General features: G+C 48.9%; 35 protein-coding genes and 1 non-coding gene across 36 annotated transcripts in view; 20 read left to right on the forward strand and 16 right to left on the reverse strand.

Annotated features, from left to right (window-relative positions):
- The first annotated feature begins 5,690 nt into the window (after window positions 1–5,690).
- ura7 (small subunit rRNA maturation protein UTP4) lies at window positions 5,691–9,271 on the forward strand. The gene is made up of 3 exons (XM_744432.2): window positions 5,691–6,995; window positions 7,057–7,289; window positions 7,358–9,271. Exons 1-3 carry the CDS (start codon window positions 5,939–5,941, stop codon window positions 8,996–8,998), a joined length of 2,931 nt encoding a protein of 976 aa, XP_749525.1. The 5' UTR covers window positions 5,691–5,938; the 3' UTR covers window positions 8,999–9,271.
- Window positions 9,272–10,067: 796 nt separating this feature from the next.
- On the reverse strand, window positions 10,068–10,183 carry AFUA_2G03935. Its single transcript, XR_013344482.1, has one exon. It is a non-coding gene; the product is annotated as a ribosomal RNA (ribosomal RNA).
- A 103-nt stretch (window positions 10,184–10,286) lies between these two features.
- AFUA_2G03940 (uncharacterized protein) lies at window positions 10,287–10,980 on the forward strand (the record flags this gene model as incomplete). Its single annotated transcript, XM_744433.1, has 2 exons — window positions 10,287–10,611; window positions 10,724–10,980. The coding sequence occupies 2 exons, from the start codon at window positions 10,287–10,289 to the stop codon at window positions 10,978–10,980; spliced, it is 582 nt and encodes a 193-aa protein (XP_749526.1).
- A 471-nt stretch (window positions 10,981–11,451) lies between these two features.
- Window positions 11,452–17,060, reverse strand: phzA (putative serine/threonine protein phosphatase). Its single transcript, XM_744434.2, has 5 exons — window positions 16,702–17,060; window positions 15,257–16,587; window positions 14,715–15,205; window positions 12,670–14,623; window positions 11,452–12,593 (listed from the first exon to the last, which is right to left on the reverse strand). The coding sequence occupies exons 4-5, from the start codon at window positions 14,005–14,007 to the stop codon at window positions 12,309–12,311; spliced, it is 1,623 nt and encodes a 540-aa protein (XP_749527.1). The 5' UTR covers window positions 14,008–14,623; window positions 14,715–15,205; window positions 15,257–16,587; window positions 16,702–17,060; the 3' UTR covers window positions 11,452–12,308.
- Window positions 17,061–18,987: 1,927 nt separating this feature from the next.
- Window positions 18,988–20,414, reverse strand: AFUA_2G03955 (uncharacterized protein). Its single transcript, XM_077804069.1, has 2 exons — window positions 19,929–20,414; window positions 18,988–19,869 (listed from the first exon to the last, which is right to left on the reverse strand). Exons 1-2 carry the CDS (start codon window positions 20,134–20,136, stop codon window positions 19,454–19,456), a joined length of 624 nt encoding a protein of 207 aa, XP_077660233.1. The 5' UTR covers window positions 20,137–20,414; the 3' UTR covers window positions 18,988–19,453.
- A 1,729-nt stretch (window positions 20,415–22,143) lies between these two features.
- Window positions 22,144–23,947, forward strand: AFUA_2G03960 (purple acid phosphatase family protein; the record flags this gene model as incomplete). Its single annotated transcript, XM_744435.2, has 3 exons — window positions 22,144–22,446; window positions 22,874–22,999; window positions 23,334–23,947. The coding sequence occupies 3 exons, from the start codon at window positions 22,144–22,146 to the stop codon at window positions 23,517–23,519; spliced, it is 615 nt and encodes a 204-aa protein (XP_749528.1). The 3' UTR covers window positions 23,520–23,947.
- A 91-nt stretch (window positions 23,948–24,038) lies between these two features.
- On the forward strand, window positions 24,039–25,562 carry AFUA_2G03970 (protein MEMO1). Its single transcript, XM_744436.2, has 3 exons — window positions 24,039–24,321; window positions 24,383–24,451; window positions 24,511–25,562. The coding sequence occupies exons 1-3, from the start codon at window positions 24,059–24,061 to the stop codon at window positions 25,385–25,387; spliced, it is 1,209 nt and encodes a 402-aa protein (XP_749529.1). The 5' UTR covers window positions 24,039–24,058; the 3' UTR covers window positions 25,388–25,562.
- Window positions 25,563–27,142: 1,580 nt separating this feature from the next.
- AFUA_2G03980 (glycoside hydrolase family 71 protein) lies at window positions 27,143–29,225 on the forward strand (the record flags this gene model as incomplete). The annotated part of the gene is made up of 4 exons (XM_744437.2): window positions 27,143–27,283; window positions 27,347–27,875; window positions 27,926–28,151; window positions 28,204–29,225. 4 exons carry the CDS (start codon window positions 27,143–27,145, stop codon window positions 28,796–28,798), a joined length of 1,491 nt encoding a protein of 496 aa, XP_749530.1. The 3' UTR covers window positions 28,799–29,225.
- A 22-nt stretch (window positions 29,226–29,247) lies between these two features.
- On the forward strand, window positions 29,248–31,187 carry AFUA_2G03990 (uncharacterized protein). The gene is made up of 3 exons (XM_744438.2): window positions 29,248–29,944; window positions 30,064–30,406; window positions 30,490–31,187. The coding sequence occupies exons 1-3, from the start codon at window positions 29,884–29,886 to the stop codon at window positions 30,941–30,943; spliced, it is 858 nt and encodes a 285-aa protein (XP_749531.1). The 5' UTR covers window positions 29,248–29,883; the 3' UTR covers window positions 30,944–31,187.
- Window positions 31,188–31,430: 243 nt separating this feature from the next.
- On the reverse strand, window positions 31,431–36,669 carry png1 (peptide-N4-(N-acetyl-beta-glucosaminyl)asparagine amidase). The gene is made up of 4 exons (XM_744439.2): window positions 34,794–36,669; window positions 33,942–34,596; window positions 33,477–33,877; window positions 31,431–33,416 (listed from the first exon to the last, which is right to left on the reverse strand). The coding sequence occupies exons 2-4, from the start codon at window positions 34,490–34,492 to the stop codon at window positions 33,001–33,003; spliced, it is 1,368 nt and encodes a 455-aa protein (XP_749532.1). The 5' UTR covers window positions 34,493–34,596; window positions 34,794–36,669; the 3' UTR covers window positions 31,431–33,000.
- A 1,107-nt stretch (window positions 36,670–37,776) lies between these two features.
- tpsB (glycosyltransferase family 20 protein) lies at window positions 37,777–41,036 on the reverse strand. The gene is made up of 5 exons (XM_744440.2): window positions 39,669–41,036; window positions 39,201–39,576; window positions 38,772–39,142; window positions 38,369–38,708; window positions 37,777–38,314 (listed from the first exon to the last, which is right to left on the reverse strand). The coding sequence occupies exons 1-5, from the start codon at window positions 39,967–39,969 to the stop codon at window positions 38,263–38,265; spliced, it is 1,440 nt and encodes a 479-aa protein (XP_749533.1). The 5' UTR covers window positions 39,970–41,036; the 3' UTR covers window positions 37,777–38,262.
- Window positions 41,037–41,043: 7 nt separating this feature from the next.
- Window positions 41,044–44,459, forward strand: AFUA_2G04020 (trehalose-6-phosphate synthase; the record flags this gene model as incomplete). Its single annotated transcript, XM_077804070.1, has 4 exons — window positions 41,044–41,419; window positions 41,540–41,624; window positions 41,704–43,036; window positions 43,089–44,459. Exons 2-4 carry the CDS (start codon window positions 41,602–41,604, stop codon window positions 44,457–44,459), a joined length of 2,727 nt encoding a protein of 908 aa, XP_077660234.1. The 5' UTR covers window positions 41,044–41,419; window positions 41,540–41,601.
- Window positions 44,460–44,662: 203 nt separating this feature from the next.
- AFUA_2G04030 (uncharacterized protein) lies at window positions 44,663–48,337 on the reverse strand. The gene is made up of 6 exons (XM_077804071.1): window positions 47,714–48,337; window positions 47,632–47,647; window positions 47,446–47,548; window positions 47,153–47,389; window positions 45,986–47,081; window positions 44,663–45,930 (listed from the first exon to the last, which is right to left on the reverse strand). The coding sequence occupies exons 1-6, from the start codon at window positions 47,815–47,817 to the stop codon at window positions 45,276–45,278; spliced, it is 2,211 nt and encodes a 736-aa protein (XP_077660235.1). The 5' UTR covers window positions 47,818–48,337; the 3' UTR covers window positions 44,663–45,275.
- A 7-nt stretch (window positions 48,338–48,344) lies between these two features.
- Window positions 48,345–49,825, reverse strand: AFUA_2G04040 (uncharacterized protein). Its single transcript, XM_744443.2, has 2 exons — window positions 49,222–49,825; window positions 48,345–49,157 (listed from the first exon to the last, which is right to left on the reverse strand). The coding sequence occupies exons 1-2, from the start codon at window positions 49,723–49,725 to the stop codon at window positions 48,696–48,698; spliced, it is 966 nt and encodes a 321-aa protein (XP_749536.1). The 5' UTR covers window positions 49,726–49,825; the 3' UTR covers window positions 48,345–48,695.
- Window positions 49,826–49,851: 26 nt separating this feature from the next.
- Window positions 49,852–53,035, forward strand: AFUA_2G04050 (uncharacterized protein). Its single transcript, XM_077804072.1, has 5 exons — window positions 49,852–50,020; window positions 50,074–50,113; window positions 50,186–50,511; window positions 50,571–52,285; window positions 52,360–53,035. Exons 1-5 carry the CDS (start codon window positions 50,011–50,013, stop codon window positions 52,609–52,611), a joined length of 2,343 nt encoding a protein of 780 aa, XP_077660236.1. The 5' UTR covers window positions 49,852–50,010; the 3' UTR covers window positions 52,612–53,035.
- A 299-nt stretch (window positions 53,036–53,334) lies between these two features.
- Window positions 53,335–54,456, forward strand: AFUA_2G04060 (alkene reductase; the record flags this gene model as incomplete). The annotated part of the gene is made up of 1 exon (XM_744445.1): window positions 53,335–54,456. One exon carries the CDS (start codon window positions 53,335–53,337, stop codon window positions 54,454–54,456), a length of 1,122 nt encoding a protein of 373 aa, XP_749538.1.
- A 151-nt stretch (window positions 54,457–54,607) lies between these two features.
- Window positions 54,608–59,441, reverse strand: AFUA_2G04070 (putative MFS transporter; the record flags this gene model as incomplete). The annotated part of the gene is made up of 2 exons (XM_744446.2): window positions 56,131–59,441; window positions 54,608–55,640 (listed from the first exon to the last, which is right to left on the reverse strand). Exons 1-2 carry the CDS (start codon window positions 56,439–56,441, stop codon window positions 54,608–54,610), a joined length of 1,344 nt encoding a protein of 447 aa, XP_749539.1. The 5' UTR covers window positions 56,442–59,441.
- A 3,296-nt stretch (window positions 59,442–62,737) lies between these two features.
- AFUA_2G04080 (acetate uptake transporter family protein) lies at window positions 62,738–64,758 on the forward strand. The gene is made up of 3 exons (XM_744447.2): window positions 62,738–63,591; window positions 63,668–63,842; window positions 63,902–64,758. Exons 1-3 carry the CDS (start codon window positions 63,185–63,187, stop codon window positions 64,223–64,225), a joined length of 906 nt encoding a protein of 301 aa, XP_749540.1. The 5' UTR covers window positions 62,738–63,184; the 3' UTR covers window positions 64,226–64,758.
- Window positions 64,759–65,759: 1,001 nt separating this feature from the next.
- On the reverse strand, window positions 65,760–68,563 carry AFUA_2G04095 (uncharacterized protein). Its single transcript, XM_744448.2, has 4 exons — window positions 67,250–68,563; window positions 66,874–67,193; window positions 66,704–66,819; window positions 65,760–66,646 (listed from the first exon to the last, which is right to left on the reverse strand). The coding sequence occupies exons 1-4, from the start codon at window positions 68,220–68,222 to the stop codon at window positions 65,893–65,895; spliced, it is 2,163 nt and encodes a 720-aa protein (XP_749541.2). The 5' UTR covers window positions 68,223–68,563; the 3' UTR covers window positions 65,760–65,892.
- Window positions 68,564–70,874: 2,311 nt separating this feature from the next.
- AFUA_2G04110 (ENTH domain protein) lies at window positions 70,875–73,748 on the reverse strand. The gene is made up of 5 exons (XM_744450.2): window positions 73,283–73,748; window positions 72,974–73,211; window positions 72,703–72,893; window positions 72,533–72,644; window positions 70,875–72,479 (listed from the first exon to the last, which is right to left on the reverse strand). Exons 1-5 carry the CDS (start codon window positions 73,328–73,330, stop codon window positions 71,239–71,241), a joined length of 1,830 nt encoding a protein of 609 aa, XP_749543.1. The 5' UTR covers window positions 73,331–73,748; the 3' UTR covers window positions 70,875–71,238.
- A 1,399-nt stretch (window positions 73,749–75,147) lies between these two features.
- AFUA_2G04120 (uncharacterized protein) lies at window positions 75,148–76,586 on the forward strand (the record flags this gene model as incomplete). Its single annotated transcript, XM_744451.2, has 3 exons — window positions 75,148–75,240; window positions 75,290–76,015; window positions 76,076–76,586. The coding sequence occupies exons 2-3, from the start codon at window positions 75,456–75,458 to the stop codon at window positions 76,584–76,586; spliced, it is 1,071 nt and encodes a 356-aa protein (XP_749544.1). The 5' UTR covers window positions 75,148–75,240; window positions 75,290–75,455.
- A 405-nt stretch (window positions 76,587–76,991) lies between these two features.
- Window positions 76,992–78,030, reverse strand: AFUA_2G04130 (40S ribosomal protein uS17; the record flags this gene model as incomplete). The annotated part of the gene is made up of 3 exons (XM_744452.2): window positions 77,740–78,030; window positions 77,193–77,431; window positions 76,992–77,060 (listed from the first exon to the last, which is right to left on the reverse strand). Exons 1-3 carry the CDS (start codon window positions 77,912–77,914, stop codon window positions 76,992–76,994), a joined length of 483 nt encoding a protein of 160 aa, XP_749545.2. The 5' UTR covers window positions 77,915–78,030.
- A 77-nt stretch (window positions 78,031–78,107) lies between these two features.
- Window positions 78,108–83,187, forward strand: AFUA_2G04140 (kinetochore-microtubule binding complex subunit SPC105; the record flags this gene model as incomplete). The annotated part of the gene is made up of 5 exons (XM_077804073.1): window positions 78,108–78,573; window positions 78,639–78,987; window positions 79,045–81,638; window positions 81,690–82,311; window positions 82,373–83,187. Exons 1-5 carry the CDS (start codon window positions 78,331–78,333, stop codon window positions 83,185–83,187), a joined length of 4,623 nt encoding a protein of 1,540 aa, XP_077660237.1. The 5' UTR covers window positions 78,108–78,330.
- A 330-nt stretch (window positions 83,188–83,517) lies between these two features.
- AFUA_2G04150 (transcription factor domain-containing protein) lies at window positions 83,518–86,997 on the reverse strand (the record flags this gene model as incomplete). Its single annotated transcript, XM_077804074.1, has 7 exons — window positions 86,740–86,997; window positions 86,421–86,680; window positions 86,224–86,357; window positions 85,819–86,147; window positions 85,090–85,762; window positions 84,470–85,021; window positions 83,518–84,406 (listed from the first exon to the last, which is right to left on the reverse strand). The coding sequence occupies exons 2-7, from the start codon at window positions 86,544–86,546 to the stop codon at window positions 83,518–83,520; spliced, it is 2,703 nt and encodes a 900-aa protein (XP_077660238.1). The 5' UTR covers window positions 86,547–86,680; window positions 86,740–86,997.
- A 257-nt stretch (window positions 86,998–87,254) lies between these two features.
- Window positions 87,255–87,898, forward strand: AFUA_2G04160 (uncharacterized protein; the record flags this gene model as incomplete). The annotated part of the gene is made up of 2 exons (XM_744455.1): window positions 87,255–87,434; window positions 87,716–87,898. The coding sequence occupies 2 exons, from the start codon at window positions 87,255–87,257 to the stop codon at window positions 87,896–87,898; spliced, it is 363 nt and encodes a 120-aa protein (XP_749548.1).
- Window positions 87,899–97,097: 9,199 nt separating this feature from the next.
- On the forward strand, window positions 97,098–101,069 carry AFUA_2G04170 (uncharacterized protein). Its single transcript, XM_744456.2, has 2 exons — window positions 97,098–98,584; window positions 98,651–101,069. Exons 1-2 carry the CDS (start codon window positions 98,485–98,487, stop codon window positions 100,312–100,314), a joined length of 1,764 nt encoding a protein of 587 aa, XP_749549.1. The 5' UTR covers window positions 97,098–98,484; the 3' UTR covers window positions 100,315–101,069.
- Window positions 101,070–105,888: 4,819 nt separating this feature from the next.
- AFUA_2G04180 (uncharacterized protein) lies at window positions 105,889–106,038 on the reverse strand (the record flags this gene model as incomplete). Its single annotated transcript, XM_744457.1, has 1 exon — window positions 105,889–106,038. One exon carries the CDS (start codon window positions 106,036–106,038, stop codon window positions 105,889–105,891), a length of 150 nt encoding a protein of 49 aa, XP_749550.1.
- Window positions 106,039–107,127: 1,089 nt separating this feature from the next.
- AFUA_2G04190 (CHY zinc finger protein) lies at window positions 107,128–111,653 on the forward strand. Its single transcript, XM_077804075.1, has 12 exons — window positions 107,128–107,398; window positions 107,714–107,851; window positions 108,094–109,722; window positions 109,807–109,894; window positions 109,952–110,064; window positions 110,117–110,164; window positions 110,220–110,254; window positions 110,312–110,400; window positions 110,461–110,496; window positions 110,585–110,638; window positions 110,688–110,824; window positions 110,874–111,653. The coding sequence occupies exons 1-12, from the start codon at window positions 107,266–107,268 to the stop codon at window positions 110,936–110,938; spliced, it is 2,565 nt and encodes an 854-aa protein (XP_077660239.1). The 5' UTR covers window positions 107,128–107,265; the 3' UTR covers window positions 110,939–111,653.
- A 1,389-nt stretch (window positions 111,654–113,042) lies between these two features.
- Window positions 113,043–116,629, reverse strand: hppD (4-hydroxyphenylpyruvate dioxygenase family protein). The gene is made up of 4 exons (XM_744459.2): window positions 115,634–116,629; window positions 115,522–115,581; window positions 115,109–115,466; window positions 113,043–115,050 (listed from the first exon to the last, which is right to left on the reverse strand). The coding sequence occupies exons 1-4, from the start codon at window positions 116,290–116,292 to the stop codon at window positions 114,916–114,918; spliced, it is 1,212 nt and encodes a 403-aa protein (XP_749552.1). The 5' UTR covers window positions 116,293–116,629; the 3' UTR covers window positions 113,043–114,915.
- Window positions 116,630–116,660: 31 nt separating this feature from the next.
- On the forward strand, window positions 116,661–117,750 carry hmgX. Its single transcript, XM_744460.2, has one exon. The coding sequence runs from the start codon at window positions 116,892–116,894 to the stop codon at window positions 117,660–117,662; it is 771 nt and encodes a 256-aa protein (XP_749553.1). The 5' UTR covers window positions 116,661–116,891; the 3' UTR covers window positions 117,663–117,750.
- A 64-nt stretch (window positions 117,751–117,814) lies between these two features.
- Window positions 117,815–119,678, reverse strand: hmgA (putative homogentisate 1,2-dioxygenase (HmgA)). The gene is made up of 4 exons (XM_744461.2): window positions 119,395–119,678; window positions 118,833–119,342; window positions 118,120–118,770; window positions 117,815–118,067 (listed from the first exon to the last, which is right to left on the reverse strand). Exons 1-4 carry the CDS (start codon window positions 119,460–119,462, stop codon window positions 117,947–117,949), a joined length of 1,350 nt encoding a protein of 449 aa, XP_749554.1. The 5' UTR covers window positions 119,463–119,678; the 3' UTR covers window positions 117,815–117,946.
- Window positions 119,679–119,964: 286 nt separating this feature from the next.
- fahA (fumarylacetoacetate hydrolase FahA) lies at window positions 119,965–121,260 on the forward strand (the record flags this gene model as incomplete). Its single annotated transcript, XM_744462.1, has 1 exon — window positions 119,965–121,260. One exon carries the CDS (start codon window positions 119,965–119,967, stop codon window positions 121,258–121,260), a length of 1,296 nt encoding a protein of 431 aa, XP_749555.1.
- Window positions 121,261–121,470: 210 nt separating this feature from the next.
- Window positions 121,471–122,166, reverse strand: maiA (maleylacetoacetate isomerase MaiA; the record flags this gene model as incomplete). Its single annotated transcript, XM_744463.1, has 1 exon — window positions 121,471–122,166. The coding sequence occupies one exon, from the start codon at window positions 122,164–122,166 to the stop codon at window positions 121,471–121,473; it is 696 nt and encodes a 231-aa protein (XP_749556.1).
- A 912-nt stretch (window positions 122,167–123,078) lies between these two features.
- Window positions 123,079–126,168, forward strand: AFUA_2G04262 (fungal specific transcription factor domain-containing protein). The gene is made up of 4 exons (XM_077804076.1): window positions 123,079–123,456; window positions 123,541–124,085; window positions 124,142–125,058; window positions 125,133–126,168. The coding sequence occupies exons 2-4, from the start codon at window positions 123,664–123,666 to the stop codon at window positions 125,888–125,890; spliced, it is 2,097 nt and encodes a 698-aa protein (XP_077660240.1). The 5' UTR covers window positions 123,079–123,456; window positions 123,541–123,663; the 3' UTR covers window positions 125,891–126,168.
- A 398-nt stretch (window positions 126,169–126,566) lies between these two features.
- Window positions 126,567–127,187, forward strand: AFUA_2G04270 (protein transporter TIM17; the record flags this gene model as incomplete). The annotated part of the gene is made up of 3 exons (XM_744466.1): window positions 126,567–126,635; window positions 126,709–126,907; window positions 126,991–127,187. The coding sequence occupies 3 exons, from the start codon at window positions 126,567–126,569 to the stop codon at window positions 127,185–127,187; spliced, it is 465 nt and encodes a 154-aa protein (XP_749559.1).
- A 756-nt stretch (window positions 127,188–127,943) lies between these two features.
- The window catches only part of AFUA_2G04280 (isoaspartyl peptidase/L-asparaginase), a gene marked incomplete at both ends in the record, with an annotated part of 1,386 nt that continues 904 nt past the window's right edge, over window positions 127,944–128,425 (forward strand). The window contains one exon of the mRNA XM_744467.1: window positions 127,944–128,425. This exon is cut by the window's right edge and continues 904 nt beyond it. Coding sequence (XP_749560.1) covers window positions 127,944–128,425 — 482 coding nt within the window.

The raw sequence follows: 128,425 nt of genomic DNA on the forward strand, positions 1-128,425 counted from the left end.
TTAAGATTGGAGAACAGTCTATTCATCAATAAGCAATGCTCAGCTGCAATAGCAGTCGATCAGGATCAGTTTATGCAAGGACTTGTTCAACATACTCCTAGTCATATGAATACTGAAGACGTGTGAATTTTAAAATTGAGGGATCAGTCTGATAGAATTATCCAACACATCTTGATTTACCATCATAGTGGAACTCCAGACTTCTACTCCGGACTTCTACGATTACTGTAGCTGTTCCACGAAAAGCTCATTCAGGTTATCGGTAGGAAGATCTTGAGATCTATGTATTGTGTAAAAGTGTAGATTATTCTACAAGTACGCGTGATGATCTGTCAACTGGAGAAAGCGACCAGCAAATCTCCAGCTTCCCCATAATTAAAACCGATCTTGGCACCGGCTTCCCTTCCATGTCTTTCTAGACGCCTTCCCAGTTTGTGCAAGCGTTAAAGACCACTAGCATCCGTCCATGTCAGCTCAGAAGCTAAAAATACCTCTTTTTTCGTACTTTGGTACGCAATCCGTACCACTAGTCCTAATGGAAGTAACTTGACTCGCAACTCGAGTCTTGAGAGAAATAGAATGCCGAACTAAATCCACTGCGGATCTTGAAGAAAAAAGAAAAATCTACTCTGAGTACATCACTTAGATAGACTTATCCAGCGAAAAAGCTTACGCCCACTTGGACATTTCGGCTCTCAAGCAACCAGCGAATACAATTAGATAATATTTCGATTTCGGCACTCTGAGCCGTTCCGAGAGGTCGGAACGGGCGAATCTAAAGAATATGCCAACAGTACAAACGGCCATCATGATTCGCCTAATGGTTTATACTACCTCACTTGCTCGTTTTTGCAGCCCCGCAATTAGGCGTCTGATCCACTGGGAACTTGTAGCTATACCAGTTCGTATGCGTCAAGCTATGTATAATGTGTACACTTCGTACGAAATGACGAGCTACGAAGTAGTTAGCGGTACCCGGATGGTGCGGGTATCGTCTGAAGCAGTGATGCGGTGAAGAAAAAACTTCTGAAGAGGGGCAAAAGAGGAGTAAGAGAACCCTTTAGAATAACAGAAACTATCGAGAGAAATGTGTGATTTATGGGAGAATGTAAGTGAAACTCCCAATACATACATACTAGATATGGATGTTGTGCCAACTAAAGTTGACTGGCGAGTTGCGACCAATGTTCATGGTTAAATTCTTGAACTATAGAGTTTGGGGTAATGCAGAATATCAATGTGCAAAGGACTCTACTCTGTAGAGCAAAGACAAGTCAGCTGTGTTCAATGTTGCACAAAGACACCTAATAGTCGATGCCTCTCTGGGGCTCTCTCTAACTACAGATCAGATATCTTACCTTCCACTGTAGCTGAGAATCTCGATCTCAACCCTATCAATTATGAAGTTTTGCTGAAAGAGGTATGTATTTTAAGCATGTATTGATATTCTTCAATCTTAACACAGATACATGACCCACTTGTGGCCATCTTCGAAGGGATCCTTAAGAAGGCACAGTTTTTTCGGTGGTGTACGAGATACATACAACTCCACCTGGGTGAAATCCCATCAAAAAGGGTTGTTATTCTCGGTTTTATCAATCTTGTGGTCCAGTCTCGGTCAGGCAGTAATACCCATTAGTTCTCTGGTTCAATATCTATCGAGGTAGCAGTAAACCATCACAGGATCAGTAGTTTCGAGTGTAAGAAACTCCCAACTGCATGGTTGCAATCCATCGATTATTGCGAATGAGTTCTTTGTTTTCTCCAGTCAGGGTGTCAAGTTCTTCTAACAAAATTTATCATCATAGCCCTCAAGGCTCCAAACGAAAACGCGGGAAACATGAATCCATCATCACTCAAGCAGCTCAGGCACTATTGTTGTATTCTGGAAAGGCTGTGCCTCTCACAGCTGGGGCAGTGGAGAGCCTCAACCATGGAAAACCTCTTCTCCGCCTCCTTAGTTTTTTTACAACAGTCAGCAAAGAAGTTATTGCATCGTACGATGTTTGGTGTACTTTACGTATGTATGAAGTAATATCGTCAATGTACAATAAAGGCAGATGAGGGGACTGTCACAGAATTACCATATCTGATACCGAGCCGTTTTTGAATACATGGAGCTAGGAAATATAGAGTCTAGTAGATGGCAGAGAGTGGGGCCCGATTGTAGTGTAAATAAACGACTCCACATTTGACCCCGAGGCCGTAAATGGAAATAGTTGCTTTTCACTGCTTCTTGAATTTTCATGTTATTATTCCTCTGTCATTGAGAATGTTTTATATCCTACTTAATGATATATCAATGATTATAACTGATACATGTACTTACCACAGAGTCACAAGAGACAAAGCTTGGTGAATGAATCTAATGCGACTGTGAAGATAGACAACTGAACTCCCTATGCGACACTGTGTTTTCTTTACACAAATCATTGCGTCATTGTTGGACTCGCGTCCCATGTCCCGGCGTTCGGCCTGCCCGTTCTGGAACCTTGAATCGCGACCTTCAAAGGGGGATGATTCTCCAGGACCACTCTCTGCTATTTTTCCCATTGAGTTGGTTTGTAAAGTCTGCAGATGATTTGTCCCTGGCTGCATGAGATAGCACTCTCAATGTACATTGACAAGGCCCTATTTCTCGATAACCTTCTGTGCACGCTGGGAGTCGAGACGAAACCAGGTTTCTTGCTCCTGAAAGTTGTTAGTTAGGGGAGGCCTTATCCTTGGTGCTTGGCAACACATTTCGACGTGCCTTTGACGCGCCCTGATTTGACAATCGCGACAAGATTATCATCGCGCTTGTTGCTAATCTGGAGCGTGGTTCTCCAGATAATCCGGATCCAGAAATTAAAAAGCAGTGCCCATCCCGCTTTTCATGCTTCACCATTGACTGATTCCAGATAGTAGTTAACTTAATCAAAAGGATTTCAGTGATTAACACGGAGTTGGTCGCTTCTTGCTACCCGTCTGGTTTGCTGCAGGTTCGCCTATGCCTTGGAAACCCTGCAAGCCGTGAGACTTTTCCAGGATTCCCCATGTTGCTAATGGGTGTAGCGTGTCTTACAGTGCCTGGGTTTGGGGTCATGAGGCTGGAAAAAGGAGAGGCCGATTTCCAAGCCCCTAGACTACCAAGTCAGCCACCTCCTGAAGCTAAAAGTAGTGCTGCCTTGCACACCACTATAATTATCACTTTCGAATTTTGAAAATTTGGAAGTTTCATTTGGAAGTAACCTTGAAAGTACAGTCACATGTCTTTGGATATCGCTCTATGAGTTGTCCTACAGGTTTCACCGCAATCCATGTTTTCTCAGTTTTAATCCTGGAGGTCATCACCGAGAGAAAGTTATCCCTCCTAAGAAGACTTGGGGAAATCTCCTTCGAATCCTTGCGTGCAACATTAATTATCTTTGCCGTTAAGGAGTCCTATCCCAAAGGCCAACTGCATGAGCTCCTGAGCTTACGCTGAGTTAATCAGGTCACCGATGCAAATGGTCGGCGTATTGATTTTTTAGCAATGTTCGGTGGAAACTACTCAGCATTCATTCTGGAACATTATGGTAGTCTAAGTAGCAGCCGAAAAAACAGTTTACCGAACACGATGGGTAGATTTGTAGAACGCTAGAAGTAACCTTTCCAGTTCTACCAGCTGACTTTTAGGAACCTCGAGGCTGTTAGAGATGAAACAGCCAAGACAAACCAGATATCATATAAACTACACACACATTTGTACTCTTTGCAGATTGCCTGTTGACTGACGGAACGGCAACTGATGGAACAGCGCGGGAGTTACTTGGTATCGTGTCTACATTAGGCAAGCTTCGGCTACTATCCTACAAGTAGTTTTCCCATCTGTAAATAGTTTGAAACACGTATGTAGCCGAGGAAAGCATATCATCCGCTCGTAACGATGTAGTATCGCTCTTGCATGCGCCTGAAGTACGGAGTATGCTTGTGCGGTACTGATAATGACCGTCCTCTCCAACTTCAAAGAAATTATTGAATAGGGAAAAGGTAACGAGTGCATGCCATTGCAAGGACACTAGGCCAGTAAGAGCTCGAAATTGTCTGACGCCTCCAGTCCGTCAGATCTGCCTTGCGCCAGACCCAGAATCAAGTATTCCAAATCAAGAACTAGCTCTAGTACTTAGGTATCTTCTGTTTACTTAATTCCAGGAAGTGCAGACGTGCAACTTACGAGGACACAATCCCGTGTGCGGCTCACGTTTCTAAAAGGAGAAGCATTGTCATGATTATCAGGGATAATGCCATTGCCAATCAGGCCAATCGACACCCCCGCACCATGGGCAATCTCGATCGAATCAGAGCTGATGCAGGCACCCCTTCAGCTGGACATGGGTGAAAAATTTACTGGGCAAGGAATTCAGAACTCCAGCTTAATTGCTCATTTGTCTGCTTCATTGTCAATGATGTCGACGAGCTCCACCTCGATCCTGATCTCACTTCTAAATTCCCAATATTGAACAGTGGCTGACTGGATTCAGACATGGCTACTCCGTACCAGTATGCCTGATATCCATACATCAGCTCTTGAGTGCCATGTATACCAGCCCATCTAATCAGGTGGATTGAATTTCCTCTCCAATTGATCCGCATCTCCGACACCATCGCATCGTGTCAAATCGTTCGAGCTCATAGGCAAGCATTATAGAAGACGTGCATAAGTTCTCCCCCTTAGCCCCGCCGCATGGGACCAGGGTTGGACTGACGTGGCAGTCGACCCGGCTTATCAACAACCAACAGCTTTAAAGTCTTCTTGTGTCATTGATACGGCATATGTCATGAAAGTTCAGCAAGCCTTAGGTGATGAGGGCTTTGACTGCGTCTTCTAGCACTACGGGTTACATCTGGGCCTGTCTGGTGATACCATCTAGATTATATGTTTTGAATAATACACTTGCATCTATGCTGTGTTGCAATGGTACTAGCAATCCTCCTATGGAGGTGTAGGCTAAGCGTTTCGTATCCTGGCGCAAACACTGAATCATCTCCAATTCGATGTCGATGTCAGACCTCCCAGCTGCATGCTTGTGCGGCATGACTCTGCTAGTACAACACCCTATTCTTAAGTGGTAACCATTGCGTGTCTGATATTCGGTCTCCGTAGACTCGAGTGCTTGGATATTGGTTGCTCAAGAGCTTCAGTCTTTTCTATTGACAACACGAACTATCCCGGTCAGTATGTGTCGCCTGCTTCATAGGCGTTTCTTGCTCTCTTTTGAAAGGGGGGCCGGGTTGACCCTAGCAGGTCATTTGTAGTATATATAAATATGAAAGTCCTTGCTCCACATATAACAGACGGCATAGCAGATACAGATCGTCTACATTTTCTGCGTTCATATCTGGATGATCGGTCGTACATGAGAACAAACACGAGTAAGATATACGCAAACAGAAACCATGCCACTATATTATATACTATATTTCAAACCTGTTTGCCAAAACTTGGATGGCAATCGGCGTTAAGATGGTCGGCTTTCTACTGGGTCATGGTCGGTATGACACGAGCATTATTATTGTATCCCCATATCGCTTTCAGAAAAGTAGTTCATAAAATCAAAAGTCCTCATCGCATCACTTGATGGATGATCTTGGGGGAGACAGGAGGAATGAGGGCCATAAGCTGTATAGATGGATACATTCACGTGACACATCTCCGCGGAATTTTTCTTGGCGCGCTAAAAATTGTATTCTACAGGCAAGAAAAAAAAGTTAAGAAGCAGAAAAAGAATGTCAGAAACGATTAACACCACGAACAACACTATTCCCCAACACCACCGGAATGATCGTTTAGCGGCTGGCTCTAATTCTTGAGCCAAGGTAGATATCTCCTTATTTGACGGGTCTACCCCCCTCGCTTCCCTTCCTTTCTACCTCGAAATTTTCAATATAAGACCTTGATCGCATCGAGGAGCCAACAATGGATATTCATCGCTGCCGTTTCGTGCCTTACAACCCCCAGGCGATCAATGCACTCTCATTCTCTCATCCTCCCTCTGCGGAACTTGCCGGTCGAGGTGTCCCTACCCTCCGGCTTGCCATCGGCCGCGCAAATGGCGATATCGAGATCTGGAACCCAATGCGCGGCGCCTGGTTCCAGGAGACGGTTATGCGCGGAGGAAAAGATAGGAGTATAGAAGGGCTTGCATGGACTCTCGACCCGCCAGAGGCTGGACCTGACGGGACCAAGATTCCGGGAAAACTGCGCTTGTTCAGTATTGGATACTCGACCGCGGTAACGGAGTGGAATCTGGAGCAGGGACGCCCCATGCGTCACTCGAGTGGAAACTACGGTGAGATTTGGTGTATAGCAGCACAACCAAGATGGCAGGCTACGAAGCGCGGCAAGGATGGAAAGCCTCTGCCGCCCGCGGAGGGAGAGTACACCGGGCAGCATCTCGCGGCTGGATGTGCAGATGGCTCAATCGTGATCTTGTCTACTGCCGACGGCGACTTGAAATTTCTACGGCTGATGCGTCCATCCACAAAGAGAGCCAGAGTCCTTAGCGTCACTTTCCAGAATCGCAACACCATCGTAGCTGGTTATGCGGACAGCTCGATTCGGCTATTCGATCTTCGGTCTGGGCAGCTTCTGCGTACAATCTCTCTCGGCAAGGGGCCGGCTGGTGGTCCCAAGGAATTACTGGTCTGGTCAGTTAAGTGCCTTCCAGACGGTACGATCGTTTCCGGCGACTCCGCAGGCGAGATCCGGTTCTGGGATGCGAAGAACTACTCCCTTATTCAACGTATACAAGGTCATCTAGCAGATACCCTCGATGTCGCTGTCAGCGCCAATGGAGATACAGTCGTCAGTGGAGGTGCGGACCAGAGGACAGTTGTGTACAGGAAAAGTCCGGGAGAGAAAGGCGAAAAGAAGGGCAGATGGGCTGAAGTGATGCACCGTCGGTACCACACCCATGACGTTAAGACTTTTGCTGTTTATGAGACAAGGGATATTAGTATTGTTGTTTCTGGAGGTAAGATTGAACTCCCTTTGCTTCCTTATGTGAAGATTTTCGGCGAGTTGACATTCCTTAGGTCCGGACGCCTCGCCTGTCGTGCTCCCATTGCGTGAATTTGGAAAAGAACATCACAGGAAGCTCTCCAGTCTGCCGCAAATACCTCAACTCGCATCTTCTCCTTCCTCTAGGCTTGTGATGAGCTTCTGGGACAGAGAGGTCAGCATCTGGCGCGTGTCTCGTGGTCCTATCTCTCCACACGATAACTTGGAAGGGCAGAAGCATCGGCTTGTCGGAAGGGTCTTAATTCAGGTGAGAATGCAAACATATCCTTGATGAAATGACAAGCTGCTAAGTCGTGTCCTATCGCTTTGTCACAGGGTGAAGAAAATATCACATCAGCGATGCTCTCCGCGGACGGAAAGATTCTTATTGTGGCTACGGTTTCCGCAGTCAAGGTTTTCTCCGTCCGACGACGAAAGAGTGATGAAAGGGGAACTTTACGGATAACAAAGTTGGATGTTCCTGCCGCGTTCTCTAAGGATGGCGCACGAGCTGTGTCCATATCGCCGGACAGCCGGTGGCTCTGTGTGGTTCGACCTGATAGCGCCATCTACCTGGCCAGGGTCATGCCTGCTTCGTCTCCTCAGGACAAACCACAGATCTTACCGCAGCTTGTTAAACTTGACAGGGCGACTCGGCACACTCGTCACGAGAAGGCTTCTCATGGTTCTCTAGGGGACTACGAGAGAACTGTGCGCTGCGTTGTCTTTTCCGAGAACAGCCGAATTCTAGCGACCGGTGACCTTTCCGGCTGTATCGATACCTGGCTCCTGAAAGATGTCAAGGACTCGTCTGCAGTAGCTTCTAACAAGCGCAACGGCGCTGCAGATTCTGACGATGAATCTTCGGACGACGAGGATGAACGACCGGTGATAGACGGAGAGCGCTGGCAGTACGCCAATGCTGACTCACCCATACCCAGACTCAAATCTGGCGTGCTTTTGCTCTCTTTCCGCCCCCAAAGCCCGGCAGAAGCAAAGCTTCTCACAAACGGTGCTGATCAGTCTTCCCAGATATCTCTGAGGGGCGAGAGTCGATTGATGGCTCTTACGAGCGAACACCAGCTTGTGGAATTCGACACTCTTGAAGGAAAGCTATCGGACTGGTCAAGGAGGAACCCCAAGGCTTATCTTCCGGAGCAATTCAAAGGGGTCAAGGACCGAGCAATGGGGTGCTTGTGGGACCTTTCCGAGTCGCGTGACCGCCTGTGGTTGTACGGGACATCTTGGTTGTGGATGTTTGACCTGAATCAGGATTTTCCCTCCTCGGAAGAGATGAAGGAAGCCGCAGATGGCCACGAAGGAGACTCTTCGACACAGCTCGTTAAGACATCTTCGGCTCACAAGAGAAAACGTGAACAAATGGAGGAAGAAGAGAAAAGAGGAAAAGCGAACAGTGGTGCTGGTGATCGGATGTCATTGGCTCAATCGGATGTTCACTTTGGCTCCAAATATCGCAAGATCGAAGGACACGATGACTCCAAGGGAGAGTGGGTCTCTCTAGACAAGGAACGCCCACAAGCAGCAGGAGATGAAGAGGCCTTCGAATATGACGAAAATTCTGCAGCAGTTCATGACACAGCCCTGGCGCGACTTAGAAGAGGAAAGCTTGAGGAAGACGGAATTAGCACTCCGCGAAAGCGAGTCTCTCTTGGACCTCGTGATAATCTTCTCTCGCTCAATGGATCCAATGATACACCATCTCGGAAGCCAAATGACCATGACATGCCTGACACGCCTCAGACACGATTGGTGCCGCCGAATGGAACTCAACCGGCACGTCGGTGGTGGTACACGTACAAGTACCGTGATCTGCTCGGCATTGTGCCTCTGAGCCCGCCATCGGCCGAGGATGGCGTCGAAGATGATACTGCGGGCAATACCCTGGAGGTTGCCATTGTCGAGAGACCTATGTGGGACGTTGAGTTACCAGGTCGCTACGTCAGAGATTACGCATAGGTCGCGAATCGACTTGTTTGCAGAAGTGTCTGACAAGAAATCTATGCGTCAATGCTTGATTGTTGCCTTTGCGAAACCATTGGCAGAATGTTCTACTCTATACTCTGAACCCGCCATTGAACATCATACTCTGCACATCCTTTCATCTGGCGCTTTGTATATTTTTTCTCATCTTCCTGCCCTTTCCAACTTTTGTACTCATTTGGCGAGCTGGATAGGTCTATTTATAAATGGATAAAAGTTTATTCTTGGAATGAACCTTTGCCCTCTGCCTATACCAGTGACTATGAGGCTGCAGGCAGTGACATTAGCTCTTTTAGCCTTAGACACTGAACACGACGGGCATGTGGTCTCGGCCGCATGCCGACAACCGCAGTTTTACCTCTTTGTGATGTACGCCTGGTGTCTATTTCCACGCAATGAGCCGTATAAGTCCAGACATCAGTCTAATAGCCGAAAGAAAATCATGAGTTGAATCTCATTCTCTCCAGCAAAGCGCGCTTCAGAAGGCTGCTCTTTAAAAGTCAGCCTTCAAAGGCGGTTTGCAGAATAACCCTCAGCCCTATGCTCCAAGTTTGTATAAACCACGTCAAGGACTTTGGCCACACCCAGCCCTCATTCTAGAATTTTACAGATCTCTACTCATCTTGGTTCTTTTTGATTAATTGAACGGCCATGGCCGATACAGTGGAATGGCCACAGTCGCTGTGTATCTTTAGTCGCGCCAAGAGCCTGTATTTTCGTCCGACGGTATGCTGGCAGAAGAGACTCCCGCGCAGGTGTGTATGTAGTGACTTTCTTCATACCTTTTGAATCCTGTGGGGCAGTAACGACTGCTCCAGGACATGTTGAGTTGACCGTGCGACAGTGAGATGTGATCAAAAGAGGTGGTACAGGGGTGGCCTAGTATCTGCTCAGGATAGCACCGAATGTTTCCCACTACATCGCCAGCGTAGTACATTCAGATTGGCCAGCACATCTGCCTAAATTTGAAGGATGGACATCAAGACTCTAGTTAGGTCCATAGAGAAAGCAGGAATAATCAGAATTAAAAAGAATAAAGGGCAAAAACATACAACAGCCAGGATTCGCTGGTGGTCACCCACCCAACTACTAACCGGCCGGCGTGTGGCTTAAGTACGGCTGAGCGGACGGGAAGCCCTGTTTTCCACACCCTATGGTCGTATGTGCTAGTCTAGCAGGAGAGTCTTACCATACGCAGGTCTGCACCTTTCCTTCCCTATTCAGCTCTCCTGTACCCAAACCACAAGCGTATATAGTAATGACAATGTTGCTGATGGATAGGGCCTTGAAGCCCAATTGGCTCGTACCTGTCCTGATTGTGGATATTGACGGTGTGATTGATAGGACTGTAGGGACCAAGGCCAAAGATCAGGAGACTGCCACCAGAAGTCCGAGAGCTCATCCAGATGCTTGTCCCCTCTCACAACGTCGCCAATGCCAGGCTGGCTTCGCTCAGACTCTCTGGCCCTCGAGATTCGACTTTCATCCGGAGCGCAGGATCTGCTTCGAAGCGACGGATCCGTCGTACAGCAGCATTGCCGAGCAGCGCACCGAGACTAGAGAATTCTTATGGAAAAAGCAGGACTACTGTTGGTCTTCGTTTGAGACGAAGAAAAGAAAATGGATTTAGGATCTCCTCAAAGACCTGGCAGATCTTCTGGAGGGACGCTTGAGTAACATAGCCTAGTCCGGACGCTGCAGGCCTTCCCAGTAAAGCCGTCGACGATTTAGAGACCCTTGGAGGAGACTTTTCTGCGCAGCCTGCAGACCGCTTCCCTACGGTTTACAATACAGAAAGATATATGATTAGACCGTCTCAGTCTCAGCACAGATCCGAAGCATCAAAGTCTCTTTCTGGCATCCCAGTGAACATCTCGGGTATACGGTTCATCCTCGAGGGTTATCAGGAAGTTTCGCCGGGTTACAATGTGGCGACGAGTAAGAAATGCTCGACATAGGTGCCGAAAGCTACACACTAGCCGCCTTCATGGTCGCCGTTGGTCCCAGATCGAAGACAGGTGTTTATTGTCGATGGAGCATATAAAACGCGTACGTGATAGAGGTGACCGCGAACTTCCAGCCAGTTCCCTTCACCTTTCAGCTAAGTGCTATCCTGCAGCTGAGAATTCCTGCTGGCCCATACATCTGCCAAAGATCTAGAAAGGTAGAGATTGCTCCTGGGTTGACGTTGAGAGGATATATTTCATGCATGCTGGAAATCAACTACTTGGTGGAGAATTTTTCAGCTAGCCTACTTATTTGGTAGATGTGGCTGATCAGGATACGGGATGCTAAGCATAGGGTGTATCTGAAGATCTCACTGCAATGGAGAGCGGCCTACAACAGACTTTAGAGGATGAGATAAGTTCTCGAATCATTGGATGAGTTTATCGACCTAATGCTATGACTCAATAGTGGTCTTGCTGACAGCAGCTGCTACAAGACACTTTTAGCTATTAGATCGTCATGATAAGTCAAACTTCGAGATTCTGATACATTGAGAGAGTATGCTGATCCCATAGGAGTCAATTTGTGATTCCTTAAAATGTCTAATAGAGTGTTTGTAGAGAACACCCGCACCTCGTGCTGCACCGTGAAACGGCAAAGGAAATAAAGAGAATAAGCAATAACTACCGCTCTCAAACATATGTCATGACGAAGTGGGATAGTGCGAGGCAAGAGAAGAAAGAGTCGAGAAATTGTAGAAGAAGCACCTGGAAGCGAGTACGACAAAGGCTGTTGCCAACTGTTTCATGTCTGTTTTGCCCTTTTGTGATTCATCGGACGAAACCCGATAACCGCCTAGAATGGATGGAGACAGTATATAATTCTCTGGAGTGGCCAGAAAATTTCGAAGCAAGTCTTGTCTCATCCGCGAGGACAAAAGTCCCACAGGAAACTAGTATTGAGCAATGTGTCTAAGCGGAAGATTGGACTCATCAAGACACAGGGTTCGGCCGGCCCTGATGCGGGGTAGCCTGTGATTTAAAGGCGCAAGCGTTGCTGGGCAGCAAGGAGAGCAGCCTTAAAAAGACCACCATGGCGCTCGAATATTGACGGCGAGAACTCGTTCTCGTGGAGCCTGTACCGTGCCATAAAATGCTTCTCGGTTCCGAGTATTACCGAAAGAGTATGCACTTTTGATAGAAGGCCACATTTGCCATCAATCGGTCGAAATGGGTTCGGAAATGCTTGGCGGTAGCATGTTGTAAAAGGCAATTTCTTGGCGGATGAATCGGTGGAACAGTTAATAGCTTTGGGCCGATACGTGGGCGGGCTGGAACTATTAGCGACTGATGCCCCATGATGTGACGAGAGACGGATAGGCAAGGAATAAACCACAAGCGTCTCGGCGATGTTGCACGAAGAGGTTGTGATCTTCCTTGGCGACAACGAAGCGAAGTAAGGGCGGACTCACAGGACTGCTTAACATGCTATTACGCTCTTTCCTGCCCTTCTTGATATGGTTCTTCAGAGCAGTGGAATCCAGCGGTTTGAGTAGCTCAAAGCTACATAGCAGCTCCCCTGACACTGACATAATGGCACCCCAATTATCGAACTCGCCACAGTACTACAGCTGCCAGTCAGCAAATACGAGTATTCTTCACGAAAAAAAAAATCATGCAAAAGGAATGTTCGGTACTCACGTTAGGAGCCGAGAAAACAGTGACTAAAATACGGTCCTGGTAAAACTCGTACCCGTCCTCGACCACCATATGTGCGCGGCAGACCAAGTCGAAGTCATGACGCTGCAAAAAGTTCATGATCACCTTTTTACCGAAGCAGTAACTGACACCGCGCTCGTTGGGCTCCCAGTCTTCTTCCATGTCTGCCGGGTCGCTCCATAGGAGATCATTGAGCAGGCCATAGTCAGGTACGTCAGTGGGCCTTGCAATTCCCCGAATATCATCCATGTGTGAGAGACTAGGAGACAGTCCGCCATGAACACAAAAGATCTTGCCAGCGACGGTAGCAGCGATAGGAAGGCAGTTGAATGTATCGATGAAAGTCTTCCAAATCTTGATGTTGCAGCGCCGCTTACACTCATCATAGAATCCATAAACACGAGTGACATTGGCACATTCATGATTACCGCGGAGAAGGAAAAAGTTCTCGGGATACTTGAGCTTGTAACACAAGAGGAGCAGGATTGTCTCCAAGCTTTGTTTGCCACGGTCCACATAGTCGCCTAGGAAGAGGTAATTGGAAGCGGGAGGAAATCCACACATCTCAAAAAGTCGAATTAGGTCTGTATATTGGCCATGGACATCGCCCACAATCTTCACAGGAGCCGACAGCTCTAGCAATGCAGGCTGGGAGAGGAAGAGCTCCCGTGCCGCCGAACAAATGGCCATGATCTCCGCATTCTTAAGACAAACGGTCTTTGTGACTTTGGTGGAGTAGCCGGCATCGAGCAGTCGTGAGATCATGTCATCAAGGTCAATAGACTTCAGGGCACCCATTCCCATACCCGGAGATCCAGACGTCTCTAATGGAGCATTCATGATGAAGTCCAGAATAGGATTCAGTTGGTTTTCTCTTTTGATGAGGATCGATTCGCCGACTTTTTGTGTCGACGGGCCTGTGGGTGCAGCGCCGGTGGGGGGTACATCGGATACATGGTCGACCTCACCACTCTGCTGCATTGCATTGACATCTTTATGACCTCGTTTCAAGCTGCTCGACAGGGAAGGAGATGGAGGAGGCTCGGGAGCATCGGGTTGAGAAGGGGTATCATCGGGAGACTGGACGCTTTGGTTGGTGGAACTGCGTCTACTGGTTGTCGACTTGACTGATGCGGCGTCGGATTTATCGTCCGACAATCCTGCAGTCGATCCTCTAGGACTGTCGCTACTCCGAATCTTGGACCGGATGGAGCCGCGAAGAGAGCGAAGAGACTCCTTAGTATCGGAGCGAGAGAAGGATGGATAGGACTGCAGTGAGTCGCCAGGGCCAGAATTGCCCTTGGAATGCGATTGACCCATTACTGCAAGGCGTGGATATCTGCCAAGCTCGAGCTTGTATGATCCACAAAATCGTGTCTATTCAAGGCGATACGAAGTTCTGGGCTCGCGCTGGAATGCTCGGGTCTGTCCTGGCCTGCACGATGGTGCTGGGGTTATAAAATAGGATGGAAACCCGCCTGTGAGAGTTGAACGGAGAGTATGCCTTCTCAAAGAGTGATCGGGATTGGTTCCAGATGCAGGAGATTGCAACACTCGTTCGTTTGTCGGCCGATATTTGTCGTTACAGGCAGCGGATTTCCACAGCAGTCGTACCGACCGTTCAAGTCGATGAAGGACGAGGGGAATTTGCAGAAGCCGACCGAGACAAGAATGGCATCACAGTACAGTGTCCAAGCCACAGAGAGCTAGCTAGTCGGAAGGGAAAGCTCCGATTCGCCGGTAAGAAGAAGCTTCTAAGATTATGAGAGTTAGTATGAGCGGAGCAGGGCAATGAGGGACAGGACACTGGGGAAGTGAGCAGGTGACTGACAATGAAATGCTCCTAGGGGAATAGTATGTGTGTGGAGGTGGCTGGAGAGGACTTGCGTGACGGGAATGAGGGTTTGAGTTGGAGGGGAGGGAAGAAAGGATTGCACTAGATGGGGAAATACTGCGTCATTATGGGGTGTGCAATGGACGGAGATACGGTACCTGGGACTGGAGCAGATCGAAGGGACGAGACGAACCTTTAGGAGTCTATGAGGCAGTACAGATCGACACAGTATGAGGGGAAAGAAAAGGGTGTGAAGCTGTAAGGAAGAAGAACGGACTGCAGAGAGGGAAAAGAGTTATTTTTTCTGTTTGTTGCAAGTGAGTTGATTGTGGCGTTTGAAGAAGAGGTCAACAGGGTGTACTAGTACGGAGTAGGTACCACTCCGGTTGCTGGGATTTGCTGGGCAGCAGATTGTCACTCTCGCCTTCTCAATCTCTAGGCCGTCATTTTTGGGTCTCGATCATGCAGCGGATGTGGCATTCCCCGGATCATCTGTCGGCCCGGATAAGCTCGGGCCTGGGTTTGGTGCGCCTCAGGCTTTATCGAAGAATTGCCCCAAGTCGATGATGGTGATACTGGTGCCTAGTTCTATAAATAATCGGAATACATCTATGGTTACTCCGTTTGTTCTCCATGTTTACTTTGTCAGAGCAACAATTCCTGATCATTTCCTATCCCAGTGTGCTATCAAAGTCATTAGCATCATCACATTGACAGGCCCGCTGCTTGTCTTACATCAAAGATGAGGAAATGAGGTAGTGGTGGCCAATCACCGGGGATGCCTCATTTTTCTGTGTCCACGTCTACCTTTAGACTTCCGGATGTTGCTGAGCCACTGATAATCAGCGCCTCTAAACTCCTCGTGACTGGCAAGTGTGGAATTGAATTTGACACATCTCAGCACGGACAGCGCGATCTCGTCTTCCCCCTCTTTTTTCTTGGCTTGGCGTGTTTTTCCAGCGTTCTGGGCTGAGTAGTTGTTGATCAGCACACATTCTACAAAGAGATCTGAGTTCAGTCTGGAGAGCATATGATTTGTCGTATGAGTCAGCTGTTCTCTAGCATATAGTTAACTATACGTCAGTTGTCTAACGCTCCTCCCGATTATACCCATTTTTGGATGCATTCTGATTGCTTGCGGCCCTTGATCGTAATTCCTGAGTTGGTGAATATGTAAAATGCTTTTGAGGGCGCTCCGAACTACTATTGGCCCACCAGATTGAGCTCTGTCAAGCTAAAGGGGCCATACAAAGCAGACGACCCTGGACCAAGCTATGCCGCCAGTCGCCTTGATCAATCAAGCTAGCTAGTCTGTAGCGAATTGCTTTGTGACTCGACAGGTTTTGAGTCCCCGACATTGAACGGGATAAATAGGTATCTTCCTCAGTTCACTGCAGGAACACCGCTATTTCAAACCCCACCCTAGGCCGGCTTCGAGCTGACTGTAGCTATCACTGCCAAGACATATGTCCTGCGCCAAGTGTTCTCTTGCTCTATCTCTTAGCCACGTTGTAGTCATATAGGTCATGCGAAAAGCTGCGTTTCTTATCTTGCCAGGTGTCTTGGCCGCGAGCGATGATTTTGATTTGTGTAAAGCAGGAATTTAAGCAACAGCTCTGGTAATCTCCTCGCTACTGAATACGCGAAGGATGCAGATTGTTGCACAGGGCAGTTCACCATAACTCTCATCATCCCCTTCATTCGTTGTAAAGCCTTGGCCACGAGACTTGGCCCGGCCAAAATCGGAGCAGCTGTGGCAGCCAAGGTCCGTGTATGGCGCGACATCACCAACACCAAATGTGCCTGAAGAAGGAGAAGTGTTATGACTTCCGCAAGGTGTCTCGTAGACGACTCTGTTGAGGCGTTTCCTCGAGTTCAATTTTCGTGATATGCTGCCCGGGAACAACGACAAGACCGATAAATCGACTGGTCATGTCCATTGTGACATTTTTCGGCTCAGGATTCGCTTCGACTTGTTCGTTATTGGTGTTTGCCGTAGCATCCCTGATGGCTGATGGGGAGGGAAAGCGATATTCGTACGTGCCCGCGAGGATAATGTTCCTTTCCTAAGAGACATGAGTCCCAGTCAGTGATTGCTCGTGATATTCTCTGTAATATTTGTCCGTGCCTCTACTTCAACATCTGGTAACTGGGTCATGACGAGGTCATGGCGCACTCACCGCATCTGTACATTTGAAAGTGCCTACAAACATGCGCGTGTCTGTTGTGTGCACCCGTAGTGTCTGTCCGATTAACGATTCCAGATAACGAATGGCTTGCATTTCATCCATGATTTATGTTTTGCCGCTATCAGTCAAGGCGAAGATAGCAGTTTCGCTTTCTACCAATGGAAGAAATATGTTGGGCTGTTTTGACTGCTGAAGAAGAATAACAAAAGACAGCCCGACGCGGCAATTGGTGAAGGTATGAGAGAATCGATCGGGACCTCTGGATCTTCTGGCCAGCAAAACTTGGTTTGGTTTTTGCAAATAACTGTCGACTGGCTGACAGTGCTGGATAGCTAGAGTGCGATGGCCTGACAGACAATTGGTGAGCGTTACCTGGGCTTTCAAGGTCTCCGCCTCAGTGTGGTCGCATGTGACACATCAACTCACCAGCTAACGTAACCCACGGCCGAGCCGCGAATACGACCGAACCGCGAATTTTTGCCGCAAATCATCCTATCTTTGAAGCTTTTCAACCACCAACGTCATTAATTAGACTATCTACTAGCTGAATATATGGCTATTTATTAGGGCAACTTCTTCTAGTATGTCCAATAGTCCAACATCCACTACAGGTTGGCGGAGCGCGCTGACGAGATATAGGTATAGGCTCATCAACCTGCTCATCAACCTGCTGAATACGGTCACGACCTTCCTGCACAGATATAAAGAGGTTATCCCCTAGATTAATACGCTTCCTTGCCTTCTTCTTCATTTTCCGCTTATTCTCAGCCCGTAGAACCTTGATTTCTTGTTGTAGAAGAAGGTTTGTATTCATTGCCATCTGCGCAGCCTTTTCAAGATGCTAAATATGTGATATCGGACTGCTAGAAAGTGTCCTTTTCTTCTGAAGACTTTTCTGTAGACTGCGGACCTTTTTATCAAGCTAGCGAGCATTTTGGGGTGTCTGAAAAGCAGAAGATATTGACCCTTCAATATCAATAAGAGGTGGTGTTGGCGTATGGAGTTGAAAGGTAATCTTAGCAAGGACCCGGTCTATATCAAGTGGATTAAGACCAGCTCCTGCGAAGCCATTGCATATATTCTGTTGAGTAAAGACTGCTTCACGTGCAGGAGGGTATAGATATAAGAAATCCTCTTTATCAATATGGTTGTTTCCAGCCATCATCATCTCCTCAACTAGTTTCCCATATGCGCGCTTAAGAGGCCCAAAAACCCCAACATCTAGGGGTTGGAGAAGATAAGATGTATGCGCAGGCATACAGAGACAGATAATTGCATTCCCTTTGCAGAAATCATCAAATTCAGCAGATAGATGGCTTGAATGGCCATCCAGAATAAGTAGCCTTTTTGCACCAGTTGAATATCGTCTTGAAAAGGGGTCGAATATGTGCTTCAGCTACTTAAGGCCAATCTCATCTGTTGTCCAGCCATTGGTGCTATTAGTAAGCCTCTAGTCTGGAGGAAGATTAAGTTCTTAATACCAAGCAGCTGGGTGTTCCTTCCCTTTTAGGATAACTGCTGGTGGGATAGAGATCCCTTTTAAGCCCATACATTTAATGATTGTAACCCATTCGCGGTTTCCCTGGATAACTCTGCGAGGTCTCTCACTGCGTTCCACTGATGTAATAACCTTTGAAGTAGTACTGAGCCTCATTACAAAGCTAGTCTTATCAAAGTTCCAGATATCATCTTTATGTATGCCATGCTCCTGGATAACTTCACGGACAGTCTCAAACCACTGTTTTATGACCTTAGGATCCTCCTGCTTTGCACGCTGGTATGTAATCCTCTGATTATATCTTGTACGTAGTTCAGGGCGTCTTCTAGTAAAGGAATAAGACCAGTTGATACTAAGGACTGCAGTAGGGTCCTGTGTGCGCTTGCGAAGTAGAATCTGCGCCATTCCACGCAGGAACTCTGGGCGAATTGAAAAGCCTCGTTTATCTGCATCTAGCAGTATCTTAACAAGGGATTCTTCTTCAATAGTAGTTAATTTATGGCCGTTAGCACGTGTTTCTGATCGTGGTTTGATGCCAGCAAGCCGTTCGCGAAGGGTAGTTTCAGGTACACCATATATCTGGGCAGCTTTCAATTTTGATTTAACTTTCTTCTCTTTCCAAGCAGTAATTGCCATTTGTAGACGGGCTACCTTAGATAAAGGCATTTTGTATGGAGATAATAAAAAAATGACGCGTTGAAGAATGTTGATTTGGGAGAGCAGCGGGGGCAATAAAAAATTCGCGGTTCGGTCGTATTCGCGGCTCGGCCGTGGGTTACGTTATTCATTAAGATATTGATATCAACTTCGATAGTAAACAACGAACGATTCTCTACTCCAAGAAGGTAATATGATAATATTGATTATTCGTCTCATTATATTTCGACTACATTTCTTTCAGATGTATATTTGATAAATAATGATGTGGGTATATTTGGGCTTGGAGGCGTCGTTGGTGATGCCTATCTTGGGCAGAAACCAACCTGTACAGAACCATGAACAGATCAATGAACTGTCAATGCCGAGAATGAGGGTTCTTAACCAATCAGCATAATGTATGAAAGCGGTCAATCAGATCTATATGAAGGGAACACTGACGCACATATGGCAACAGTGTCTCCAGTCGGAGGTTTTAGGTACCCAGATAACCAAGAGAATGTATATATTGTCGCGGCAATTGGGAGTCACCGATACGCCCCAGTTGCGACACATTCGCGGACAGCCGATTCGAAGGCGATAAGACCATCATGTCCACGCCAGAGCCCCAGCCCATCTCTTCGAATCTTGACCTGAATCGTCGGAACTTGATTCCATCCCCATATCCGCATGGACGCTTGCAAACTGTGATGCTGAGCTACTCGGGCTGCCTTCACTCGGGACGCCTGGCGAGGCTATAATATGACTGCAATTGTGCAGGGGAATGCTCTCCGACTTGGAGGTGTGATGCATTTGTGGGTCTGCGGTGTCGTTTGAATGGGGAAGAGAAGAGGAAGCGTGATACGTCTGAAAGAATTTATGTAAGGTTTGTTGGCGGGGGTCGGTAATTTCTGATGGCGGTAGTGGTTCTGGATCCATGTCTTCGTCTTCATCCTCATCCTGAACAACTGGGGGAGGTCCGTGTTGGTGCTTTTGAGCATTGAACAACCAGCGGAGAGTATTCTCTATAACCATCAGTCAATACGGCTGAAGTATACGAGGCTTAAGACCAGGCTCGTTTTACCATATATCACTTTCTCGTCTGGTCGATCATCTTTGAATCGTTTCCGTGTTCGGCTGTGAAGATGTCTTGGAGAATCTTCCACAATTCGCGACGGCCCTGCGACAACTGGCATCGTATTCAAGGGCGACATGGCGGAGAACGAAGCTTTTCGTTTGAGAGACATGGCCTCCTCGTGCGCTACAAACAATGATACAGAAGTCAACGTCATCAAAGTCTCCGCGCTACCAATCGGCCGGTTCCGCAAATGGCGAATTTGTAGAACAATGGAGAAGCAGTATGACGAACAAATTCACGGTAGCGCGAGTTCATTCGCAGAAGAACGCAGAAGATAAAGGCGAGAAGTAGAGCAACCACGAGGCTGAAATGCACGGGATTGCTTGAGAGCACATACGCAAGGAAATTGAGTGTGGTTGGCTGCGCATCGCGTCCTGAGGATACGAAAAGTCGCGTCTTAATTGGTGTGCCAGAAAAATGTGCGCTAGGCCATATTGAGATTGATTGGCATCATGAGGGTGAAGATCAAAATTATGACAGGGATAAGAAGGAATTGACTAATTGATACCCAACATTGAGTAGCGAATGATGGAAATCAGCCATTGTTTTCTGGTTTGAGTACATTCCGTCTGGCTGTCTGTATAAGGTCAGTTACACATTCTCATGGTAAGGCCTCCAAAATCACACGAGCTCTTGCACAATTTACTTTCTCATAACTCATACAAGCTCGTAGTCACCAAGAGACTCGAATGTAATTTCTAGGATCAGAACACAAACTGGTCATCAGATCCTACTTTATGATCTGACTGGAATTTTGCTTTGGTCGAAATGCGTTGCAGCCACTATGGGCTACTGATGACTGCGTTCGGCATGTCGCTTCTGGCTGGATCTCAAGAGCCCTTTCTCAACCCACGGAGACATCAGGAAGTTGGGATACGCCCACTGAGACGGTTGAGATTAAGAATGTAATTGCGGCCATCAAGGTTGCAGAGCAACAGAGAAATGATCCTGGAATCCCCTAGTTTCATCGAAGGTACTAATGAAAAGGGCTCATTTCACTGGGTGCAATCCAGAGCTCGTCATATATCTGCGTCAAAAAAACCTAATCATTGAGAGGGGGGAAAGCGCAGGTCCATACATATCTGAAAAGCCCAGAGCAAGCTCGCGTCAGAACCAACGCAAGAAGGGCTGATATATGTAATTCAGGAACGATGCAATGACATGCCGGTAAGCCGTGCCTATCTCCTTGAGGTTACCTTAGTCTTTTTGTAATTGTATTGAATTATAACTCGAGACAGGATCCTGGTATGGCCAGTTCATGTCCGCCAATGAGGGACATTGGGGCAGTGTGCGCTGTGCACAGAACTGCACAATACCAGGGTCCAGAACGAGCTATGCCCCCAGATGCGTCGAGATTTGCAGCCGTTGGTCTGCAGGACGGGGTCCAACCTGGAATCCAAAGAGCAAGCAGTCAAACCCCATGGCCCTATGGGGGACATCCATCGTCATTCTTGACTACATGCGAACATGGAGCAACTGAAATACCGTTGATTATATATTATTAAACAACTACTGACTGCTCGGGCCAGTTGCCATCTTTCGGCTTCCCGACTCCTACATGCCCGAGAAAGTCTCCACTCAGTGCCTTGATCTGATCTCCTCGTCTACGGAGTACTCCTCCAGGACTGGGTGCTTGCGGGAGTTATTTCGGCTATTGATTTCATGTAACAACTAGGCAAGGTGACTTATGCACCCGTCTAAGATTGTATAGATTGATCAGCCAGAAAGGCTGCCAGGATTTGCAATCAAAAGCCAACCTCTTCATACCTTGATTTGACTGGTTAAGCTTTGATTAGTTGATATTAGACTGATTCGAAAAGCACACAGTCCCTAGCCTTTTTCGCAATAGAATCTATCTAAACCAATTATGGAAGCATTTGATATGCACGTGCTAAATAATATGATTAAATGATAGGTATAGCACTCATCACTAGGACTATACCTAGGGTGATTTGAATTTACCTGGAAAGTGTTTCGACAGTAACCTATGTATAATCAGACATAAGACTTTCATCTTCCTTGTTCCTCGATCGAAAACATCCCACAATTTTCCTACAATGGATGGTATTGCATCTTCAGGTTTTAACTGCCGTCGCAGGGTCTAACCCTCTTCACTGGCTTCATCGTGACTCCTACCACCCAGAAGAATGGAACTTATCCTATGCAACTTCGTCTGGCATATGGCGGACCACACGGCATGACCGTCAGCTGGAACACCTATTCGCAGTTGCCTCATCCAACAGTTTGCTTTGGGCGCAGCCCCAAGCTTCTAAACCGATGTGTCTCTTCTAGCGCCTCCATAATCTATACCACTTCCATGATTAACAGCAATCATGTCTCAATAGCCGAGTTGGAAGCTGATACACTGTACTACTACCTGCCTCAGCATAGCAATGCAACTTCTCCCTACACCTTCAAGACTAGCCGTCAGGCAGGTGACCAGACTCCTCACACCGTCGCCACGGTGTAAGGATCTCATGGGTGCTATGGGTCTCACCACAAGTGTTGGAAAGGGGGCTCATAATCCTTTTGGTCCTAACGATAACAATACACTCCAGTCCTAAGTGACTCAAGGAGTCAGCGCTGACTTCCTTTGGCACCGTAAACCTTCTCACAATAACGTCTACGGGAGCAGAGATCTAACATCTCTCAGCTGGTGACATTGCGTACGCTGGCTATTAGCTCAAGGAGGAGATCCAGGGGTTCCTTCCTAACATCACCATAGCCGATGGTGCCAAAGTGTGTGAGAGCCTGCTGAACCAGAATTACGTCGAACTGGCAGTTATTACTGCTCAGGAGCCGTATATGTTTGGTCCTGGTAATCATGAATCTAACTGTATGTGCCTCCCTCTAGCATACATATTTTAATCATCTGTTAACCGCCACCATAGGCGTTAATGATGGCACCACTGGTAGGGTCCACAACATCACGTACAATGTTGGCATCTGCATGCCTGGCCAGACTAACTTTACCGGCTTCCGAAACCACTTCCGCATGCCCAGCGCTCAGTCTGGTGGTGTGGAGAATTTCTGGTACTGATTTGACAATGGGACGGTCCACTGCATCCAACTTGACACTGAAACAGATCTTGGGCATGGGATAGTTGGTCCTGATGAGCCTACTGGACCTTAAGGCGAAGATAGCGGTCCCTTCAGTCTTAACGACCAGTAAATTAACTGGTTTGAAAAGGATTTGGCCTCTGTTGATCGGGCTAAGATCTCATGGGTTGTTGTTAAAAAGCGCAGACCAAGTACTTGAGCACATGATTTAATACTAACGAGGAATATCTATTCAGCCTGCCACAGATCCTGGTATGTCGGCGGTAAGAACCAGAGTGACGCATTTGCGAGAACTGCCGCGAGGTCTGGGAACCGCTGTTTTGGAAGTACAATGTTGACTTGGTCCTCTCTGGCCATGCCAACTACTACGAGCGGAATGCCCCAATTGCCAACTTCAACGTTCACCCGAACGAGTTGAACAATCGAATGCCCCATGGTCCATTACCAACGGAGCTGCAGGTCATTATAATGGACTAGATTCACTAGTCCGCCCTCTCCAGAGATATTCCGCTATGCACAGGATACAGCATATGGATGAAGCAGACTGACGTTCCACAATTGCTCGCATCTGACACATGAGGTTGTGGCAATTCGGAATGGCACTGTGTTGAATACTGCTAAATTGTTCAAGGATCGGAAATGTAAGTACTAGGTGATATTGTAGCGTGTTTCGTGGAAGGTCTATACCGAGCCGAGTGGAATATCGATTACATACTTATATAATTCTCTGTAGACAGATGTGACAATACGGACAACTACGCAAATCCAGACAGTCCATCCAATGACAGGCAGTCAGAGGGAGCAATTATTTGATGGTATAAGCAACCATCACGACTAATAATATTAGCTGAAAAGATCTGGTGGAGGAAGTGCATTTTCCATCGAGGTAATTCGGGACTCGGTACGGAGTATTCTCTGTTTATTATTAGGCCGTAAGCGCTTAGCCTACAGATTTAGCCTCTAGTACCTTGTGTTGCCAGTCTCCACTATGACGATGTCCCACTTCCCCGCCCTCCATGGACGACGCCTCTCCAACCTGTTCAACCATAACTGAAGACGTTAGCACTACAGCCTCCAAGATATATGCTAAGATCGTGAATATAAAGAAGGGAAAAGCAGACATTATGCAGTCCAGAGAGCCCTCCCATGCAGGCTCATGGTACTCTGACAATCGAAGCACTTTGACCCGCCAACTGGACCAGTGGCTCGCCCATGTCCCCAACGAAATCGAGGGAATCGGCTCCCTGCCCGTACCTGGCTCCCGAGTTATCATTGCCCCGTATGTATCATAGAGAACTGGGAAAAAGCATCATACTCAGGAGTTAGTGCTGATGATCCAGTCACGCGGGCTATGCCTACTCAGGACCATGTGCAGCTTACGCATACAGAGCTCTGGACTTGTCCAAGGCGTGAGAAAATGGCCCTGCTTATGGCTTGCTGTTGTTATTTGCTGACTGATTGAGACTAGGAAACGGATCTTCATCCTAGGTCCATCGCATCACCACTATCTCTCGACACTCGCTCTCCCCCAGCTTACGTCCTACTACACCCCGCTTTCAGACGAGCCTCTACCGCTTGACACTGAGCTTATCGCTAAGCTTCTTTCGGCAAAAGCAGTCAAACCGAACGGGTCAACAGTCAGTTTTACAACGATGACCCGGTCGGTCGACGAGGACGAACACAGTATTGAGCTTCATCTGCCCTATATCCACCGACTCCTACAATTACAACATCCCACCAAACGAACATCTCAATATCCGCCTCTGGTACCAATCCTGGTCGGAAGCACTTCTGCATCTACAGAGCAAGCCTTTGGAGCTTTACTGGCTTCTTACTTGGAAGATCCTTCCAATGTGTTTGTGATTAGCTCCGATTTCTGCCACTGGGGCCTTCGCTTCAGCTACACATACTACGTCCCTCAAGCTCCCAAGCCTGGGCCGAAGCTTCCCCTTTCCGCCGATGCTCTGCCTCAGCCGAGCAATGATCTGGATGAGTTTGAAGAAAGAATTGAGCTAGTGTCAGCGGGTCACTCCCTCCAGCGGAGAGACCGTATTAACAGTCGTGAGCCAGCGATTCATGAGAGCATTTCTGCTTTCGATATCGCAACTATGGCTGCCATAGCTACAGGAGAGACCGAGAATTTTCTTGATGTCATACAGAGAACAGGTAATACGGTATGCGGCCGTCATCCCATTGGGGTGATCATGGCCGCCATTGAAGCAACCAGGACCCAGGAGGACGGGAAGAAGGGCGCCTTTCATTTTATTCGGTATGAGCGTAGCTCGGACGCAGTTAATGTGACTGACAGCTCCGTGAGCTACGTCTCTGCGTTTGCCGTCTTGTAGAAATCTGTCCTCGTTCTTGACTTCTACCCCCTGAGCGCTGACGGAGGGAGTTACTTAGGTTGCTTACAGAGTTAGACATTAGGGCTAAGTAGCCTATGATTCATTTATCTTATGGGTATGATGCAACCCGTCTTGAGCCAATATATTCGATTTGCCGACCCTCTTAGTACAACCCCGTATGCCTCCGTATACTCTCCAAGGATACATACTCGCAGACATGAAACAGTAACATCATGGATATCGCCAGAGCTGCGCGTTCAGTGACACAGGTGCTGGACGGATACGACAACTTCCCTTTCACCGGACCTATAGCTGCAAGCTGTTTGAACTGTTAAAACTTATCTACATCTTTTTCGCCGATCTCTGGCTTTAGATGCAACTGAAGGCAGGGATGGCGGCGCAAGAATCGTTACAACGACCCTAGGACTTACTACCGCGTGTTTCTCAGAGACTCCAATAAGAGACAGTTGAAATCATGCCGACATCACACGGGTTTGAATATCCAACTTCGCGTTACACAAACCGAAAACACAGTGCACCAGTGGTTCGAATAAGGTCGCAAGCCATCGCGCCACATCTAGAACCATCAAGTGCTTCGAGTGCTGCATTTACCGACAGCGACCCTTATGACTGCAATCTTCCAGATTAAGAGCATATTCCATATACTCGGAGCCCTCCCTTCCCCAATCATAGCCAAACAAGCCCACGGCCACATAGATTCCATACGTCCGGTGATGAGATCGCGCGGCTGACCGGCCAGGAATGCTACCCCGCAAACTTGACTTTGGATTCATGGCTTCTCAGGGTTACAGAAGCTCATTGTCGGCATAAGTTGCGACATGGTGTACGGCATATGCCGTTCTGCAGGCTGGCTATGCACTGTTTCGTCTTTGTTGTGCCCCGCCACCCCCACCATGAGGCTCGAAGATGTAGACGAATTATGCTCTTCACATCGTTAAAGGAATGACGACATCTGATAGTCTCAAAGAACATCGTCAATTATGTTCATGGAGACAGATGACCCAGTTTAAGGCGTTCTGCTCTGGGTCCCTCAACCCTCTTAGGGTCCAATTGGGACTATCCGAATCAATCTAAGAATGTTGATCTCTCAAGCTTCTAGTATCAATCAAGTCATGGACAGATCGTACATTAAACTTTAAGCTTCTCTTTTCCCAGATGATGCCGTCGTTTGACTCTAATGTTCCCGTGGCCTTTGCTGAAACCCGATCGATTTCAGTTCCTGACTGGAACGTTTCCATCTGTCTGGGCGCCAAAATAAACCTGGCTATTGGGACTGCCCTTAAGCATTTGAGACAGGACACTTCAGCCCAAAAAGAGCGTCTTGACAAGATTCGTGTGATACCGTTGCAACCATTGGCCTCATGATGAGACGCTGCTACAGTCCTGAGGCTTGTTTTCAGGCCAATGAACAACTTGGAACGAAATATCCGAGATCTTTGCTGGGCACACTGCAACCGTAATATGGACCTTCGCAATGGCCAGTGAGAGTTGACCTCGACATTCTTGTTTGAATACAAAAAGGCCATTCCTTCAGACGTCTCTGCTCTCAGAATGTGTTGACAAAATAGCACACTGCCAAATCTGGCTTCTTCGAAACGCTCCTTCCTTTTGGCTTGTTGAAATCATTTAGCTTATTAAATTCGTTCCTTCTACACTATCATGGTCGGTTCTATCCGTTGAAGCACTCGTTTGCTTTGCTGCATTTGTTCTCAAGTAAAGGCTGATTGTCTGCAGATGATACTTCTCAAATCACTCTCCTTTGCCCTCGCTGGACTGTCAGCATTGGCGACTGCCATTCCGATGCCAAAGCCTTTTTCAGCCGATGTTTCTACCGAGGTCAGTAGCACTGACAGACTTGTGTTCTGTCATTTTATGGTAAGTCAAGAGCCTGACTAGGTTGAGCCCGGAGCAAATGACTGACATTTGACTTCACTTTAGATCGGCATCACAAGCAACCGCCAGAGCGCCGCGGACTACGATGATGACATGCAACGTGCGAAAGCATTGGGAATAGATGCATTCGCTTTGAACATTGGCGTGGATCCGTACACTGATACGCAGCTCAATTTTGCCTACGAATCAGCCGCGAGAAATGACATGAAAGTCTTCATCTCATTTGATTTCAATTGGTACAACACTGGACAAGCCACTGCCGTGGGACAGAAGATCAGACAATACGCCAGTCTACCTGCACAGCTCAAGGTAGATGGTAAGGTCTTTGCATCCTCATTTGCCGGTGACGGCCTTGATATTCCTGCCTTGAACTCCGCTGCTGGCACCGAAGTGTTCTTCGCACCGAATTTTCATCCAGGGGTGGGAGACTTCAATGCTATCCAATGTGCACTTAATTGGATGGCTTGGCCTAACAATGACAACAACAAAGCGCCGACCCCAGATCATAACGTGAGCGTTGCAGAAGGCGACAGTAAATACATCGCGGCCCTAAATGGAAAACCGTATATTGCACGTGAGTCTTTCGAAGCTCCCAACCTTTGACTTTGGCTAACAGAAAATCAGCTGTCTCCGGTTGGTTCTCAACTCATTTCGGCGGCGAGGTTCCCTATAGCAAGAATTGGGTCTTTCCCTCAGATCTTCTCTGGTATGACAGATGGCAAGAGATTCTGAATCTCGGGCCACGGTTCATTGAGATAGTCACCTGGAATGACTACGGAGAGTCCCACTACATCGGACCATTGTCCTCGCCTCACACAGATGATGGTGCCTCCAAATGGGTGATGGATATGTAGGTGATTGTAACTCTTATTGCCTGGTATAGCGCTGACCGCTTCTTTAAGGCCGCACAATGGATGGCTGGAAATGTCCAAACCTTTCATTGCTGCTTATAAGGCCGGCGAAAAGTCCGCCAACAATTACATCACCGAAGACAAGTTGATCTACTGGTATAGACCAACTCCAAAGGACATCAATTGCGACTCAACGGACACTACCATGCAGGGAAATCCAAACAACTCAAGCGGAAACTTCTTCCGCGGACGACCAAACGGGTACGAGTCAATGACAGATGAGGTGTTTGTTGTCTCATTGCTCAAATCACCCGCTACTGTTCAGGTGACTTCAGGGAGCAGTAGCAAGACGTTCCAAGCACAGGCCGGTGCCAGCGCCTTTTCAGCACCTATGGGCGTCGGCAAACAGCAGTTTTCACTCCTGCGCAATGGGCAAACCGTCATGTCCGACACGAGTCTGAAAGACATTGTCGACAGCTGCATCTGCGGCATCTACAACTTTAACGCCTATGTGGGCACCGTGCCACCGGAAAAGACTATTGACAAGCTCCAACCAGCGGGACTGTCAATGCTGTATCAGGGACTGACAGTGCCATGTCCGACTAACACTCTAGGACTCAGTAGCCCTACCGCCACCGCTCAATAGGCATGCAAATCTCCCACATACTTTTGTTTCCTTTGTGCCAGATAAGTCGTCGGGTCGTTCACTACGGAGGAGGGTAGGGCTCAATCATTACTTTTTGTTGACTTTGCTGGCCAAATGCTTGCATGAAGTGTCGCTCATTTGCATAAACTAGGGATCTGCAGGGAGGAATTCGTCATTCGTTTATGAAGTGCAACTCATGACCATGATACCACGAACAGTTAGTGATTTGAAATCAAATGCTGGCATTGTGCAAAAGACCTGTTCCCTCCTCTTTCTCAGAATCCCTCAGTAGTTCGGGTACTGTTTAGCAACTACTTGGTAAGACTCATGGATTTTACTCCCAGCAGAGACATGAATCGCAAGGCTGTATTACACCGCTGAGTGGGCCTTAGAGGAGTATGGATATGGACTGTGGACAAAAGCGCCCCTCGAAATCCCGGCACTTCAGTATATTAGAACTGCTGGTTACGGACTCCATGTTCCGTACTACATCGGGATATCCACCACATCGGAAATCATCGGGTGTTGCTCCTACCGAAAAGCACCGATAAGAACTTTTGGTAGAAGTACTCGGAGACCATCAGAAGGGTCTTATCAGTGAATCATAGTGTTATCTCCCCCTTCCTTTATTTAGATCCAATGCCCCTTTTGTCCATTTCATACTTCTTCACCGACACTTCAACTATTTCTGATCTTCAATTTCTCTACTTGCACTATGAGGACTTCAGCTTTTGATCCTGATCGCATTGACTCAACCGCTGCTCCCGACGCGCTTACTTTCGGTTTCCCCTCACCCACCAGCCACATATGACCCGACATTCGGACATCGCGTGATTCATTCCTCCTTTTATCCATACATCTTCTGCGCTGGCTCTGGCTACTCACATCTGAAAAGCTCACAGCAAAAAAACCGAGTTTCTCAAAGTATACCTGCTATCGTTATCCTTTTTTTCAAAACCATGGAACCCATCGTGGTCTGCTGAGATGCAGTGTGGGTTGAGCTGAGCTAGATTGGCGGTGACGAGAGCGTTGGTCTATTTAACTTCGACAAGGTATATATTGGTGTTTTGAGTGTCGATTCAGCCATGGCGAGGATCAAGCAGGGCGTTTTCTCCTGGGAGGATGTACTGGCCCAGCGGTATCAAAGTAAGTCGAGAAGTATCTCCTGTAGCCTGAATCCATCGTTGCAAATCCCACCCCATACGAGATTTATCTCAAAATCCAAAGCAGCCTCGTGCAATGCATGACTGACTAAATTGATACAGGCAACAAGCCAGCAGCCCTACCCAGATCCAGAAGGCACAGTGCCATCTCCGGACGAAGCCAGTCCCAGAAGCAGACGGACACACGGATGGACTGGACATTCCAGCCCAACTGCTCGCTACTAATGAAACTCGCTCCTGAGTTGCGCCTTCTCATCTGGGAGATGGTCTTAGGTGGGATGCGTATACATATCATCCAGCGGCCGAACCGCCGAATGGGTCACATCGTATGTTCGCTTGCCGAGACCTGCGATATCTGTCGCGGTGAAATTCCACAGTTGGCCAAAGACGGAGCGGACCGGCGAAAGACTCAACTGCTGTCTCTCGCGTTGACCTGTAAACTGATGTAAGTATCCCCTTTCCTGGGAGACGATGGTGCTGTGTCGTTCCCTTCCTCGTCGCTTTCATTCATCTGATTTGAAACATTAGCTACTGCGAATCCATCCACCTGTTGTACACGCTCAATATCTTTGAGTTCAGCAATACTTGGTCCCTAACCTATCTCCTTCCAACCATCCCCGCCGAATTCTGGGACTGCATTCGTGCAGTTGAACTGCGCTGGGCGTTCCCAGGCCACTGGCTCCCCAGTAAAGACCCTGTCAAGACAGTCTATTTCTCCGCTGGACGCCAGCAGTGGGTCGAGACCTGCCGCGCCCTGACGCGGATGAAGGGCCTGCAGTCGTTCACACTACAGCTGATGGGGAACTGGTTCTGCGAACCGGTGGAGAAGATCCCTGTGTTTCTAGAGCCACTGAGGGAGTTGAATCTGAAGAACAGGTGGAAATTGCAGTTGCCCCGGCAGCCGTACTATATCAAGGAGATTCGGAATATCGACAGAGATCTGCGCCAGAGGGGCATTGACTGTTCCGTTCGAGCTGCGTGATGTACGGAGGCCTTCCCGTTAGTTACTGATCTGCGTTAACTAACGGCAATATTCGAGATATATTCTAAGCTTAGAAACGGAGTAATTCAGTAGGTCATGTATCTTGACATTGCATTGCTTGGAAGAGCCCAGCTCCATATCCTCAGAGAACATTTATACCTCCCGATTCCACGCTGCCCAACATCCTATCCATAGCGAGGAGGGACATATCTTTATAATACTGTGACTGAACACATTATCTACTGTAACTTTTTCGCACCCTCTCTTTCTCTTCCCATACTAACCTTAAAAGAGTCCTAGCCAAACAAACCAAATCAAGCTTAGCCGCCAGTCGGCCCTCGGATCCGAGACACCGCCGACCTTAGTCAGTTACCACCAACGGACCCAAATCGAACCCACCACTCACAAACGCCTAAAGCGCAGCCCCCACCTGACCTCAAAAGCCAAAGCACCCAGAAGCGGTAAGCCACCCGCCGATCACCCCTTTCTCGCCTACAGAAAAGTATATTTATAGATCTCTGGGCTGGACCCTCCGGGGCTGGGCCGGCCCCCCCAATTGTGGGGAGGGGCGTCATTGAACTCTGTTCTGGGAAACTGGCAATCGGCGGATAAAGGGTTCCATTGGAGAAGTGCAAAACTGCAAATCGCAATTAAACTGGGATGGGTCAGACAGGGCCTTCCTTGCTGACTGCTCAGGAACATGGAAAATACTCCGTAGATTCTTTTTGATTGCATGAATTCGCAGCATGTCTTAGACTTGGGGTCGGTTTGGGCTGTTTCATTGGATGGGTAGTGGCGCTTTTGTGCCCAGAGTTTGGCGTTGAGGATTTCTGCTCTTGAGACTTCCAAGCATGGTTAAGACCTGATCATGTATGCCAGGCTTGAATTTGTCCTTTAGAAACGCTCGTCCCGCTTGTCTATGAAGATCAAGTAAACGTCAATTAGACTGATAGGAAAAGTTTGAGGGTATCAACTGGCTGAATTGTCCAACTATTGATCTTTTTAAATATTTTGATGTCACATAGAAGAGTTTAGCTGACATTATGGGGCATAGATATCTGAGATCGCCAGGAGTCAGATCAATTCGCAAAAAGGCAATGACGCTTCATCTATAGATGACATGCTCATCGTTGAGCATAATCACCAAATACAAAGCATATCTCCAGAGCGGTGGTATCACTTCCATGTCTCATGGCATTGACTGGCAATTGCAAATCTTGCGTACACGCTTGACGCAAACAAGAAGGAGAGTCGAAAAGAAAATCAAGAGTGTCAAGAGAGAATGAAGGAAGAAAGGGAAGGGGAAAAAGAAAGTAGGCGAAAAGATGTGAACGATTATAGTAGAGATTAAATGTATAATATCATGCCAATCTTGCAAAAATGCAAGAACCGAGTTCAAAGGTATGCTGATCATCGAGAGTGTTAATGCTCAAAACACCTTAATCATATCCAAATAAGAAAGTGTCGCAAAGTGAATAGTGGGTAAGTGATAGCAGCCTTCTGGAGGGAAGGAGCTTTGCAGTAGACAGAAAAGAAAGTGGAGAGTCCTTGACTTGGTGTGATACACCATTGAGAATTGGCAATGACTGCCAGGAAAGTAAGCGCAAACGGTCATGTGATGATGGAATGTTCATTCACACATAAGTTCGCAGGCGTTGGATGGAGGTGCCGCCGGTGTTCGCGATATGTTGAGATACTGGATGATGGACAACAAAACGGAAAAGGATGACGATGTATCGATGAGATCGACACTTAGGACTCATAGAATATCGGCGTCCCCTGGATACGCTTTTGATGAGCGGCCTAACCTTCCTTCCTACTCGTAGGAAATCCTATGGTAGGCGGTGAACCTCGAGTGCATGTCGCATGTACCTCGACTGCTGCTCATCTAAACAGTTCCGTTCAGACGAAGCGTCGCATTAGTCGCGAGAGACACGGAATGAACTTTGAAGTTACGTCAGCATGGTGTGAGATGAGCGCCAGCTGCAGTGTCCCTGAAGACGGTCGTAACCGCATGAGGTGAAGTGGATGTGTACTAGCCAACCATTGCTTGAATGTTACCGGCCGTCCTGAGATCGATCAGGGCCAGACTGGCCGGGACCCATCTGTTGAGCAGCAACCCAGTCTACCGGAGTGTCCTGCATTGAAGCAGGTGTCTTTTGCTCGCCAGGCCGACCACTTGTCTGTTCCCGAGGGATAAGGTTGTTGATCTCCGCGGCCAGTGCGGAAGCCATGTAGGCACGGAGTTCTTTTTCTTCGCGCTCATCCTCTTTCATAAGTCGTCTTTGATCCGTCTTCGACATACTCTCCCGTCTTTTTTTCCGAATCTCATGAATGATCCAGACGAGGACCTCCTCTGGCACACGATTACGTGGAGCGCCATGCTTGACTGGGCTTCGCACATACCGTCTTGTAACATCTGTCGCACCGTCGATGGAGAAGGCAATGCAGTAGGATAGCTTTCGACCCCAGCCTGAGAGATATGGTCAGTCAGCATTCTACAACAGTGTAGCATGAGATCGAAGAGTCCTACCTTCAGTGTAAAGGCGTGGCTGATCCCAAGCCCCTTCGCACGCATCTACGTGAACCCAACGCCTTTGATGCTCTGAGTAGACCTCGGTCCAGACGTAATCCTCCGAGTTCCATACCCAACGTACCCGACCACCCAGCGCTCTGCAAAACATACTGAAACAGTTGGCCCATTCACCAACACGCCCTCTTCTGCTCTGTAACAATTGCCAGACGTCAGAATATCGCGGAAATCGTTCATATGAGCCACACGTCGATTCGGAGCAGCGGTATAGTTCGACCCGTGTTGCACCACGCGCTGTTTCATCCGGTGTTGGGGGAGTCATGCCCTGAGCGATTGTAGGCATCAAGCATCGAGAGCAAGGGGGATTGTTGACGAATTGGAAGAAAGAGTTTTTGAACCACCTATCCAAATGTCTACTGTTAGTCCAGAGTCATCAGGTAAAAAACGGTCCCAGCAGGAACAAACCTAAGTAGAGCCCTAATAACGCAGTCTTGATAACCCCACTCAGGTTTCCCCCCTACGCTAGCGGCCTGAGCCTGCATGATCTGGCTCTCTTCCTCCGCCTCGGAGTAGAGTCGATCGAGTGGGATAAGAGAAAGAGCTTCGTCGAGGAGGCCGGGGTTTTCATATTTTGTTGGAGTGACAGATAGAACGTGCAGGAGATTTCGGAACTTCAATGATTGTTGATCTCGAGGAGGCGAGGGAAAAACTGGAAGGTTTCTCAAAGACGAGGATGCTGGCAATTGATGCTGTTGATGTTGCTGCGATGGTGACTGGGACGATGGGTAATGGGCACCGGTCGGAGGAGGTGGTGGTGCCCGCGAGGGATGCGGTGGTGTGTGGTATGGCTGAGCGTGAGATGGCGATTGTGTGCGAGATCGGCTTCTCGATTGTTCCTGAAGTGAATTGAACCTCTTTGTCCGCATCAGTTGCTCGAACGCACGAGTCAATTCGGTCGCATCGTAAATGTCCGTTGTTGGCGCCCGCCGGGTGTGCTGTTGTCTGCCGTCCGTCATGCTGGTAGGGGGTCGACTACACCAGCGATCGATTGATTTGTGCCTCCAGGTTGTATTAAGAACCGATGAACCCTATTCTGAAATGCTGATGAGGCCTCTGTCTTCTAAGTCACTCAAGACAAAAGTCAGTAAGGCTGGCTGCGAGGTAGTTTGTTGATTTCAAGGTAGAGTGAGTTGGTATGTGACGATGGTCGCACAGCCCAGCCAAGCGTGGCGACCGCTTGGCAGTGGTTAAGCAGCAAACTGGGCAATCCTTAAGGAGAGTAAATGGGAGCTCAAAAGGATGATGATGATGAGTTACCTTTTTTTTGTTAATTAATGAGAACTGAAGAAGATAGCAATCAGTAGCAGGTAGGTAAGATTTGTATAGGGTGTCGAAGATGGTCAAGGCCTTTTGGTAGGGGAGATGAAAGGGTCAGTGAGGTCTCGGGTTAGGTTAGCAAGCAACAAGCAACACAATCATCAGAAGGAGTAGGTAGGCAGACTAGACTAGATAATAGTAGTGTGGTATTATTAAGGTAGTAAAGTATGATTTTCTCAGTCCTGAATCATTTACTGAGACTTTCCTTTTCCTTTTTTTTTTTTTTTTTCCAGCTTTTTTTTCCTCCATTTCCACGCCAGCAGCCTTGAGCAGTGAGGACGAAGCGTCGTCAGCCTTGGACTCCTCCCCCAATCACGGCCCCGCGAGCGCACCGCAAGCCGCGTGTGTCCCGCCCCGAAACAGTTAACCGTACCATGGCCAAGACACTTTGGGCTTGTCTGCAACGACTACTGATTCCCCTTCCACGCACGACGATTGGGGTTATGCAGACGGACATACGTGTACCCTCATGTTGGGTGTCAATTCCTCCTTCCGTCCAAGGGCCTGGGGAACCATTCTACATCGGCTCATTGGACGATACCATAGCGGTGATCCCAGGCCACGGTCAGCATGTCATTTCTCCTTGCCATCAAGTCAGAAATCATAAATCTGGTGTGTTAACCTTCAATTGCTGTTCCCTCGTTTCTGATGCTCCACCGATTCCAAGAGATGACCCATCATGCCCAACACTTCTTGAGTTGACATATTACGAGTTCATGATTGATGGTCTCCACTACCATCTTCATGACCAGCCGGTTACCACTAAATAACTGCTACAAAGGCCTTGTTCGCTGGTTCGGATCAGTTTGCTGATAAAAAGACTCCGGGTTTCTCTCCCCCTGCTGATGACTCTCCGTACGTCTTGGCTCCAATTGCTACGATCTACCTTTCTGCTTCGCAAGCCCGCATACTCAACCTCTAGCCTGGAGTTACCTCTACTCCGTATGGAAGGCAAGCATCTGGTACATTAGAGTCGTGATCTTCGACACCATATCAAAAGAATGCCAAGTTTCCTACGTCCCATCCACGCAATGGTACCCGTACGTGGGATATTCACTGCCAAATTCGACGTCAACTAGCCTGTCTCACGCGGCTCTCCGATCAACAAATTATGGAGTAAACTATCACCATTTCATACTTGGGATGCGCAACTTCCGTACCATGCACCAGCCAGCCATACGGAGTAGACCTTACGCGCAAAAATGCTTCAACAGCATCGGCCATGGTAGGCTGCGAATAAGAATTTTTTCTGAAGCGTCAGGGAAGCATACAGCCTTCGACAAGAAGAGCAATTAATACCCTTTCAGTAGATGTACGTAGCGGGTTGGACCGACCGCGGGCCCGACCCAGGCTTTGGCTCTTGCAGCTGACGAATCGAGGCGTATTGATCATGTGCTTGCACTCCCATGAACACCGTCCAAGCATCAGGCGCAAGAGTACGCGGCAACGCGACTATGCGCCATCAGTCTCGAGTCTCCTTGGATAGGAGGAGACCCTGGCAGTCACACAAGAGTAATCGTACCGCGGAATAGTCAATGGCTGATGTTGATCATGGAGATCTTGATTTGGACAGGTGTTTTAGGATTCCGGGGTCTCTGGCAGAAGGTCCAGGGTCAGGGCGACTGTTTTCTATGTCTAAATTTTATAATCGACAATAATACGGTCGCGTGTAAATGCACATTTCTGAATTCCCTTGCAAAGCAGCAGCCTATCAAAGAGAACAATAGTGTAGTCGACCTGTAGGATACAGTCTGCGTAAGTAAAACTTAATTATTGTCATACAGGTTAGAGACAATCCTGTAGCCCTGTACGGAGTAGAAACTTACGAATCCATACGCGGCCTACGTGCACAGGGCACAACTGATGAGTTTGCCATCCCCACTCTGACAGCAGTTCATGTATATGTGCAGAGTGAAAGGATATGCGCACTCACCAGGTCCACAAAACATGCCTTAACTGCCACATCATACCGAAGATCGAAAATATAGGCCGGTATGCGCCCAGGCCCAGGCGTCAAGCGCAAACAACATAGTTAGTATCGGACGAAGGTATGATTCATTTTCGACCTTTTTTAATATTGTCCCCGGGACCCTGAACAATCCACGGAGCAGGGCACCCTTTCTCAGCACCTTCCCCAGCACCTCGGGGAATAAAAACACAACGGAAGAGCCTAGACACAAGCACCGGGTGTTACAGGATGACCGTATCCTATCCCTAGGAGAGAGAAACATGGTGGCGGAGACGCGCAAGCGTCCGTCTTGGCATTAGACAAGATCCGACTAGTGTGGCGCGTAGAATCCACCCGGCTAAACCGGTTTCTGATATCGACCGCATGACAGTCAGAGATTCTAAACTTCTCGACTCGAGAGCCCTAGACCCTGAGCTAGGGGGCTTGGCAAATGCCTGTCCTTGGTCTGGGTCACTCTGGGACAGTCTCGCTTTTTTGCATGCAGACCTTGGGAAATTCCAGTTTCTGTTGATTTTGGGTGATCTTGGAACGTCTCGAGAGGAATGATCGAAGGCGCCTCCAAAGTTGAGTCTAGACTTCAATTTCGGAGGAGCTGGAGGTACAGCATCATGGTGTATGAGGGACAATAATAATAGCTGATCCTGCAGAGACCCGACTAACGCATACTGAAGCAAGCCCGAAACAACCAATAAAAATGCATTACCCTTGCTTGAACACATCCAACTGTGTAGGGACCTAGTACGAAGTCAGGCAGGTCGTACCGTCGTATGAGGCTCCGGACTTCTTCTACTGGCTTACTGCGCCAGGACTACTGAGCCACTAGCACTAGTCCCAAACAGCGAGCCAGACGGATAAGCCACGATAAGTGAGTAGCTCATGTCTGAAAGCTGAGGTCACAATTGGAGGAAGCTTTACATACCTGACGTCGATCACAGTAACTTGTAAGGATCAAAGCACGAAGATCAGTACACAATACGGATAGCTAGATACTATTGAATTACTATTGCAATGATCGGTCTGTCGATTCAAACTTATTGTCAAGTTGCGGGGTAGAGAGTTGGGTGTTTTGATATGCTAACTTCCTAAAAATGTCTGGCAAAGTCATTATGATCTCATGCTCGATCCCTAGTCCTAGTAATGCGTCTATCTTTGCCTAAGGCAGGATTCATGCTAGTGATATCGAGGGATCTTCAGCATGACTTCGCTCTGGCATTGGAACATTTATGTCTTGAGTTGATGGAGCCCTAAGTTTACACAAGCCAAGAGAAGACCTCACAACGAAAATTTGCTTCGTGTCTCGTTGCCTATTATCGCTATTATTCTATTTTACCTTTATTGTTTGGTCATCGCTATGCATTGTCCAAGGACAGTTCGCCACCCCTGAATCCATACCCCAGAGGAGAGTAGAAGGAGGAAAAGAAAGGAATAGCCTTCATCACATCATGACGAACATTGAAGCAGTTCTGCCACAAACGATTTGCCCCAAAAGGCACTGCACGCAATCAGTATGCATAATGGTAATGAACTCGCAGAGTTAAATACGAACCTCGTATACTTGGAAATGTACTTGTAAAGCTTCTCAAACTTCCGGGCGCGCTGTTCATCACTCATCGAAACAGCCTCATGATACGCTCTAGCGAGCTCTTCGGTGTTCCAAGGGTTGACAACGAGGCTGCCGTTGAGACTTTGAGCAGCTCCTGCAAATTCGGAAAGGATCAAAACACCCTTGCGCTTCTGCTGGGTTGCAATGTATTCGAATGATACCAGGTTCATCCCGTCTCGGGTAGAGGAGACAACGCAGGCATCGGAGGCAGCGTACAGGGCGATGAGCTCATCAAAACTAACCGACTTGTGCATAAAGTGAATAGGCATGTAGTCCACAGTACCTGTTTGGGTGAGGGTATCAGCGATGTGACATCAGCGCACTTGAGCAAGGGGGTCTCTCTTACCAAATTTGCCATTGATACGTCCCACGAGCTCGTTCACCACCGCTCTGAGGTTCTGGTACTCTTCTACATCCTGTCGACTGGGAACGGCAACTTGAACAAGGACGACCTTGCCCACCCACTCCGGGTGGTTCTGAAGAAACACCTCCAAAGCATGTAACTTCTGCGGGATACCCTTGATGTAGTCCAAGCGGTCAACGCTGACCATTAGTTTGGTGCCTTGGAACTTGTTCTCGAGACTTGCGATGCGATTTTGCACTTTGGGGCTCTTCAGACCGTCGGTGAACTTATCCGGATCAATTCCGATAGGGAAAGCGCCTACGGCAACGGATCTGCCTTCATATTTGACACTGCTCGGAGTCGTGACCAAGCCTCTATAGAGCGCCATTAGCAACTATCGTGGAGTACAATTAGGATATTGAGGAGACCTACAGTAGATGTGAGCAGCTGCTCAAGAAGTGACGTGCATAGTCATATGTGTGGAAGCCGATCAAGTCACAGTGCAACACACCACGCAGAAGCTGGCCTCGCACCGGTAGGATTCTGTATATTTCACTGCTGGGAAAAGGTGTATGCAGGAAGAAGCCGATTTTGTTAGCTTTTTTGCCCGCCGCCCGTAACTCCGCGCGGAGCAATTCTGGAAGAAGCATGAGATGATAGTCTTGTACCCAAATCAGGTCGCCGTCTTGCGCCTCCTTTACAATTGTTTTGGCGAATAGAAGGTTGGCCTCACGGTAGGCATCCCAAGCGCCTTCGTCGAAAACGATCTCGCCGGGGTGGTAATGAAGGAGGGGCCATAGGATCGAGTCTGAATACTCCAGTCAGCAATGGATTGTTGATGTTGTCGCTCGCACACCGCCAGGCGCGGACTGTGATAGGTTGTTGGTGGTGGCCACTTACTGGAAAACCCATTGTAATGACGGTCAGCCAACTTGTCGTCCATGAAAACCGGAGTCGCATTGAACTCATCCTTCAATCTCTTTTTCACCGATCCAAGTTCATCCTCTGGAACTTCCAGACCTGGCCAGCCGTACCACTGGAAAGTGGTTGTTTTCGACAGACCACTCAAACCAGTTACCAGACCACCCGATGACATGGAGAACTCATATTTTCCTCCTTCCGACCGTCGGATTGTGATGGGGAGGCGATTCGAGACAATCAGGAGGCGATGGTCGCCTTCCGACCCGTTCGTGCTCGACATGACAGAGAGAACTCGTAGCTATCTCGCAAAGAGGTGCCCGACCTGGAAACAGAAGCCCCGCTTCAAAGGTTAAAGCTGCATTCAGTCTGGGGGAAAAAGGAGGTGATAGGATTAGATGCGACTGGGATATCTAGGTAGTGCTGATATGATAGATTGAAATGATATTAGAGACTGAATCATTAATGTGACGAAGATAACCAAGAAAGGAAGAAGCAAGAAGAAAAACTTGGAAAAGCGCCTAGCAGTCAAGAAGCTGGTGATGCTACCCTTTAGCGGTGACGTTTTTCGTGTTCGTCGCCCAAACTAGAGAGGTATAGGAGGGGCACTCTCCAAGACAACCTTAAGTTCCATCAATACAATTCTTTTTGAGGATTAGTACTTCCTGATAAACCATGGGTAATTCTTCATTTCGAGGATAGCAGAGGGGAAAAAGTCTACTACATCATACCATACATAGTAGGACGATTCCATGTGCTTCCCAGCAAGCAGAAAACAGGGACATCGCAGTTTGATGCAGTGGGGTGTTCCAGACTCGCGACTCTTGTTATCGAACTGTCTCGAAAGATCCCTAACCATAGTGGGGGAACTGCCAACGAGATATGAGACTTCTTCCATACATTATTAGTCCCCCAATCCCCCTAGGCGCTCTAGATTGCCTAAGTACGGATCTGCCCGGCACTCAAGACAGGAAATACGCTGCCATTGGACCATTCCCTGCTCGAACCGGTTTTGTCAGAGAGTTACCTTACCTCAGGCCGTTGAATGTATGGCATATCACATCTGACAGGAAAGTATGCAGGTCATGCACATTCACACCCTGAGAGGTCTCAATCTTCATGTAGGTACCTCGATCAGGTATGGCAATAATATCTAGAGACAGACTCGATAGTCAATGAAGGCAGGCAGGAATAAATCAATCAAGGCCATAGCCCTTATCGTCCACTGGTAAGCCAAGGGGAAAACCCCTCATATCGATGGCCGTCCAGTTGGATGAAGATGAGATGATGATATTAATTATGATGCCCAAGGCACAGAAGCGTCCGGAGAACCACTCCCCCCCCCCCCCCTCCTTGTCTCGGGGTTTCTGTCAGGCGCTTTTGAGTTCTTTTCTATCTTACCAGTAAACTCGGTTCGACTCTCTTTCTCGCTTGGAAGATTTCACCACTCTCTCGTCCCTCTCCTACCCAAGAAAAGCCCAGAATGTTCTGTCCTGTCCCATCATATGCCTGTGTCTAAGCACGCAGGTTCCATGGTCCAATCAACAACGTCATGATCCCTTTGTTTATTCTTTATTCAAGATGCTGCGAGGATGTCTAAATGTCACCGGGAAATTCAGGATGCATCTGATTGAGTGACCCGCATAAACATATAGACACCACTCTTCTCTTCCATCATTATCACCAACCTAGTAAAACAATCAGTGCCATCCATCATCACGATTCATCCCTTGGTCCGCAGCGCCCCTCTCCATACATCACCTGCTTACCTCTTTGGCCTGATTTCCTCCAGTTTGAAATAACTACCCCCCTATTAGTGGTTGGCTCTAATAATACTCTTGAACACACTGCAGATACAACAGTTCTTTGAGGTGTCAGAGAGGTCTTCAGGCTTCTCCTCCTTCCATCAGACTCAATGACGGTCTACATCGCCTCACTGTACGTTGTGCCCCTCAATTTTTACATGCACTTAGCTTCAGATGGTTAGCGGCCGTGATAATCTGACATGCCACATTAGCTTCCTTCCATATACCATTGACTTTCAAGCCACCGAGCTGAGACACGCTCGTCGCAAGTCATCTCTCAGCCAAACTGCTATAGACGACCGTGTTATTGGTCGGCTGGCAGAGGCCCGCCAGAGACGCCACAATAAGTCGCTCAGTCTCTCATTGACTCCGGGAGCAACTACAGATGACGAAAAAATATTCAAACCGTATGTCTCTCGGTCAGCGGGGGAGATCCCCCAGGCAGACGATCCCAACGGCCCTGGGCTTAGCGAACCCAGAACCATTTCTTGGGGTCAGAGCCGCAAATTCAATCAGCCGCAATCCACGGCTCAAGTCCATCCCGAACCGTCAATCTTAAGAGCCTCAGGTGCCGGGGATGACCTGAATGGCCAGTTCTGTGATTCAGTTTTAGAGACTCCAGATTCTGAGGAGGATCATGGAAGTCCCCGTGCGTTACTCTCTGTTGATGACTGGGTTGTCAAGGCGGCAGAACAAGGCAATGGTGGGCTGCGCAATGCGGTCTATGCAGCCGCAGAAGCCGGTATCCTGACAAACAAAATGTGGGTGGGCACACTAGGCATGCCTACCGACTTGTTGAAGGATACGACACGCGCCAGCATTTCTGAGACACTCGAAGACGAGTACGAGTCGTTGACGGTATTCGTACGCGATAGCGAGTTCGACGGCCATTATACCCATTTTTGCCGTTCAGTTCTGTGGCCAGCCTTCCATTATCAGATGCAAGAGAGCCCCCGACACACTGAATACGACGACTATTCCTGGAGACAGTATGTCAAGGTCAATGAAGCGTTCGCTAACACTATCGCTGCTCGATGGCGTCCTGGTGATAGCATCTGGATCCATGACTATCATCTTTTACTTCTTCCACAGATGCTCCGACAGCGGTTACCCCAGGCAGAGATTGGGTTCTTCATGCATGCTGCATTCCCATCCTCCGAGGTGTTCCGCTGCTTGAATTCTCGAGATGCACTACTGAATGGTCTTCTGGGCTCTGACTTTGTCGGCTTCCAGACAGAGGAGTACTGTCACCACTTTTTACAAACCTGTAGCCGTCTCCTCAGTTTAGAAGTGACCGTTGGCGGCGTCCAACTGAAAGATCGATTTGTCCGCGTCAAGAGTATTCCCATGGGAATCGACGCCAACGCCCTGGACCACCTACGCCAGACCAACGAGGTAAAGGACTGGATTGCGAATATTTCTTCCAGGTACAGCGGTAAGCACCTAATTGTTGCAAGGGATCGATTGGATGTACCGGGCGGGATCAAGCAGAAGCTGTTGGCCTACGAACTGTTCCTGAAGAAGTATCCCAAGTGGAGGGAAAACGTAAGTGTCCATATTCTATATGACCTACGAGTCGACGTACTGATAGACACAGGTTGTTCTCATCCAGATAGCGTCAGCATCTGAGATGCCTGAACTAGAGTCACAAATCTCAAAGATTGCAACGAGGATAAATTCGAAGTATTCGACGCTTACACACCAGCCGCTCGTGCTCTTGAGTCAAGACATCAGTTACTCCCAATTCTTGGCTTTAATGAGCGTGGCGGAGATTTTCATGGTAACAAGTCTACGAGAGGGTATGAACTTGACAAGTCAGGACTACATCCACTGCCAGGATGGCAAAGTGACGCCGCAATACCATGGATCCCTGATCCTGAGCGAATTTACCGGCAGTGCTTCGATCTTTCATGGACACGAGTTTCTTGTCAACCCGTGGGACTACAGAGAAGTTGCAGATGCGATTAACAAGGCACTGGGAATGTCGCCCGAACAGAAGCAACACAACTGGGAGTTCTTGCTCAAGAAGAAGGCGCCTCACACAGCCGTAGCGTGGTGCAATTCGTTTATCTCAGCCCTTGCCGAAGCTCACAGCGCGCAATTGTCCCGCGAACTCAGCCTTGTCGCGACACTCTCTGTACCCGCACTGAAGGAGTCATACGAGAAGGCAACCAAGCGACTCTTCTTCCTTGAAGGCGAAGGAGCCGTCGCCTCTGGCAGCACACCGTCGCTGCTTGAAGAACTTCTCCGCGATCCAAAGAACCTCGTCTACGTCACCAGCAACAAAAGCCCGGAGCAGATCGAATCCCAATTTGCAAGCTTCACCGATAGAATCGGATACATCGCCGAGAACGGTTGCTTCAAGCGGGAAATTGGGACAACTCAGTGGAAGCCACTCGTGGATATGGAGAGGGCGAAGGACTGGAGGAACGGCATCCGTCGAGTTATGCAATACTACCAGGAAAGAACAGACGGTAGCGTCTTGGAAGAACGTCGGTGTCTGTTGACTTTCTGGTACAACAATGCTCAAGATCCCGAGATCGCCTCCCGGCAGGCCTCCGACCTTGCTGACATGATCAACGGCTCCCGCGGCAGCGAGGCCATCCGCGTCGTCCTCTCAGATGGATCAGTCAGCGTCGAACCCTTAGACATCACAAAGGCTAAGGCCGCAGAGTCTATCCTGGAGCAGTTGCCTGAAACCCCGGACTTCCTCTTCGTGACTGGCGGTTCCCGCGGGGACGAAGCGCTCTTCCGCTGGGCCAACCGTCTGCAGGGCGAAAATATGATTCCGGACGTGACCACGGTCACCGTGGGCTCTCACGCCACAGAGGCCACGGCAGTTCTTCCCACCGGCATGAGCATCGCGGACGTTGTCAACACCCTGACTTCCTCGAGCGTGAATGGTGCGAATATTGCCAACGGCCATGAACCTCCTGTCAATGGTGACAACTCCGCCCTTTCCTCATGACGGTGGTGACACCCAAGACGCAATGCAATGCCCCTAAGTTAACCTTCTTGAATTTCTGCTACGATAATACCTACGACATGACGACATGATTTCTTGCTCCTGTTTCCTTTGTACCTTAGCCTTACTTCCATTCTTCCGAAAGAGGGATACACGTGGATTTTAAAGAGTACTGCGTCTAGACGCTTAGACAGACTAATATACATCCTTATTTTGTTCCTCGCTCGTATGCTAGTATCTCTTTCGTAAAGGAGAAGCTGGTTGACTGCGATATGACCACAGATGGATAATACCACATTCACGTACATTGGTTACGTTTAAAAGCAACAAGCAGGAGGTATAAATGAACAGAACCTTCAACCGCCACTTCTCACGCTAAGTTGCTGCTTCGAATGACAAAACCCCTAAGAGCGGACATCTCGCCCTCTCCCTGCAGCGTAGATATACCTAGCCGTCTGATGTAACGTCAGACAAAAGATATACCGAGAAGAATCAACGTCACGGCAAAACTCGAATTGGTTCGGAATGTAAGGTGAAATTACATCGCGCCATACAAAAAGATACAACAGTGCCCGACCCAACCCTACACCCAGGCATGCGGCGGCCAGACTCCCCAAGCCAGAATATAAGAAAAACAAAGGGCCGTAGTTAGATGAATGGAAGCAAGGAGAAGTGGTAGATGTAGCATAAATCATTAGGGGTGTGCATGGACACTGACATTTGGAATTGAGTTGACGACCAACCGAAAACTCAAATTCGTCAATGTCTAAGTAGGCTATAATTAATTGCTCAAGGAAGGCTCAGCCGCCAAAGCCGGCATTATGAGACTTCATGGTTCGGAGATGAAGAGGAGGGAGGATTGGAGTTTGTGCCGGCCGAAATAAGAGTCGGGGCCACGCGTCTCTTCTTCGGCTGTTGTACTTCCGGGACCGAACCCTGGTCCTTTGAGTCCTCCTTCTCTGACTCGCTGATGTCTCTTTTCCCCAAAACACTGTTGCTCACAGAGTTTGCTCCACTTTGCGCGACTGCAGACATCGGTGTCTGAGGTGGTGTAGTAAATGGCAGAATTGGGGGTTGAGCCGAGTTGGCAGCAGTCACAAGCGGCACTGATCCTAGAGTGGGTGTTGGATTGTTGACCACAAAATCCCCCGATTGCTGAGCAGTTACCTGTTGAATGGGAGATTGTGTGGTCATTGAGCAGACAGAGTTGGATCGTGCGGGACTCGCTGGAGGTACTTCGGCTGGCTGGGCCGGTGACGAGCTCAGAGAAGGTTGACTCAACTTGAGCGGCGAGGGATTATTGGCCGGGGATGGTTGTGGTGCTTGATTCGCGGACGTGGTGCTAGCGCTCGCAGGATGCTGGGCTGTTCCCGCTGGAGGTGTATACGGCTGGCCCAGCTCTCCGGGAGCAAATGACAACGTTGAGCAGAAGCCGTCAGAGGAGCTCATTATCAAAGTCAAGCCGTCATCCGACCTGTTTTTGTCAGCGTACCGAACACATTAGAGATCAAAAAAAACATAGAACTCACCATGTGAGATCTGTAAATGTCGCAAAATGCAAGTTGCTCACAACACACAGGGGAGTTTGTTGTTGCGTGTCGTATACCAGAACCGCGTCCTGCGTAGCCACCGCGTACACAATCCTATAAGGTAACGAGAAAACCGGACTCGGATTCTGGCCAGCAGAAGCTCCTTCATTCTCGGCGTTTTTGGACACTGTGTTGGTCTTAGACGACTCGCTCGCAGAAGGAGTCGAAGGAGGCTCCATGGAAGGCTTGTCAGGCGTCGGCTTCGTGGAAACTACCGGTTCAGGAAGAGACGCAAAGGATTCCTCCCCCGAGGAGGTATCCAGTGTAATATGTCGGGCAGGCTGAGGAGCCTTGCGCAACGTATACAAAATTGGAGAACACTTGACTGCAACGGAGGGCTTCTTATGGCCCGGCAGATGAGAGATAGGGGGCTTGTTGAAGCCTGCACGGGTGTAGATGTATACTGTGTTAATAATCTCATCCGTGGTTTTTGTTGGGTCTGTGGCGGGAACATGCGTGGTCTTGTACTGGCCAGCTGGGGTGAACAGCAGACTTCCATCAGGGGTGAAAGTCAGCCGCCTGAAGAATGATGTGAAGGTCTCATTGGCATAGATGTTGGCGTTCTTGATCGTGAGACCACCCAAGACGTTTGGCGACGCTACTTCTAAAGGCTTAACAGCTGGTAACGGCAGGGAGGGTGCCGGAGACGCAGAGCGGCGAATCGACGGGGATGAGCCAAATGAAGAACGGCGACTATGAGATACCGGAGGAGGATCCATAGGCAAATGAGAGGTCAATGGTGTACCCGGAGTCGAGGTAGCGGGAGAAGCAATGGCAATGGAATTGCCTGATGCGGGCTGGGATCGGATAGAAAGTTCAGGCGGAGCAGGGCTGCTGGACGAGATACGTTTGGCTGGAAGATCCATTTTGAGGAACTTCCCGTGAGACGTTAACGTAAATTGGCCATCCTTTGTCTTCAAGCTGTAGATATGGACAGATCGATCCGATGACTGAGTAGCAACGAATTCGTTCAGAGGATCCCAGGCCACTCCTTGAACGTAGTGCGAATGCTCCGCAATCTGCCGAACCATTTGCCCTGCAAGTATTCGGTTTTAGCCTCATGATGGGGATACGAATCCTAGTAGAGGCGATGAGAATTGAACGAACCAGTCTGCGCGTTGTATATTCGAGCAATATTGTCCATGCTCCCTGTGATGATGAAGACCCCGTCTGGAGACCAGGCAAGGTCATAGATCTCAGCACCGGAGGACCGGCACATATGCTTCACACGCCACGTTTCCTTGTCGTCCGAACGATCCTCCCCTAACCCAGGCTGGGTCTGTAGCTCTGACGGGACCCAGAGAAGCACGTTGCCGTCGTCTCCTGCAGACGCCAGCATCTCGCCTAGAGCAACACATCAGAAGACTGTCATCTCGTTATAGACAACCCTGCGTATGTACCTTTCGGACTGAAGCGGACCACATTGACAGCTTGTGTATGTTTCACAAGCGTGCTTAGATAGGTCACCTTTCGATCTTCGCCTATAGACTCGACTTTCCACAGCTAGTAATTCGAGGTCAGAGACGACGAAGGGAGCGAGAGAGGGAGGGAGAAGGAGGAGGAGATGAAGGTGGTTGGAAGCATACTCGGACATTGTTATCACTAGGTTAGACAGAAAACATTAGCAACGCCTTGACACAAATTTTGAGGAGTTTAATTCAGACGTACTTTCCAGCCGTAGCAAGACGCCCTTTACCGTTGGGGTCGAAATGGACCGAGTAGATTGGGGCATTGTCGTTGTGCCACGCGATGAGCAACGGCGTAGCCTTCATGGTGAGCACAGAAGCTCAATGCCCCAGAACGTCTTTGTCAGATACGTTCAGGAAGGATATGGTTCGTAATAGGGTAGTTCAGACGGTCGAAATTGTGTCAAAATGAGTATCTTTCGAAGCTGGAAATCCGTGAGGGTGCGTGTAGTTAGTAAAGTTACAGTAGCAGCTACTGCGGAGAAACTGGAACAATAATCAGACGTTCCGTTTATCGAGGAGCGAAGAGTTCGAAGACAATTCCGACAGCCAGTATTTGCTTATAAGGGCAACGGGAGAATGAAAGAGAATAGGGGATCCCGAATCATCCAATGACGCAAATGAGGTTGAAAACAATGGCAGCTGTCGTCGAGTGGTGATGTCGTTGGTAGATGATGGCTTGTTCGTCGATTGCCCGTGTCGCTTCCTCGTGTCTCACTCGGACGCGCTCGGCGAATCGCAGCACATCTTCCATTTTAACCAAATCGGGCTTTCTTTATGGATGCATATGCAAGCAAGTTTTTTATGCTAATATTGGCTGTTAGGACCTTCGACTTTGACCTTCTGAAGCCATGATGAGTGTAGTCACGATACGCGCGATAATCAGTCTCTATCGCTCCATATATATATTATAAATATACCAAGGGGTCTACAGTACTCTGCATATTGAGATGCAGTTCTTTAGATCTTCGAGAATATGTCACCCTCTTCATCAGGTATTTACCACTAATAGATAGAGCTTGTTTCAAGAGAAGTATAAAAACAGATTAATCCATTCCACATCCCATGGTGAACGCCAAACAACTCGCTAAACCATAACGTTACATCTTTCCACGGGGACGGCTCCAGCAATGCAAGAGTAATAATACAAGGAAAGGGAGGAAACCTGTCGAAGTTCTTGATTATCATGTAACCCATTTACCAATCGTCTCTCCAAACCAACTGACAGCCTTCTCGCGCCGTTTCAAACGTGCATCCTCGTGTGTCTTAATGAACGGACTGGCCTCTTGCACATACATCTTCTGTTGTTCGATCTGCGCGTTGTGTACCCGAATCTCCAATTCCCTCTCATGGGGTGTAAGTTGCTCCAGTGGCTTTGACGGTTTGAATCCGGGCGGAATCTGCTCAACACCGGGGACCTCAAGATTACCCAGGGTATCGTTGGATTTGAGTTGCTGGGGCTTCGCCTGCGGGTTAAAGAGCGACCTGAGGGGCGGTGGTTCCTGACCGGCCGCCCGACACTCTGCGACTCGCTTTTCATAATCCAACATCTGGTGATATAATTTGTCCGCATGCATTTGAATTCGTTCTTCTTTCTCCTCGTCCCAATCGAATGAAGCTGCGTAGCCTAATGCCTGGAGGAATTTCTGAGCCGGTATCAGCACGCACTGCCCACGAAAGAAGATCTGGAGTAATAACTCCGGTACTCACTGATTGAGTGGTGAAACACCGAGAGAAAGTTGCATTTTCCTCCGAGCAGGAAGTCACACGAGCCTGCAGCCGCTTCTGCCAGTTACCGGTTTTGAAACATAACGTCAAGGCTTCATGCTCCAATGCGCAGTTTTCCATGGCTGCCCGGTGCACAGTGTCATTATGCTTCTTGTACTTCTCAATCACCCTTTCTGCGCCCTTGGTTACCGATCCGTCCTCCTCCTGAGGAGGCTTGTAGGTTTTCCACAGATGGGCATACCGGCCATCGGGGAAAAGTGAAGCGGAGGGAACGGAGGGTTTCGAGGGCTCGCTAGTTTCGGTAGCTGCGCATGTGTTTTGTGCTTGGGTTTCAAGATCTAACTTCCTTGAAGGCTCTTGCGTTGGAGGAATGGATGTCGTAGGCACATATTTTGCTGGTGCTTCATTTTCAAGGTACTCTCTGAGGCTCGGATCAAGCTTTTTGACCGGATCATCCTGGTTCGAACTGCCCCAGAACCAACCCATCGTACTTGATATCGTCAGTGGTTGCGAGTTTTATACAGTAGAGAAAGAGACAATTCAAGAATAGCTGAGTTCTGACAAAAGGTAACCAGTAGGATTGCGGAGATGTGGAAACGAAGCCGATAATATGAGCCTCATCTCAGTTCCCCGCCAAACCGTTTTGGGTCAATGTAGTTCCCTCTCTCAGTTCCATGCAGCTGCTCTACAAACAACAACAAAGCTCGAATTCGAGCTTCACTTACAGTATATCGCGTCGAAACGCACATTGAACAGCGCCGCTTCTCCATCATGAATTCCAGTATGCTTCCAGTTTCAATCATTTGAAGTGATAGACTAATGCAATTGCGACAGATCGAGAGGAGCGGCTGCAGATGCGACAGCGCGGAGCAGCGTACGCGCATCACTTTATCGACTCGCCTTTGATGAAGAAAGTAGGATGCTGACTGCATGATTCATCTGGTAGGACGCGCAAAACGAAAGCGATTGATTTCGGATTCTCATTTGGACTTGCTTCGGCACCCCCAGAGTCCACGTCGGAACCCGCGCCGCAACCCGCCACGACTGTTACTGCCACCGAACCGGCTGGTTCTTCACAAACAACATCAGTCCTAGGCGAAACAGCTAAGTCACTGGTATCAGCAGCACAGACACCTTCATCTCGAAATCTAGGTTCTGGCCAGCGGACACCAGGAAGTGCGCGCAATGGCCTCCCCGAGCGACCGTCGATGTTCGATATACCCTCGGATGAGGAGTTAGAACTTGGGCGCAGCAGCAAAAGGAGAAAAATTGGTATGTTATTGAGGGCTCCTGATGATTTTATTACAGTATCTAACAATGCGAAATTCAAGAATCTCCCAAAGTTACCCAGACATCGGCGAATTCAGACGTCACAGCCCAGGAATCGAGTTTAGCACAGTCCCGGCCGGACAGCACGACGAGAAGCGCACAAGGAGGCCTTCATGATGAGCCACAGGCTGCGGCACCTACCAGAAGCACCGAACAAGTATCCGAAGACGTAGCTGAACCCGCCGTTCCGTCAGCATCAAACAGCCTGATCGATACCCTGGCAAAGGTGGGTGAGAACTCGGAGGTTCATGGGGCAGCAGAAGAGACTACGGTGAAGCGAAGTGGTCTACAACTACAGAACGGCTCGAAATCACCTCCCCAGGATACCATCAACTCCGAGCGCAGCAGGCATGAGTCAGAACCCCACAATCGCTTTCCACCAGAAGCTTCTTTGATGCCGCAAGAAGCTGTCGCAGAGCAGGCGGTGGAAGAGCAGGTGACACCAGAACAAGCCAAAGCCGACGAAGGCACACAGCAGCCTACGCGAACCCCAGAGGTACCAAGTGAACAGCACATCGCTAGTGAAATGAAGGAGTTACAGCCTCAGCGCCAGAAGCGAGCAAGGGGCAGGCCACCGGCATCTAGCCGGAAGCAATCTGCTATTGGTGAACCCTCAGAGCGAAATGGAGGTGACGAACTGGAGAAAACGGCGGCTCCAGATGACCCGAGCAAGAGACTTCGAGGCAGAAGTATCAGAAATGCCCGAGGCACACCGAATGCTCCTGATACCGAGAACGCTGTCCCCAATAGCAGCTTAGGCCGCGGACAGGACACAGCACAACCCGATACGGATGGCGGCGACACTGCAGCAAGGGCCCAGGACGTTGAGCAATCAGTTTCGGTGAAACAAAACGAGAAGAAGAAGGGCAGGCGTGCTGGACGCGTTGGCATGGCCCGTCATGTGGAGACTGAGCAAGACAAATCCGATGAGTCGAATGAGAGAATTCCGCAAGAGGAGCAGCTGCAGCCAGGCCGGGAGCAAGAGCATAAGCCTGAGCTGCAACCTGAGGCCGAGCCCGCACCAGAGGTTGCAAGCAGAGCAGAATCTCCAACAACTCAGGAGGCTTCTCCACGGCCTAAGAAACGGCGTGGAAGACCGTCATTAGCATCGAGAAGGGATGACAACACAGCAACGCAGCCTGAAGAACGACAAATCACACAGCAAGAGGTTGACGCGGAGGATTCTAAACCTACGAGAAAGCGGACTAGACAACCTCGCAGTGAAACTGTACCTGTGACTGTCCACCGGCTGGTGAATGTCGCTTCGCTGGCGCCAGGACCTTCTGGTCCTGATTCACCAGTCGAGGATGGAGACTCGGCCGATGAACTGGCCGCCAGGGGAAAGACTAAGCTCCCCAGAAGAGGAGGCGTCAACCCAGCCGATGTACTGAGCCAGATTTGCCGAGAGACACTAGAAAAGACACTCACTACTCTTAAGAACGGAATAGCCAATGAGACCAATCCCGCACGACGTGCGGAATGGACCCGCAAAAAGAAAGCCGTCGAGGCTTACGAAACAGAACTTGAGGGTCGGCTTTTTGAGTTGAGTGAGATGCTGGATAGTAACTTTGTTCTCGGCGTCCAGCTGAAGAAAGCAAAGCGGGAAATGATGGACTTGCGAGGCCGGCTGTACCAAATCCGCAAAGAGAGAGAGGCGGTCGCTTTACGGATGGATGCAGTGCGCAGCAAGCATGCGGAAGAGGAAAGTGCGAGAATGGTAAGCTTTGGCCTAGTTCCGAAGTCTATAAGTACGTTTTCGATGTGCGTGTGGTTGGTAGCTGACGTTTCCAGGCCCGCATTTCTATCAACAATTCCTTGCATAGCCTCGAGCTTGCTATTGAACGAAGTCAGAATCGCGCATCCGCCGATGCTGACGACGCAGAATCGGCAGATGCTTCACCCACAGTTGGCCTGGAGTTTATGCTCCGTAGCGTTGCAGAAGCAGTGAGCTCAACCGCCCCCGGAGCTCAAGGTGGTCTCTTGGACCAGATCAAAAGCTTCAATGCACAGCTAGAAGCTACAGCTCGGAAACTGGAGAGCTGACAATGTGTTCTTTCTTGTTGCTATTACTATGACGCTCAATGCCCTTTGCTGGATTGTGCAGATCAGAATACTCCCCGGTGTGGCACCAAACTAGGCGAACAGACCAATTGATTGCATACCGCATGTACTTGACAGAGTAACACTCTTTCCCTGTTCTGTTTAACCTAGACTGAATGTAGCAGTGTCATTGACGCACAGCATGCCCTGTTCTAGTCTTATAGGATCACCCTGTAACTCTCTGCATCGGATGGACTCCTGACCGCCTGAGGCAAGAACTGATTCACCCACTTCCAACAAGCATCTATAATTTTTTTCGCCTCAGGTGTCAATCGGACCGGATCAACTCGATTTGTCCGAGGCATTTGTCAGCGAAAATTTGCAACGGCCAATCGATTGCAGGTATCTGCCGCATGGTCTGGCGAATATGTGGAAGTACCTTAATGTTCCTTAGTCTATGTACTGTCTATTTCTCTTTAAGAAGCAGCCTTCGCCGAGTTTCGGTTGCCCCACTGGATTTCCAATCCTCGGGAATCGGGGTGTGATTTGAAATCAAGTAGTGGGGTTCTACAACCTCTGTAGTGTTGTCTTCAAGGCACAATGCTCTCCAGAGCTTGTAGGATAAAAAGCCAACGGCCTCCCTCCCCGTACTGCCTCGCCCCAATCAGTACCATACAGAGTATAAGTTGCGCTATCATCACGCCTCGGAGTGATCCCTAGATCCAAATGCAACGAACCACCATGTCGAAACTCTTCTCCCCCATCCAGGTCGGGCGCATGCGGCTCGGCCACCGCCTGGCCATGGCCCCCATGACCCGATTCCGTGTGGACGACGACCACGTCCCCCTCCCCATAGTCAAGGAGCACTACGAACAACGCGCCGTCGTCCCCGGCACCCTTCTCATCACCGAAGCGACGCTCGTCTCGCCGCGCGCAGGCGGCTACGCCAACGTGCCGGGGATCTGGAGCGAGGCGCAAATCGCTCAGTGGCGCCAGGTGACTGACGCCGTGCACGCGAAGGGGTCCTACATCTACATGCAGCTGTGGGGTTTGGGCCGGGTCGCCAACCCCGAAGTCCTCAAGCGAGAAGGCGGCTTCGACCTCGTGTCTAGCAGCGACGTCCCCACGAACGAGAAGGCGCCTGCGCCGCGCGCTCTCACCGAGGAGGAGATCCACGCCCTGATTGGCGACTACGCGCAAGCTGCGCGCAATGCCATCGCCGCGGGCTTCGATGGTGTTGAGATCCATGGCGCGAACGGGTACCTTATTGATCAGTTCACCCAGGATACGGCGAACAAGCGCACGGATGCGTGGGGCGGGAGTGTTGAGAAGCGGGCGCGCTTCGCGCTCGAGGTGACCCGCGCGGTGGTGGACGCTGTTGGGGCGGACCGCACGGGGATTCGGTTCAGTCCCTGGAGTAGCTTCCAGGGGATGCGGATGGCGGATCCCGTCCCGCAGTTCAGCTACCTGGCGCGGAAGACGGCGGAGATGAAGCTGGCGTATGTGCATGTTGTGGAGTCGCGAATCTCGGGCAACGCGGACACCGAGTCGACGGATCAGCTGGATTTCTTCCTTGAGGCGTATGGCCATGCTAGTCCTGTGATTATTGCTGGCGGCTACAAGGCCGACTCCGCCCTGGAGGCAGTCGACTCGCGCTACAAGGATTACGACGTGGTGATTGGTATTGGTCGTCCGTGGACGTCAAACCCTGACTTGCCTTTTAAGATCAAGGCCGGGATCCCTCTTCGGCCGTACGAGAGAGAGTTCTTCTATTTGCCCAAGGATCCTAAGGGTTACATTGACTACGAGCCCAGCGAGGAGTTCAAGGCCACACAGGTTGCGGCTTGATTGTGATGCCCCGTTTCCCTTTTTCTCTGCTTATTTGGTGTACTAGAGAGATACCACTGCATTGCATATCGTATATCGTGTATATAGACTATAGAATCGATTATCAATGATGGATTATTGAGTGCTAATGTTTGTACTGTAGTTTCAGCTGTCAGAACATGCTATACCGTAGACGACCGGATTCTCCCTGTCCGTCAGATCCAAAAAAGTCAGAGTTCTCCGGACCATGTCCCTCGGCCTGTATGTCGCGACGCCGATTCTCATACATATAGTAGCACTTCAACAGGACAGAAAAAACAACCGCTACTGAGACCGTTGCCACGATCGCAATCTTCGCTGGCATATAGTCTGGCTCGTCTTCCGTGCGGAACGTCAACGGACCTAGAATATTTCCGAGACAGAACGACATCAGCACGATAGTATTCAGGGTGACTTTCTTGGTGTGGCCTACGACATTAGCACCAGAGATGGAGTACATCAGCGGCAGAGCGGCCCCGACACAGGTGGTCAGATAGTTGCCAGCTAGCTCGGCGGCTTTCGTTTCCTCATGGGAGAATGCCATCAAGCAGCCTCCGAGGAGTCCGCAGGCAAGGATCCCTATGAGGCTCAGGCATCGCTGATCAAAACGACCGGCCAGATATGTGCCTGTGACAATGCTAATAACGCTGACCACACCGCCCGGGATGGTGAGCAGCTCGGTTTCCTTGGTCGTGTAGCCGAAGCTTCTGATGATCAGCACGGAGAAACTGCTGATGGCGGCGTTGGAGATGTTCATTGCGGCCACGATCACGGCGATGAAGTAGGTCGGGGGGTCCTTGAATACTTCTACGAATTGGTACATTTTGAAATGCTTGTTCTCGATACCTGTCCGATTCTCCCGGAGACTCTCAATCGCGAACAGTTTCTCCTCATGGGCCAGCCGGGACGCCATGGGATTGTCTGGGAGGAAAATCATGAAACATATTCCCACAGCGATGGTGATCAGCTCAAAGATGAGGAACATGATCTGCCAGGACCGGAAGCAGCCACCTGTATAGAAGAGGAGTCCGTGTGCAACGAGAGCTCCGATGATGGTGGCAGTTCCAGTACCTAAATACCAGAAACCTATCCGCTTGGGCTGTTTTGCGAAGGTTAGCAAGGGTCCCCGCCACGAGAGATACACCTTGCCATTCCTCTTGTACCACCTTGAAGTAATCAGAATCAGTCTGATACCTGTCAGAATGAACTCGGACATTGAGATTGCCGGGGTTGGCAACATACGCCGGAGCAACTGCGCTTTCAAAACATCCTAGCAAGACACGGAGGACAATGAGTCCAGCATAATTCTGCGGAGCACAGTTCAAAGTAGTCAGAAGTCCCCATAACGTCACTACAGCCGTAAGGGTTGGACGACGTGCCTAATGGCGAGAGTCCCTACCGTTGAGGCCAAGGTATTTTGCGATAGGCAGACATTACATGAGATAACCCGTTCGCAAACTCAAAGAACAAGTAAGAGACTTAAAATGCTAGGGCCAGCTTCGAGAATTGGTCCGTCTGCATGCCGGTATCCTTGAGCAAGCCCATGACGGAGGCATAATTGACTGGGGTAGGGTAAGTCGCTGAGGAATCAAAACCGTCCAGGAGTCTGTGTTACTCAGAAACTTATCCTGATACTGGAGAAAATAAATGGCCCACATAAGTGGTACGATCGTCCAGTCAATCTTACGAACAAGCTTCTCTTCAACAATCTCAGTAAATGCCGCCGTTCCTTCTGAGGCAAGGAAACCTAAAGCGGCATCTGCCTCAGTCGAAGCTGCAGAGCTGAGCTTCTTTGCTTCGGTATCCATGCTCAAGTCACCAGTTTCAAGTACTGTGCGCAAAAAACCAATAGTTGTAGCCTTGGTCGTGAAGCAAGGGCTCGGCACAATATCCTTGCTACTCTTCTTGTAGAAGTGACTCTCGCTACATTTGGGTGCCCATGTTATCAGCGCGGTCGCAGACAGCATGGCTGGCACATCAATGACCTTCCGTAAATGAATAATTGGAGATTGACGATGATGGAGGGTACAACCACACTGATAGACATGTCGGTATCAACTTTCATCAACTGACATGGACTTCGTCCAATTTGACTTCCTAGAGGAATGAATTGATGACTCGTAAGAGACAGAGACCATGATAACCCGGAGAAGCGTGGGCTGGAGAGATGCTCCGACTCTGGCGATCTGTCCGAAAGAAGCAGGTGGTAATCATTTGCATGGCACAGGAGATATCACTGATAAAGACAATATCAGCATCAATCCCGGCAAGCGGAGAGAGGTCGCAGTAGCTATGAGGATGTAGATAAGACGTGCATATCGTGTTGTTAATCGGAAACTTTTTGTCCATCATTTTGTGAGCACATGCAGGTATAGTCTCGATGGAGGATATTGGAACGAGTCCCCTGGCAGTGAGCTGTCTCTCATAGCAGACAATGCTCCTGGAGACGAGCCAAGCGCTTTCCTATGAGGATCTCCTCAAGAAGCTCCATGGTCCGGCGCCCCCCTCTTGATCAAGTGACATTAGTATCCCCAAGATATCTGAGGCTAGTTGGCATCAGCATTCGACTCAGAGATGACAATATAAGCCATTTGACATATTCCTTTGACCGATTGAATACAAGAAAACGATTTAATCTCTCAATTCAGTGTGAGAGAACCTCTGATCACTCTATAAAGGCTCCTCACCCAGGCAACTGCCCTTCTCCTTATAGTTCGCTCAGCTTATCGAAGTCGATATGAGAGAGTCCGACCCAAGGTCTGTTGAGACGAATCGACAATTTCATAGTCAATCCGATATCACCCAGCAAAACGCGCTATTGTAGAAACTACTGACGTCGGGTAAGACTCTCCAGATAAACTCAACACGATTTCGATAGGTCCTACCACACTTCATCCGGATCGTGACGGAGTCTGACCGCTTCTTTTCTCCAGTACGATTCACCAAAAGGGCGATTTTAGACACCGTCGATCATCGTCTCTGTATAATTCATTGATCGACCGTGTAGATACATCATCGCTTTGAACAACGGGAAAGCGAGACACGGATCTACAGCGCTACAGAGGTCACTTGACAGGCATGTACCCCAACAAGACATACAGGCTTCGATAGAAGCTTGGCTTCCAGAAAAGTTGCCGAGCAGCAAAAACCAGGTCATGCTCTCAGTCTAGTGCACCACCACCACCAGCGTCCATTTCTCAGGTGGTTCTCCAGACAATTGCATCGTCGACCCCGCTTACAACCCGCCTTTCTTTCCATTCTCAGGAAGAGAATAGGAAGAGAATGATTTGTTCGTCATTCGCACAGTGGAGATAGTCCTCTGATGATTCAAAAAAGGACCCATTCTGATAAATGCAGCTACCCCAGTTTTTTGACCATTTCGTATTCCCCACCTGGAGCCAAGCTGTGAGCTGCTCATGTTGATGCTACGAACACCGGGCCGCCAGCTCCAAAGTCAGATGTCCAGGGTTCAGACATTGCCAGAACCAGAAGCAAGGGTTCTGAGTGGATCCCAGAGAGTGTTTGGATCATGACACCCTCAAATTAAAAAATCCTGTGCCTTGTGGTTGGTTCTTGGTGATTCCTCCCAGTCTAAGTGACTTCCGCTCCGCCGAACCGAGGGGGTAACCGAGTCCGGGCCGAGAAATTCATCGACCTGGAATAAACAAAAGCATTATGGAGCAGGCCCAGATTATTGTACTATCCCCAGACCCCAGATGTTTCCGGGGTTATCCATCGGCATTTGGCATGGTTTGAAGCCGGCTCGACGAGGTTTGACCCTCACCCAGTCCAAGAGTAAACTCCATAATCCATAATGCTAGTCCCAAGAGAGCAGCTGCCAAGCAAGAAAAACGTGGCTATCTCGTGGCCTTGCATGGATTGAGAGAGTTTTCTCGGACATAGAGCTAAATTATTGAAATGATACCCAAGCCACAGAGCGTTGATTTCGTCTTGGATAGCGGCACACCACGCAATATTCATTCCTGGCGTCTTGGGTCGACTGTCGAAGTAGGAAGGAGCACATCAGTTCTTTCATAGTCGTACCGAAGCGGATCGGCCATCCCCTTTCTCATGACTTTGCTATGGCCATTTGTAGGTGAGGAAAATGCCATTGGTCTTATTGATCCTTTGGTTCACTATCCGGGGTAAGTTTAGAGAGATTATGACAAAAGTGAAAGCAGATCTGACATCATCTTGAAGATCAAATATGCACAATAGGTTGATCACAACAGTCGGTTTGTCCCAGATGAGAAAAACCCTCAATTTCTGGCACATAATATGGTCCAAGAAGCGATCCAGTCAGTGGCGGACTGAGCTGTCGGGGCATGGTAGGTAACTTCTGTACTACACCACTTGAAAAGGGGGGGGTCAAGCCCAGGACTGGGCAGCAGGCCAACAATGCCAAGGGTAAGCGATTGTCAAAGCAATTGAACAGAGATGTGTCTCCAAGGCCCCAATCTGAAAATTCAGCATCAAGAACTTTACCGAAATTGACTTCGAAAGGAGCGCTTGAGACAAGTCTCACCTCTCGTCTGCTCCGTCGAGCTACAGAAGGAAGCAAGGATAACAGCCTAAATACGGCCTCACTAAGGTACATAAATAAGGGACAAACATCTACTTATTCTACGGAGTACAAATAGCAGCACACCTATAAAGTCAAAAACACTAACTAGTAACTGGTAAAGCGCTAGGCAACCCACAATAAAATCATGATAATTTACCCAAGCACGCCCCTAAGCTTATTAGACCACAGAAATCTTAACAGCGCACTGTCACACTCCCCAATTTCCACCAAAAACAACCACCCGCCTAAGCACGCAGCCTTAATCTAATTTTCCAGCCACAAACTCTCAGCTGTATCTCTGGCGTCTCCTGTGAGTGAACGTGGCACGACTTGCCAGTAAATAAGGAAAATGACCGAACTTTAATTACGTACGGAGACGATAGCCACCTTACGGAGTAGTGTTCCCCTTGTCTAAAGAAATCATAATTCTTTCGACTGAGAGCAGGAATCGAGAAAGCTTTTAAAGAGATCGATATACACAATATACCATGGATTCGCCAAGACAAGAATGAAATGAAAAGAGAGGGGGTGGAAAAACAAAGCCAAAGGTGACCTCGTACTTCGAGTCTCCGTGCTGTGGTGGTCGACCCGCTAAACTGCGTAGGCGAGGCCCATCGACTCCATTTTTTCTGTAGGCGTCGGTGGATGCAGGATGCAGGGGTTTGTCGCAGACTTGCAGCTTCCAGGAGTTAATTTGCTGGTCTCACGAACCCTGCCAGTGCGTATTTAGATCTATCCACATTCATGTGCTGTAAGTATTGGGTGATTAGGTACTTCGTAGTCTGTATGCCAAGGTTTGGTTAGTAAACTATTAGAGTCGGAACAGTCTGGGCTTGAGTAATATCCTGAACAGATAGATATCATGCTAGTAACTACGGAGTAGTAATCTCGTAATCAATCACCGAGGTGACAGACTAATAGTGACACTTGCCGGTCAAACGCCCGATCGGCCATGGCCGAGGGAATGACAATAGTGATGGACCAGTCATTTTCCTATTGGGGTGATGACTGGCGACGGTTGTGCTCCATAGTGAGCTTTGAAACCGGTACTTTGATTAAGCCTTGGATGATCTTGTCAAGAATGTCAGTATCAACTGCTCTTACGCTGTACTTTGATGACGATGGGCCGGATCTTCTACGCTTGTTCATCCTGCTATGAAGCCGTGGGGAAAAAAAGGGATGACAGTCCCATCTATTATTAGTCACCCATGTGGAAAAACTAAATGAGAGATTGGTAGGTAGAAGTGTAAGACAAGCAAGTCCACCCCGTCAGATCTGAAGCAATGGCCTCATGCTAAACCAGTTATTCGTCACTCAGTAATATCATCGACGTACGGAGTAAGTAAAGGTCAGCCGGTCAGACTTCAGCCGCTGATAACTTACCCAAGAGGGAAACGGCGGGCGGGAAGACGGCAGAAAATCAAGCCACAGTCCGAGGTTTTCAATGATATTGTTATCATTTGTTGAGTCGGAGTTGAAACTTGAGAGCGAGCTCGTAGCCTAAGTGGATAAGTTCGTGTACTCTGGACGTGTTTGGCTTTGGTGATCACTAATGGAAACTGGGCCAGCCCAATTCTTACCTTAGCGTCCTTGTGTGACAAGCATCCTGGCAAGCCACGTCCGCCATTGGTGCGTTTCTCTCCCACCGGGGAAAGCTGATTCATAGTTTCATGTGCTTGCTTACTCACCGGGGAGGTTTAACTCAGCTTTTCTTCCTCCTTGCTTTTATCTCGCTTTCTCTGTTGTACTTTATAGTCTGATTTTCTGAGCATGCAGTAGCCTATGGATAGGATCTTCCGGTCGATCATGAGGAGAATTATTGATATGGTGTGCAGTTAAATACTGCATACAAGCTATGGCGCATGTAGAAGGATATGAGCTGCGGGAAAGTTTGTCATCGGGGCGATCCGTATTCCACAAATCAGCGCTAAAAGCAAAATGGGTGTGCTCATCCTCCTTAAGGGATGATGTTTGCTTGTCAAATTGTCGAAGAGAATGCCGAACTATTAAACTGCATCTACCTAGTAGTGCACAGCTTCCTCTGTCGTCTGTCTCTTCTTGTCCGACTCCAAGCTCTCCAGCTCTGTTACCAGCTCATGTTCCATCCCCACCCTGTAAGACTAAAGAAAAGCGCGAACTCGTATGTGCTCGGTAGGACAGGCCAAGGGAGACCGCAGAGTACAGGACGAGGTAGTAGTGGAGACAATGTGCATGAGGGATGGAGACCACAGTTCAGTCGTAGTATCATGGATAGATCGGCTGCCTGCCTGCCTAAATGGGCCCATGAGCATCACAGTTTCCCGATTAACCCGTTCTACAATCAACTACGAAGAAAGCTCCTCGCATGGGTTTCATTTTTGTTTCATCAATCCTGGCCGAGATGGGTTAATTAATTCTGACTGGGAACAAAATTGAACTACAATCGAGCCTAATTGAGAATCTGAAATTAACAAGACGAGTAAGGGGAGAAAGCGGGAATATCAATGACGGAATCACCGGCACAGAAACTTGCCGCGTGCGGAGAGAAGACCAGGAGTTCCCAAGTAAGGTGGCATTATTAAGTTGCCTCGTCACGTTGTCCATTCTGACAGGATACCACTCAGTGCTCACGTCTATCTAGGTACACGTCCGAATGCAGGCTGGTAGAAGTCCATCAGAGCCAGGACACAAGAGTCAACTTTCATCAGAAGTAACCCCCGTAGAGTAAGGTAGACTGAAGAACGGGAATAATAATGTTTCTTGTCCGTACTACTCTGCCAGCTGTGGTGTTATTAATCTCCTCTGATGATCTTCTCAGATTTGCCTCTTTCCCCGGAGATTATTCCTCTCCACTCCCTTCTGTGTAGGTAATCCCCCAGTCTTGGGATTACAAATAGTACCTTAGAAATACGTACCTAATGTACAACCCGCCAGTTTCTGTCGAGCCAATCACAGCGATGCATGCTGGGTCAAGAAAAACTTCCTTTTACCCAGAAATCCTGGAAAGTCTTCCGTCTCCCCATTAGTCTTAGGTTGCTGGACAAAAATTGTTTGTATGTTTGATCGACTTGCTCTTAGGTAGCCTCCAAGCCTCCAAAGTTAATCTCCTCCCCGCTTTTCTTCCTTTCCTCGGAAGAAAAAGAAGGCAAGTCACATTATTTGCACAATTGTTTTTTCTTTTCTTTCTTTTTTCCTTTTTTTTTCTCGGCATAAGTACGTCGATTATTTGATCTTACCCATCATCTCCACAACAGCAACTTATCCAATACTAGCTGCCCATCACCTCCTCCAAACCAAGACTTGAGAAGTCAGTAAGACTCAATTTCCCCGGCTTTCGTCGAAATCAAGAACCGTAGTTTCTTTGGTCCCATCCTGGTTTCATCCTCTCTCCTTCCATTCATCCATCCACTCCATTTCATCCTCCCAGTCTCCAGACTCCAGTCTCCAGACTCCAGTCTCCACATTCCCTCGTCGACGGGCGGAGTACTTAAAGTTAGTGCTCATCCACCAGGGTCGCATCCTTTCCAGAGCAGACTATCTACTATTTAGTAGTCTTGAAATTTAGTCTAGGTTGCTTACAACCAACAACTTACGAGACGATCTAACTAGTTGATTCTGTGCTGGTGCCTCGACCTCACTGCTCCGCTTAAGACTAGCCTGGACTAAAACCCTACTAACGGCCCTTCATCCCGATCAGGTAAGTTGCTCTGTTTTTTTTTTCCTCCCCCTACCTTTTTTTTGTCCGTGTCGTTTGTTGTTCTTGTCGTGCTTCTCTGGTCTGGCCTCTTTGAAATTATTCTGGTTCATATTTTTCTTTTTTCCTTTTTTATTTTCCCTGTAACCCTGAAGAGAGTCAAGGGAAAAAAAGAAAAAGAGAAAAAAAAAAGTAAAGAAACAAAAAAAAAGAGAGGTACCATCAGGATTAATATTCAGCATATATCCTCCTCCTCCTCCTCTTCTCTCTCTCTCATCCTTTGGATCCTTTTGGTTGTCTTCAATAGCTGTGCTTCTATTTTGCCTTTTTCAATTCCCAACCAGCAGTGCTGTGTGGTCTCTCTCCCCTTCCACCTACCTACCTTTTATAATCCTCCACTACTCCAGCCAGCTGGATTCTTCACTTTTATTTCGATTAGTTGCGGTCATCTGACACTTCTCATACAAAGCACCATGTCTACCGAGCAGAACGCAGCCCTTGAAAAGGATGTCGGTCCGGATAACAGCATCAACGGCACTCCTGAAAATACCAATGCTCCGCAGCTTACCTCGCAGATGACCCACGAGGAGCACGAAGTGGCCAAGGCCGCTGCTCGCTTTGGCTATGGTCCTCTGGCCAAGCCCAATCCCAACGAGTACAACCTCCCTCCCTTCGGAGGAGAGTTCCAGCCTGGTCTGTACAAGTCCGTTGAGAAGCGCAAGTTTGCCAACCCTGCTCCTCTGGGTTTGTGTGCTTTCGCCCTTACCACATTCGTTCTGAGCTGCATCAACATGGGTGCTCGCGACATCACTGCTCCCAACATTGTTGTTGCTCTTGCTTTCGGTTATGGTGGTCTGGTTCAGTTGCTTGCTGGCATGTGGTAGGTGCTTTCTGTCTTCGTTGGAGCTCGAACTCCATGATCGTAAACTGTTGTCGCGGCCGCTCACACAGTTCAGGGAAATGGCCATCGGTAACACTTTTGGTGCCACTGCTCTGTCCTCTTATGGTGGTTTCTGGATCTCCTTCGCTATTGTTTTGACCCCCGGTGGCTTCAACATCGAGTCAGCTCTCGTCAAGGCCGACAATGGCAGCACCTCCATGTTTGACAACTCTTTCGGCCTGTTCCTGATGGTGAGATCTTCTGCTCGGGTTTTGTCCTCTTGTCAGCGACCACAGCTAACAACCCACAGGGCTGGTTCATCTTCACCACCATCCTGCTGTTCTGCACCCTGAGATCTACCGTGGCTTTCTTCCTCCTGTTCTTCTTCCTCGATCTCGCTTTCCTCCTGCTCGGTATCGGCTACATCCAGCGCGACAGCGCGGGCAAGCCCAACCCTCCCGTCATCAAGGCCGGTGGCTTCTTTGGTCTCCTGGCTGCCTTCACTGCCTGGTACAACGCCCTGGCCGGTATTGCCGACAGCAGCAACAGCTTCTTTGTCATTCCCGTCGCCCACTTTCCCTGGTCTCCTACCGGACAGGCACGGAGAACCAAGACCGAGCGCGAGACCGTCTAAGCGCGATCGTATATTAAAAAGGCTGCAGTCTTCTGAGAGAAGCTTATACCTGTTGCGCCTAGTACATCAGTCTCTGTGCGTGATTGAGGGATCGGCAATACGGCACGATCCCGACTTTTAATACTTCAGATACCCATTCTCGTAAGATCATTGCTGTTAGGTTATTTCATGTCTGAGCTTGGTCACTCTGGGCCCAAGCAAGAGAGACCTGAAACCGCAGCAGATCAAGATGGTCTTGTGGACATGTTTAATATTGTTTTTCCCTTTTGCTTTGTGTTGGGTTCCGACCGCTGGTATAAATAATGCGTCCAGGATTGGATAATGATGGTGCCTGTTGTCTTTGACAATGGGCGAGGTCAGTCTGTACTTAGTTGGCCGTCGATAATGAAATGTTGACGATAATGCTGTCCACTGTATCGTATAAGCAGCGCTCGCGGTCGTCCACTCGAGTCATTGCGCCAGTGCAGCCTTATAAGTTAGTACCATCGAGCAGAAGGCCCAGACCATATCAGAAGCCAATGGTCAGGCCTTTGCATCAGCTTAATCGCATTAGCAATGCCGGTATGGTTGTCAACATGCTGCATAGTCTCAACTTGCAACAAACCACCTCATCAGTAATCAACTGAAGCCACAGGAACGAACGTCAGCCAAATCAGCTCATGGATCAGAGCAACATAAATAAGCTTTAGGAAAACCTACCACCACCAAAACAGATCAAGCTTTATAGTCAACGTTAGTATAACCCAGTTAGTAAGTATACCCCATATGGGCAATTAGTAACCTAATCAAGTCGAGCCCATCAACGGAGCACGTTTGACGGACTCGCGCAGCAGCAACACGATAGTAAAAAAAAACAAAACACAAAAGAACAAGAACAAAACAGGAGCTCGGGCTGAAACTGGGCACCACACCCTATATGTAATCTACCTTGAGGCATTTTTTTTGTTTTTTCTTCTTCGCTGGCAGCAGGGGTAGTGACCCGGTGTGGGTCAGCAGCAGTAGTTCGGTGATTTCTCGGTTTTCAATAGTTGACTCGCGCTGACTCGAGCTTTTTGTCACTCTCTGGTTTTCATTTCTAGTTTTCGATTGATTGGTATTGTTGATGGTGCTGCCCTACCTGACTCAAAGTCTTCTTGGCTCGCTATTATGTTATTTTGAGAACTTCAATGTTGTATGTTAGATGTCTGCTGCGGTGTAGATCGAGTTAGAGATATACGGTCAATTCTCGGTGCGGCGCAAACTCGGTTTTTGGGCTGTGGCCGAGTTATACCCGATATCATGGGCAGGGAATGAACGGGATGTTGCGTCATGCGTGTGTCAGATGTTGTTGTTAGACTCGGGGATGTGCAACGGAGTATATTATTGATCGTACGGCCTCCTTCAGGTTTCGATCCTGGCTAGATCTGGCTAGGCGATCGGGATGTCGGTTGAAGGGAGGACTTGATCCCTGTCAGCTTCTCCCCTACCTTCTCTGTAGTATCGGCTTATATTTAGTTTGGCCTCCGGGGGAGGTACATATTGCGAATCTCTACCCAGACACCTGCCCATGTGCGAGACTCTTCTACGGATGCGTGAAGAATGTGTCATATGTCCAGCCAATGTATTCGTCAATCATGCGGTATATACCATGTCTCATCATTGTATCATACATTAGGGTCCGTTGTATATTAACACAGGTTCAACCGACTGGCATCGGCATCAATGTGAATCTCGTCCCACAACTCGCGCAGTGAAGTCAAGTAACAGCGATCCACGTAGAAGTATCCCAGCAGAAGCTCTCGCAGGTCCTGCCAGGAGTGGAATCCCTGGTTCCTCACGGCCATAGTCAATTCAGTCATGAAGAACGTGTGCTCGCGGGCCAAGAGCCGCGAGCTGCAAGCCCCCACAAACAGAACCCAGATCAATAATTCCCGACACAGGTTGAAGTACCCAGCCGGGATCGTCGTTTCAAGTGCGACTCGGAGTCCGACAATCGGCTTCGAAAACACCGGACCCATCGCCGGGTAGAATTCCCATATGGTGGAGTTGTGGAACAGCAAGCACGCTAGCCGGACGCAACCTTCGATCGTTGCGTCCCCCTTTGTTTCACCGGTCGGCGTGTATCGGTCAGTGTGTAGGGCATACTCGACGTAGAGCACTTCTGTATTGAAGTAATCCTCCGTTTCGTCGTCAAAGCTCTGCGATGACTTTGGATCGCCTTTGATCCACTCCGCATACCAGATTAGTTCAGTCAGGTCGTATATCGCCTTGGACATGGGTTCACCAAAGACGCCGGGTATCTCAAACAACTGAATCAAACGCGATGCAGTCCTAGCATGATCTTTGCTAGGGGGTATAAGCGTAAGCCCAGAGGGACGAGCGTAGCGGACGAAAGGGAAGATCGGCTTTGTGAATGCCATGCACGCCACTCGAATGTCGGTCCTAGTTCGGGTCAATCATACGCGTCAGGGCCCAAAAACTTCGCTCGGCTTGACTCACCATGATATCTGAAAGCGGACATCCGGTGGCACGTCAGCAAAGCTATTTCTCATAGCAACCATCTGTCGTAACCCCGCCAGATGAATTTTTAAGTAGTCCGGATTCCCCGACGCAATCTTTTTCCCTCGTCAGTAGGGTTGTGAAAGCCGGGACAATGGGCCATATCATACCTCGATTGTGAGAAGAATCGACACCGCCGCAATGAGTTCGTCGCTAGAGGCTTTAAGCGGGTCCGATAAGCTCTCGTTGACCAGACGGATCGTCTCTCCACGATGGTGAAAGGTGTCCAAAATCAACGGGCTCGTCTGCGCTTTCGCGGGATCAACCAGTGGAAACTCCCCGGACTCTAAGGCGGCATTAGACGCAGCGACACAGATACAGGCATGTAACGAAGCCGGATCATGTTGGACCAGGGCCGCCCAGTGAGCCTGTAACCGCGGTGCAAATCGTCGTTGCAACGGATATGCCAAGCGGGTCAAATTGCACAAAACTAAAGTCCACTATTAACAAAGAAATATCATCCTCAGCTCAGACGAGTTGGCTTACAGTGCTGCAGATGTCGGTACATCCTATCCGAGAGAGGCGTATGCAAAGTATTGAAGGGATCTTTCCCTCCTTGGCCTAATCCATCCCATGGGGGAGAGGATTTTGATTGTTCGGGGTCGACTGATTGAGTCTGTGAAGGCGCACCGACGCCGTAGCTCTCCACGTTGTCATTCCTCTTCGTGACAGCAAGCTCAAATTGTCCCTCCTCTTCCTTGATCTGTAGTTGACCTTGATCGTGTTCCTGTTCGGCCCGTTGGTCGTGCTGTGTGGAGGGAATGGTGGGTGAAGAGGTGGTAGTATTCTGTTCGAATGCCGGAGACGACGAGGCCGAACTCGGAGCAGGCGCTGATGCCGCAGTTGCGCTGGAGGAATTAGAGCTGGTGGTCTCAACAGGCTGAAATGCAAGATGCTTCCATGTCTTGCTCTTGTAACGCTTAGTGTTCTCCAATCTCTTCTTGCGATTGTGCTCCGACATCACATGGGAGCGAATACGTTTCAGCGTCTCTTCTCGCGTTCCTTCTGAGACCGACTGCGGATCGGTATGGACCCAGAACAACGTTGACCGGCCATTGGACGCATTGGTGGTTTTGCGAGTCTTGCGAAGCTTCGAGAGGGCGCCCTTGCCTACATCTTGACGATTTTTTGAATCCGAGTCGGCAGAGCGCGATGCTGCAGCTACGGATTCGTCGGGGTTATGTGATAAGGAGGATGACGAGGGAGCGACAGCAGGAACAGTAGTTGTCCCAGCCGACGAGACGGCAACAAAAGGGTGATGGACAAGTTGAGGCTGTTGCTGTTGGTGGTGATGATGAGGATAATTATAATTATTAAAGATAGTACCACCTGAAGTATTCGAGGTAGTAGGAATGGCGGAATCCCAAGCAGCTGGTTTACCTAGCATGGGTAAGACCTGCTCGTGGCCGCCGGCAGGAGAACATGCCGTTGGCTGGGTATAGGGGTTCTTGGCATCCATCGGACTTCAATCAGCAATCACAGTATTTGCTGATGATCCTCAGGTGTATTATTCATTGTTTCTAGAGTTGGCAAGAGGGGACAAGAATTGGAGGAAATGGGTTGGATAGTGACAAGGTGAAATGGACAGGGTACCCAAAGCCAAGGGAAATGCTGAATGGTCAGCACACTGCCCCTATCAGGAAAAGCTCATCATGTTTTTCCCCTAATGGTGGACTGGGCTGAGGATTAGGACGGGGACTTTTGACCTGCACTATATTGGTGAGAATAATAGAAATAATATATGTGGGAAGAGCAGGACTGCAGAAAGCAGCCAGCGACGGAGGTCGTAGGCCAGTAGCAGTAAGAAGTGATCACTTGTTAGGGCGGTGGATGAGTCGATGGAAGGAAGAGGGGGGAGGGGACAGCGCGATGATTCCGTAAGCGCAGTCAATTTGGGGTCATTCTTTGTCCGTCTCGTTTTCACGTTTATTATTTCATTTGGTATTTTGTCTTTTTTTTCTAACCATTTTTTTTTCGTTCGCTTTTATTTTTACTTTTCTCCAGCTCAAGCTTACTCTCCCTTGATTGAAATTGTGATTTTAATCGTGGATAACCACAATGACGATGGAACAATTTCTTCTGGCTGAAAAGTCCTGTTCTCCGTATGAAGCCATAACCGATGGCGTGGGTCTCGGTGCATGTGGCCAGCCTTGAAGACATCTACGGAATAGCGCAGAGAACTACGGAGTATGGAGCACCCCAAGAAACTTGAAGAAAGAAAACAAGTGGTTGATACTGATAAGAAGAGTCAAAAACACGAGGCCAGACTCCGGATGCTGTTGCTGCCGAAGACCGAGTGGAGCCCTGCACCGGTATTGACTCTATTCCGGCATTAAAATTATGAATATTCGATGTGAATATAGAGGTAAAATACAGAGTCAGTAAAAAATAATTATGAAATTGTACGACCGACACATGAGCCAATCTCAAGTGCACAACATTTGCTTTTACTCCCTCCTTGTATTGCCTCGGCATTGAACCTTTCGTCCTGTCTTGCCATGAGGAGTGAACAGATGTACTGGAGTCTTCAAGGACTGTCCTGTCATTCATCAGACCCCGTGTCAAATATTCCGACTCCGCAATCCACATGTTTTTGATTGCTTTCGATCAGACACATCCTCGATTCACCGTTATAGACTATCTTGTAGGTTATTTACCATGTGTTTTCCCATCCCCTTGCGGCTTGCATGGTTGTTGTCTCGGAGACTTTGAAGGACCAGCTGGAAAAAGCATCAGCCTACAATATCAGAGTATCACACTACTATCTTCCTCACACAATCGTCAACGTTTGATATCTATGCTTCAGTCAGTTCATCGCTATGACACAGTGCACTGTGCAGGATGCATGACTCAGGGGTTCGAGCAACCTCAAGCCAAGCACTGAACATTAGTAGATTAACCATGCATTTGAATTTTACCTATCTTGAAAGTAGCTATGGCGTACACAGTTGGAAAGTCTGAGGCTCCCAAGTCTCCGTTCTGCGTCCCCACCATGTACAGATGACCTCTCATATTTAGACGGTTGAATCACCCTTGTTGGCGCTTCTTGGAGCCTCGAACCGGTTTCCACATTCCGACTGTGTGGGTATGCGTCTCCTTGGCCTTTTGACTTTCAGCGCATCGTGTCTGCTCAGTGTTTCTGATCACTATATGGAGTATCTACTCAGCATCTGGTCAAAGCGGTACACCGAAGCAGAGATAGAATATACAGACACTCGCCACCAACGCCACTATCGAGTACCAGATGCAGAAGTCGACAGGCATCCCTGCATCCAACGTCGCCATCAATTGCCCCATCCCAGACGCACTAAGAGGCGGAGAACTTGGAGTTTCTGCATGACCATTAGCCACTTGCAGGATGGTTGATCTGACAGCAGAATCTAGCCGTCGAACTGGATATCTTATAAGGTAGATACTCCGTAGATTAGGATCTTTTTTACTGTCCGCTCGCTGTAGGTCTAATTCTGACTGCATAAGCCAGCCTTGGCCGTGTAGACTGTAAACTCACGATCCGCAGTACGGCCATCGCACTCATCTCGAACGCATCCAGATTCCTGAAGAAGAAAACTCGGTCCGGCGTTGTGGGCCTTTGGGCCTGGAAGTGCATTGCATACGAAATACGGCGTGGGAGGTCTTTGCTTCATTTGCTCCCTTGCTTCGTTGCTCCACCATCTCGACTCTCCACACGGGCTGGAGGCCGCCAATTGATGAGATGAGACTTGGGACGTCTTGGACAATCTAATAGCAAGACGACCTCGTATCGCGTATAACTGGCCACCATCCGCAACTGCTTCTTAGACGGATGCGTTGGGGACCGCTAATGCGACCCCCTTGAAGTAGCTCTCAGGGCGATGCCGTCGGACCACCAAGGCAAAGGTGTCCCGCATAAATTGGCGAGCATTGGTAGGTAAAAAGAGTGGATGGTATCTGTTGGCGTTTCACATACCAGAGAGATTTGTCATGGTATTGGGTCCAATAGCACGAAAGTTAGAATTTGTAACAAGAATAGGGTCGGCCCATTGACAGGTACATAGGTACCTTTGTGGTATGATGTGATTCTGAGTATCATGATTCTAGGGACTACATAGCTTCTGATTGGGAACCTTCATGGTAGGGATGACTTTTTGTCCCAATATACTGGGGACATACCAAACCAAACACATATCAGGACTTTCCAAACTGCATGCTCTACTTTACTGTTCCAAGCCAACTTATATATATCGTCCTCCATTATCTGCTATGCGCTGTTTGTCTTAACGAGAAATGCGCCCGCGCTGCGGACTCGCTCAATGATACAAACATCAGGGGCCTTGATGCACGAATCAGTGACAATGCGGACAAGAAATACAGGTATATGGTAATCAGCAGAAAGAGGGACGCATAAAGACACAGAAACAAACGATAAGATACGCTATGTCCCGGTCAGCCATCTAGACTTCACTTCCGGTGACTATAAATGTGGACAGCCTGCTATGCTAGGCCATCCCGGGCCGTGGAAAGACTGGCACTGTTTCTAGCTTTTCAAGTCCCCCCATGGTACCCTGCTGACCACCGACATGCCAGCCCTGGCCGGTTTGTTGGTTTACAAAGGCACTCTGTCGGAAGGGATTCGTGCTTCCCGTTGGATTCGGCCGTAAGGGTGCTGCGGCTGGAGGCTGCAGTCCTTGACTTTGCTGGGGAGGAACAGAGGAGCTCCGAGCAAAGGGATTGGTCCCTGTTCGGTGAGGCCGAAGTGGTTGTTGCGCTGGACTCTGAGTCCCTTCAGTAGGACCTGAACTGACTTGTGGATTCACCGTCGATAGGCGTCTGGCAAAAGGGTTCGTGTTTTGACGGCTCAACGGAGACGCCGGCACAGCAGTCCCTGTTGGTGTGCTCATCAACATTGACTGCCTAAAAGGATTGGTTGATTGTTGTTGCGGCTGCTGCTGAACACCCAATGCGGGTTGTTGCTGCTGAGAAAATGACGCGACACCGCTTTGCGGTATGGGGCTAAGATGGGTTTGGAACCCATATGTCTGCGGCTGTGCCGAGTAGCCGCCGAATCCGGCCCCAGTTGGCATAGACTGGAGTGGTTGAGGGGCTTGTGCTTGTCCAAATTGGTTATTATTCTGCTGAGGGAAGGGTTCTCCAAAGCCGGTCGGTTGACCAAAAGAGGCCCCTTGAGGCTGTTGCTGGAAGCCCGTCTGTTGGGTATAGAGCCCTGTCTGCTGCGGCTGGAAGCCCGTTGGCTGGAAGGGCATGGTTTGCTGTTGCTGCTGTGCTTGGTACGGGTGCTGGAAATTTGTTGGTTGTGCTGTAGGCTGCGGATTGGGTTCGATAGGTTCGAAAAAGTCAATCAAGTCCGCAGGATTGGTTTTCTTCTGCGGGTTCGGTTCTGTTTGTGGGCGGCTCGGGGCAGAACTCATATTACTGGTATTCTGAGGGCCCCCAGTAATACTGGACTTCAACGCAGTGTCTGCTCCACCATTCTTTGCGCCTTTTCGAGCCAAATACTCCCTTCGGCGAATGTTGAAATCAGGGTCATTGAGATCATCCTCAAGAAGGCGCGTCAAGTCCGTCGAAGCGTGTTTGAGTTTGGGTATTTCCAATCTGGTTGCAGATTGAAAGTGCCTAGCGACACCCAGGAACTTCACGACCTCCTCCGTCTGTGCGGTGAAGGTCTTGTATATCTCTAGAGCCCGCTCGCTGTCCGGCCTCGACATCTCAAAATAATGCTCTAACGGCCAATCGCGTCAATACAGTCACAAAGCATCGGGACAAGGAACCTACCTAGAACGTTTATTGTACCCTCATTCATGACCGAGTATAGAGTCAGTAGGTCCAAGGTAAGCAACCGGAAGGCCGTGAGCGTAATTTCGTTTTCCACTTCATCTGTCAGAAGCTGATGGCGAACTGTCAGTCACAGATTTAGCACCAGTCACAGTAAGGTGAAGACCCACGTCGCAGCGTAACAAAGCCTTGATCTGCTTCTGAACAATCTCTGTTTCTCTCAGTAGACCCTTTTCAACTGTCAATCGCTTCATTCGTCCTTGTCCGCTCCGGACGTAATCGGTCTTTGTGGCTTCGAACGCTTTTGCGCGCGCCATAAGGTAATCGGCGTATCTTCGGATGTTATGCCCTTGTGATTGTACTACAGGCATGAGCCATCAGCATTGGACATGCACATTCGTCAAGATGCTTCCGTCCATTCAAGCCCAGCTTGCAACTAACCTTCTGAGTATCCGCTGATTGCTAACTTGGTAGGGTTCTCCGCCATGTATTGTAAAGTGGCATCCAATTGCCCCTCTCGTATCATAAGATGGACAACAATTAGCGCCTTGAACACGATCGTCCATGTTGAATCGCGCAGTCGAAATTGCAGTGTCCTGAATATCTCTGCAACACCCGCCTCGCCCGTATGGGTCGCAACCAGGATGTGTTCGATGTATTTTGATTTAGGAGCCGCAAGCTGTCCATCAAGAAACGTATCAGCGACCATCCAAGAGTATTGGCAGAGCCGAATGAATTCATTTGACTGACCTTGACCTTGGTGGCCCCCTTTACGGATTTCTCAAAATTTTGAGACATTGTCGGCGATGTTTAGGTACCGAACTTGGGGGTAATAATAAGAATCAGGGAACCGCCGCGATGGCCCCAATAGCGGGAGTTGTTGGGACTTCAGAACCGTGCCTGCGGAGCAAAGAAGTATTGCAAGTTGTATCTGAAAGGACTCTAGATCGACATGTGTACATGAGCACCAAATTTGATCATGGTGGTTTAAGAAGCCATGCTGCGACGCCACGTTCTCACGGAGTAGTCAGGAAAGGCGATAAGAGGACACTGGTCACAAGCCCTTCGATCGAGGCGGAAAAGGGGGTCTGATAAATACTAAAGGGAATTAAATCGCACAGATCGGTGGAGAGCCTGGTGCTGGTGGTTGATTTACTGCAAGAGCTTGAGCTCGTTGGCTCGATGGTGTTTGGTAGACGAATGAGTTGCGGTGGAGCTTCTGGCTTAGATGATGATGATTTTCCGACTACTGCAACATGACTAGCGCTGGCAACGTATCAGGTAAATATCTGTGACGCAGTTTGATAACCCCCAGTATACTCACCAACAGTTAAAGCCTCAATCAATTATTTCACTCTGACAATGAACGCACTCTATGGAGATATAAAGTCACTTGATCAACTCAAAACTTCCCAAGCATACATAGTCTTGCGATGTACAGCTCTTCAATATATATATCCCTATCAATGAATATATTCACACAGCACTGACCGAAACCATGCAGCATTTGATGCTTGTGTTTAAGTGCCTTGATCACAATTGAACAAGCCACTGTTTATTCACTTCGCTCTGTTATTGTAAAACCGTTAATCAAATATGGCAAATGGCAGTGGGCATGGGAGGCGAGACCTCATCCAGCATTTGTCCTATACCTCGACCAAAGCCGGACACTTCTTCGTTAGAGCAGATTCGTTACCCTCCTCTGATCTGCCTCTCATGGATATGAAGTCTTTGACCACCTCATACCCGTCATTTAGTCCATCCCAGCCAGCTGCCCCAGTCTCTCTCTAAATTCTCTGTGACTACGGAGTTCTCTTCACTACAGCCCTTACAATGGTCCTCAGTCTAGCCTCTACCTTATGTTGGTTCGCTCTCTTCACCTCTTATTCACTCTCATATCATCTTTGCGAGATACTTGCACTTGTGTTGGTTCCTACTCTCTTACTACTCATCATCTTACACAATATTACTCCTGCGTCCCTTACTCAAGAACTACAGTACTCCTACTTTCTGTCTAGGTCAAAGATCTCAGAGGCTTCGTGAAAAATAACTTCAAAATGCAGCTTGATTTTTCAACCAGACGTCCACAAGTGTCCTGGAATGATGACAAGAGAGTATTCCTATGTTGTCTCTATAAATTTTTTGAGCGAGACGGCACTGCGTTTGAGAAAATCTTCAATGCTAGATACAAAGGGGACCTAGAGGACAGCGGCTTCGCTGATGGGAGAACTTCTAGCAAAACATTGAACACTCAATGGGTGGACATGAAGCGACATGGGGATCCTATCTGGGGCCGTGTCCATAAGTCTCCTCTCAACCAAGACGATTGGTTACCAATCAAAAACATAATCATCGATGTTGCTCAGTCACTTGGAGTCCCCCTTGCTGAGAAGGAAATCGATGATATAGACACGTCAAACTACCGCTCAAGGGCCGCTAAATCTGGCAGGACCATTACTTCCGACCCAGTTGTTCCAACCTCAAGTTCTGTAAGTTAAATCATGAATGTTGGAGGGAAGTTTACTAAACATGGATAGGAGAACTCTACACCCCACAGCGCTACTTTTGTTCACCACCAAAATACCTCGTCAGGATGCCATAGTCCTAGCGTAAACGTCTTGAAACCATCAGCACAGCCCCTGACTACACATGGTGGAAAGGTCTGCTGGTGGTGCTTGGACCAAGGAGGTGACGCAGCTGAACCTAATGTAGGCGTGAGAAACATATGCGAGTAATGGTAGCTAATGTGCCCAACAGACATCTTTGAGCTCTCTGCGAAGCGATTACCTTCCGCCGCTTCTATATAGATGGTCGAACGCCGACTCGCAAGGCATCAATACTCGGAAGCGGTACATCGCCGGCTTATTTGCTGACTCTGAGGTCAGCAAATTCCTTCCTGACGAAATTTCCCTGGAAGAATTCGATGGTTGTCCTGAATCATGTCAGTATCGCAAGCCATCCAAGCCCCTTCATCTCCACATTTCAGTCTATCCTAGCCCCCATCCACCGAGCACTGTGGGGAAAGGAAGGAGCTATGGTCTCGATCATCGATACAAGGAAGCTTACAGGCCCAGTGTACTTCGCCAAATCCCTTGTACAGCAGAACAAGATCCGAATCCGGGGCTATAATGGCGTAGGAGAATATCTTATATGGGGAGAGATCCAGACACCTGCGATAATTTGCTCTTTCAAGATCACTACACTCATCCAGATTGCGCACAAGAATGAAGATATCGGCAGAATTCTGCAACTTGACAAAATCGCCTCCTGTAAACGTGTTCGGGGAAAGCTACGAACAGTTCTTTCCAACGAGACCGACAGTATGAATTTGGATCATGCTTCTGGTGTCAGCTTGGGTAAATTACTCCGCCTGATCAATGTGCCCCAGGCATATTATCAGATGGTCGGTGAGGGTATCCTCAAGTCATGGCAGCTACAGAAGCACGGAGACTGGCAGGAATTTCTCCAAGGACTTGAAGTTGGGTTTTTCACCTGGTTACGTCAAACAACCCTCAACTGATACCCAGACAACTTGGATGCAAGGCCTACAGGAACAGCTCTGGCTAAGGAAATTGGAAGAAATCATCTTGTTCAGCATGGCACCGTTGTGCATGAAGAAGAGGAAGAGAGATTCGAAGAGATAGAGGAAGACAAAGATGAAGACGAAGACGAAGACGAAGACGAAGAGGAAAAGGAAGAGGAAGATGATGATAGTGACGACTTTCAGTCTGTCATTGGCACGCCTTGTCCAGTTCGACTAGCACATACTGTCTCATCTATCCCACCACCGGACCCTCGGCCTGTCAATCGAATTGAGCTCTACAATCCCGCTACCAGAAATTGGTCTCTGGCCGAAGAATCATCCACTCCTACGGAGATCGAGGCTTTCTCTCGAGAATCCAGCGTGATTTTCTTGGATGACTTCGAAGAAGAAATTGAAGAGCTCGGGGATACGATCATGGGGAAGGATATTTCTGATCTGTCTACACCCGAGCATCCACCCAAGGATCAATTCGCCTCAGATCGCGAGAGGATTAAGCGTTTTCTAAAGTGAGACTTCGTCAGGACTTCTCAGGTTTGCGTGCTCGAGATGGGTCTGTTGAAGGGTCCAGAAGGCCAGTTTCCAAAGGAGCAGAGTGAAGGACACAAGACAATATCTAGTCCCCTCCCGCCGTTAGATACGAGCACAGAATAAATCAGATTCTAAGTCATGACAAGAAAATTCCATTCCCAAAGCTGCCGTGCGTGGTAATCCCTCATTCCGTGGTCTGCTGTAGAGATTGTATGTAACACAGGAGGATCAAATTTTTTTGTATTGGATATTTCCTGCAGGAGGGTACCTGGGACATAGAATCGTTGAAACAATCCCAACCCGCCAGATCATTTCGCTTATATCCAGTCACGCCGCTGCCCTAGGTTTTGATTTCCAGTGAACACCCCCTTCATCCATTATCGACGTTTAGAACTTGTTGAATGCCTTGACGGCCTTGCCGGTACGGGGCAGGACACGCAGGACGTTGAAGCGGACCTATTAGATTACAAGTTAGACAGGATTGATACTGAGGGTGGATTGACGACCGCTCCATGATAATTTCCATTTCAGCATCAACCGCTGCCGGAAATATCGCGCAGAGCCGTTCCTTGGAGGATTTCCACATACAGTCTTGCTCAGAGGACGGCACTGGCCGACGGTGACCCAGTCACCCTCCTCAACACGGAAAGCAGGAGAGACGTGAGCGGCAAGGTTCTTGTGTCTCTTCTCATAACGGTTGTACTTGGGGACGTAGTGGAGGTATTCACGACGGATGATGATGGTACGGTGCATCTTGGTAGAGACGACACGGCCGGTCAGGATACGACCACGAATGGAGACCATACCGGTGAAGGGGCACTTCTTGTCTGTTTCAAATCAGCAATCTGTACATATTCCTCGACGCCTAGCCAACAGGATTCGATCCCCGGGTTTTGGAGATGAGGAATCCCAAACTCCGCGATAAAGGCTACGGTACTGGATTTCGGTACGAAACCAGTCGCGCAATCGTCCCTTTCTGCCTTCTCTTCCCAGATTTTCTGCGCCATAATTCTTGTGATTGCCTTTTTATATTCCGCGCGGTTTCCTCATTCCTCAAACCCAGGTAATCGTAGCCTCTGTGTCCGAGTCTAAAATCCGGTGTCGCCGGCAGAATCTCAGAGTAGGTCGCTCATACCAATGTAGCTGCCCTCAATGGCAGTCTTGGGAGTACGGAATCCGAGACCGACATCCTTGTACCATCTCCGGGTCTGGCCGACCTTCTTGCTCTTCGCCTTGGTCTTGGAGTTGAGGAAGATGTGAGGCTGCTTCTGGAACGCACGTTCCGACTGGACGGTCAACTCGGTAGCCATTTTTGCGAGAATTCAGGTCGACGAGGAAGCGAAGTCGAGCTGGATATAAAATTCGTCGCGAAGGGGGGTGTCGGGTCGGGGCGGTGGTCGACGTCGATGTTGAGGAAGATTTATTCGACGATGGCTCGATATTCCATAGTGTGAGTGTGCGATGAGGACACTAGACTAAATACGGAATGGTGCGGTTCGGCTAGGGCTTTTTTGGTTTGTTTACATTGAAGGTGGTCACATGAGCGGCGACCGGGAGACGCGCTTGTTGATGTATGTTGTAGTTTGTTGACGGCGTCGGATTGATAATGCTACTTTCCGTTTGAGAACAATCGTGATTCATATAATTGGCGGTAGAAATCCGCCTTTGATCAGTGATCTTGGAGATTGCCTAGACATTTTCTTGTATATGTTCTTCACCTGCCCTCATGGTGTCCCGAGGTGACTCCGCGGGGTCGGGTCGTCCGCGATCTCGCCGTTCCATTGCCCATGTGCCTCGTTCGAGATTGACCTCTGGGCTAGATAAAGAAAATGCCACAGCAGATATAGGTGCAGCTCAAAGTCAAGATGGCTTCGCGAAACGTGCGGGAAAAGATAAAAAATCCCGTAGTAAGAGCTTAGGACCTGGTGGTTTGGATGCGCTTCAGGATTCAAATGGCAATCGGCGCAAGGTACTTTCCTGGCCACTCAAATTGTTTATTTTGTAAGACATGATGATGACTGAAGTATCATTTAGTCTACCATAGCTTTTCCGCTCAAATCTATTCTCAAACCGACAATTCCTGTCTCTCCCGTTCGAAACATTCCATCTTTCGAAGAAACGCGCAAACACACTCCAGCGCGCGGCGCACAACAGGACGGTGTCCATGGCGATAATAAAGATAAAGGGAAAGGAGATTTATTGGTAGACATTGAGACTCCCGCGCAGCCGTCAGCGTCTGGCCCAGAGGATCCAGCCAATCCATTCGATAGCTTCAATGCGTCATCTGCGATCGCCGCCGCAAGAGAACAGGAGGAGAAGGAGAGGAGAGAGCGCGAGCGTCAGATTATTCTGGAAAAGAGAGAAGCGCGCCGAAAATCAATGGGTAAGTCAGCGTCTTCTTCGGAAATCATACCGTTGGCTAAAACTTGTCTGCGTAAAGCGAACCGCCGCGTTTCTTTCGCTCCGGAGGCAACACTACACACGTGGAACGTAGTCGAAATTCCTGATGATTCGACTTCCTCATCGGCTTCTAACTCCACCCGGCGTGCTTCGTCCCTCGCTGAGAACCAAGCGCCGACACCAGCGGCCATTCAGAGAGAACCCCCGTCCACACCTGACACTGTAGCGGAATCAGACATTGCATTTTCTCCGGTGGAGTATCCGGACCTGCAAGAGCTCAGGAATCGTTCGTTTTCAGCGTATGATGAACACGCAACTTCGCAAGATCTGTCGTCTAGTCCATTCAGCGGAGGGTCTGCAGATGGCTTGGAGGATACTAGCCTTCAAGACGTTCCAAGGGAAGGTGACGATGACGATGATGACGACAATTCCTCAGGCTCCGGATTTGATGGGGAGAGTACGGCGATGAGTATGGACAACATGACTGTTCATTCAACTGCGAGTGCCCGTTCAGATCGGTCGAGCTCTAGTACCAGTTCCAGCGCCCGCCTGAACGAGGCCCTACGCCAAGCAGCTAAAGAAGCTGGAACGAGAGGCATTGACTACGATGAGGATGGGAAGATGTCAATGGAAATCGCTGACCAAGAAATCACTGGCGCTTTCCAGCCATGGATCAAAAAGGGCCAAAGGCAAAGTTTTGAATGGGAGGATATTAGCGCTTTGCATGACCAAGAGAATATCAACCCATCGCACAACTCAATCCAGTCATCGACTGTTCCCAATGATTCCGCGGATATCGCAGACGAAGACCTCAGCATGGAGGTAACTAACGCAATTGGGCGTATCATCCAGCCAAGTCGTCGCCAGAGCACCGTCCGGCGCAAGTCAATGAGCGAAGAGACAAACTATGATGAGCAAACAATGGAATTCACGAATGTGATTGGTGGCATTAAACAATCTGCATCTCCCACCAGGTCCGCAGGTGGCGAAAGTAATGCTAGCGACGAGGAGATGACAATGGAATTCACCTCTGTTGTAGGGGGTGTTCTCAACAAACCGTTTCAGACTCAGCATTCTGAGGAAGCAAATACCGGTGGGTGGAACGATGAGGATGATGGTGGCAGCATGGAAGGCGAGGCAGACATGGAGATGACAGGGGCAGTTGGCGGCATTCTTTCAGCAACCGGGACTCGAGATGGGCAGGACGAAGACCAGACAGCTGGAATGGAGCTTACAACTGCCATGGGACGAATTTTGCCAGCGACTGTCGACCAAAACCAGGAAAGGAGGGACGCGAATTCTGAGTCAGAGAATGAACAACCCCAAAGCTCTCCCTTCCAGGAGAATGTCCGACAATCTCCTTCAAAATCGCCAGTTTCTTTCCACCTGGCTGCTATTGCCTCTGAAAGTGGAAGCCCCAGTTTAGCCAGTGTCCGACCTCGATCAACTAGGCAAAGCCTGAGCCGTCGGATGTCGAACACGCCGTCGGCACACTCGCCACACCAATCACCAGTGAAGAATACATTGACTTCGCCAAAGGACTCAACACCCCAAGCCAGTCAATCCATGACGCCCAGCAAGACTCCTTTGAGCATGACAAATAACCGAAGTGCATCGCCGAGGAAGCTTTTTCAGTCTGAGACCCACCTTTCTGCCAGCAAGGATAAATCCCTTGGCCGCAAGAGTCTCTTTGGATCTACTGCGGTGACCGGTGAAGCCGTCCCCCTTTTCGTACTACGCCCTCACGAGAAACGGCGTTCATCCGGTCTTGGAATCGACAAAGAGGGTCTAGGCTCGCCTCGCGTGGCTGCTATGCTTGATAAGAGACGATCAATCGGAGAGGACGCTCCACGCTTCGTTCCTCAAGAGCAGCCAAAATCGGGTGTGCGCTTTGAAGATCCTCTGAAACTCCAAGAAGAAGTCGACATGGAGCGTGAAGAAGAGGAGAAGCGGGAAGACGGTCATATTCCCCCATTGCAGTTGGATCCTACTGCGAATCTAAAGGATATGATTTCGAGCCTCACACCAAAGAAGAACAAGCTCCGTGGCCGCAAGAGTTTACACGTGGGTGCTGCCCGGGGTTTATTGGGCAAGCGACCCGTAGAGCTAGATCAGGATGATGAAGAGGAGGCCGATAATACTCCTAAGCGCTTGAAGGGCCGCAACGCCAGCCCAGTGAAGAGCATCAAACTTCCGGCACCGCCGACAAAGGATGAGACGGTCGGACATTTGAAGCGCTCACCCACTCGTAGATCTGTTGTTGCACCACCCATTGAAGGTAGCACGACCCCAAGTCAGGAGCCAAAGACCAGCTCCTTGTCGCTTACTCCGGCGAAAGACGTATCCGAGTCTTTCAACTCCAGTACAGAATCAACATCAACTGAAGAGGGCAATGTCGCTCCGCAAGATAGCGAGCCCGAATTTGAACCTATTCAGCTACAGGATTTCTTGAACATGACTAACATCCATTTCATGGAGCTGACTACAACCAAACGAAGGCATACTACAGCCCCTGGGAGTGTGAGTAAGAGGACGGCTAGGCTCTCTGCTGAGTCCAAGGCCGCCACAGCCAGTTTTGAAGATTGTGTCGCTGCCGGTTTCTGTACTGTGCCCATGCTTGAGTTGTATCAGCATGTAAGCTGTCTGCTTTCCCTTCGACCTAGATGTTTGCTGACCCCTTCCTAGTCGTGCCGCGAGTTGAAATCCTACATCTCTGAAGGCCGACAGGTGATTCGATCCATTGAAGCCGAGACATACGCTGAGAACCCGCCACTCTTCCGAGAATATGCCACTGCTCCGCCAGACATCCGGCTGTTGATGGACAACCAGTTCCGGAATGTCAAGACCCATGCTAGATTACAGAGCAAAGCCACATGGTACGAATGGCGTATGAAGCTTCTTGAAGGTCTGAAAGAAGGCCTCTACCGGCATGTTGATGAGATGAAGGCGGATGGAGATCTATTGACAAAATATGAGACCTTGCTCGATGGCATAGTACCTGCTCTTGTCGAGAAACAATCAGCGCTGCAAGAGGAAGCCGCGAACTTACAGCAACTTACGGACGAGATGGAGAGTTGCGACCAGGATGAACTGCGAAATGCGCGGGAGAAGCTCTCCAGCTTAGAGGATGAGATAGAGTTGAAGAAGAAGCAACTGCAGGAGCTTCAAGGCCAGGTGCAAGAGAAGACTAACAGTCTTGAGTCGGGAGCGGAACTCAAAGCTGAGTTCTTGGCGCAGATCAAGGAAGCTGAAAGGGTAAAAGAGGAGTGCCATGGCTGGAGCGCAAAGGAAATCAGTGAATTGACGGGTAAGATTACTCGGTCACTTGAATATTATGCATGCTCGACGATTGCTCACAATCTCGATAGAATCCGTTCGGAAAACTGAGCTTCAGACAGGCTGGTCTATTGTATCAGCCACCCCCTCCGGCTCACCCGCAGGCCCTTTGTTGACCATGTCATACCGAGAGCAGCTTCAACTCGTCTTCCACCCGGCGACCTTTGCTACTGAAAACGCAGCTCAACCGCCATCCAGCATTGACGAGAAGACAAGCCCGCATCTTGAGTTGAAATACCACCCAAGAAACGGCGCCAAGTCGACGGTACGAGCGCCGCAGCTGTCTCCTATCGCCTTGTTAGTCCTCAAATCTCTTCAGAAGCACCTCAAAACCCTAGAGCACAAGACAGCCACTATAGCTCCGAAGCATCTCTTGCGCTTCATCTCAAATGCTTGGAACTCCGTGCTCAGCCTAGAGGAAGAAGCCCGCATGCTTGAATTCTGCGGCGTAACTAAACTCAGGCTATCCGAGGACGAAGACAAGCTGTCGCTTAGAGCCCGATGCACTATTCTCGGAACTGACACAGCCGAGGGCCGAAAAACACAGGCGTCCAGATCCACAAAGAAGCACGCAAGCAATGAGAAACAGCGAATCGACGTCGACTTTGGAGTGAGAACCCACGTGGTCCAAGACAATGAGTCCGGCGACGTCGGTTCTTTGGATTTCGAGATTGATGTGATCGCCAGTAAGGTGTATGGTTTCGGATCTGGCAATGACCTCGGCATGTCTGAGACGGAGATGCGAACCATCCTCTGCAAGGAAATGGGGGAGAAGACTGCCGGAGCACAACTTGGGAATGGTGTTTGGAGTAGAGCCGTTCGAATGCTTACAGGGACTGTTTTCTAAAGTACCTATGGATAGACAAGGACAGAGTATGGGGTGTCTACGGCGTTTACTTAGCTGGGGCGTCATTTAAGGGCCAAGGTGATTGTACACAGGCGTTCCGAGTTCTTTCGTTTCAGGGTCGGCGTTCGTTGATTCAGTGGTCTTCCTGAAGATATCTCATTTGTACATGGAGAGTTTCGGATAATGTTCAAAGGTCAGGCCTAAGCTTTAAGAAATATGTATTTGTCATCGCGTCATTCGTCAAGATTAAGTTCAGCATAATATGTCGTCAAATGTTGTGTTGCTTGTATATAACTTTAATGCATTAAGAACGCGCAACCCAATCTCATATTAAGAGAATGGGTTTCCAAACCCTCCGCCCGGCCAGATGCTCTGACTTGGCCCCTGATCGTCAACAAATTGGCCCGGGTTTTCAGTAGAAAATCCCAAGTCAGGGGGAACCGAAGGCATATTGCTCGGCGTCGCTGTGGTGGTTGGTGCTGCGAAGGACGGTGCCCTTCCTTGAAAGAAACCTTGCATATAGGGATCGTCACTGAACTGATTCGAACCCGGGGGTCCCCAGTCCGCTATCGGGATGGTTTGCCAGAATTCGCTTTGAGGGATGTGATTGGCTATCGGCATTGGGAAGAATGCATCAAAGGGATAGGTGGGATTATTGAAAACTTGGGGAGAAGCGGATGATTCAGATGACGCTGCGCCGTTTTGACAGGCGTTTTCAATTGGAGGATAAGAATTTGAAGGTTGGAGGTCATCGGACGCCGAAGGGCTGCTATCGGGTACCACGTAGCCGGAAGAGTTGATGCGGGGAAGACCAGGGAGATGGGGAATATCGATGATCGAGGGCGAGTGGACAGGAGAAGATGAAGGGGATGATTTTGGCGCTTCTGCCGGTTGGCTACGTTGGCTTCGTTGTTCTTCTGATGCGAGATCGTGGCCTTCTGCTCTGGTCATTGATGTACGAGAAGTTGCTCTCTGGCTGAGTTTGGTTGCCTTTTGATCTCGCTCTACGACAGATCTGGCTATTCGTTCAAAGTTTGCGCTCATTTGCGTCATGAACCTGGCGTAGTTGGAGGGCCCGTCACTTGGGATCAGCGTGGCGAAGAATGTCGAGGCCATGTTAAGCGATTGAATATCTTCCCTGACGTTAGGGTACCGCGAGTCTCGCAGAATGTTAATGAAAATTGTCATAACGGCCAGAAACACGTAATAAAGAAGGGACCTGTGAGAATAGTGAGCATCGAAATAAAAGGTAAATCTGTGCCTGATGCTATCGTTGCCTTACCATATCCATGCTATATCACCCCATGGGAGATTATTAACGAGCCTCAATGTATCTCGAGCAGCCTCTGAACAAAAAGCAATGGAGGAGGACGATTCTCGAAGGATCAAATTGGCATCGTCAGGTGCAGGACCTCCATTTGCGAGACGTTGTCGGTAGATAAAGGCAATGACTAGAACCATCCGATGGATCAAGATCAATGAATTGAAGTAGACGAACTGCATGCCGGCGGACGCAAATCCTCGCAGAAAATCTTCGCCTGCCGCTCCCTGTTTCAATTGATCATCAAACGTGTTCGCCGCCCTCCATTCACCGAGCTCAGCGTGAAGTTTCTTCACAATCTTGATAACTTCAGCTGCGGTCTTATTCTGCAAGGCTTTTTCAGAATAGAGCTCCGTGTATATACGACTCTTGATAATGGTGATTCTACAAAGTTGCTGGAAAAATGGCTTGTCGTCGCTTAGCAGGAGATCATTTTCGGGATCAACAGCAGGGATCTCAACGTCGAAATCGTCAGGATGTTGAGTTGGCGCATTTCCAGTTCGTATACATGTACTGCATTACCATGTTATATCAGATTCGAACAGTTGTGGCGAAAAGGAAGCTGATAATTTTGGTCTTACCTTTGGTCTAGAATAAAGGCGATCCAGAAGACTCTTTTCCTCTGCTCCTGCTCTGCTGGGGCAAGGTGAGGCCGTGGGGTGTCACGATGGAGACCCAGTCGGTGGCACGTTCTGATGGCTGCCGTTATTAAAGGCATTGCTGACTGAGTGCCTGAATTACCGCGAAGGAAAAGCGCCATGCCAAGGAGAGCTTGTACACTCAGCATGTCAGTTCGGCGCAGCGTCAGCTCAGTGAAAACCGATATGGCGTTCTTATAATAGAGCCATGCTCTTTCCTTGTCCTTTTCTGGCTTGAGACTGTTTGAGTATCTATATTCATAGGCCAAGGCGAGAATGATATTGATGCTGGCCCACCGAGCAGCGTCATCGCACGTCTGCTGTGTGTACTGCCATTCCACCATTTCCATGAAAGAGGCTTCATGGTAAAGTGGGAACAAGCGATTGATGGTTCGAAAATAATCGCCCAGCAAGGAGAATACCTCCGCTCGAGGCGGAAGAGGTTTGAAGACCTTCGAAGCAAATACATCATGGAACACGTCAGGCCGCCAATAGTCCCATGGACTATCGTGCTTTGTGTCTGAGACTAGCAAACGAAGGAAGTCGACTTCACCGGTCTTGTGCTTGATCCACTCGATCCCTTCTCTGGATAAAATGGACAATGAGGAAGAACGTCCTGAAACAGGTCAGAATCTTAGGGTGGAAGGCTCAGATATTTGATGAACGACATACCGTAGTATAAGGAGTCAGCCTTGTTGTCCCATCGAATTAAGGAAACATGTTGGCTATCCTCAGTACCAGAAAGCCTGCTAGGTGACTCAAGTCCCGACTGCTGATCGGCCGACTTGGACATGCGAACCTTGTGCACACTTGAGTTATGCGGTAGTGGAGTTGAGAACTCATCTTCACTTTCGGCTTCCACTCCGTCCTCTTCGAGCGACACATCATCATCGCTGCTGGCTTCTGGAGACGAAAGATTCTCCTCGTTCACCAGACCAGCCGCTTTAAGCAGCGACTCCACCCTATATAAGCGCTCCTTCAAAGCCTTTACATACAGGCGTCTAAATCTGTCAGCTATGTACAACTTACCATAAAGTGGGTGACTGGAAGTCATTGCTTCGGTCTCTGCACTCTTACCTTTTTGTACGCTCCTGCTTCTCCTTCCGAGAAGTGAGTTCGCATGGAATGCGACGACGCGTACACTGCTTACAAGACGTGTTGGAGGCACTAGGCTCACACTTTATCTTGCTCTTGTAGCAAGCTTCGCAAATCTGGGAGACAACTATGAATGAATGCTGTTTCTTTACCGAGCGAGAAATCCAGACGATTCTTACCAGAGGGTTACGTATTCGAATCACATTATGGTGGTCCTTGAATCTTGGTGCTTGGTGGATGCTTGCACAACCGTCCAGCGATCCCAGAGAAAGAACGCTCTCAGCTGCGATTGACAAGTTCTGCATGGTTTTGTTAAACCAGGCAGCGTGTTTCTGCAGTCATGAGCAGGATATATGGACCCGGACCTGCCGGAAGCCTGATCAGGAAGCTGCGAGGTCCCAATAGGGGGAATTTTAAGGAGAAAGGTTTTTCTTAGACACTGAACAGTTCAGCTGTTATTCAAGACTTTAATCATATATAAAAGGAAATGCACCGAACCAACTGGTCAGCTGTGTAGTTTGAAGCGGTTGGGCCGTTGGAATGTGATAGTTTGATGCTCCGAAGTTCTCTGACGGAGCCCACCAATAAGTAGCCCTTGGGTCTCTTTCAGTAGTCTACTATCCAAGATGTAGCAATTTTTAACCGAAAGACAAACATCAGACAGCATTAATGTCTCGAGGGAGAAGATTTGGAGGTCAAAATCTGAAGACAAAGGTGGTAATGTTTCCGTCGGAGGATCGGTAGTTCGGGATCACGGGCTCCCGATCATGTGTGGGACTGCTAAAGATCCACTGACACCGGCAACTCCGTGCAATCAACCTTCTCCGATATCTATCTGATACTCCACAGTCACTACTGGAGTACTCCTGATGATGTATGCCCGGTTTGAAGTGTGATCGGAGACTTGAGTGGTGAGATGGTCAAACGCTTGTCTCTGATGTGTTCATGTACAAAAGAAATACATCTTGCTACGGAACTTGCACTGATGGCCAGCTATGAAAGAACATCAACAAATGGCTCGGCCCATGGACACCGTCGTGCTCTCAATTTCTCCAGTAAAAGGCATTTCTGCAAGCTTACGAGGAGCGCTTGGACGTTTGGGAATTCAGCGTCAAGTTTCCATCATAGAAGACTCCAGTTCTCTTCGGTCCGAGAAGGCGCAGATGACCGAGCGATTACCCGACAATATGAAGGTACGTTTGCAAAAACCACATAGAACAGCTGCTCCATCTGTAAACAGTTTGCTCAATGTGGAGGAACAGTTTCTGTTTACAGATGGAGAAATGAAGTCTACTTTGTGTTGAACATGCCGAATGGTTTTCAAAATCCTGGGGCTTGGACCGAGTATGACTCTAACCAACCATTGGTTATAGGAGTGGATAGACCTGCTATTACTACCCATTATTGTGCGCAGTAAAAAGAAAAATGAAGTCTGGCTGCTTTAGTAGGTTATCAACGTACTATTCGATGACAGGCGCGGTTGCATCCGGCGCCACGAGCTGCCACTTTTAGAAGAGTTCTTCCTTATGGTGAGCATAAGCAGAGTCCCGACATCGCCCCTGAGTTCTCAAACCACCATTTCACATCTTTGCGCAGTTTGCATAATGGTCACGGTACCACGAGTCCGGCAACCCAGCGTGGCCACCCATCTGGCTGAGCAGGCATTCTGATGTATCTCATGGCAACCAGTCGGTGGCATCGCCTTCCAAGATGGCGACGTGGGCAGACAGCACGTGGATGTCTTGCTCGTCATATTAATCGTAGCTGTGACGACCGGCTCCGATGCCTCAGGAGTTGTTCCTTTTCCTGGCGATTGGCAATGGCGGTGAGATTGTCGACCGGGAGCGAGTGGTTTGCGGGGAGAGTCTTGGACGAGGCCGAATCTATCAGGCCCTCCTCGGCAACTGGCATGTCTCTAAGCTTTAGGCAGTAGCCATTGAGAAATAGAGCCGCCCTACGACTGTCACTGAAAAATGCCTGAAGATTGTTGACGTTAAAGTTCTTGCTTGCAGTCTGCAGGCATGCCATGGTCTATCGGGTGGGGAGATTAGTTTACTCCATGTCGATAGTCCACTGGAGTTCATCGCCGATGCCACCTGTCTTCAAATGGGGACTGGGGAGCTTCTTCAGACACTCAACCGGCGCCAGCCTGGTGTCTACGGCTTTACGGACACCGTCCCAGTCTCCTTGAGACTTTCTCAGTCCCATAGTCCCATGTCACTGTGGAGCTGGATGCTTCCCATCCATCGGACAGCCAGAATCTGACAAAGTCCATGGCCTTGAATGAGAGATAAGGAGGTGTGTAATGACGATGGTGGGATATGGTCATTTGGCAGGGAGGATGAATTGGAGGGAGAGGCTCTCCAGGGGCATTCAAAGCCTTGAACGTTCATAAATGCGGTGTAGCAGTCCAGTGAATGAGCAAATAAGGATACCTGATCAGGATCAGTGGGCTTGAATGGGGGTCTGTATGGAAGTCCCAGTTACACACGTAAGATGTTGGCATTTTGCAAGTGCATATTGACACAATTGCACTAAATCCATTCATAACACCAGAATGGTGTTGCCACAAAGTATTGTAGTATCATAAACTGGTAAAATCCTAGGGTTTCTGTGAGATCTGTATATGCATATGTGACCAGGAGGAATATAGGGCTGGCGTATGTCCAAGACAAAATGATTTGTGTACAACTCACAATTCTACAGTTGATCGAGAGTTGGCTATATTCCATAGACAGTAAACAGAGAGATTCTAAGCAGTCTGCTCTCTAATCGAAGATAGGTTACCAGGCTCTATTCGCGATCTCTTCTTCTTTTCGTCGTCTCCTCCGTATAGAGCTTACGCCCAGTCAGGATCATACAGTGCTACATGGATATGGTTACTAGCTGACCCGTCTTCACCGTTAAACTGGTGTAAGCAGCCCCTGATCAAGTCTCGCGAATACTTTATATCCCTAATTTGAGAGCCACGACTGGAGGATTGTTCAACTTGGCCGCCTGAGCGAAGGACGACGCGAAGACCCCTCCCTCGCAGCAATATCATGGCCTGGAGTTGCGGTCAGCAGAGAGACTGAAGAGGAATGTGGACTGCATGGCGCGACGAAATGATCATGAATTCATGACAGATCCGAATATGACAACAAATCTTGACAGGAGAATGCCTCTGTGAAACAAAGGATGGTTTAGAGGGACCGGTGGGAAACCTCCATGTTGAGGGATCTTGTTCTAGAACGATCGAAAGCACGAATAAGTCTGATGAGTCAGTTAGGGAGTTATCGAGATGTATAATGGAGGTGTCAATGGCCAGCACAGTGATCGGATAGAAACATTTGCTGACAGCAAATCATGAAAACAACAGATGCCTTCGAAGCGACCAAGTTACCAGCATCATCCAAGTAACTCGCAATATTGGACGCCTATCTCGGGCGCGAACGCTCAGGTTCAGACACGATAGCAAAAGAAAAGGTCATATCGCCAGACATCGTAGGCGAAAGAAATCTCAGACGTTCAGATGACCAGGCGCTTGGATCTTATGCTTGTTCCATGTACCCCTGTACCATGAAGGAAAAAGCAATATCCCAGCCAGGGCCGAATATAGTAACAATAGACAGTTCTGTGCGAATTTACGACCGATCGCCAGGCGCCAATCTTCTGTTCTAGACTCGAATCGGTCAACACCATATCATCTCTTTGTCAGTTGTACTTGTTGGGTCGAAAATGAGGCACGATAATAGCATCATGGCCCCATGGGCAACAGACCGCCTCGCTGACCTGGGGTAAATGCAGTCGTGGGGTCACGATGCATCACACCCGCGCAAGCCCCATGGCGGCTTCATCTCAGTCTGATTTTCCCCCCCCCTTTCGTTCCATCAATCAATCGTCTCTGGCTGAGCGACAAAAGAAAATGAAGCAGTGGTAATGACATCCCGCAAACGTGTGGTGGTGGTAGTCTCGGTCATACCCCGTCACATGGGCATGGGCTCATTGACGTGGCTTGGATCTGTTTCGCGGCAGGCTGAGTACCATGATCCCGACGTACGGGAACGCAATTAAACAATCTACCATATGCTCTCTGCTTGTGACGACGATGATTAGGATTATGATTATGACCACAGTATTTGTCTAATGATTCATCAAGGGACTGAGCCTCGGGACGATACGCCGTCCGTGTGGCGTTGACAGTGCATTCATCCCATGTCGTTATGGTTGGTAGCTAAGATCCGAGGAATCTATACCGCTACTTTGTGTCCAGCGCTGCAATGGTGCTGCTGATTGCGCCCATCACACGACTGTGGTGAGGGGATCTGATTTCGATAGGCAACGATACCGGATGATGCTCATGTCACATGTGGCGGCTATCTGGCGATGATCGAGGTTGACACAGATACGTTGTACCCTGGATGAGGCTTGAAGGATGTTTGTCTATCGGGGCCAGTGTTTATCTGGGTCGGATTCTCAATCACACTGAGACATAATCTCTCAGAGCAGAAGTACGTGCATGGATGCGTTTGATTTCGGTTCTTTCCCCCACGAAATACATTAGAAGTGATAGATCCCCGTTGAAGTGAAGATCTGGCGCCAGAAGTGTCGAATGTGGCATCTAAAAGCAAGCCACCTGATTAATTATGTAAAAGCATTACATGGACAATACTTGAATGTATACATCAGCCACCGAAGTAAGCCTTAGTATATTCTTGAGTACATTGATAGGTGGAAAAAAAAGGTACACCGGATCATCAACCTCAACAACCGAAGGAATCCAGTACAAACGATTGGCTATGGAGACTATTTTGGTAAAGGAGACCTTTAAGATACATAGCCGCAGTATCTAGATATGTACCTGACTCAATCCTTAACCTATATTTATCCACCGAGACTCACGTCGAGTACTATGCCTTTGCGTCCATATGGAAAGTCCGGTCGACATATCCACATACTCACAAATAGGAAAATACATGAACCATAACAAATCCTGAAACACGACCCTCACCACGTGAAGAGACCGATTTACCCAGGAACACGAATCACATTCATCCCACTAACGACATCAATGTCAGATGGCCTGGTAGCTTCGATGATTTGTTCACTAGCCTGCCACCATCGTCGTATGGAAAAGAAATCCCACGGCCGATATGCTCCGGGTGCCTGATTAGCTCTGTATTACTTAGGCTATTGAGCGTTTACTTTTTCCCTCCATTGTAGTCTTAAGGATTCTTTGCTGCTTCATCCCGCAGACTACGTGGCTTGCAAAGGCGTCTGACGATTCGCGCATGATTGACAACTTGACAACACAAGGAACTTCTGACCATGTCTTGAATCAAATGACCCGTTTTCTAGGGACAGGGAGGGATCGATTGAGACACGGAGTGCTCCACGCCGTAGGGCTATGACTGCCGCGAGGCCAAAACATGTCGCACGGAGTATGAAGCATGATACTATCCACATACATAGTGATGGAGGTATCGAGTGAAGTGGGTATGATTGTCAGTAATAATCGGGCAGGAACAAGTACAGTACGTTTCAATCCCGAAGGAAATAGAGAGAGAGATAAACAAAAGTTCGACTCTCTTACTTCAGAGACTGCCGAGCAGAGAGCGGTATGTATAGGCGTCAAGCGATCGACACAGTCGAGGATTCTTTTGATCCACAGGACAAACGGTCAACATACCTGTGTTCCCAGGTACCTGGACAGCCAGGTGAGATAGCCCTGGCCTCCTTGAGTGTAGTGGGAGCCTTGGTGGGTTGAGACAATTGACATTTGTTGCGATAGGCCATCTCCTTCCAGTACTAATTTGCATTCTACGCAAGTAGACGCCGTAATCTTGTTCTCCGTGGCCTAGTTGCTTAATTCGGGGGATTGTCTGAGGGTGCGCAGTACTTCGTACAGCAATGCGCATCACTGCACCGAGAAGCAAAGGAAGCTTAAGTCGTGCTCGATCAATCTAGGGGTTCCAATCCAGTCATTGACGATCCTGATCTGTGCTTGGACTCTTGCTCATGGGATATCAGCCGTTGGTGACTGAGAAACGACAGGCATTCAAGGGATAGATCACGGGAAAATACACGTGAGCTCGCCTGAGGTGCAAATAGGTGCTTTATTCAATAGCTGATTCTGCATTGGACACTGTGAGTATGCTGCAAACGTATAGCCATCATATACGGAAGACTGAGTGAGGATTAAGGGTTTCAGAATTCCTTCCAACTTCCAAGAAAAAAAGATCCCGAGTCCTTTATGAGTGGGAAGCAGGCGAAGTGACCCTTACGTAGAATACGACTCTTTGGAGGCGATTGAACCTGTAAGATCCGCATAGACCTTTTCCGGGGTCTGTTAGTCGATTTCTCGAACATAACGGGCGAATTCCCGACAGCACCGGATCTGCTTCCGTTATGGAGTAGACACGGTCTTAGCTTTCATTCTGGTTGTTCGGTGTTTTGCGCAGGACTTTGGCCTCCGGGGATAGCAGCCTGGGAGATATGTGGAATGTGACTGCTCAGAAACAGAAACAAAGGAAGGTCGAAAAAAGACGGGACGCAACAGCTTCCATTTCAACTAAATTTCGGTTGTACGTTCTTTGATTCCTGATAGCTTGAACGTAGGGTAGATGAATCATTTATTGAACACCAGACTTGTGAGCAGGATACTTGCTTCGAGACTGGCTAGTAATCAGAGCATGCAGACAAAGACACCGTATCCCTTGATAATAGTCGATTCTAGACCATTGATTTCGACGATCCCCGGATAATATTGATATCTGTGCGCAACCCAAGCTTTGCCTTTGCATAATCGAGAAATGAGAATGTAGGAATTTGAGACAACTTCAAAGCAATCTCGATTCCTGATGTCCTTTGCATAGGGCTGGATATATCCGCTTTCGGGATCAGCCACGGAATGTACGGGCTATACGGAGTTGAGTAGACGCATACGTGCTACATCCAGTTTTCAAGGCTAGGGGGTAGGGGCTATCAGTGTCACAACTCAGATCCCTTATTATTGATCCTGCTGTGTCTTATGAGAGCAAAGCTGACACGGAACGCAATCCCATGCTGGTAGTGAAGAACTGCCAAGTTCAAGCCACTTACACGCACCTACATAGCCCTTTCAGATTGAACTGTTGCAGATCATCTTCCGCAAACCAATGTTTTGATCAATGCCGTAGCATTCGGTAGCAAATCGAGCTTGTGATGTGAAATGCTCGCGAGAGCTCGAATGGTGGCTATAAGGAGGTCTTGTGGAACTTGATAATCAGTATCTATGCGTGAGCTGCAGGGCCTTCAGGTTTGTATGAGCCATTTTGGATAATTGCACGTCGCAATTGAGTCTCATGGGGCTAAAGGACAATTGACAAGCATAATGGAGGATCACGACATCCTATGCTGTACTAGACTACTAATGATACCTGACTGATTCAATGCCTGAGATCCCTAGGGCCTGTGACATTCTTCTGAGTGCTCTCAGTCTCAACACTAAAACAATAGTCAGTACTTCAGTACTTCAGTACTTCGAACAGCTATAATTTTCGCTTGCTATGCCAAATGCACCAAACCCCAAAGCATCCTGTCTTTCCAGACTAATATAGAATGCCTTACAGAACCATCCTGTAACCTCAGCGACAATACCCTTTTCGGGTTCCTTAGGACCATTTCAAATTGACCATGAATTCGGAACGATAGAAACACGGAGCACCTTCAAAGCCTCTAGTTCTGCCTTCCGTGGCCAACGAAAAATACGAAGTTAAAGGGAGGAAGAAGTATGGTAAATGCCGCGGGTTAAGCTTCCATCATGTGACAACGAGTTGTTCTTGTGACCTCTTTGTCGCCACTGAGACGACAGAGGCTGAGCTTTTGCCCCCACATCAAACAGTACTCTGTACAGAGTACAGAATACAGCAGCATCACTGTGGTGCTTCGTACTCCTTATCGATGCTGAAGACAAGTTCTCAGCTTCGTTGTTTTAACCTATTCTAGTTGGATTGAAGTTTCCTCCTGCTGAGTGAATCTTCTTTCCTGTGGCGGCCCCATGTGCCTCACTTTTTGTTTCATTGTCGGATGCTCCACGCCAAGGCTTAAAGAGGTTGGTTGGTAAGGAGTTCGGAGGCATCCGCCGCTGTGCAGAGCCGAAGTGAATAGCTGAATTCTGAGTCCTGCACATTGTGAATGATAGCTACGTCTTCCTTCGGTTCGTATAATCCTTCATACCATGGTACTTTTTTTCCATCGTCGTGATGGCGGATGTTAGGAACTGGCGCCGATTCACGGAGTACCTAGCCTGGCTGCGGAAGAGTCCAAGACGTTTGTGTTACTGAAAGCCTACCAGGAATAGTCCGGAGTCCAGAGCAGGTCATTCTACTTGTCCACTCCATAGTAATTCCCTAGCTGTATCTCGCTTGTTGGGGAGTTGCTCATCGTAAATTTTGCTATTTGCTATTTCGACAAGTGATTGAAATCTTCGAGATCATGAGGTATGAGGCACCTTACCGACTCGTTATTAAGTTATTACTCCCTACCCTCAGTCCATTCGGTGCAAATTTGACTCTTTTCGCTTGATGGGGAAAGTGCGGAGGATCATATGGGGTAATTATCCGATGAAAACTCCAGTCCTCATACTAATACTTGATTATCTACGTTTAAGATTTTGGCTCCAAACGATGATCTAGTTACCCATAGCTTCCACGGCATAACTCTACCTGCTGATACCATAGTCACCTTCCTAGTTCCTGTCTGATCTCTCCCGAGTGGTTTGCAGCACGCCTGACATAATGAGTGACTGCTACGTGGCTCCGCTCCATCGCCACAGTGGAACACCCGGAACACAGTATGCACGAAATACGGGCAGCTGGACATGAATTCGGTCATCATGGAGACGATTGATGGCGTATAGGAGCCCTGATTGCAAGTCATCTTCATCCATGTGGAAGTACTTAGCAGAGTTCTCAGACTAGTTTGGCTGCCGCGATGTTATGTTTTTGTATTGTTCTGCGTGAATCAGTTTGCATCTACTACGAACCTTGGGTCATTAGGGCTCGTCTCATGGACGAGCTCCGAATCATTATTCTGCCTTTGTAGAGGAACCTAACAAGTTGCCGGTGACTCGATCAGCTAATAGCAACTAGGTTCTAGGTACTGTTGGAATGCAAACGAATACGCAATTAGTTGACAACAGTAGAACTTGGCTCTATTTCGGCCCGAGCCTACCACTCTCTGTTCAGAGAAGGACTTCTCCCTCTCCTCTTCATTTCCCGCCTGCGCCAGGAGATGAGAGTATTGAGCTGGTCGGCGAGCATGGCGTTGCAGAACATCATGTGGCTGACAGTGTGTGTCCATACAAGAGGATGAGGTGGGGGAGAGGCGAAATGTACTAAATCAAACAACTCAGCCATGAGATGCTTCTGGGACCTTGGCTGCGTTGTAGCACATCACATGATCGTCAAAACGTGACCTGTACTCCATACTACTAGTCCTACTACTACACTATTTAGTTGATAGTAATTCTAGGTGGCTGTCATGATCACCGTAACCAAGGACTACTTCTCTGGGGGAAATTGCCACTGGTATTACCAGCTGTTTTGTACCTGGCCGAATTGAGGACTGAGACACACGGGGTAAACTGCCTAGGCATGGTATACTACCCTCTCAACTGTCGCTCCTAATGGAGCATCGATAACATGATCTACTTCAAGATGTAATTATTAGCGGCTGCCAGTGAACATGGTTTTTAGTGACTTCTGCCGAATTCAAACAGAGCTGCTGTGAAATTTGTTAGAATCTTTTAACCTACCTGAATATGATTGACACTTAGGTGTGCGGGTCGAATCCCAGTGGCTTTAAATGTGAGCGTCTTGTGAATAATGGCTTATACTGTGTGATAGGCAGCATCAAATTCTGTGGAGAGAATAGAGACTATTGGTACAAAAAACCTCTGACTAGCAGTTCAAAGGATCAATGGCTCAAAGGAGGTAAAGGAACTTTCTGTGAGCATCGGCTATATGCCTTTTTAGAACGTAGAATATAGAGAGGTTATTGGCCCTAACCACCTCAAACTTTCTACATATTTGATTGCCTTCGAACCTAAGACAGGCTAGAAGAACCAGGTAGAAGGATCAGGCAGATCGGAACACTTCCAGACTTCCCCGGTATGCGGCTACGCTCTTGGAATTGAACGTAGATAAAACTCACATACCACCGGCTAATAGCAGTAAGGGAGGGCGATCAAACACCAATCCATTTCAGCCGGGATCATTAACCTGAGCCGTCAACAGGTCATCTGGACGGAAAATATCCACCAAACATCCGGGGAAAATATGGAGAAGAAAAAAAGGGAGTGAGTCGCAGAGTCTAGATGCCAGCAAACTTGCCAAGAATTCATGGACAACTCAAATGAATCAAACAAAGCAGCTTCCTAGAAGGAAAATGTGATCCTTGGGTAGAAAGGCGAAAGACCCAAGTTCTGTGGCGAAAGTAGTGTACTTGGACATCTTCGCAAGGGACAGTCAGCAAGACTGATAAACGGCCCCCTGAGGTAGGGATGTGGCGTGTCAACAATCAGCCATGTTGTGATCAGCGATCTCCTTGGACAATAGCGAAAGCCTTTTCAATATTCAGGTTGACAGCTACATAGGCAGCACCCGGCTAGAATGAGGCTTGTTTTCCGTTTGGAATACGTTGGAGAGACATTGTAAAAATTGGCAGTATCTATCGGTCGGTTTAGTGGACCAACGTCTGTTGATATGGACCCATTACTGAGTCAAGTGACTGCCCCTGGAAGATATCCTGTCCTTACTCAGCAGCAGAGCAGGTCACAGGACAAGAAGATCTTTCGTTCCGACCACCTGTGAAGGAAGCTGAGGTTCCTTACCCTGCCTGGTACTTCGATACTTGGGGTATCACACTTGATATTTTAGCACATTTCTGTATCATGATTCAGAATTAAATAACTGACTTTACTAATTATCAGTTCGATCATGGAGTTCAGAATGCTCTTGGAAACAGAGAAAGAAAACAGGAAGGACTATGAAGGATCTGGTCATGTGCCAATTTCGACCCCCATTTGAATGCAGGGAAGCTTGTGTCCACCGGGACCAATCCCATTACTAAGGTATTCTGTATGTACGACCTTGAGTATTGTGGCTTTACCTACTCCGTACTTTACTCCAACACAAAAAGCTCTTTGGATTAGTACGTAAGAATTTTGGGCCAAAAAGTTCCGTACTTTCTTCTTGGGGGTGGAACTCCGGGAACAGACCGGTAAAATTACTTTTGGTAATGACATTGCACGAAATACCAGGTGACCCACGGGAATACTCCGGAAGTGATACACAGCATTCGGGCGAAAAAAATGAAATAAGTAAATTGATTATTAAAAAAAAAATCGGCCCCAAAAAAAGAAAAAAAGAAAAAAGAAAAAAAAAAACTAACAGGAGGTAACCTTTCCATTATTATTGTATTGTACTTACCGCCCATCCCATCAGTCGTCACCGCAGTTCAACCTGTCCCTCGGTACCCTCGCGAACCCTTCTATGTGTGGCTATCCTTCCTTCAATTTCCCTTTTCCCTCTCTTCCTCACCTGGTACCGTTACCATCCCGTACATACTGCAAACGCTCTTCCGACGCTCCCCCATAAACGAAACTATTGTCCGTTTTTCTCTCCTTCCACTCCTCCCTCCTCCACCTTTTACTCCCCCATATTCGGGTGCAATTCTTTTCACCTCTTTCCTTCCTCCTTCTCCAGACTACCTCAGTCTTGTCGTCTTTTACACGCTACTCCGTACGACTGTATCTCTCGACGACATCGCCGCTTCTATACTGAATCAACTAATCGACCGCTTGAATCCTTCTCCGCACAAAGTTCACCCGGCGAGTTTTAGACTACACTAGGCCCCCTAGGAGGCAAAGGAATTACATTCGTTTGACTGCTTGTTATCACCGTGATTACGATACGTGCCTCTGGATTGCGCCTTACAAATCATTTGTTGCCCCCGACAAGTCGATTGAGGAATCGTGAGGAGCTGTGTCTTTGCATACGCCTTGTGCCATAAACAGTTCGATCCGTTCTCTGCAGCACACTCTGCAGAACCATTCAGAGGTCAGGCTCTTTGCGACATACTGCTCTCAGAGAAATACTTCTTTCGAGTTTCACGCGCCGTGCGACCACGATCGGGGGAGACGGCGACCCCGAAAAGTTCAACAGAGAGCTATCTTGTCGAGGAAAAGAAGTGTCATCGTTCCGAAATTGTGGCTTCGCTATCATGCCGTCGCGTTTATCAACTCCCGTCCTAACTGTGGACGCTGCAAAAATACACAATGTTGACACGGCTAATGCGCAGAGCCTTCATGGCATGTGGATGGGTACGTTCTAGAACCTGGGTACGAGTATAAGGAGATTGGTGACTGACATGTGTGTTCTTATTATAGTATTTTCAAAATGTGCCGATTATATGGAAGAAGGTCGTCGGTTGGAGAATCTGAGCTGGAGACTCTGGACACGGGAAACTTTCTGTGTGGAGCCGGACAAGTCCAGCGATACTTCCGTATTGCCACTCCTTCGCTCAGAAGCTGGTGACCTTCCGGAACTTTCTGCCAGCGTTGAATCTGCTGCTTCAGAACAAGCCGAGAGAATCGAGAGTCATATCAAGCGTTCTAGGTGCGATCTTAAGCCTGCCGTTGTCCGCGAAGACTCGTTCTCCTATCTAGGCCGCGGAAAAGAAAAGCACATCACGTCACTCGGGTTAGAGCGCATGGTGCTTAACATTAAAGAGAAGAAAAATCTCGAGCCTCTCGACCCGCCCATGACTACAGTCGCCCCTCCGGTGGTTGACCTGACACCACGACCGTCGACACTTTCCCCTACGCCGCCCTCAGAATCCACTGCCAAACGCACCCCGTCCTTCCCGCCTTTCAACAATCAAGCTCTTCATTCTACGGCATCATGCTCGACAACCGCGCCGGAGGGTAACGATAGCGATGCTGCGAACGTTAATGCATCTGACACCAGCGTCTCGTCCTCTGGTATGCTTCCTTCTCGATCCTGCTTAATAAAGTCTCCTAGTGTCGTGCGTGGCTTTTCTCCTTCGCTCGTTTCCTCGTCATACCGGTCGCAACCAAGACTGGCGGCGGATCCTGGGCCAGCACAGCAGCCAGCGCAATTGAAACCCACACCCTTCAAGAAGAAGGGTGGCATGTTCACACTCGGTGGTTCTTCTGGGGATGATGATGAAAGCTCGTTCGAGGACCGGATAGCGATACAAAAGCCACAGCACAGCTCGCTTTCCAACGAGCTTAGCAAGTCGGCAAACACCAATCCGAGCCCATCGAAGAAAGTGACTTCGTTTCAAGAACAAGTTGGAATTATCAAACCCGTCAGCGAGAGGTCCTATGACAACGATGAGGATGCAATTGAGACTGAGGATGAAGTTTCAGAGAGTGCTATTGAGGATGATGAGGATTCGGATTGGGAAGACTCGGTGACGGAGAGTGGAAGGTCGAGCGTCGAGGAAAGGGAGCTTTTCAAGCGAGTTGACTCCAGGCCGAACCTGGTCTCGCGTCGCTCCCTTCTCACAATGATGATGCACCAGCCTACGAAGATGCAGGGGCCAGCGTCACGCTCTAGCCCCGCCCTCCAGCGCTCACGGTTAACATCACCTAATGGACCATCTATCCCCGCCTCACCACCTGAAGATGAGGAGGAAAGCTTGACTATGCGTGGTCCCGATGTTCCCCGGTCGAAGCCGATCATTGTGAAGCCCTCGCCACAGTCGGTCGCACACTCTCCTCGAACTACACGGCGGAACATGCTTGCCACAGAACTGACCGAGTCGTTGAGACGTCATCTACTCTGGGAGCGCCAGCAGAAAAGTGCAACCGCAAACGCTTTCCTGAAGCGACGACACACAACCCATGATATGGCGAACCTACAGGAATATCCCGAACCTAATGGGGCACTAAAGGGACAAACATCCCAACAGAATGCTGGCGTCCCGAATGGAACCTCCGCAAAAGCACACGCTGAAAAGGATGTCGCCTCATTTAATCATTACACCGACTTTGGGCCGTGGGAATACCACGTGAAGGGATGGTAGGAGCACTCCGAATTCCCACTTTCGCCTTCTGACTTCGTTCTTCTCTCTTTCCTCGACTCCACCTTTTTTTGACAAGTCATTGACACGTATCTGTCTATTCGATGGGTTATGAGTTTTTGACGAGTGATACCCTCTTGGCCGCACCCTTTCTACACATTTTTTTCTATCATACATGTACAGACCGCCGTCTGAGCATGCCTGTGACGCACGATCACGACTGCATTGCATATTGGCGTACTTAAGGGAATTCATATGATTGTTATTTTGCGACCTAGGCCTTTTGATCTTCTTTCCGAGGTCTTTTTTTCCATTTCAGTCTTGCAATCGATACGAGGCATCGTGTGGCTGTCTGATCATCTTTATTAAATGAGCCATACGAAGGATACAAACTTCTTAACCGTCAATACTGTACAGATCTCATCTGAAATCAGGCGGCTGTTTTCTTTACGACATTTCCCCCTTTTTATGAATGGATTTTCACATCAAAAAAGAAAAACCATAGATGTTATTGTTACAAATAGCGACGGCCTCGTCTCGAGGTTTCCACAAACATTTTCTGACTCTCATCGTCATCTGTTGATTTGCGAGCTTTCTGACAAATACCATATTCTGACCATCGATGTATATCGAGCAATTTCTTGATGGCGCTTCTGGCCTGATTGTCTAGTACCATGTCATGTACTCCTACCTTGAAAGCATATCCTGAGACAATTTCACCATAATAGAGCCTAGCCTTATCGCTGCACTGCACCCTGGGCATTGTATTATTGTGTAAACGAAGCTTGTAGCCAAGATTATTGGTGGCGCACAGATGTTACGTGTCAGCGATAATTAACAGGTCATTCTTCGCAGGGATGCATCTGATTGTTTAACAACCATCAGCACTAATGCATGGGAATATATTAACCTTTTCAGCCATGGATCGGTTAATGTCTTGATAAGCGCAACCGACTGCCGGAAAGGCGGATTCCCTCTGCATGGCCCTGCTCGGGCGGTGATCTAGAATCGTCGCATTGATCCCTTCACATGAAAATTGGCTCACAAAGACTGCCTGGCCAAGGCACAAGCTAGAGTCCAGAATCTTGATACTGCACTTTCTTTTCCCATTATTAATTCCATTTGATGATTTGAGCTTTCCTTATCTCTTTCGACTGCCGATGTAGAGGATCTGGAATTGGTAGACAGGTACTAATTAGTATGGGGTATGTGCGGAGTTACATCTACTAAATCTATCACGGATGTACGCTGTATCCACCGTCCCCTATCAAGTCAGGCAGAACGATACCGTTGAAGTGATGAAGACAAACTACCATCATCGTTTCTAGCTCCGACCGAAGCTTTGACTCCGCGGAGCTATCTAGTTAGCTTACCTTTACTGAGGATTGAATGATACTTCCCAACGATACAGAGTACGATACTTTACTCTCCTCTGTTCGGATCCCAACCTACTTCGCCGCCGGTGGGTGATTGTGATGTGATGCCAAAGGAACATCACCTTGACGCTAGCCACGCTGATTCGATATCATCATGAAATGATGAACGTCCATGCGCCGCCACCCCGCGCGCGAAAATTCTAGATTCTAGAATCCGCCAGAGCCTGGCTGGTGGTCAGCATCGTAAATTACCCTGTTATTTTCTTTCCTTTGCGTTTGATGTCTTGGGTTGAGTTGGGAGTTTTCCGGGGTTAAGCTGTGCAGATGACTGTACTTCTGATTTGTCAAGTGTACGGAGTACCGGATTTGTTTGCTCCGCGTTAATATGAGGTGTACTTGTTGTTCTTCAGGGTGAGAGATAGGTCAGAAGTAGGTGCAAAACTATCGTTCTACGCTGGGCTGGCTATGTCTGGGCTACGCTGCGTGTCTAGAATACTCGCAGGCGCAGGACAAGTACTTTGAAAGACAGGAATAGGTATACCTGTAACTTGATGTAATGGAGGACAAGCATAATCACTTTTGACTGAAGATTGGCGAGCTTTTCTGGAAAGGTATAGATCCACGGTTGGGGATCTGGTCATCTGAATACTTGAAAATTTGAGACAGGGCATGACTGGGATTAATTCACATTGATTTCATTTCCCCTAATTATACTTTAGCTATGGTGTTGTGGTCGAGAATTAATAGAAACTGTCGGCTATATCGGCCCGTCAAGATGACATCATAGTGATCGAGCGCATCTTCAGGCAACAAGGCTGCAAGGCTACAAGGCTGAAAAACTGCAAGGCAGGTAAACTTCAGTGTTGCTGAAGGTAAATTCAATACAGCAATTCCATCCCTCAGTAACTGCTTTTGTCCTTCAAAGAGGAAACTCACCCGCGTACGGAATAGACGACCATTTGCTTTTGGACAATGTGGACGGTGGGCTACTCAGGCCTCAGCTCCTAGTTTTCCCGATCTCTGCGGGGTGTACCAATATAAAGGGCCAGAGGGCTGAGAGAATTTGCAGGCTGATATCTGCCAGGGCACGCAGACGCGGATCCCATAACGCGACCTCTGTGGCTGGTGACATGGACGCGTGTGGACCTACTCTGTACGGAGTAAGATGTTGCTGATCCTGAGGTCTTGTCAGGTCCAGGTCCTGGCCTAATCTTCGAGTTTCTACTCCAGCGGTGGCTGTCACTGTAACTGGACAGGAATGCTCCTATAGGCAGACAAAATCAGCAGCCTTCCAGAAGAAGGTTAGAGCAGGAGAGGAGCTCTTCTTGTGTTGCTTTATGCTTAGTGTCTTCGCTGTGGGTCAGCTGTGGATCGATGGTCAACGGACAAAAATGATTTGTAGGACACTGCGTAGCTTCACCGGTACTGATCGTTATACAATGACAGCCGTATGTAGGACAGAAGACTGTACGGCTAGGCGTATACGCCGTGATCACATTTTGACATCTTGGTGGAGGTTATGCTCCAGTTGCTTTTGATTCGACGTTGCTCGGATCGAATCATGGTAGAGGGGTGTGGAACTTGAAAGGATCTCGCGAATCAGGCTCAGTTTCAAGACAAACCGAATCAGCACGGAGCAATGTGCACCGGCTTTGACTCTTGACAGTGTGACAGCAGAGAATTAGCGAGCTTGTATTCATTCGGCATGCCCAATTCTGTGCTCGGCAAGCCGAGAGTTGCAATCATCAAGCTTCATTCCGTCGGAGTCTTACCGACTCCATGTTGATAGTCCATCATCCAAGAAAGTTTGTATCAAATACTGATACTATACAACAGGCATATTAATCCTGAAGGTGGGATCTCCCTGCGCCTCAACAAAGTGGACATAGGAAGCTAGATAGCGTCAGAGCACATGTAGAATGGCATTCGCATGAAATATCTGTTCACGCCTGACAAATTCGAGATCGTTGATTGACTCAAGTTACTGCAGGGCTCGAAGCCTCTAGTCTAGATCTCGAAATGCCACTCGAACGGAAAACTTCTTCACTTAAGTGACCTATAATACTTCATTTAATGCCTGAACACGGGCCAATCATAGCTCACAGCTCGAATTATTTCGAGCGGCGAATTTTCTCACAGAATCCGTTTCTTGTCCGGCTTCCAGGTTGCTAGGGATCATATCCCGATGTCTCGGGATCATGCCGAGCTTTGGGCACTCACCGGTCGGGTTGGCCGACCATTCGATTTTGACTGCCCTAAGAGATAACGGCTCCGCTTGAATCAATTGTCTGTTTTGTTGAAAACCTATAAGAAAATTCTTCCTTAAGGAAGGACGCCATGGTAGGTCTTTTAAATGAGCCGACGTCTCATTTTGAGAATATCTCAGATTATGTCAGGCAAAAAGGCAGGACACTGGTCAAGCTGGACGCAGACAAGAACTAGACTAATGTAAATCGAAACCCCAGTATTTGTTCGATATGCCAGATTGGACCATCCTGTCAATGACTTGGAGCGAACTTAGCACGTGAATCAAAGCTGATTCATCAGACACCAGAATCGCCACGAATAACTGACGAAATTTGAGCCAACCAGCAGCCATGGTTTCAAAAGGCAAAACGGCAGTTTCGACCAGGCTTCGAGAAACCTTCTAGAAGAGGGGAAAAAAGAGTTGCTGGAAATTCATGATTGGCGGGCTGAGATGTTGTGCAACATTCTCGGAGAATTTTGAAGGTAACAATACGTATCGGACCGATACATTACACATGGTTCGAAACAAGCTCCGGTCAGCTTAACCATACTCCGTATGGCATGGCAGCTGGGCCAATCAATGTCCGAGCATCTATCGTATTTGAAGGAATTGAATTGATGCCCAATAAGTAATCAGAAATGAAGGATGGTTCTTTTTGACCGTCTCATTGTCGGTTTGAAGCCGTGGGTTTACTTATCTGTCGGGTACAACTAATTTTGGCCTTGGGGAGGTGCTTTGCACTGCACATTGCTGTATGTATAGAGCATTCAAGGCCCTTAACAAAGCGGGGAAGGCAGTGCCGGGCTTCCATTAAATCGAGGGGTAGCTACAGGATACGTACATGAAGCGGAGCACTCTCCTCCTCACCGCTGGACTGTGTAGATAGACTTCAACTAGAGTCTGTGGAACAATAATAGAAGACTCTATTATTGATTTGAACACTACCGTTACAACGGATATCTAGACCAAAAGTTCAAAGTCCAGGTGCTCAGAAGCATATGAGACTTTACAGGACTACTCTGTCCTCCGTCCTCCGTGTTTGCACTCCGTACAAGGAGCTCAAGAGTAGAAAACCTAGACAATTTATTTGATGTCGGTCCCGCGGTCGGAGTAACAACGGAAGAACTCAGTCCCTCCGTTCCTCCAACAAGTCTTACCGTAAAACGAGCTCAGGTGGTAATCATGTCTTCATCCAAATATTGACCTCATTATTATCCTTGCAACGTGGAATTGAGATCTATCCTCAACAATCTTAGATTAAGAGGCTTGTAGTTGTTCTGCAAAAAATTTTCAGGTCCGGTGACTTGAAAGGTAACTGAGACGGGTTATACTTGGTAGGTCCTTACCGGATACGGGAGAGCTCCTGATTATTTTCGTCTAGTGGACCCAGGTTGCATTCCGATGTTTTCATCTCAGCTTGGAGCGTAGTTTGGAGTCGCGCGGGGAGGGGTCTAGAAGGCTTCTGATTTGGCGGGGAAGTTGGGACAATCCCTTAGTGAACTTTTGACGCGATCCTGGACGTTAAAATCCGAGTCAAAATTGATTGATGGCGTCCAGTTGTATTGGTTTTCGAGACTCAAAAGATAATTCAATGTTTATGGACATCATACAAGAAGTCGGCTTGAGGGAAGATATCAAGGGTGCGATCATTCGCGATTACTCTCAAGTATTGCTTTTGATCTACTGGGATACTCAGTAGGGCAGATCTCCAAATCCGGTGAAAAGGTCCTGGGTGCGTTGACGTATGGTAATTTCATTAGGTTCTGTTTTGTATTCAAACGAAACATCAGATACAATACAAGCACTGTTACATTTTCATTACATTCACCACCATCTTCCGGGCTATCAAGGTTAGTCTCCCCTAGATACGAAGGAAATAGTAGCGTCACTACTTGAAGGCTTTCTTCAGTGTCAACCTGGAAGCGCTGTGCAGGACACATTGCACGGATGGAACTAACTACTATGCACATGCAGGTTGGTGCTGCCGGTGCATGCTGTCAATGCTGATGCGCATGGGAAGGTCGTAGATGGCTCCTGATGATACGTAATAATGATATTTGTATCATCTGCCACAGTGAATTCATCAAAGCAGAACTTGCTCATGAAGGGTCAGAGATACCGGCCCGCCACTGAGTAACAGTTAGTGGGTGTTTATCACACGGTAAGAAAATCCGGCCGTTGAGGTTGAAGGATTGGTGATACGATGAAGCTGTTTGTTAAGGATGGGTTACAATGCAATTGACTCGAGTACTTTCGAATGCTTGTTTTTGATTGACATCAAAAGCCTTCAAAAGTGCCATTTTTATTTGGAATACAACAAGGTGGCGACTCGGTGAGAATTATCCTAGTGTTACTGACATAGATTTTATGGGTCCTCCTTAGATCTCAGCCTCTAAGACGGTGGTTTGGAGCTAATTTTGGTTCACATATTGAGGCCAGACAGATCAAGGGACATGCAGAGTAAGGACATTGACTACATTGACCCAAAAACAGAGCTGGCCCTTAGCGAAACATCTGACCTACATACGGCGGGATTGGGGGTGGCGTGTCTACATAGAATGATTCATCCTAGTGACTCAAACATCGTCAAGATGAGTCTTTGTCACTTACCAGTCATCCCCAGACTTCATACTTCCCCACATCTTCAAAATATGAGGTCATGAATCAGAGTTTGCTTGCGCCTCATCGTATCTTGAAGTCAAGACGTAGAGGATATGGTAAATAATACACTCTCGGAGAGGTTTAAGGTTTTTTATTATGATGCCTGAACCACACGGATGACATCCATCCAAATTCATTTGTGCGTTGTGTTGACTGCGACATCCATAAATCTATATCACGTGTGGCCTGACCGCCCTGGATCGGAAACGATTATTAGTCAGCATCATCGCATTTGTTGATACTACTACGACGACGAGGTATATAATTGCCATTTCTATTAGCAATATTGTGCTCTTGATAAGAATACGAGTCCTCACTCATCGCCTGATATTTACTTTCCCGGCTTCGACTCTTCTCTCACGTAACAGCTGCAGCATTCTGATATTCTGGATCAGTTGTCCTACGGTGCATCTATTAGCTACCGTCGATCTTGCGGTCACCGGATCTCTGCGTTGGCAGGTTGATCACACTTCACAGTACTTCGCCCCTGTCCTGGTGTCCTAAGATTGAGTGACTGACAAGTCATCATAGTCGTTTGCGGAAAGGTATCGTATTAGGTGTGTCTCTTTCCGCGTGATCTATGGGGCATTTTGCTACATTATCACTTCTACTAGCTAGAAATGGTTGTCAGACGCCTTTTTTAGACAGTAGAAATGACGGTGCACCAACATGTCCCACAAAGATCTTACTCGTCTGCTTGGAGACTTCTTTGAGCCGTACTCACACCACATCGGTAGGATGGACTCCACCAGCGGTCTTGGAGCACCTGATGGCTTGAGTAGACATGCATCCTCTACCAATGGTAAGACTCTTTATTTTCATATCCTGTACCGAGTGCAGTAGGGCTGCACCTCAGAATGCAAGAGTCTCTCCTATCACGAAATCAATGTTCCGCAGCAGGATTTGCTTTTCTTTCTATGCAAGCTCAGCAGGCCTAGGTCTCTGTCCATGTACAAATGTTCCACATCCGTCTCCACGCAGATCCTGACCGTATTTTCATAAAATCAGCAGGCGCCGAAGGCGCTGCTTGGTCCCCTTTTCCTCCTGTGAATCAGACTCAGCGGCCCGCAACCTTTTTTGATCACGCGCTCACCATGATACTCTTATTTTGACATAGGCCATCCGTCAGTCACTAGCGCTGAGCTGGCGACTGCTCAGCCTCAAAACTCTACAGTAGTAGCTAGCCTGTCAGATGTTCCCAACCGGTCAGTCCCAAAGCAGAGGGCTAAATGCCGCTTCTTCACATCCCAAAAGGGTAAGTCTTGTTCCTATCATATTTTCCCTGTGGCTGGTGTTATGTTTGAGGTTGGTTGCTCTCCTCCTGCAAGCTGTACTTGGAGTTGTTTTTTTTTGGTCCGTTCAGGGTACAGTTGCTAGGTTGTGGGATTGAAGAAAAACACGTCAAGGTTTCTGTATTGTACTGTCTTCAGAGAACAATAATCAGCTGACGTCGCCTTCATTGTTGTTCATTTACCTTCTGTGCTAACTTGCATCAAGGATGTCGCGCCGGCGATGCTTGCCCGTATATCCACGATTTGGCTGATGCTAAACGGAAAAACACACAGCCTGGGACGCAAGTGCAGGCCGGCTCAGCCAATGAGGTCGAAGATTCCCAGAATTCTTTACAAGGTGTAGCCACCGATGTTAGAAATCTTTCCATCAGTGACACAAAGGAAGTCAAGGCTGTTCCTCAAGCAGGAGCCAAGTCGGGCTTCCACGCCGGCCAAAGGCCAATCTCCAAGGCCGAGAGCTCGAGCCCCAGAGAATTTCAGATCAACCAGCTGAGACGAAGGTTTCGTCCAAAGGAAACTACTGACACCTCAGGAACATCCCTAACAATCGAAATGGCTCCATCTGACCCCGATTTTCCATTTGAATTGGATACGCTGCAATGCATTCTGCATGTGCCACTGTCGTATCCTGGACAAGGAAGACCTACCTTAAAAGTAATTAATCCGAACATGGAAAGAGCTTTCCAAGCCAGTGTGGAGAGAGGATTTGATGATATTGTCGACAGTACATTGAGAACGGGGGGTCGAGGAACTCTGTTGAGTTGGATGAACAACCTTGATCGGCATCTGGAGCGCTTGCTTACGACCACCGAAAGAGGGCCCACTCTCAAGTTCGTTCCTAATGTTGGCAGCAGGGAAGTACAGGAGCATCGAGCGCCAGAGCAGGTACGGGTATCGCACACTGATGCGCCTGCAACAGAACGAAAGCCAGTTCCAAAACAAACGTCATCAGTCACGAATGTGTCTAGGGCTTATACTACAGAAGAAAAAGCCCAAGCAGAACGAAGAAGGGCAGTTGAAACAAAGCAAATCGAGGCTCGGCTCGGTAGAATGCCCCTGTTTCAGAAGTCTCCAGATGAATTGTCCTTCGTTATTCCTGTGCAACCTTCCAAAGTCGAACGCCTGCCTGTTTCACTTCGGCCAATCAAGACAGTGAAGTTGTTGGTGCCTCGTCTTTACCCCCTGGAGCCCAGTTCAATTGAGCTTCAGGGTGTAAGATCTCCTGAAGCCCAGTCTGTAGAGGTTGGCTTCTCGAAGTGGGTGAAGGCAAACGCTCAGCTTAACCTGATGTCCCAAATCAACTACTTGACAAGCAATATGCACACCCTTGTGACAACCGCCTTGGAATCGGCGTCGGAACCGAAGCTGGAACCGAAGCAAGAACCAACCACGAGCTCCGCGGATCTACCAGATAATCCTGCACCGTCTGGATCAAACAATCTGACGTTTGAAATGGTGGACAAGCCCCATATTCGTGTCATTCCGCGTCCTCCAGAATGGAGTGCAAGAGATACTGATGAGGGCAGCGAGGTCTCGGACTTCTCAACATCGGAAGACAGCTTCACAGACGAGGATGGGGACGACGAGGACGGCGGCGCTCCTGTTCCTGACATGCCGGCACCGACTTCTGAACGTGGAGTGGCCCTTTCCTTCCCCTACCTGGAGCTGTATGGCATTGAGCTCCTGGAGCTCGTAGGTCTCTATATTACAGTCAAGTGCGATCGTTGCAAAGAGCACTTGGACGTGAGAAATATTCCGCAGGTTAAGGATAAAAGCGATGCTTTGGCTCCGAAAGTCGAGACGTGCAAAAAGTGTACCAACACAATGAGCCTTGGTAAGAATATCTTATTCCATAGCCTGAAGGGGGGGAAAAATCCAAAAACTCCAAAAAATTCACACTAATGTGCGCTCTTCCCAGGCTTTCGAAGACAGCTGATGCATGCACACTCCACCCGCGCAGGATATTTGGACCTGGACGGCTGCACCGTTGTTGACCTTCTTCCCAGGTGAGAGCCACTCAAGTGTCTGCGAATACCGAGCGAACGTCGCTCACATCCATGTAGTAGCTTTATCCCCACCTGCGCAGAATGCTCGACTACATTTCCCGTCCCTGGCGTGGTTGCAGTTCGCGGCGAGAGTGCAACTGCTTCCTGCCGTCAATGCCATCGCAAAATGGGTAAGCTCAGACATTGTCAAATTCCGAGCGTTGACTAACCATTGGACATCAGTCTTCAAAATCCCCGAGGTCAAGTTCTTGATCGTAGGATCTGCTGCATGTGAGTTGTGACAAAATCGTTGTCCTCGGCAAAATGTGTTGACAACTTGCTCTAGTCACCTCCCGTGATCGTGTTCCACAGAGGAAGAAGGTATGTGCAGTACATCTTGTCGCCGAACTCAGAAAGTCTTACACAGAAGATAAATAGCCAAAAGAGACCCTTGGTATAGTTGCTGGTCAGGAGCTACCTCGTCGAGGTCGATGTATGCACTACGGTAAAAGCTATCGGTGGTTTAGGTATTTCCCTTCCCTCTCTTGCAAGTTTTTGGCTACCTCGTTTACTTACTCTTTCAACAGGTTCAGCTGTTGTGCAAAGGTTTTCCCATGTGACAAGTACGTCAGCCCTTCCCAGGAATACCTGCCTGAATTTGCCACAGCCATTGGCTGTAACCCATCCCTCATACTCGACTAACTAATATAGGTGCCACGACGCAGCGACAGATCATCCAAACGAACATGCAAATCGCATGATTTGGTAAGTACATACATCTCTTCCGGAGGCAACACCTTCTTACACCTCCTAGTGGTTTCTGTTCAAGAGAACAAGTCTACCGCCCCGAGAACTGCGGTATATGCCGTGCAGTTCTCGTCGGAAAAGCAGGAAGCGGTTTCTGGGAAGGAGGAAAGGGTACCAGGAACAAGGTTCTGATGAGCCGAAAGGGTATGCTTCCTACTGTTTCATGGTCTATTTCTCCGCTCACTAGCTTCAGACCCGCGAAAGTACAAACGCCTAGGAGCCACAAAACCAGGTGGTTCGAGCTCCTCGAAAAAATGATGGTTTTTGCTGTGGATGTCATCGTCTGCCTGCGCTTGGAAAGGTATTCTGGGAGTAATGCATTCTATTCAAGCATATAGACTTGCATCAACATGTCATAGTAGCATCTCGCCGGTACGACTTTGAGCTAGTGTAATAGAGTCCAATGGCTAACTGGAGGGTAGTCTCCTGAGCCAGGTAAAAGGCACGGGAAAACAAAACCCTGATCCAATCGTTACCATTAGATACATGAGAAGACGAACGACCTGTAATCGCACTCTCCCTCCCATCCGGCCCATGTGCCCTCTTAGAGACCAGTCGATGCACTGAGCAGCGGAATGCCGGGGCACCGGCTTCCAAAGGCGAGCTTCTCGCTCGCAACCGCAGCACGCAGTTCCTTCCGCAATCAAATCGTGGCATGGTCTTCAACGGCAAATCGTTCACAACTCTCCAAGTCATGGAGCTGAAGAGAAAGGAAGATAATGATAATATGGCTAGATATCTAGAGGAGAGAGAACGGACTGCTACGAAGCTATCTGACAACGGCTGCCAGCCCCGAACAATGGTCGGGCGTCTGCCAGCAGGCAGGGCTTCTAAGAGGAAAAGACTCCCTAACCATGATTTGATTCGTTTAATTCCAGCCGTTGTTGCAGATGTGAGGAGCGTGTCATCAACGTAGATTAGTAGAAATGCATCGTCATCATCTCCTCGTTGATAAACGCAGGGATCCTCCACCACTCGTTTGAACCCAATCGATGCTATTCTGTCGTCGAATTTTTCATCCCATAAGAAGGCGGATTGGCGTAGTCTATAGTGGGCCTTGAGGACTTTGCAGGCGTTCCATTTCTGCTCAGAACCAGTAGGTTGGCGCATATGAATTGCGCATTTCTCAAGGAAGGCGTGAAGATAGGCAGTCACCATGCCTGCCTGTTCGACTTCCAGATACCGCACTGCAATGGGTGTAAAAAAGAGTTTGATCATCACTTCCACCACTACTGGTCCATAAATGATATCAAAATCTAGTCCAGGCTGTTGGTGATTGCTGCAACTACCCATCTGCATGATATGGTTGGGGAATTTCGGCATTGTTTTGCACGTAGCTGGAGTCACTGGCTCCATTCCCAACCCTGAGTGGCATGTAGACAGTCAGGGTAAGCTCTGGGGCGCCGTAATGTATTACATAGTGCACTGGCCGCGTCAATGCACTACTGGAAAGCTTCTGCTTCCTAGTCCTCATCCACCAGCAAGTGATTAAGCAAATTATCCAGGCGACTAAGCAGACTTCTAATGACTGAACACAACTTGATTTGAATTGACACTCTCTCCCACTGAGGAGACATACATGAAAAAGGGAGGGCAGTCAAACGGGAAAACTTCATCAATTAAAAGGCCTGAAGGCCGCGCAGGCCGCGCCAACAACAAAAACAAATGAACAGCTCAACCCCCAGGGGTGGAGCGAATTAGAGTCTACATGCCGTTCATGGTAGTCAAGAGGCTGCCACGCTGGAGAAACATCCAATTCGAGCACCATTTATCAATCAAGGGGAAACGAATGTGGATAGTCGGAGAGGTAACACTTGCAAATCGTGCTTGGTATCCCAACTATGCCCTCTCCCGAGGTAGAACGAACACTGCGAGCCCTTTGGCTTCCAAACACAGTTGGTACACGCTCCCACGAGAAGCGAACGACGCTCTTCATTTATGAGGAAGGCAGGGGCAGCGATGCAATGTCGGAATGTCCCCGTGCCATTGGCACAAGACTTGCATGGTTCGTCTGGCTCTACACCCCGAGTGTATAACAAAACAGTGTTCTGATGATTTTCGTTCTTCACGTCTTTCTTCTGGTCCACTCCATTGCGAGATATCCATTCTAGCGAACGAGCAGGAGCCATGAGAACAACCAGAGGCTCCTGGGGCTTTGTGAGGGACAAGGGGACTTTTGGGCGGCAGCGAGTGCGCCCTCGCGGTCTGCGAACTGGACAGGCATCGCTATGTAGCCAAATCCAATTATGTCCCGATCGTATTTGGAAATCGATAGGAAGGCATATCCAACTACAGACGTTGTATCCGCATCTTCTCTATCTTCTGGTTGTATTGCACCCCTACCCGAACGAGTTTCCAAGAGTCTGCGAGCATTGCCTTGGCTGTCTACCTGTTGTTAGCATGTGTTTGTGTTATTGCCAATCTTCGCGATACGTACTCAAGGCTTAACTCACCAATAATGGGTCCCAGCATGGTGCTCCCATGTTGCTGACGTATCTTCTTGTAGTCGTTTCTAATTCAAATCATGTGGAACTCTTTTGGGATTCAGGGCCCCAAATTGAAGTCGGCCCGTTCGTCGGGGAGGTCTGGGCTCAATCGTACCTGGTGGTCCGGCCTACTTTGTTGGTAGGCCATGGTGATGCGAGTAAGTGAGAATCGGTCGAATCCTACAGGATGAGCTATACCGAGGTATCCGCAGCAGATGTCATGGCATGCTTTTGTGGACGAGCAATTAGTGGTGATCGGTTCTCGACAAAAGCGGCCCTGGAGACCCCTCTCATCCCCGGTAATGGAATGGCCTCACAAGATCAGCTGTTTCACGCCTGGCTAACGTTTGAGCTAGCCAGATATCTTCAGTTACTTCTGTGTGGTGGTATCCTCAATAGTTGGGACTGTTTTCTCACATACACGGACACCAGAACATGCAAATTTTCCAAGTGTCCAACGAGCAATGCTTCGCATTTTCAACTATAGCGAGAGCATGGCTCAAGGCCCAGTACGCGCAAAATCCTGATCCTGTTGAACAGAGAGCGCACCTGGGCCCGATATCTCGAGCGAGGTCCTTCAGAGAATGACTCGCTTCCCGTCGGCTTTGTGGACGGACATGCTGTGGTTTTGGTGATTTTTCCCTCGCCGGTCTATCAAGAAAATCCAGGAAATCCAGGTGGCGCGACGATCATTATTCTCTCAACATGACTGTCACCTCTCTTTGGATAACGTGGAAATGCAGTTGGCTGTGTTTTGCATAGCGTATCTGGTCTGGTTGGCTCGATCAGCTTTTCTAGCTTCAATTGCGACGTGGCTTCCCGTAAGGCGAAGGAGGTAGGTATTTCAGACGATATCTCCGTAACCGATGATCGTCTGATCTGACAAGCGAGTGATGACTGAGAAAATCATGTATATTTCGTGGTCGGACCAGCGAGATGGTGGAACGACTAGAAGTTCAAGTAAGAGTTTGAGCGTGCTGACTGAAAATGGTTCATATTAATGGCACCGAGTGATCGATCGTTCAGGTTTGAGGGAATAGCATTTTTTTTTCCAGCCATTCATCTCGGATTCCTATGAGGCTTGCAGTGATATCTCAATATGACCTGGTGGCAACTGCTGTCTAGGTCACTTTGAACTTCCTGCTGTTGAAGAACAGTCCATGTATCCTGTGGAGTTGATGTGAAGGCCCATGCCGTGTATAGAAACCAGAAACCCCGCTTCGCGATCGTGAATGAGCACGACCAAAATTGAGAAATTACTGGCGAAGGGATGGCCTTGTGCTAGATGCGACATGAATGTGCATGACAAGTTCTGACACCCGGAAGGTCAGCGAAGCTCTCATCAGAAACCATGTTCCTTCGGAAATGAATAGAAGCCACAATGATAGTGGTGGCCGTCCATGTTGTCCTTCGTGTAGCTGATGGCAGGACGAGTCAAGAACAGGTTCGTGGAAGGAGAACTCCAGGTCTTATATGTCAAAAAGGGGTATACCAGCGGTGAATGACTTTGAGGTTTTCATCTAGCAGTGAATGATTCTTGGACCTATCTGTCAGTGAAGAGAATTAATTCAAATGGTCTACAGACCACATCGGGAAAGAAATGCAAGAAGGATTACTGCATGCTTGCTCAACGCTTTAAAAAATCAAAGCCAGTTTCATTTTAGGACAAACGCTATGTACAATGCAAAGCTACATGCCTGGTATCCAACAGAAATCAAAGATACGAATGGAGCACAAAGCACCGAAGTCCTATACAAGGTTGCCACGGAGGGCCTGTTCCCGCTCAATGGCCTCAAAGAGCGATTTGAAGTTGCCGGCGCCAAAACCAGAGAAGTTGTGTCTCTGGATGATTTCAATGAAGACGGTGGGGCGATCCATCAAGTGCTGTTCTCTCTATTAGCGTGACTGTCTGCGGCCGCCTGCTGAACGGAAAGTGACATACCTTGGTAAACAGCTGCAGCAGATATCCTCCCTCGTCAAAGTCGATGAGGATGTCCAGGCTGCGAATTGTCTCAAAGTCCTCGTGGAGAGTCAGGCCAGCTTTCTTCAGCCGCACCTTTATGTCTTCGTAGTATGTATCTGGAACCTTGATGAACTCAACACCGCGAGCCTTGAGGTTGGTAATGTCGCGGATAATGTCGTCGGTGAGCAGAGCAATGTGTTGGACGCCTGCGCCGTTGTAGAAGTCGACGTATTCTTCGATCTGGGATTGCTTCTTGCCCTTGGCGGGTTCGTTGATGGGCATCTTCACCACCTCGTTCGGCGAGGCCATCACAATACTCTTGAGAGCAGAGTATTCCCTGGTAGTTGCGTTAGTTTTCTACTGAAATGTCTTGTTTACCGATGATTACTCACGTGCAGATTTGCTTGTCATCAACAGACCAGAAACGATGGAAACCAAGAGCCTTCTCGTAGCTGATTACACAGTCAGCACCAGAATGGCCTATGGCTAAAGCGGGCCACTTACTATTCGCAAACCTTATCCATTTCGTCCCAGTCCTGGTTTCCGACGCAGTGGTCAATCCGGTTCAAGTGCACGCCAGGCAGCAGCTGAGAGATCGGGTCCTCTACCCCAGTTTCCATGCGATATCCTGGCAGGAAGGCGCCGTGATACGAGCCCCTCTCCACTAAAGTGTGCGTGGTCTCGCCATAAGTCTGGATAGTTGCCACTCGCACCTGTCCGTTGTCATCCTCAAGGGTCCGAGGCTGAGAAACAATCTTGGCACCATTGTTCGTCGCTGCATAAAAGACAGAGTCCACCGAGTCGACCTCAAAAGCAACGTCCTTGACCCCGTCACCGTGTTTCTCGAGATGAGCATGGATCTCCTTGAGCAGTTCCTGCTCTTCAGGAGGGAAGCGGTCGACCTGATCCAGTGACCGGAGCGGCGAAGTGAGGATGAAAGTGATGTCGCCGTTGCGCACGACGTGGGAGCAGACGCTGCGGCATCCTGTCTCGAGACCACGGTAGGCGATACGCTTGAAGCCCATGCGGGTAATGTAGTACGAGGCGGCTTGCTTTGCGTTGCCTACGTACCAGTGGACATGGTCATAGCCTTTGTAGCTGGCAAGACTAGAGGAAACCCGATCGGTTGGTGGAGGGCTCGTAGAGATAGCCGAGGGAGCCATATTGAAGTCAAGTGAGAAGAGATGATAAGCTGTTCTTGTCAAGGAAGAGATTAGCCCGCGATATAAGAGCTGTCAGAGAGGCTGTTGGATTTTGGTTTGTCTGTTGAGCTTGAACCATTGTCATGACCGGACGAGCCATATCTCTTATAAGGTGAACCAAACATCCGAGCACGGATAAAAGCCACATCTCCCAGTGTATAATGTCTTTGAAGCTTCCGTGCTTAATCATGATGGCATCAATAGGCACGAGACCCATCCAGGATGTTCACTCGACCAAACGGACGACTCGTTTTGGCTCTCGGCGGTTGCTGGCGGATATTTAGACAAGATACCCGGGTCGGCGCGGGTATTTGAACAAATATCCGGGGCTCGGTGACGATCACATGGACGATGGGGCAGCGTCAAAGAGCCGGTAGTATCCTAATCATATTGATAAATGAATTATATGATCGGTTTGATTAGCTTGTACTCGAGACCGAAAACTCTCTCCAGAATAAGTATTCAAGCTCCTGGAATAATTGTTTTGTTCGTTGAACAGCCATCCGTGACACTACCGCATCATCCATTTCTTCAGCTGCAATATCAAAACACCAAACAAGATGGCTTCAGGCACTACAATTCAACCCAGTCGGCCTTCCCTGACATCCAACGACTCTGCAGTCCTACAAGCTCTCTTCGACGCCGAATCATCCCCTTCCTCAGCCGTCGCAATCGACCCATCACTCTCCCCATTCCCAGAATACCTCCACATCTCAGCGAGCGACCACGAGTCCCTTAAAGCCCGCGAGCTGAGCATCATTCGCAGCCTCCAATCCGACGATGTCTCAATGGACACCATCACATCCGCCATCAGGGACCTCGACGCCCTGATCACTGAGCACCCGACTTACCCATCTGCCTACGTCAACAGAGCCCAGGCCCTCCGCCTACACATTGAAAAGACAGCAGAGGCATCGACGGACCCAGAGGAAGCTATCTTCACCCCTGGAAACACTGAATCAGCCTCGCGCCTCTTCTCTGATCTAGGGCAGGCGATCTCTCTCTGCACGCCCAGGTCGCCTGCTGATCCCGTCTCGACGGTTCAGGCGCGTATCCTCGCTGACTCGCATACGCATCGTGGATATCTGTTGCTCAAGGCTGCGAGGTTGAAGAAGAATGCAAACGGGAATGAGATGGTAGGGGGCCCAGATAAGTTGCGGGATATGGGGCCCGATCAACTGGAGGAGATGGCGAGTAGGGATTTCTTTTTCGGAGGAAGGTATGGGAATAAGGTCGCCCAGCAGTTGGCTGTGCAAACGAATCCGTATGCGAAAATGTGCGGAGCGATTGTTAAGGAGGCGTTGAGGAAGGAAGTTGAGGGGGTTATTTGATGGCTTGAATTCTATAACGCATTTGTATATATACCATGATCTGTATTCTGGCGTGACAATTCATGATTCCGATTCAGGCGCTGTGAAATTCATAGTTTTTTGGTGCTTCGTAGAATCTTCGACCTAGTAGAGCCTAAGGATTACTGATAAAGTGGCTTAGAAGAGCATTTCTTTAACTCTAGCTACAGTTGCGCTCGCTAATATATAATCATAGAAAGACAGATGGTATATAGTCAATTCACAAGAAACGCAAATGGCGACGACACATGAGTTTTATCTTCCTACTAGGCCTTGTTGGGGTTCTTGAAATGCCTCTTCAGTGGACGCCAGCTGTGCTCATTGTATTGTTCCTGCACTTTCTGGCAGGTTTTAAGACCCCATTCGGATACGCCAACCATGAGACAGCTAAACAGATTGTCAGTATTTGAATCTTTCAATGTAGCGTAACACTACATACCTCTCAAACATGAACGCCATGCTTCCATCGCCAACCTTCTGGGGTTTTAGCTCAGCATTGCTGGCGCCCTCGAAAGCGTCCGCGTCGGGACCATGAGCACTCATGACGTTGTGTAAGCTGGCGCCTGCAGGCTGGAAACCGCCGCCCGTCTTCGCATCGTAATTGCCGCAGATCAGCCCCATGAACTCGGACATGGTGTTCCGGTGATACCATGGAGGACGGAAGGTGTTCTCTGCAACCAGCCAGCGAGGCGGGAAGATCACGAAGTCCGCAATAGCGGTACCCGCATGGTCTGATGGTCCGGTAAGGACGGTGAAGATTGAGGGGTCCGGGTGATCAAAGGAAATGGAGCCGATGGTGTTGAAACGACCAAGGTCGTACTTGTAAGGGTAATAGTTTCCGTGCCAGGCAACGATGTCAAAGGGAGTGTGGTCCTGGCGTGCGGAAAAGAGGGTGTTGTTGAACTTGCTGTAAAGCCGCCACTCGGTCGGTTCTTCCTCATCCTCGAAAGACGCGACAGGGGCTTGGAAGTCGCGCGCATTGGCAAGACAGTTAGAACCAATGGGGCCCAGCTCCGGTAGCTGATAGTGGCCTTGATAAAGTTCGCAAATGTATCCTCTTACAGGACCTGCTGGAAGGGTGACACGGTATCTGTACCACCGTCAGTCATCCATGCGATCAATGTTAGTGTGGCGGGGCAAGAAATGACGGACCTAACACCACGAGGAATCACGCATATTTCATTAGGGCGAACCATGAGTCTTCCAAGCTCCGTCTGGATGTCCAACACACCATGCTGAGGGACAATCAGAAAGTCTCCATCAGCCGAGTAAAAGGCCTCCTTTCCCATATCCTTCCCAGCAGCATACAAGATGATACCCAGACCATGCTTTAAAGTGGGGTCTCCGGCACCAGCAACAAGATGCAGACCGTGGACCCAGTCCACCGTCTCATCCAAGTCAAATGGATCCCATCTTAGCTGGTTGGGAATATGATGTAGCTTGTGCGTCTCCGTAGTCATGCTGGTGTGATAGGAGTCGGCATCTTCGGCCTTGAAGTTCTCATGCGCAGCAGCAGGGAGGATTCTGTAGACCCAGGTCTGCTTGTTCTCATGCCTTGGAGCAGTAAAAGCGGTTCCAGAGAGCTTCTCAGCGTAAAGTCCGTAGGGTGCCTTCTGAGGGGAGTTCTGCCCAACCGGGAGGGCACCTTTGACGGCTTCCGTCCTAGAGGTTCAGTCAGCTCCGATAAATCGATGCAAGTGATTTTCGCTCATACTCATGATAGGAGTCGAAGCCAGTCTGGTATGAGTAGGGATCGGGGTGAGAGAACTGTGTGACAGGCATGACGTCGAATATCTGCAAATTTACGGGCACGTTGAAAGGAAAGGTACACTACGATCAGGTCCGGCTGAGAGGGACTATCGGGCCTTCTTAAGAACCAAATACTTCGTGAGCACGAAAATGCAAGAAGCCGTTAAAACCAGCTGCGGCCATCTTCGCGGCATTCCCGACTGCAAAGCTGATGAGGTGATGGGCCATCGAGACTGGGGGGGCGGGTAGAACAGCGGAATTGGTGACGGAGGGGAAGACGTCAACAATAGCCGGTGATAAGCGGGCGACGCGGGTTGTTTCCGCAGTGTCTCTCCGCCTACCACGGAATCGTCCATGGAGGGGGAAGCAATAGGAGTCCCAGATATGAGGGGCAGACAGACTTGAAAACGATTTGTTTTTAATGTCGTTGGGTCGCTCTGGATCATCTTGAGCAAGGCCATTTAAATATTCTTTGATCTCGTTGTTTCTTCCAATTGATACCCATTTCCTCTGCACTACTACCGTCCTCATCATAATGGCTTCGTGGCTTCAGATTCCCAAGAACTCGCCCTTTTCTCTGGCGAATATTCCCTTTGGAATCATTTCCTCTGCAAAGATCACATCCCCTGTGGCTGCAGTTGCGGTCGGTGACTATGCGCTGAACCTGAGCATCTTCGCCTCGTCGGGCGGTTTCTCGCAGCTCCCCGTCATCCAGCCCCATCTCGGCGTATTCAGCCAGCCAACTCTGAACGCATTTGCCGCGCTCGGTCGTCCGGTGCACCGTCAAGTGCGTGAATATATCCAGAGCGTCTTTCGCGCCGACACGCCATTCCCCCAGATTCTCAAGGACAACTCCACCTTGCAGAAGGAGGCGCTTTTGCCCTTGTCAGAAGTGACCAACCATCTTCCCATGCACATTGGCGACTACACCGACTTCTACGCGGGTCTCAACCATGCTTACAACGTTGGTGTGCTGTTTCGCGGTCCTGAGAACGCTCTGCAGCCCAATTACAAGCATCTCCCTGTTGGATATCACGGCCGTGCCTCTTCAGTCGTGACTTCAGGCACTCCTATCCGCCGTCCCAATGGCCAAATCCTAGCCAACCCCGCCGCTAACCCCAAGGTGCCGACCTTTTCCCCCTGCAAGAGATTGGATATCGAATTGGAACTTGCCGCCTTTGTCAGCAAGAGTAATGAGCTGGGCAAGCCTGTTTCTATTGATGAGGCTGAGGACCATATCTTCGGCGTCGTATTGATGAATGACTGGTCGGCCCGTGATATCCAGGCTTGGGAGTACGTTCCTCTGGGACCGTTCAACGCGAAAAACTTTGCCACCACCATCACACCCTGGGTGGTCTTACTCGATGCTTTGGAGCCCTTCCGCACGGCCGGTCTAGAGCCCGGCAACCGCGAATCGCTACTGCCCTACCTGCGCGAGAAGCGCGAACTCAATGCCTACGACATCCCTCTCGAGGTTGAGATCACTAACGCTGGTGGAAAGCCGACTTTGATCTCTCGCACCAACGCAAAGAACCTGCTGTACTCGTTCCCTCAGATGCTGGCACACCACACCATCACAGGTTGCAACATGAACACCGGCGACCTGCTTGGCAGCGGTACCATTTCTGGCAAGGAGAATCAGACTCAGGGCAGTCTCCTCGAGCAGACTAACGGCAAGAACCCTCTGAAGCTGGCTGATGGCTCGGAGCGATTGTTCTTGGAGGACGGAGACACCGTCGTTCTGCGAGGCATGGCTGGTACGGAAGGAAACTACGTTGGCTTTGGCGACTGCGTTGGCACAATTCTTCCAGCCCTAAAGTTGGAGTTCTAAGCTGTACATATCAGGTCTTTTGATTTTTCTTTTCTTTTTTGCCCAGGATGCTTCATGAGCTAGCTATGACTATGAAATTGAGATAGACCTTTTCCTCGTCTCGAGACCATCACAACTATATCGAGCAGTCCAGCGCCCTAAAGAGCTGATATGCATTCCAAATGTGCACAAAGGAAGCCTTGTCCCAACATCTTAAACCACCCGATTGTCTCAAGAAGAACTCACTCGAAACTCCTCCGGCGTATCAGGCTGCGTCCTCCAATGCGCCCTCTTCACCGCATCTTCCTCCTCTAATCGCTGTGCAACCCGGTAGATCGTAGGAAACTTCTCCACCTTCACCCCCGCCCTCTCAGCACCCCACACCGCAGGAAGCAGGCACACATCCGCCATGGTAATGCTATCACCCACGCTGAAAAGCCCCGCACTCTTCGCCGCGATGGCCTCGTACGCGCGGAAGCCATCCTCAATCAGATCCTTCGACCACGCCGCCCGGTCCACGCCGAATGGCGCCACCCGCTTCAGAATCCGGAGATTAGTCACAGGCTGGACATCGCAGGACATGATGTCTACCAAGGTGCGGACGACTGCGCGGGCCTCGGGGTTGGAAGCTGGTGGGAGGAGAGCGTGGGATGAGGCTGGGGTGATTTCTTCGAGGTACTCGAGTGCTGCGAGGGACTGCGTGATGGTCACGGGTTCTTTGGAGTCGTGTTCCACTATCAGGGTGGGGACTGTACCGGAAGGATTGAGCGCGATATTTTCTGGGGAGGATTGCTCGCCTTTGAGGAGGTTGACGGCTATTGGGGTGTAAGGGATGGATTTGAGGTTGAGGGCGATGCGGAGTCTGGCTGAGCAGGAGGAGCGGAAATAGGTGTATAGGGTGACTTTGGGGCTTGTTGAGTCTTCCATGGTGATCGTTGGATGCAAAGACGATGTTAACTTTGATTATGAAAGAGTGCCACTTGGGTATGTCAAAGGCAAAGAGCTCTACATGTAGGTTTCCTGATCGTTTACATGCGGAGGTGCGGACGTCACGTCGGGTATAAACAATGTTAATCTACGCATAACTTAATATAAGACATGCTTATTTTCTATATCCCTCTTAGAAGAACGTGGGTTACTCCAATAATGTCCCTGGTGTTGCATAAAATAGCCTACCCAAACGGAATACTTCCGCTGCTACAAACATCCGAAACTGGGCGCTTGAATTCCCGCATTTCCGAGGTTATTCGACATGTGACGTTAGCTGTATCCGGAGAGAAACAATTACGTAGATCCATTGGAGATGCTAAGCTATTGAGAAACGGGACTCTCAGCGTCTCACTCGGTAGCACTAGCACTGCGTCGTATGATAAGGACATCTCGAAATGGAGATGGTTCCGCTAGCAAATGTTCCCACTGGAAGTCACTCAGAGAGGCACTTGTGGAATATACACGGAAGCGAAGTATTGAGTCTTTCTGTTCTTGAAACATATCATACATAGGTATCAATCTAAATTTCACTCAGGCCGTGCGTAACAGCATAATCAAAGGACTAGAGGTACAGGAACTAGGTAGATTTGCCTCGGGACATTTAGGTAGTGGCCGTGCCGTGTGAAAAGTGGCCCATAGCAAAGTAAAATAACCTGAATACGCGTTAAAAAAAAGCTTGAGGTGCCTCTGTCAGTCTTCAATTCTGGGTTTTGAAAGAATTATCTCATCCTAGAAATTGCATCATCGTTGATGGTTGTTTGTTTGAAGAAGATGCACTGCCGGATATTTCATTGGTCCGGGGGCGGAGATTGACGGCTATTTCAAAATTCCCGCATTCTGTTCCTCCTCCCATCTCGATTCAATGTCCCATTTACAGCTTACCCAATCCGAAGGCCCAGTTTTGAAAGCTCCCTACCGCGCGCTCCTTGCAGTATTGTCTATCACATTACAGATTGATTTAATTACCATGATGTGATTGGTCACACTATAAGTTGTACTACCTAGTCATGGAGATCCGGAGGCCCTCCCGACACGGAAACCATCCCGACCGAACTTATCAACGGACCTACAAGGCCTGTATATCCTGCCGGCAACGGAAGGCCAAGTGTGATCTGGGGACGGGCCCGGATGGACTTCCCCTTGGCCCCCCTTGTGCGAAATGTCGCCGGGAACAGAAGCCGTGTCTGTTTGACGAGAAGAGGGCCTGGGAACGGGTGAAGAAGCGAGGTTAGTAGTGGCCCAAGTCAACGCACCTTACGTTTCTATGAGGTGTTTCGATCTCTCAGGATCAAACTCACAGCGAAGGTACAGGGCGATCAGAAGATGAAGTTGCACCTCCTACAAGGACGCAGCTCAGGCTGACCAGTGTTGCCCCACACAACATAGGTGAAGAGGCCGTGCCAGCGCCTGTTCAGGGCCTTAGTCCTGTAAGCCATGGCGCCAGTCGTGCAGATGCGGCAGACGGCTCACACCAGTCATACGATAATGATGCCCGATCAAACAGGAACTCAATCTACATCGAATCTGGCCAACTCAATGATGCGCACTGTCGTTTCCAGTGGAAATGATGCCCTCAACATCCTTTTTGAGGCCGCCAACGCACAGAGTCAGGAAGACAGTATGATAGAGTCGGACTCTTTGCCTGAAACTGAGCAGCATCGATCAGGTCATCCTGTCACATCTGAAGGTTCCTCGAATCAAATAGATCTCACGGTTCCCCCAGACGTTCTAGAAAAAGCCATGCGCCCGGTCGAGCTCTCACACGTATCGAAGGACGTTTTGAGTACCTGGGAGGCATGTCGATTCGTCAGGATGGGATGGTTCACAGCTAGAGAAGCTGTGACGTTTATTGATCTGTTCGTAACCCTTGCACAAGCTCAGTGTAGGCTTCTGCTGACGACAGAATGGTCAGCTTTTTCAAAAACATGTCTATACTATCTCCAGTACTGACAGACTTCTATGCCGATCATAAGAATCACCGTTGGCTGATCGCACACGACCCTGTCCTCTGCTGTACAATCCTGATGATATCGTCTCGGTATCATGTACTCCCTGGTGTTGGCGGCCAGTCGCGAAATTTCTTTATACATCACAGACTCTGGCAACACTGCCAGCAGCTGGTGACGAGACTCATATTTGGACAAGAGCTTTCTTCGCAGCCGAAGATTCGAAACATAGGCACAATAGAAGCGCTCCTGCTCATGTCTGACTGGCATCCACGCTCACTCCACTTTCCTCCAGAAAGTGATGGATGGGATTCCGATCTGGTTACCATAGATCTGGAAAGCACAGAATACGGAGATGACGGCAGCAATTCGTCAGCAAAGCGATGGGCAAAAGACATGAGTGAGCCTGCTAAACGATCTGACCAGATGTCTTGGATGCTTCTGGGGTCCGCATTGTCTCTCGCGCATGAGTTGGGCATCTACGAGACCGGAGATAAAGCACGCGATGCTTTCGTCGCCTACGAACGGTTCATGACAAAGGATCAAATGCGCCTCCGACGGCAGCGGGCGCAACGGTTGTTGTACGTATATATCAATCAGTTAGCGTGGCGGATAGGATGCGTATCGCTCATGCCGCAAGGCTTGAGCCATTCAATTCTCAACCGACAGACATCTAGAGAATTAAGCCAATATGGAGAAGAATGGCTCACATTCATGGACTCATGGATGGACCTGACGAAACTCGCCAAATCTGTCACGGACATGTTCTTTCCATCTGTTACTTTCGCACGACAGCAGCTTCAGAGTGGACGATATATTGACCTCCTGGACCATTTCCGTCCACTGCTTGACAAGTGGAAAGAGAGATATCTCCAGCCGCAATGTAAGTTGCCATACCTCCGGATGTTCAGGCTTTTTTTGGGGGGGTTTCATGAAGACAGCTGACTTCAACTGAAGTGCATGACAAACCCTTCTATGACGATATCTTCATCGAATACCACTTTGTCCGCGTATATACACACTCTGTTGGAATGCAGGCTGTAGTTGAACGTGCGATCGCAGATGGAAACGCAGATGAAGAAGAAGTTCGTCCCATGAACATCGACCCCATCGACTATGAATACATCCAAGAAGTCATAGATGGATGCTGCCAGATACTGGAGAAGGTCACGCAGCTTGCTGACATCGGGGCACTGCGCTTCTCTCCCGTTCGGATATTCGTCAGGATTACAAGCGCATCCATATTCTTGATGAAAGCTCTCAGTTTGGGAGCGCGACAAGCAAAGCTCCGTGAGTCGCTGGATGTCCTAGAACGAACAATACAAGCGTTGAGATCAAATGCCTTGGACGACATACACCTAAGCACACGCTACGCTACGTTGCTGGAGACTCATGTATCGCGCTTGCGACGACATTTAGTCGCCTCATGTAAGAGTCTCAAAAGACGGCGTGAGTCAACGACACGGCACTCGATGGTGCCTCCATCATACGCCAGTGCCACAAGTGACGAGCATGCCCCACTGATAACGAATCCTCCAGTTCCCCAGAATATGTCAGATATGGGGTTTACACCGTCATTGAATGACATCGCTGCTGATGACTGGCTGTCGCTTCCATTCGACCCATCCATGGCGCCGTTCAGTATTAGCAGCGGGGGCCAATTCCCAGCATATGAAGGCGGCGGCTTGAATTTCCTATGGAATCTACCTTCTTGAAAGTCGTTTACTACTGAGATTCTTGTACATAATCTCTTGTTGATCTTATACCCCAATTGTGCTGGTGATACATTTGTATGAGATTTCGGGTAATCGGACATGCCAAACTAAGGCACCTTGGCTGTGATGAAAATTTTCTCTGCTAGCAACACCCCTGTATGATTAAACAGAGTTCGTCATTTGCCGCAGGTGTGAAAACCTTGACGCAAAAGGCACGTAGAAAATAAGACGGAGTGGCAAAGCCAGTTAGCAATTTTCCTTTTGCAGCACTCGGGCTGCGCCGGGTTATCTGCACGTGACCTTACTCCCAGTCCGAAAAGTCACGTTTTCCTGGTGAAAAAATGCCAAAAGAACCTGTTGCGCTCCGCAAACCTTCTCCATTGTCCACTTTTCGCCCCCCGGCCATATAAGCAGCTCTCCAACTGCTGTTTCCACTATTTCAAAGCAATATTGAACTTGTTTTATATTGCTGTCGACATATACAGTCCATCAATTATCCCCCACCACGACTCCCTCCGAAACAGTCGACGGCGGCTTTTGACGCTTCACCGGACCATCGAGATTACTCGGTCAGAGTGATCTATTGAGACGTCTGGCTACTTGACCCTCTCGACTCTCAACCATTTCCTTACCCTTTCCTTTTATTGTCTTCTATTTCCTTACTTTCTTTTTCACAATGGATCACTCGAGAGATCCCTGTCCCTGGGTCGCTCTTAGCGATTTCGGTGGTGCTTTCTGCATGGGTGTACGTCCACACTGCTGATCACTCCAGAACCCCATCGCGAAGACGTGAAATCTAATTTGATTCATTGACTTAGGCTATCGGTGGTGCGGTTTGGCACGGTGTGAAGGGTTTCAGAAACAGCCCCTACGGCGAGCGACGGATAGGTGCCATCACAGCCATCAAGGCTCGAGCGCCCGTCCTTGGTGGTAACTTTGGTGTCTGGGGTGGTCTGTTCTCGACGTTCGATTGCGCAATTAAGGGTATCCGGAAGAAGGAGGATCCTTACAATGCTAGTACGTTAACCTCCTCATTCTACTTGACAACTGCGGCGATCCGGCACACGAATGACCTGTTCTAACCAACTTCTTCTCTGCAGTTATTGCTGGTTTCTTCACTGGTGGCGCTCTTGCTGTTCGTGGTGGTGTCAAGGCCGCCAGGAACTCTGCCATCATGTGCGCTGTGTTCCTGGCCGTCATTGAGGGTGTTGGTATTGGGTTCCAGAGGATGATGGCGGACAACACAAAACTAGAGGTATGGAGTCTTACCATTGCTTTATGTTACGATTGTGGCTGACGTCGATGGTTACTAGCTCCCTCCCCCTCCTCCGTCTGGCGAAAAGGCCATCGCATAAATCACCTAATGTCTTACCATCGCAGCTACAATTCTTCCGCTGCGAGCCGAATTCCCATCCATGTCCTATATTATTACGTGTCTCTCTTCTCTGGTGTTGGGTCTGGTCATTTCATCTTCAACGAGGCATGGCATAGAGGTTTTTTGCTTTCGTATTGTGCTTCTAGTCCAACTTTTGGCTGTCTCTGAGCACTGGATTTGCCAGCGATGATGGGTTGTACGCTTCTGCAATCCTGGTGTTTTCTATTGCTTAGCTCCGAGGCGAAAAGAAGAGCTCTCTGCAGAGGTCCCTGGGATTTGTTGGGGCACATACACTTCTTGTACATTAACATGCAGATAAACAGGTCTAATCTGACTTCTCAGCACACATTGATTGTCCTATCTTCTCTTTTGCGGCTGGCGTGGCCGGAATCCCTCAGGTTTGGAGATGGCGGAGGGAGTCTTACTGTGCAGAGAGGGGTAAAGGCAAGCTACGGTGTTCGGCCGCCGATCAGCGCATGAAACAACAGCCTCACCATCTCGACTGCAGATATTCACCATCGAAGAATCTATTTGGTTGGTGAACTTTTCCCTTTGTCTGGTTGGCTATTTCAGTATCTATTCGCATCGTGGTGTTTACTACCTGAAGCTAGATTCGTTATTTGCAGCCAGGTCCAATCAACCCTTCTCATAAGCGCCGCCCCGCAAACCAAGAAAACAATGACCGACTCCATCCCAGCGACTTTCAAGCCTGCCCTCATTATCCACGGCGGCGCAGGCAATATTCAGCGCTCGAGGCTGCCTCCGGACCTCTACGCTCAGTACCATGCCTCCCTCCTCTCCTACCTCCGCTCGACGAAAGATCTCCTCAACAGCGGCGCCAGCGCCCTAGACGCAGCCGTCCACGCCGTCTCATTGCTGGAAGACGACGAGTTCTTCAACTGCGGACGCGGCAGCGTGTTCACCTCAGCAGGGACAATCGAAATGGAGGCCTCCGTGATGGTCACAACCGTCAACAAACCCACCGACGAGACGCCATCTCCCATCAAACGAGGCGCAGCCGTGATGGAGCTAAGAAACGTCCGGCACCCGATCCAGCTCGCCAGGGAATGTCTCCTCCGAACAGGCCACGACGCCAACGGCAACCCGAACGGCGACGGCGGGAACATGCACTCGCAGCTCGGGGCGCCGTACGTGGAGGA

This window comes from Aspergillus fumigatus, chromosome 2, assembly GCF_000002655.1.
Source record: "Aspergillus fumigatus Af293 chromosome 2, whole genome shotgun sequence".
Classification (NCBI taxonomy): Eukaryota; Fungi; Ascomycota; class Eurotiomycetes; order Eurotiales; family Aspergillaceae; genus Aspergillus; species Aspergillus fumigatus.

What these genes read in the sequence shown, in the direction of transcription:
- AFUA_2G04095 (XM_744448.2), bottom strand. Translation starts at nt 68,222, where the DNA reads ATGGATGCCAAGAACCCCTATACCCAGCCAACGGCATGTTCTCCTGCC. An exon ending in GTACCGACATCTGCAGCACT is followed by an intron (nt 67,194 to 67,249) that starts GTAAGCCAACTC and finishes AGTGGACTTTAG; the next exon opens with TTTTGTGCAATTTGACCCGC. An exon ending in CGATTCTTCTCACAATCGAG is followed by an intron (nt 66,820 to 66,873) that starts GTATGATATGGC and finishes CGAGGGAAAAAG; the next exon opens with ATTGCGTCGGGGAATCCGGA.
- AFUA_2G04040 (XM_744443.2), bottom strand. Translation starts at nt 49,725, where the DNA reads ATGGGTTGGTTCTGGGGCAGTTCGAACCAGGATGATCCGGTCAAAAAG. An exon ending in GGTGTTTCACCACTCAATCA is followed by an intron (nt 49,158 to 49,221) that starts GTGAGTACCGGA and finishes ATACCGGCTCAG; the next exon opens with AAATTCCTCCAGGCATTAGG.
- hppD (XM_744459.2), bottom strand. Translation starts at nt 116,292, where the DNA reads ATGGCTCCCTCGGCTATCTCTACGAGCCCTCCACCAACCGATCGGGTT. An exon ending in ATGGATAAGGTTTGCGAATA is followed by an intron (nt 115,582 to 115,633) that starts GTAAGTGGCCCG and finishes CTGTGTAATCAG; the next exon opens with CTACGAGAAGGCTCTTGGTT. An exon ending in TGCTGCAGCTGTTTACCAAG is followed by an intron (nt 115,051 to 115,108) that starts GTATGTCACTTT and finishes TAGAGAGAACAG; the next exon opens with CACTTGATGGATCGCCCCAC.
- AFUA_2G04050 (XM_077804072.1), top strand. An exon ending in CAGCAAAAGGAGAAAAATTG is followed by an intron (nt 50,512 to 50,570) that starts GTATGTTATTGA and finishes GCGAAATTCAAG; the next exon opens with AATCTCCCAAAGTTACCCAG. An exon ending in AAGAGGAAAGTGCGAGAATG is followed by an intron (nt 52,286 to 52,359) that starts GTAAGCTTTGGC and finishes TGACGTTTCCAG; the next exon opens with GCCCGCATTTCTATCAACAA.
- AFUA_2G03990 (XM_744438.2), top strand. Translation starts at nt 29,884, where the DNA reads ATGGCGAGGATCAAGCAGGGCGTTTTCTCCTGGGAGGATGTACTGGCC. An exon ending in ACTGGCCCAGCGGTATCAAA is followed by an intron (nt 29,945 to 30,063) that starts GTAAGTCGAGAA and finishes AAATTGATACAG; the next exon opens with GCAACAAGCCAGCAGCCCTA. An exon ending in GCGTTGACCTGTAAACTGAT is followed by an intron (nt 30,407 to 30,489) that starts GTAAGTATCCCC and finishes TTGAAACATTAG; the next exon opens with CTACTGCGAATCCATCCACC.
- hmgA (XM_744461.2), bottom strand. Translation starts at nt 119,462, where the DNA reads ATGCCTGTCACACAGTTCTCTCACCCCGATCCCTACTCATACCAGACT. An exon ending in GTGATTCCTCGTGGTGTTAG is followed by an intron (nt 118,771 to 118,832) that starts GTCCGTCATTTC and finishes ACGGTGGTACAG; the next exon opens with ATACCGTGTCACCCTTCCAG. An exon ending in ATGGCGTTCATGTTTGAGAG is followed by an intron (nt 118,068 to 118,119) that starts GTATGTAGTGTT and finishes CAATCTGTTTAG; the next exon opens with CTGTCTCATGGTTGGCGTAT.
- hmgX (XM_744460.2), top strand. Translation starts at nt 116,892, where the DNA reads ATGGCTTCAGGCACTACAATTCAACCCAGTCGGCCTTCCCTGACATCC.
- tpsB (XM_744440.2), bottom strand. Translation starts at nt 39,969, where the DNA reads ATGTCGAGCACGAACGGGTCGGAAGGCGACCATCGCCTCCTGATTGTC. An exon ending in AGCAGCTGCTCACATCTACT is followed by an intron (nt 39,143 to 39,200) that starts GTAGGTCTCCTC and finishes GGCGCTCTATAG; the next exon opens with AGGCTTGGTCACGACTCCGA. An exon ending in ACGTATCAATGGCAAATTTG is followed by an intron (nt 38,709 to 38,771) that starts GTAAGAGAGACC and finishes TCACCCAAACAG; the next exon opens with GTACTGTGGACTACATGCCT.
- phzA (XM_744434.2), bottom strand. Translation starts at nt 14,007, where the DNA reads ATGGGTCAATCGCATTCCAAGGGCAATTCTGGCCCTGGCGACTCACTG. An exon ending in CTGTTTTCTCGGCTCCTAAC is followed by an intron (nt 12,594 to 12,669) that starts GTGAGTACCGAA and finishes TGGCAGCTGTAG; the next exon opens with TACTGTGGCGAGTTCGATAA.
- AFUA_2G03955 (XM_077804069.1), bottom strand. Translation starts at nt 20,136, where the DNA reads ATGACGTTGACTTCTGTATCATTGTTTGTAGCGCACGAGGAGGCCATG. An exon ending in AGACGAGAAAGTGATATATG is followed by an intron (nt 19,870 to 19,928) that starts GTAAAACGAGCC and finishes TGATGGTTATAG; the next exon opens with AGAATACTCTCCGCTGGTTG.
- png1 (XM_744439.2), bottom strand. Translation starts at nt 34,492, where the DNA reads ATGACGGACGGCAGACAACAGCACACCCGGCGGGCGCCAACAACGGAC. An exon ending in GTTATTAGGGCTCTACTTAG is followed by an intron (nt 33,878 to 33,941) that starts GTTTGTTCCTGC and finishes ACATTTGGATAG; the next exon opens with GTGGTTCAAAAACTCTTTCT. An exon ending in GCCACGCCTTTACACTGAAG is followed by an intron (nt 33,417 to 33,476) that starts GTAGGACTCTTC and finishes CATATCTCTCAG; the next exon opens with GCTGGGGTCGAAAGCTATCC.
- AFUA_2G04110 (XM_744450.2), bottom strand. Translation starts at nt 73,330, where the DNA reads ATGTCTCAAAATTTTGAGAAATCCGTAAAGGGGGCCACCAAGGTCAAG. An exon ending in AGGCTTTGTTACGCTGCGAC is followed by an intron (nt 72,645 to 72,702) that starts GTGGGTCTTCAC and finishes GTTCGCCATCAG; the next exon opens with CTTCTGACAGATGAAGTGGA. An exon ending in GGGTACAATAAACGTTCTAG is followed by an intron (nt 72,480 to 72,532) that starts GTAGGTTCCTTG and finishes ATTGGCCGTTAG; the next exon opens with AGCATTATTTTGAGATGTCG.
- AFUA_2G04030 (XM_077804071.1), bottom strand. Translation starts at nt 47,817, where the DNA reads ATGAAGGCTACGCCGTTGCTCATCGCGTGGCACAACGACAATGCCCCA. An exon ending in AATATACAACGCGCAGACTG is followed by an intron (nt 47,082 to 47,152) that starts GTTCGTTCAATT and finishes GAATACTTGCAG; the next exon opens with GGCAAATGGTTCGGCAGATT. An exon ending in ACATTTACAGATCTCACATG is followed by an intron (nt 45,931 to 45,985) that starts GTGAGTTCTATG and finishes TGACAAAAACAG; the next exon opens with GTCGGATGACGGCTTGACTT.
- AFUA_2G04170 (XM_744456.2), top strand. Translation starts at nt 98,485, where the DNA reads ATGCCGTCGCGTTTATCAACTCCCGTCCTAACTGTGGACGCTGCAAAA. An exon ending in CCTTCATGGCATGTGGATGG is followed by an intron (nt 98,585 to 98,650) that starts GTACGTTCTAGA and finishes TTCTTATTATAG; the next exon opens with TATTTTCAAAATGTGCCGAT.
- AFUA_2G04262 (XM_077804076.1), top strand. Translation starts at nt 123,664, where the DNA reads ATGGCGCCAGTCGTGCAGATGCGGCAGACGGCTCACACCAGTCATACG. An exon ending in GCTGTGACGTTTATTGATCT is followed by an intron (nt 124,086 to 124,141) that starts GTTCGTAACCCT and finishes CAGAATGGTCAG; the next exon opens with CTTTTTCAAAAACATGTCTA. An exon ending in GAGATATCTCCAGCCGCAAT is followed by an intron (nt 125,059 to 125,132) that starts GTAAGTTGCCAT and finishes CTTCAACTGAAG; the next exon opens with TGCATGACAAACCCTTCTAT.
- AFUA_2G04190 (XM_077804075.1), top strand. Translation starts at nt 107,266, where the DNA reads ATGTCCCACAAAGATCTTACTCGTCTGCTTGGAGACTTCTTTGAGCCG. An exon ending in TACCAACACAATGAGCCTTG is followed by an intron (nt 109,723 to 109,806) that starts GTAAGAATATCT and finishes CGCTCTTCCCAG; the next exon opens with GCTTTCGAAGACAGCTGATG. An exon ending in GTGTTCCACAGAGGAAGAAG is followed by an intron (nt 110,255 to 110,311) that starts GTATGTGCAGTA and finishes GAAGATAAATAG; the next exon opens with CCAAAAGAGACCCTTGGTAT.
- AFUA_2G03970 (XM_744436.2), top strand. Translation starts at nt 24,059, where the DNA reads ATGGACGACGCCTCTCCAACCTGTTCAACCATAACTGAAGACGTTAGC. An exon ending in TCCCGAGTTATCATTGCCCC is followed by an intron (nt 24,322 to 24,382) that starts GTATGTATCATA and finishes CTGATGATCCAG; the next exon opens with TCACGCGGGCTATGCCTACT. An exon ending in GCTCTGGACTTGTCCAAGGC is followed by an intron (nt 24,452 to 24,510) that starts GTGAGAAAATGG and finishes GATTGAGACTAG; the next exon opens with GAAACGGATCTTCATCCTAG.
- AFUA_2G04080 (XM_744447.2), top strand. Translation starts at nt 63,185, where the DNA reads ATGTCTACCGAGCAGAACGCAGCCCTTGAAAAGGATGTCGGTCCGGAT. An exon ending in CAGTTGCTTGCTGGCATGTG is followed by an intron (nt 63,592 to 63,667) that starts GTAGGTGCTTTC and finishes CACACAGTTCAG; the next exon opens with GGAAATGGCCATCGGTAACA. An exon ending in CTTTCGGCCTGTTCCTGATG is followed by an intron (nt 63,843 to 63,901) that starts GTGAGATCTTCT and finishes AACAACCCACAG; the next exon opens with GGCTGGTTCATCTTCACCAC.
- ura7 (XM_744432.2), top strand. Translation starts at nt 5,939, where the DNA reads ATGGATATTCATCGCTGCCGTTTCGTGCCTTACAACCCCCAGGCGATC. An exon ending in TAGTATTGTTGTTTCTGGAG is followed by an intron (nt 6,996 to 7,056) that starts GTAAGATTGAAC and finishes GACATTCCTTAG; the next exon opens with GTCCGGACGCCTCGCCTGTC. An exon ending in TCGGAAGGGTCTTAATTCAG is followed by an intron (nt 7,290 to 7,357) that starts GTGAGAATGCAA and finishes GCTTTGTCACAG; the next exon opens with GGTGAAGAAAATATCACATC.